General features: G+C 40.9%; 4 protein-coding genes across 11 annotated transcripts in view; all 4 read left to right on the top strand.

The window, feature by feature from the left end:
• LOC105917454 (adhesion G-protein coupled receptor G6) overlaps window positions 1–38,679 on the top strand; it is a 97,817-nt gene extending 59,138 nt beyond the window's left edge. For all 4 annotated transcript variants that reach the window (XM_036130427.1, XM_036130428.1, XM_036130430.1 and 1 more), the window contains 21 exons: window positions 658–737; window positions 856–902; window positions 2,840–2,866; window positions 3,017–3,150; window positions 3,367–3,478; window positions 4,814–4,884; window positions 7,154–7,218; window positions 7,300–7,439; window positions 7,606–7,771; window positions 7,873–8,016; window positions 8,108–8,224; window positions 10,772–10,817; window positions 11,424–11,530; window positions 13,488–13,615; window positions 13,776–14,047; window positions 15,708–15,798; window positions 17,411–17,561; window positions 17,756–17,888; window positions 21,390–21,491; window positions 23,915–24,070; window positions 38,241–38,679. In XM_036130427.1, coding sequence (XP_035986320.1) covers window positions 658–737; window positions 856–902; window positions 2,840–2,866; window positions 3,017–3,150; window positions 3,367–3,478; window positions 4,814–4,884; window positions 7,154–7,218; window positions 7,300–7,439; window positions 7,606–7,771; window positions 7,873–8,016; window positions 8,108–8,224; window positions 10,772–10,817; window positions 11,424–11,530; window positions 13,488–13,615; window positions 13,776–14,047; window positions 15,708–15,798; window positions 17,411–17,561; window positions 17,756–17,888; window positions 21,390–21,491; window positions 23,915–24,070; window positions 38,241–38,458 — 2,507 coding nt within the window. In that variant the 3' untranslated portion in view covers window positions 38,459–38,679. The remainder of the gene's footprint in view (window positions 1–657; window positions 738–855; window positions 903–2,839; window positions 2,867–3,016; window positions 3,151–3,366; window positions 3,479–4,813; window positions 4,885–7,153; window positions 7,219–7,299; window positions 7,440–7,605; window positions 7,772–7,872; window positions 8,017–8,107; window positions 8,225–10,771; window positions 10,818–11,423; window positions 11,531–13,487; window positions 13,616–13,775; window positions 14,048–15,707; window positions 15,799–17,410; window positions 17,562–17,755; window positions 17,889–21,389; window positions 21,492–23,914; window positions 24,071–38,240) is intronic.
• Window positions 38,680–70,938: 32,259 nt separating this feature from the next.
• Window positions 70,939–105,150, top strand: LOC110366885 (endothelin-1). Of its 3 annotated transcripts, XM_036130524.1 has the most exons (6): window positions 70,941–71,080; window positions 71,398–71,505; window positions 72,692–72,961; window positions 93,294–93,468; window positions 103,280–103,399; window positions 104,990–105,150. In XM_036130524.1, exons 3-6 carry the CDS (start codon window positions 72,901–72,903, stop codon window positions 105,090–105,092), a joined length of 459 nt encoding a protein of 152 aa, XP_035986417.1. In that variant the 5' UTR covers window positions 70,941–71,080; window positions 71,398–71,505; window positions 72,692–72,900; the 3' UTR covers window positions 105,093–105,150. The 3 variants fall into 3 exon arrangements, with proteins under 3 accessions (XP_035986418.1, XP_035986417.1, XP_035986419.1); XM_036130525.1 differs by lacking the exon at window positions 72,692–72,961 and having other exon boundaries at window positions 70,939–71,080; XM_036130526.1 differs by lacking the exons at window positions 70,941–71,080; window positions 71,398–71,505; window positions 72,692–72,961 and adding an exon at window positions 73,278–73,327.
• A 6,822-nt stretch (window positions 105,151–111,972) lies between these two features.
• Window positions 111,973–122,267, top strand: LOC105917460 (transcription factor E2F3). 2 transcript variants are annotated; one of them, XM_036130506.1, is made up of 9 exons: window positions 111,973–112,248; window positions 114,919–115,197; window positions 115,273–115,319; window positions 115,396–115,442; window positions 117,696–117,882; window positions 119,703–119,858; window positions 120,030–120,144; window positions 120,267–120,414; window positions 122,181–122,267. In XM_036130506.1, the coding sequence occupies exons 1-9, from the start codon at window positions 112,072–112,074 to the stop codon at window positions 122,204–122,206; spliced, it is 1,182 nt and encodes a 393-aa protein (XP_035986399.1). In that variant the 5' UTR covers window positions 111,973–112,071; the 3' UTR covers window positions 122,207–122,267. The 2 variants fall into 2 exon arrangements, with proteins under 2 accessions (XP_035986399.1, XP_035986398.1); XM_036130505.1 differs by having other exon boundaries at window positions 115,378–115,442.
• Window positions 122,268–125,420: 3,153 nt separating this feature from the next.
• LOC105917461 lies at window positions 125,421–130,614 on the top strand. Of its 2 annotated transcripts, none has more exons than XM_036130542.1 (4): window positions 125,421–125,956; window positions 127,110–127,236; window positions 127,541–127,770; window positions 130,320–130,614. In XM_036130542.1, exons 1-4 carry the CDS (start codon window positions 125,505–125,507, stop codon window positions 130,375–130,377), a joined length of 867 nt encoding a protein of 288 aa, XP_035986435.1. In that variant the 5' UTR covers window positions 125,421–125,504; the 3' UTR covers window positions 130,378–130,614. The 2 variants fall into 2 exon arrangements, with proteins under 2 accessions (XP_035986435.1, XP_035986436.1); XM_036130543.1 differs by lacking the exon at window positions 130,320–130,614 and adding an exon at window positions 127,880–128,343 and having other exon boundaries at window positions 127,541–127,772.
• Window positions 130,615–144,179: the final 13,565 nt, after the last annotated feature.

The raw sequence follows: 144,179 nt of genomic DNA, 5'->3' as shown, positions 1-144,179 counted from the left end.
AGAAAAATTACAAACTACCTATAATATTGCAAAATTGTTTTGTGACGTTTTTGCGGCTTTAAACAAATTATTGGGTGTAAAAAAAGCTCCCAGGGCTCTGAAGGTTGCCAACACCTGGTCTAGGAAAACATAGAGTGAGACACAGACAGAAAGAAAAGGGATTTTAAAGAATATTAATGTAGACCAGAGGTCAGGGAGGAAGTTCTGGTCCAGTTTACAGCAGGCTCAGGTTCTACAGAACCTCCCAGAGCTCTGATCATCATCTGGACCTGGAGAGAGGATGGACCTCCTGCAGACCTACCAGGACATGGACGTCCACCTGGACTGACAGGCTGGACCAGGAGAGCATTGATCAGAGAAGCAGGAGGACCATGGTGGCCCTGGAGGAGCTGCAGAGACCCACTGCTCAGGTGGAGGAACAGGGCTACTTTTGGTTACCATCCGTAACCGTTGTAGCAGGAACAGGGTTAGGGTGGAGAAACGGGGAAAGACTTGTTCCCTCCTGTCCTCCCCGCGTCTCCAATCAGCTGAGCAGCACATTTCCTCCCCCTCCTGGTTTCTCAGAGTGCTTGGTTCATCTCCTGCTGTGCGGCGCAGAAAGAGTGGCGTAGGCTCCACCGGTGGCTGATTCTCTGTTGTCTCGCTGCTCTGTTGCAGATGGTTTGTTCTACCAGGTCTCCTTCCTGCTGGAGTCTGAGCTGAACCAGCAGGCGGTGCAGCGAGGCGTGGCTCTCTGGGTAAGGCGCCGCCGCTGCCTCTCTTCCCACGTTTCACCCAGAAAGGAGCAGAAAGGAGCGGATCTGTTAGCAGAGGGAAATCTGCAGCCGCCTGATCTGATTTCTCTTCTTCCTGCAGCTCAACCAGACGTTCCAGAACTGGACCCATTCTGTGGATGACGTCAGGTAATCCTGCAGCCGGGGCTCTTTGTTCTGCTGCTGATGCTGAACAATGAACAGAGCAAAATGCTCATTCTGTTTCAAACCGCTTCAGAAAAGTTTCGTTCCCAGGTTTACTTTTGTCTTCTGGTTGCATACAGCAGATTTAAATAAAACTGTTTAGCTTAAAGCAGACGTGTCCAAAGTGCGGCCCGGGGGCCATTTGTGGCCCCTGTACTGATTCTGGGCGGCCCCACAGCACAGGTGGCTGATGCAGATAGAAGATTGTAGTTTTTAATTAGGGCAAAATTTATTACACTGCAAAAACGGAACTAAAAATAAGTAAAATTTTCTTGAAATTAATGCATTTGTCCCTGATTTGAGCAGGTAAATAAGATTATCTGCCAATGGAAAGAGTATTTTTACCCCTAAATTAAGAGAATTAGATATAATGCACTTGAAATAAGTTGATGGATATGAATTGATCCTATTTTAAGTGCAAAAATCTTATTCTATTGGCAAATGATCTTATTTACCTGCTCAAATAAAGTACAAATACACTAATTTTAAGAAAAAATTACTTATTTTTGTTCTGTTTTTGCAGTGTACAGAAAAGTTTAAATCCTACAATTGAAAATGTTAAGATAATAATTTTTGTTGTTCTTATTATCTTTTAATAAACACACTTTTGACATTCTCTCTAATTTCGCGTAAAATATATCCTTTGGTGCATTAACATTTGCTTTGAAATCAATTATTAAAACTAGCTAATTGCTGCAAGTGTTTTCAAGAACAGCCGTCGCAAATAATGTTCTTATATTTTTACACCAAAAAGAGTAAAGTTTATTACCTTTTAAAGGGTCAAATTAAATTATTTAAAATAATTTGCAAACTGGAAGACCATCTTTTAATACAGCAAATGAGCAAAACCCTTTTTTAAATTTTGGAGCTACAATGATTTACACATTCATTTTCTACAGAAAATCTGACAAATTTTAATAAAAAAATAATCATATTTTGTAGAGCAGGTATAAAAATGTACATAATTATTTTGGTTTATGTTAATTTTTTTGCCCTCGAGTTCCTTTGACTTGACAATTTTGGCCTATGTACTGAAAAGTTTGGGCACCCCTGGCTTATAGCGTAAGGTTGTAGTAAACTGAAGCAGAAAAAAGCTGCTGTGAGGCTTTGATTTGGTGCTTTTATATTTCCACAAGTCTCTTTTTCAGGATTGGACTGAAAATGATTGGAGAATCACCCAAAGACCACTTGGCTAAAATAAGTTAGAATGTGTTTCAGCGTCTCAGGTTTTGATTTTCTTCTATACATAAATCTTGATCAACACAACAAACATTTACGCTTCTGTTTAGAGATTTTCGGTCTAAATATGAAGAGCTTCGTCCTGCTTCAGTTGAACATCTACAGAAAGCAAAATCTTTAACCAAAAATCACCTTTTCTGGAACTAAAATCCTATTTTCCATCCATTTCACTGTGTGCTACTAGGGAGACACATTTTAAGAACACACATCTCCATGTGGATGGAGCTCTGCAGAACGACATCAGTCGGGTTCATTTAAATCACGTTCTTTACAACATAGAATAGAGAGCAAAAGAGTAGAAATGTAATTTTTTGTTCACATTACTGGACTGATGAGGAGCTTTAGTTCTGAAGGTAGGAACTTCAGTCAGGCCTTCCTGCTGTTTGATATTCTCACACCTGCTCACACCGCCATCTAGTGGTGGAGCTGTAAACTACAGCTGAGCGGTAAAAGAAAGTAATAACTATGAAAGGATCACAGCTTTGATGTTGCAGAACCATTTGGACACATCTGACAAACGCTGATTATTCCAGATAAAATGCAGATCCCTGGATTTCTTAAGAAAAATCTTATTATCAGGCCTTTATTATGACTTAAAGCGGTTTCTGCTGCTTCTCAATCTTTGTCTCCTTTTGTTTCTGCAGAGTCCAGCAGAGCGGAGCCTCAAACAGGTAAGAACAGACCGGGCTCCTGGTCCTGGTCCTGGTCCTGGTCCTGGTCCTGGTCCTGGTCCTGGTCCTGGTCCTGGTCCTGGTCCGGGTACCGGCTCAGCTTCGGCTCTGCGATCGTCAGCTGAAATCTGAGCTTCTTCCCGTCTGCAGTTACTCCTGCCAGGTGCTGCTGGTGATCACCAATGAGAGTCTGGGGAAGGACGACATCTTGGCCCAGGTGCGCAGTGGTCTGGCCAGTACCGGCCTGCAGATCCAAACCGCCAGCATCAACGTCAACCTAATAGGTCAGAAACGAAACCGTTCAGCAGTAAACTGGAAAAACTGGAAGCTTTGATTTTAGCTTTAGCTACAAGACGAACAGAAATCACCAGAACTGCAGGAATAAAACCTCCTCCTCATCTCTCCTGTGATTTATGGTCATAATTATCTGATAACGAGCTCTTCTTAAAGCTCTTCTTAAAGCTGTTCACACTTTCATGTATTTGCAACCGTCCTCACAGAGAACTGCCCGAAGGACAACCACCGTCTCTACCTGTGGCCCGAGACCAAACCCAGACTCACCCAGTACCAGCCCTGCTTCCCCAACAAAGACCTGAGCGCCTCCAGAACCTGGTAAAAACGCCGTCATGGTGCTGAACTGATACGCTGTCGGTGCGTAGCCGGACTTATCGGCTTATTCTCCGTCAGACTGTGAGGAAACCTCTGCTGCTCAGATCGTCTCCTGGGTTTTCAGTCACATTCGGCTTCTGAAGCCTCCGTCTTCTTCTAGTGAAGCCGTCCTCTGGTTGTTCTGGTCCGGTGTTGATTGAACAGTCCCACATCATAACACCGCCACCCCCATGTTTAGCTGGGCATTCTGGGCTTTTTGTGCCAAACGTAACAAAGCTGAACATCGGCTTCATCCATGTTTTCCGCAGATCATTTAGGGGAAAGTCGTTAAAGTGTTATTTTTAAAGTGTGTAGCCAAACTTGGATGTTTCCAGGTGCCGGTTAATCACATGTTCAGCACATTTCCACAAATATGCCTATTTCTTTCAAAAACCTTTTGACCACCACAGGTTCCCTGTCCCTCTCCACACCTCACTAAAATATTAGATTAGGGATTAACATCGGAGCATCTTCGTTCAGACCCTGGACGTTAAACAAGGTTCTGTGGAGATGCTGGGCCCCAGATGCCAGACGCTAACTCATTCAGCGTAGCTCGTGTTTTCCTACCAGAACTCCCACCTGTACGGCTGCTTGTCATATAAACGGAGGCCTGTAAAACAGAGATTACGCCTGAAGTTAAATATTCAAACTATAACCAAAACTCTGGTGGAATAATGTTACATATCCAGCTAATTAGTTCTCTGGGATGGCGTGCAGGTGCGCGCTAATTACAAACCTTAGCGCTGAAATGCTAGTGTGCGACATGTTTACGTACGCTTTTTACTTTCGCTGGTTTGTGTTTTTGGCATGAAAGTTCAATAATAAAAATAAAAAAACAGAGTTTAGAGGCTGGCTGGATATTTTGCTGGAGGTTCTCCTCCCTGTTAAAGGGGAGTTTTCCTCTCCACTGTCGCTTCATGCATGCTCAGTATGAGGGATTGCTGCAAAGCCATCAACAATGCAGACGACTGTCCACTGTGGCTCTACGCTCTTTCAGGAGGAGTGAATGCTGCTTGGAGAGACTTGATGCAACCTGCTGGGTTTCCTTAGAGAGGAAACTTTCTGACCAACCTGGAGGATCTGATGGAGTCTGACTTTATAAAGTCTGACTTTATAAAAACAAAATAATATAATGTTTCATGAATCTGCACTACATAAATAAAGTTTAATTGAATTGAATATAATTTTTTTTAAACCAGTAGACACGCTTTGCTGCAACATTTAGTTTCATTTCCCCACTTCTGCTTGTGTTTGAACATAATCCATCACAACGTAACGTGTTTGTGTCTCTTTTCCCAGCGTGATAAACCCAGAAACCTTCCGCTCCCAGTGGTCGGCTGCCAACCTCACTAACTGCACGGTCACAGCAGGTACCCAGACTTTATGCACTCTTCTCAGCATGAAAACCCCAGCAGGGTGCCCATACCACCAGGCCCAAGAGAAATCCTCGTCTCTCTGCTTAAACGCGACCTAATCTAAGAGCATCTGTTGAAAAAGAACTAATAAATCCTTAAATCAAGCTTTCCTGCGTGATTTAAGCCGTCTTTAAGTGAGTTTAAATTAGCTGCATTTAAATGAAGGTCAATTTTAGATCGAATGAAGTCCATCTTAAATTAAAGGTTAACTTGGGGTTAGTTTCCTGAAATCAATCTAACTTGAATGACCTTAAAACCTTAAAATCAAACTAAACGAATGGTAATCTCAGTGTGGGATGATAATACATTAGTCTAAATCTTGATCACATTCAAGTTTATAAAAAAAAAAAAAATCAATATTTGAGATTAAACTGGACCGGATTATTTGTGTAAATTTGTATTTAAGTGATGGGAAATCATAATTTGTATGTGCATAAATATCTTGACGCTTAAATTCAACATTGTTTAAGATTATTTTTATTTTAACTAAAAGTAACTGAAGTTTAACTTCCTTAAATTAAGCTTTTGTTAATTAATCTGCAATCAGTTAAAGTCAGTTTTAGCAAACTAGCAGAATTGGGATCATTTAGGTTCTCCAGAACATCCAAGTTTCCCTAAATCAGCAATTTGTCATCAGGAGTCAAAATTAAGATAAATTGGCTACAGTTATGCTCTGTTAAACATGTTTGGCTAGTTATAATAGTTATAATTAATATTAAGTTATGGTAGTTGTGTATTTAACGACATTTAGTTGATAAATGGAGTGAAGTGGGATGCGCTGACCTGGAAGGGGCGGGGTCTGAAGAGGCTGTTTTAAATTTAAAGAGACGGCGCCAAAACGATCCGTTCTCAGGTGCAGCTAAATGGGGTAAATTAACGAGGAATTTAAACCAAGACACTGCAGATCCACTTTATACACACCACAACTAATGATTTCGATGTGAGAAGCAAGATTTGTCCACTTTTGGATAAATTAAGGTATTTTTTTTTTCCAAACAAAATAAGGTTTTGAATTAAATTAGCTGAAATTTCAAGCTCTCTTAAATTAACGAGGACCAAGGTTAAGATTGTGTTTTATAAAGTTTGTGTTTATTCTTTGTTTACGTTTGAGCTTGATTTTGATTTAAGAATCATTAGAGATGAAGCAGGACCTAAAATGGGAATTTAACTTCAGATTATGTTGATGTTATGTTACATGAAAGATTTGGATTAAGTAAAATTTATCTGAGGTCATCCAGAATCTTAAATTTCCTCTTATTTTAATATGATTTCATCCTGAATTATATTAACTGCATCTCCATAAAAAGAGACGATTTATTTCAAAATCAGTCCACATGGTAAGCAAAATTATGAATGAATGAACAGTTCAGAAAAGTGTTTAAATCTTAATTTATGACTCATTTAAACCTAATTTATCTTAAAAGCAATTAAAGAATTTAAGTTAACCCCGAGACCATCTGACTGCTTAATTTTACTCTCATTTAACCGTAATTATTTAAATTGAAGTTCAGCTCCATGATCGATGTGAGACGTATTGAATCTTATGTAACTTTAGACCATTTAGCTGATCGTCCAGCTGTGAGTTAAAACCACTGAGCTATATAATACACTGGAGTGCTGATTTTGGCGAAAAACTGAAGTCACTGGCCGCCATCTTGCTACTCCCTACTCTCACAGAATCCCACAGGATTTGGTTGCAACAAGAAGCAGTTTTCTGGCTGTGGGAAAATGTTTCACAGGTAATTCTACAGTCAGTGGATGTACTAACACTGTCAACTACTAGGAAATTAGGTGCGGAAATATTTTACATGTTATTCATATTAAATATATATATATATGTATATATAAGTATGTGTATATGTATATATATGTAAATATATGTTTTTGTATATTGTTATTTATATATTTATAAATGTTAAACATTTATATTTAAATTAATAAAATGCAAAATATTTCAGCACATGACTTTCTCAGTACTTGATATTTTTAGAACATAACATAAAACTATATGGCATATGACATTTTAAAAGTTTTAAGCCCCCCTGAACATGAGAAAATCCTCGTTATTCGATGCTGTAGCGCACATATTCCTTAGTTACTGGGGGGAAATAGGGAGTACCAATATGGCGGCTGGTGGCTTCAAAGCGACTCGTTCAAACAGACGGTGATTAGCACTCCAGTGTATTATATAGCTCAGTGATTCAAACGTGCGTCTTTTGTGCAGAAAACGCAGCGGGTGTGGCGGAGCAGCTGGCGAACTTCACCAAGCACACGCTGTCTAACGCTGAGGTGAGGCGAGGAGCCGTCAGACGGCAAACCCGGCGCAGAGACACACCGACCAACCAACCGGCTCTCCTCTTTGTCCCGCAGGTCTCCCAGGTCATGACGAAGGTGCGCGAGCTGGTCAACGTCGCCAAGATCGACTCCGCCGTGGCCGGATCCGTCGTCCACATCATCTCCAACGTCATGATCGGCTCGGAGAAACCGCCGGAGAGGAACACCTCCAAAATGTAGGTTCCCCCCGCCTGATGCTCCTCCGACCGGAGCGACGGCACGACCAGATGTCCACCGGCGGAGACGTGAGGCGCGGCCTCACCTGACGGCTGGTCGTCCCGTCTCTCCGGTCCCGCTGAGGAGGCGAGTCCAGCTGCTAATGTTTCTGCTGCCGTCCTGCAGAGCGCTGAGGGCTGTGGAGAAGCTGGCTAAGAAAGTGGAGTTTGTGGGTCCGTCCATGAACATCACCTCCAAACATCTGGCTCTGGGAATTCTGGCGCTCGACTCCAGGTCCTTCAACGGAACGTCGTTCAGCGCCTTCTTCCTGCCGAACTCCACCGACCCGACGGTAACCAGCACGCAAGGTTCTCCACCCCAAAAAAAAAAAAAAAAAATCACGTCTGGACTCCTGGTCATCTCCTCTTCCTCCTCTTCCTCGTCCCGCGGCAGATCGAGTTCGACCGGACGGCCAACCCGCTGGCGCAGGTGACGCTGCCCGCCTCCCTGCTGTCCGGCGTGTCGTCGGGCGACCTGGACAGGTCGTCTCTGTCCAGGATCAACTTCATGTTCTTCAGCAGCCCCAGCTTCTTCACGGTGAGCAGAGGGGGCAGCAGCGGGGGGGGGGGGGGGGGGGGGGGGGCTTCATCGGGGCGGCGCTGACTGCGTTTGCCTGTTTCCTCCACAGAAAGAGCAGAAGGGCCTGTCTCTGAACAGCTACGTTGTGGCCAGCAGCGTGGGGAACCTGTCCATCAGAGACCTGAGGGATCCGGTGAAGATCGAGATCGCCCACCTGTCGGATCAGGTGCCGCTAACCGTTTTATGCCTCTTCCCCCTCTTTTGATATTTTATGTCACCTTTAAACTCTTGTTTTATGAATTTTCATTCCAAACTGGTTTCATAGTTTATTTTAATTACCATATTTTTCAGACTATAAGTCACACTTTTTTTTTTTCATAGTTTGGCTGATCCTGCGACTTATATTCAGGTGCGACTTATGTGCTGTCCTCGCCCTGAGTTTTCAAATTTTTCAGCCAGCTGGCCAGCCAGACAACGACGCTCCAATAACAACTTCTTTCTCTTTTCAGTTGTTTATTGCAGAGTGGCCTCCAACCACTGCCATCACTTTAGCCGTCGTAGGCTGTCAAATACAAGGCTTAATATTAGAAACAAACATTCCCATCAGCCACTCCTGCTGCAAGCTAAAAATAAAACATTTTCTTAATAACTTCAGCGTACAATTATCTACACCAGTTACATAAGGCAAAAAGACAGTTTTTGTGTTCAAAATTAATCAGTACTTACGAACAAATCTCGTCCGAAACACAACATGAAAGATAATAATCAGCTTAGTTGCACAACTGCTTGGTGCTGCGTTCCAACATCTTGGATCTACACCTCCCTTCCCCCCTTCCTTTTAACGTCACCAAAACAAACAACAAAATGTCCACCGGGTGGCGCCCTAATGCGGTCTTCAACCCACAAAAGGCAGCACAACTTATATATCAGTTTTAAACAGTAAACCATGCTGAACAACATGAACCAAGGAGTAAACATTACCGTCCATAGCCACCAGAGGGCGCTCTAGGCCTGTAAAAACTATATGCTGCTCCTTTACTACTTAAAAATGAATTGGAACCTTAACTTATAGACAAAGAAGACATGTTTGTATGTCGTTTCGCTGTTTCAGTCTGCATTTACTTCTCTGATGCACGATAGCTTTATGATGCTCTGAAACATCAGTATCGTACTGTTAGCTTAGCATGTAGCACCGTTACGCTTACGGTCAGATTTTAGCGTAATTAGACCGAAATGCTCTGATGAGAACTTTCCTGGTTGGAGTTGGTTGCTTTTTATGCTAATTTACTCCATTCATCCTAAAAGGCAGGGTGTCAAACTGATTTTGGTTTAGGGGCCGCATTCAGCTTAATCTGATCTCAAGAGGGCCACACGAGTTAACTCATTGCAAGATTAAATAGAACTAATAAAAGTGGACTTTTATTTGATTTTTATATTAAATGAATTTCACTTTTACACAATATATAATGAATAACCTCAGCGTTTTTAAGAAAAGTATGTGCAATTTCAACAATACTTTTACTCAGTTAAACATTTACTTGTGCATTCTGCATAAGAACTGATCACAGTGATTATACAATGTTGAAAACATTTATTCATATTTTTTGGAACTTAAAAACACTGTCCTGCATGACAAAATACATCAAATAGATAAAAATTAAGAAATTATTTAAAATCAATTTTCCACATCTGAAGCTCAGTGCTACCATCTGCTGATTAAAACACAGCGCCTCTCGTGGACAATATAGGAACTGCAGATGGTCAATTAAACGAAGTACATGTTTTTTTCAATAATTGTTTATCATTCTCTTCCTTTTATCTCCTCTTTCACCTTTTCTTTTGTTCTTCTTGTTCTTCCTTTCCTCTCCTACTTTCCCATTGTAGTGTCCATATCATTTGAGATATTCCCCGCATGAATCATAATAAAACTATTCACATTCATAAATTAAGCGGAGCACTATGGCAAAAGCTGTACTGCTCCACTTGTGAAAGTCAAATCTGTTGAGCTCTTTTTGGCATTAAGACAATGATTCTTATTTGCCATACAGGACACTGGATTAAATAATAAAAAAAAAAAATAATAATAATGATAATGCATTTAGCCACCGGGGGGGACTAAATTGTTCGGCGGACCGGAACCGGCCTGCGGGCCGTATGTTTGACACCCCTGCTCTAAGGTATGTTCCATGTTATTAAGCTGGTTGTGGATGCAGCTGGTTAATTTAATAAATTGCCTTACAAGATTAAATGTGAGTGTTTAGTCTTGGATTGTGTGAAATAAATTTCTAAATAAATGCTTATAGTCCTGTGCGACTTATAGTCTGAAAAATACGGTAGTATTTAATTCAGTAGCTGCTGGTCGCCTTCATTCTGTTTTTCATTCTGCTTTTTTATCTTTAAATCATTTGAGGGGAAAGTTTATTTATATTGTTAATAATATTAACTTGTTTTATTGTTAATATTACAGATTATATTTCTATTCTATTTTTGGCGGTTTTGTTTGTATTTAAATGTTTTATATTTTCACACAGTTGAGTTTAAAGTGTGTTTTATCATTAATATTTTAACTATGGTTCTAATTATTTTACTTTTCATATTTTTTTGTCTGCTTGCAGACTTGGTAAAATGTTTTGAATCGTTTTATCACATTTCTTGTTTTAAATAAAATTTCTAATGAATGCGTATTTTTAATAAGAAATTTAATTTCTTCTTAGACGTGTATTTTTCCGTCGTGTTTGGTGCGGAGATGTGATTTTCCTCTGCTTCCCATCAGGTCTCGGCACGCAGGGAGTGCGTCTTCTGGGACTTCACAATGAACAGTGAGTCCGTCACGCTCAGCATCTCAGCTTCAGAGCCGCTTGTTGGAGCTTTTTTAACAGAAACGAAACACAAAATGGACTTTTCTCATCTTTGTCATATTGTCTGAAATTCTCCCTGAGCTCCTTTTTCTTCTGTTACTGCTTGTCAGTCTTGGAGCTAATAGTTGCAACAAGCTCCAGAATAAATCAGAATAAAAATGGAAATCATTTTCTAAAGGAAAGCAGATTTGGTTTCCAGTGGTGGTTCTAGACCAAATTTACCGGTGGCGCACTGAAATTTTTTTTATCAAACCAAGAAAAATTTAATGGTTTGATATATTAAGTGAGCCAAAGAGCCACTTGTGTCCCTGGAGCTGCAGGTTGCAGAACCCTGAAAACTGTGACCCTGTCTCAAATATTTTAATTATTATCAGAATAAAAATGTAAAGGTAAAAAATTAAATAAGCCCAAGAGACCAACCAGTTACAATTGTTCAAGCACATGTCATCATAATAAATTGATTCAGTATCATGTCATATCAGGGGCACTGGTGCCTGTTGCCCCCCGTCTAGAACCACCCCTGTTGTTTTTCTGTTGGTAGATGTAATGTGTGTTTGTCGCCACCAGAGGGCAACGGAGGCTGGAGCAACCGCGGCTGCAACGTTTCCAAACAGTCCAGCACCAACAGGACCGTCTGCCTCTGCAACCACCTGACTCACTTCGGCATCCTGATGGTAGGACGCTGCGGGGGGGAGTCGGTCCTCTCGCTGTTCACATCCACACTTTCACTTTCTTTTAAAAAACAAATGTACGCATTTCCTTTTTGCATTCCAGATAGATTGATAACCTCTGAAGACTCGATAACTTTAATCTAAATAGGCTGTTTGATGGCCGAAAATTATCACATCTGTCCAAACATTTTTCTTTCTCATGCAAGGTCTGTAAAGGAGACTGAAAATAGTTCAAACGTGTGTTTTTTTTTTCAGCTTTTTGTCTAAAAGCCTGTTTGGACTAAAGTTCTCGGGTCCACAATGTGTCGGCTTAGAGAAAGACTGAAAAATGTCAACAGATTTATTTTTAAGTAGCAGCCAGGTTTATATTTGTAAGCTGTCATGGTTTGTGTTTTTGTTAAATGCATGAAAATGAAAGTGGGATACATTTCTTTCAACGCCAATTGTCAGATCCAATATGGCCGCTCCTCACGTCAACAACAGCAAGCTGTGATCAGACATGTTTATTTTTGCAAAGACGCAGCTGTAAGAGTGCGTCTGAAATCAATGTTCCATGTAGCGGCTGCAACTCTGAGCTGAACAAATTAAAAGTGGTGTCTGCATGTGGAACGTACAGCTTTAAAGGACATTTATTAGAAGTACTATGAATAAAACCACAACTTTTCTGCCCATTGCCATATAGAAATCCTAATCTTTTGTTTTTATTTTGGGATCCGGACTTCTCTGACTGTTTTAACTGGAGCGTTTTTTACTCTGGTTGACCCCACTCCCAGCTCCTAGTTTAGTTTTCCGAGGCAAATGGAGTGAAACATGATTCCACGAGTTGGTGCAAAATGTGTAAATTGTGACCCATTTGGCTTTCCATAGCTCCGTCAGTTTTCCTGCACTGGTGGGAACATAAAACCTTTTCCGCACACTGAATAGAAACCAGCAGGGTCCGGATTCTCAGCTGTCTTGCATTGCCTCGGTGTGGTTTGCTTTGTGTTACTCGCCCATTTGCCATCCTGTCTGCCAAGCAGCAAAAGGCTCGTGAGCGCCATCTCCTGGATGAGAGCTGAACCTGCTTCTGAATGATGTTTTCTTAACATAGAAACCACCTTTTGCTCTCTAGTACCGCGTAGATCCCCGCAAAGCTGAAACGTTTCTTCTGTGATGATTTCTAGGATTAAAGGACTAATGTCTCAGCAGGATCTGGAAAAACTAATCCATGCATTTATTTTTAGTCGAATAGATTACTGCAACGGTGTTTTCACAGGTCTGCCTAAAAAGTGGGTCAGACAGCTGCAGCTGATCCAGAACGCTGCTGCCCGCGTCCTCACTAAGACTAAGAAAGTAGAGCACATCACCCCAGTTCTAAAGTCCTTACACTGGCTCCCTGTATCTCAGAGAATAGACTTTAAAATACTTCTGTTAGTCTATAAATCCCTAAATGGCTTAGCACCTAAATACATCACAGACTTGTTATCAGTGTATAAACCCTCCAGACCACTAAGGTCTTCTGGCTCCAGCCTGCTCTGCAGAACCAGAACCAGAACCAAACATGGAGAAGCAGCATTTAGTTCTTATGCTCCACTTATCTGGAACAAACTTCCAGAAAATTGTAAAGGTGCGGAAAGCCTGAGTTCCTTTGAATCAAGATTAAAAACACATTTGTTTAGGATTGCCTTCAGCTGTTCTAGGTAACTGAATCACTACTTCTTTGTTCTAATTTCTATCAACATTTTATTCCTACTTGCTTTTATTCTGTTTTAATATGCTATATTTTAATCATGTAAAGCACTTTGCATTGTCCCTGTACTGAATTGTGCTATATAAATAAATTTGCGAGGAGGTGATTAGCTAGCTATCTTGCATTGCTTCGGTGCGTAGTGCCGGTTTGGTCCATTTTATTGGTGCTGTGTTTGTTTTACTGTCTGAAATCTAAAATCTCAATTTGCACAATTGGTGTCTGTCTGCGCAGGACATTTCCCAGACTTCATTTCAAATAGATCGGGAAAACCAGAAGGTCCTGACATTCCTGTCCTACATCGGCTGCGGCATCTCGGCCCTCTGCTCCGCCGCCACGCTGCTCACCTACATCGCCTTCGAGTGAGTCCAGGTGTCGGTTGGTTGAAGGGCGGGCGTGGTCACAGCAGCCTGACTGGATGCCGCAGAGCAGAAAATGGCTTTTAGAACCTCAGAATCTCAGCTGAGGACGTTTGGAGAAGCGTTGTAAGACGACTCAGGGTCTCCTTTTCCGTCCTCACAGGAAACTGCGGCGAGATTATCCGTCTAAGATCCTGATGAACCTGAGCGCGTCGCTGCTGCTGCTCAACATCGTGTTCCTGCTGGACGGCTGGCTCGCCAGCATGGCCGACAGCGAGGGGCTGTGCACGTCGGCGGCCGTCCTCCTGCACTACTTCCTGCTGACCTCCTTCACCTGGATGGGCCTGGAGTCCGTCCACATGTACATCGCTCTGGTGAAGGTCTTCAACACCTACATACGGAGATACATCCTGAAGTTCTGCATCGTGGGATGGGGTGAGCTCAAAGTTGATTCGTTTAAAGATTATCGTTAAATTAAAGCTGAAAATGTGTATATATGTACGGTTCTTTGGGGATTTTTGGATCAGAAGACTAGAAATCAAACGGGAAACAAGAAGTTCACCGTTACGTTTTAGGTGAAAAGACTTTGAATAAACAAGTTTGACTTCTTCATACGCCTTTTCAGACACTTACTAAACCTCAAAAAGGTAACTTAACGTAAGTACATTCTTGAAATTAGTATATTTGTCCTTGATTTGAGCAGGTAAATAAGATTATCTGCAAATGAAATGAGTATTTTAACCCCTAAAATAAGATAATTAGATATACGGAAGATGGCAGAGATGAGTTAATCCTATTTTAAGTGTCAGATAATCTTATTTACCTGCTCAAATCAAGGATGAATACAAAAATTTCAAGAAAACTGTACTTACTTTTAGTAGGAGTACTCATCAAGGTCACATCTGAGGTTATACTTGCAGGTTTATGAAATGGAAATTTGTTTTTTTTTTTGTTTTTATTAGTGGAGTTCTATTTCTGTTCAAGTTCATATACAGATGTGCACGGTGGCGTTGGTGCTCATACCGATGAACAAGCATGTGTTGATTGGGATTTTATTTCATAAAATTTTGCAATAACAATGCAAAACAACATTGTTTGCAATAACAATGCAAAAATGCAATAACTTAACTTTTGTAATTGCATTTTTAAAAATTGGCCAAATATTTGAATAAGACATATACTTTCATTTTAAGATTTCACGTTTCTTCAGACTTGCATTGTTTTGTCAGAGAAGGGAGCGCTCCCTGCGGCGCTCACCTGCACTGCAAAAAGGAAACTAAAAGTGAGTAAAATGTTCTTGAAATTAGTGTATTTTCCTTTGATTTGAGCAGGTAAATAAGACTATTTGCCAATGAAATAAGATTTATGCACTTAAAATAGGAACAATTCATCTCCATCATCTTATTTTCAGTGCAGGATATTTAATTATCTTATTTTTGGGGTAAAATTCTCCTTCCATTGGCAAATAATTTTGTTTAGCTGCTCAAATCAAGGATAAATACACTAATTTCAAGAAAATTGTACTTACTTTTAGTTCCCTTTTTGCAGTGTGTCCACAGTAACACCTGTCCACAGTAACACCTGTCCACAGTAAAAGCTGTCGGGCGGTTCAGAACCAGAACCACAGCAGCAACCCCCCCTGTGATTTTGGACACGTTGTAGTGAAGATCAGGACAAATAACACCTGCAGCTTTTGCTGGCTTGGTCTCATCAATGCAGGAATGTCCGAGGTGTTGGAAGAACAAATGGAAACATTAGAAACTGGGAAAAGCTTCTTCTTCTTTTTTTGGGGTTTGGGGATGTATTGCAAGCTGAAATGCAGGAGGAGATGGATGTGTCCCAGCCCAGCGTGGATAGAGGAGTCCAAACTGTCAGCTGAAGGCGTCACGGTTCTGAGTTATTTGCATTTGAAAAAAAAAACATCAGGGAACGAAGGAATTATGGGGATTAATTCGCATCGTGGAGAACTCGACCTGAGCCTCCCCGCCTCACATTAATCCCAGCGTGACGGAGGAAAAATACACTTTAAGATGGAGGAGATACAAGAAATAGAGACAGTGGATGATAAAGGTTCCCTGCTGTGCTTTGTTTCCAGGTTTACCTGCAGTCCTGGTGGGAATCATCGTCTCGGTGAATAAAAACTATTACGGCGTCTTGAAGGGCCATGAAGAAGACTCAGGAATGATGTAAGAGCACCAAACTCTGTAAACTGATTAAACCTTTGGCTCATTAATGAGCAGGTGTGACGGAGCCTGACGAGAAAAACACATCCACAGCTTTTATTCAGTTACTATTTCATCTTAACCAGGACGATGTTTTAATCGGAGGTCAGCGCATAAGCAGTGAAGCACACTTTATTTTCTCACATTTCTGCCACAATGTCCATCCTAAAGTGCTTCTTAGTGACAGGTAGTGTGCCACTGCAGGATTTTCCTCCTGGAAGTGAAACTTTTTTGCCCGTATTTGTGATGAAAGGAGAAGGAAACCCATCAGCTCAGCCACGCTTTGCAGCAGGAACGGCGTTTAGAGGCCGAACGGGTCACAGAAAGTCTGACTTTACCTGACTGAAGTTAAGTTTATGGATTTCTGGTGGGAAAAGTTGAGCTCAGGAATGAAGATAATGTCAGACTAGCTACGTTCTGAAATATTCTGTGAAATGTTCTTTTTCTCTGAATGCTGTAGGAATGCGGAGAGGAAACACCTGAACTCTAATTCACTTCCCTAATATTTCAACCCTGAATTTTCCTTTCCAAGTGGCATTTAAGGGTCCCTTTAAGCTGCCATATTTATTACATAAGCTTATGTGCAACAGTTTTCAAATTCAACACACTGGGCAACGGGTTTCTTCTCCCACCGAGTTAAAGGCAGGAAAATCAATGTAGCAACCTATGACTCAGCAGTTATTATTATTATTATTATTATTATTATTATTTATTTATTTTTTTATTATTGTTACTATCACTGTTGTTATTACTATCACTATTATCATCATAATTATTATTATTATTACTATTGTTATCATTATTATCATTATTATTATTATTATTATTATTATTATTATTATCATCATCAATTCAATTCCATTTTATTTATATAGTGCCAATTCATGAAGCATGTTATCTCAAGTCAAATTCAATCAGATTATACAGATTGGTAAAAAAAAATCCTGTCTAAGGATTCCTATAATTATTGTTGTTGTTATTACTATTATTATCAGTATTACTAATATCATTATTATTATTATTATTATTATTATTATTATTATTATTATTATTATTATTATTATTATTACATTATTCCTATTATTATTGGCACTATCTTTATTATTATTATTCCTATATTATTATTGTTATTATTATTATTATTATTATTATTATTATTATTATTATTATTGCCATTATTAATATCATTATTAATAGTATTATTATTGTTGTTATCACTATATTATCATCATTATTATTATTGGTATTAATATTATTACTATTATTATTATTACTAATATTATTATCATTACTATTAATTTTATTACTGTATTATTATCATTATTATTATTATTATCACTATAATAATAATAATAATAATAATAATTATTATTATTATTATTATTACTATGTTATTATCATTATTATTATTGCCATTATTAACATCATTATTTTTATTAATATTATTACTATTGTTGTTACCGCTATATTATCATCATTATGATTATTGGTATTAATATTATTATTATTATTATTATTATTGTTAATATTATTTTAATTATTTTCTGTTTCTTCTGTTACTGGTGTCTCCTCTCAGCTGTTGGATCAAGGAGAAGAGCGTCTTCTACACCACCTGCGTGGGCTACTTCTGCCTGATGTTCCTGCTCAACGTGGCCATGTTCATCGTGGTGATGATGCAGATCTGCGGCCGTAACGGCAAACGCAGCAACCGCACCCTGCGGGAGGAGGTCTGCGCTCACTTTCACTGTAGCTTACGCTCCAACTCTTTTATATCAAACATCCGCCTCTTCTGGTCATGAAGGATAAACAGACACAGTCCAAATAAGTCTAGCGAGGTTTTCATGTGCTGTTATTTTTGTTTCCGTATGACGTATCAAGAATCTCTTTAAAATGTTGAAGAGATGCATTTGGTGTCATTCAGGTTCTTCGAAACCTTCGGAGCGTGGTCAGCCTCACCTTCCTGCTGGGGATGACGTGGGGCTTCGCTCTGTTCGCCTGGGGACCCGTCTACCTGACCTTCACCTACCTGTTCACCATCTTCAACTCCCTGCAAGGTTCAGCCTCCATTTCAGACAATTATGGGTTCACCTTAAGAACGGTTGAATAAGAAGATGGAAAAATTTATTTTTATAGCCTTCCTGCCACCAGTGAAAATTCCTCATATAACGAACAGACACTCCTTCCCACGGTGCTGTGAGAAAGAACTGCTGCAGTTAAAAATGTTTTACTGCAGCAGTTCAGTTAAATGTTAATTTAAAGTGAAGAAGAAATAATAACAAATATTTAACTCTAGAATCCTGTATCTGTAGAGTTATCAGCCAGCTCCAGGGGTTTCATTTATAAAACATATTGCATAGAATCCGTACTAAAAGTGTACATACGCCAAATAAAAAGCACGCTATTTTCCTTTTATGGAGCACAGCTGCACCTGCACAGCAAAAATGGAACTAAAAATAAGTAATATTTTGTTAAAATGAGTGTGTCTGTTCTTGATTTAAGCGGGTAAATACGATGATCGGCCAATGGAATAAGATTTTTGCACTTAAAATAGGAACAACTCATCTCCATCATCTTATTTTAAGTGCAGGATGTCTAATTATCTTATTTTATGGGTCAAAATGCTCATTCCATTGGCAGATAATCTTATTTACCTGCTCAAATCAAGGACAAAAACAGAAATTTTAAGAAAATTGTACTTATTTTTAGATCAGTTTTTGCAGTGTGAACGTTTGGTACCGGCTTCCTCCTCATGTTCAGCCCTTTAAACGCCATAAACAGTCAATGCAAAGCAGCTCATGAATATTAATCTGCGTTTAAATGAGTCTGCTTATCATTGTTATTGGATGTTTAATAATGCCAGCCAGGGAGGAGAAGCAAACACTGCAAAAAGGGAACTAAAAGGAAGTAAAATTGGCTTGAAAGTAAACTAGGGCTGGACGATAATTCAATAACGATAAATATCAATCAATAGACGTATATCAAAGATAGAAAGAAAAGGTCAATAAAAAGTTAAATAAATCAACAGTTTACCTTTGTTTTGCATTCTAGCCATGTAAGTTAATATTACAGTCATTACATCCTCCCAACCAATCACAACGCAGACCCAGGTAGCTCCGCCCCCTTCAGACAGTTCAGAGAGCATGCGTTCTTTTTTTCTTTTTTAAAAACTTACAGTTTTGGTAAAAAGTTCATTAAATAAAGGGTTGAGTTTGAATTCAGTGTTTCTGTGTTCTTTATCTAAAAATAGGTCACATATCAACAGCATAAAATGACCAGGGCTGCATTTAAAATATATGTTTTGAATTTGTTGATAATTGTCGATATCGATAAGTATGATGTCTATTTTATCGATATGCTTTTTTATATATCGTCCAGCCCTAGAAATGTGTGTATTTGTCATTGATGTGAGCAACAAGTTTAAATGATCTGCCAATGGAATAAGATTTTTGCACTTAAAATAAGAACAACTCATTTCTAGCATCCTATTTCAAGTGCAGTATATCTAATTATCTTATTTTAGGGGCAAAAATACTAATTTCATTGGCAGATCATCTTAATTACCTGCTTAAATTAAGGACAAATACACACATTTCTAAGAAATTTTAGCTTTAGTTCCCTTTTTGCAGCTAAGAAACTTTGAGAGAATACCCCAGAGGAGTTTCTTAAATGTGTAAATCAGAGATAAAAGCACAGATGTTGTTGACGTTAAAAGAAGTCATTAAAAAGTGAAGCTGATTGCTGCTTTAAAGGTTGGCTGACATCCTGTGCGCCGTGTAGAAACTCGTATCCAAGCTGTTGGCGATTCATCCGCCGTGCAGTACGAGAGTGTTTTACAGCAATTAAAGTAATCGCCTCACACCCTGTGACAATTATCTGTTAGTCTGAGGAAGACGTCGCCCTGGGGAGCATCAGGGAGAGGAATGTGATGAAGAAGTGTTGGGCGTCGCCAGCGGCACCACGAGTAACACTGCGGCTCTGAACGCTTATGATCAAGTCCATTTATGATTAAAGTCCATTTATGATTAAAGTCCATTTATGATTAAAGTCTGAAATGGAGAGAAACTGAACGTCTCCACTTTACCATCTGTGTCACCAATTTCCCCCATTCCTTAAAATGCCTGGGTCAGAGTTGTCTTGAGAACCGCACTTTTCTTTTTTTTTATAGATCCCAATGTTGCGTGTAAAGTGACGTACGCACATTTAAGGCCTCATTTTGTGCAAACGCAAGCTTTATCCCTGCAAAAACTAAACTAAAAGAAAGCAGAATCTTCCTGAAATTGGTGTATTTATCCATGGTTTGAGCAGTTAAATAAGATTATCAATTCATCTCCATCACCTTATTTCAAGTGCATTATATCTACTTACACTGCAAAAAGGGAACTCAAAGCAAGTAAAATTTTCTTGAAATTAGTACATTTGTACTTCATTTGAGCAGTTAAATAAGACTATTTTGCCAATGGAATGAGTATTTTTAACCTGTAAAATAAGATAATTAGATATGCTGCACTTGAAATAAGATGATGGAGATGAATTGTTCCTATTTTAAGTGCAAAAATCTTATTCCATAGTCTAATTTAGCTGCTCAAATCAAGGAAAAATACACACATTTTAAGAAAAAGTTTCTTACTTTGAGTTTCCTTTTTGCAGTGTATTTTATTGTAGGGTTAGTAAAAGTCATTCCATTAATAAATAATCTTATTTAGCTGCTCAAATCAAGGACAAATGCACTCATTTCAAGAAGGTTTTACTTACTTTTAATTCACTTTTTGCAGTGTAAATGTGGCGCCTGAGTCCCGTTTATAAAGCTCTGCATAGAATCCATAGTAAAGGTTTATGTATGCTAAGAAAAAGAAAATGGCACATGCTAAAAAAACTTTCTGATTTATTTTGTTTATTTATTTTTTTAAAGTTCTGATTTATAAACAAATGCACAGCACACCTTTATTCCGGCGCTGAGCATTAGGATCGACATTCAGAAGAGGAAGGGAGAGGTTTTCCCTGAGATGATAACGCTTAATAAATTAGAACCATGTTTTTTATTTCCACACTAAAGAAAATGATCTGATTTAAGATAAACAACGCCTTTATTGTCCCACAATAGAGAAATTCTGGTGTGATGTCGGAAAAGACACAAAGTTAAATTTAGTTCTAAAAATAAAAAAAATGGTAAGAATAAAAAGTAAAAGCTAAATACCAGAGTAAAAAAACACAGTTGTTGGTAATATGGCGTACTGAGGGGGAAAAAAGATGAAATATTCAAGTTTAATTGTGGAATAGTGGTTATTACTTATTATTGACAAAACTTGAGATAATATAGAGGAAGGCTGGGGATTTTTTTTTTTTTTTCAAATTCCAAAAGAAATTTTTTAGTTTTTTTACATGAGGACAATAGTTAAACTCTGTTTAATCATGCTGAGAACTTCTGAAACGCTCCGTTCCGATATTGTTTCTAATGTTTCTAAGCCGGAGTGGTTTCTGGTCTCCTTTAGCGTCTCTCTCTCTCTCTCTATTATTATTATTATTAATTATTATATTATTACTATTACTCTCCTCAGGCCTCTTCATATTTATCTTCCACTGCGCCCTGAAGGAAAACGTGCAGAAGCAGTGGAGGAGATACCTCTGCTGTGGCCCCTACCGGCTCTCAGAGAACTCAGGTAACCGTCCGTCTACCTGGGGGAGGGGGGGGGGGGGGGTACTGTCTGTGGGGCGGCTGCCGGGTTCACAGAGCTGCTAGGGGGGAAAAAAGAGGACAGTTTAATAAAATCTAAGTCGTGTCGGCTCTGCAGCTAATAAAAGGAGATAAAACCCAGCCGTCTCTCAGGGGGTGGAATGTCCTCCAGGTGCGGTCAATCTGAGGCCGCGCTCCTCAACAACAGTCTGAACGTTCGGTTTGAAGTTTGACTTCATACGGAAAAAAAATCCTAATTAACTTTGTCTGGGTGCCATCGGCTGAGAAAAAAGGAATTCCTCCTTAAAACCGGGATCTGGGCGGCGTTCCTGTCAGGCCTGTGTGTGGGATCCACGCAGAGAAACCACCTGCAGGTCGTATCTGGGAGAAATGTCGGTTTCCACGTGATCGGAGCGTCGCGCTCATTCATGCAACGTTCCTGAGGTCGCAGCTCACAGAGAGACGGAGCCGTGGCGGTCCGAGGTCGCTCTGATGCTCTCCTCTCTTTAGCCGGCAGCTTTCCTGCAGGGTTTAGGTCTGAGGACTGAGGTGGTCGTGGAGGAAGGTTGACTTTGTGTCTGCTGAAGCATTTCTGGGTCTATCCAACCTGATGTGTTGGATCATTATCCTGCTGAAGACCCACGGATCAGCCGTTTCACTTTTTTCAATAAAATTTTATTTTATTTATAAAGCACCAATTCACACCTCATCATCTCAAGGCTCTTTCCAAAGTCAGACTCCATCAGATCCTCCAGGTTGGTGAGAAAGTTTCCTCTCTAAGGAAACCCAGCAGGTTGCATCAAGTCTCTCCAAGCAGCATTCACTCCTCCTGAAAGAGCGTAGAGCCACAGTGGACAGTCGTCTGCATTGCTGATGGCTTTGCAGCAATCCCTCATACTGAGCATGCATGAAGCGACAGTGGAGAGGAAAACTCCCCTTTAACAGGGAGGAGAACCTCCAGCAGAACCAGAACCAGGCTCAGTGTGAACGCTCATCTGCCTCCACCCACTGGGGCTTAGAGAAGACAGAGCAGAGACACAGAAAGCTCAGAAGCTCACATTGACCCAGGAGTACTTTCTATGTTAGAGAAGACAGAGCAGAGACACAGAAAGCTCAGAAGCTCACATTGACCCAGGAGTACTTTCTATGTTAGAGAAGACAGAGCAGAGACACAGAAAGCACAGAAGCTCACATTGACCCAGGAGTACTTTCTATGTTAGAGAAGACAGAGCAGAGACACAGAAAGCTCAGAAGCTCACATTGACCCAGGAGTACTTTCTATGTTAGAGAAGACAGAGCAGAGACACAGAAAGCACAGAAGCTCACATTGACCCAGGAGTACTTTCTATGTTAGAGAAGACAGAGCAGAGACACAGAAAGCTCAGAAGTTCACATTGACCCAGGAGTACTTTCTATAGATGGTAATAGTGGATGATCTGCCTCCCCTGGATGGATCCTATCTGTCCGCACCGTAAACAGCGTTTCAGGTAAAGTCCCAGCAGAGGTCAACAGACTCCCTTCAGCTGTTTTAAGCTGTGAAATCATTGCTCTGACTGCAGGTGTGGAGAAATGATGATCTACTGGTGTGTTTCGTCTCCAGTCACAGAAATAAAGGAACACAGGGTTTCTCAAAAGACTCAGGATTAATGCAAACATGAATAAAACTAACGGACCATCAGAATTAGACTTCAATTAGGCTACAAAAAAATAAAAACGGCTCTGTTGTGACTTTAAGGATGACGCATTTCTGAGGGAGGTTTGTAAACCATCCCCAGCAAGTTAATAAAACCTTAGAAGAAAAACCTAATTTCCTTTTTTTATTTTATTTTTTTGTGTGTCCTGTCTGGCTATGTGGCAATAAGAATTGTTGTCTTAATGCCAAAAAGAGCCCAATAGATTTAACTTTCACCAGTGGAGCCTTACTGCTTTCATCGTGGTGCTCCGCTTGATTTATATATGCAAGAAGCTTTATTAGAATTTATTCTGGCACTATTTCATGTTCAATGGACACAGAAGTGGGGAAAAGAAGAGGGAATAAAGGAGATAAACAGATGAGACAAAATGCTAAAAGGGAGAAAAGGTGAAAGAGACAGAGGAGAGGAAAGAGAGCAATTTAACATCCTCTGAGTCTGCTTCTACACCTGCAAAAAGAGATATAAAAAGAAAAGCTAAACCAGCTTATAAAGTATTACAGGTACAAACAATCAACACCTTGATACCATCACTGAAGAATATACAGGATTAATTAATACGACATGTAGAAAGTGACAGCTGAAGATAATAACAGGAGTTTTCTGGATAGAAGTAAATCTGTAAGCACCTGAAGCCAAAAGCTAATTTCCAGTGAATAACGACTGGAATATTTAACATGGTGTAACATGGGTTGCTGGTTCTGTTCCCCTTATGCAGACTGGAGCAAGACGGCCACCAACAACACGAAGAAGGTGAGCTCAGACAACCTGGCCAAGTCGCTGTCCTCCAGCTCCTTCGGCTCCAGCACCATCAACTGGACCGCCAAGGCTAAAGCCACGCTGACGCCGTTCTCCAGGCGCAGCCGCAACGCAGGTGAGAACCAAGATGAGCGGATTACTTCCCGCCGTGCTTCCTGCGCTCACAGCGCTGAGACGCGTTTATCTGAACGGCAGATGTGAGAATTCAGCTGACAGTGAGGGAAATGAGGCTGGAAACGCTCTGGACTCAGTGGCTGCTGTGAGAAAATCAGACGCTCAGACAGAAAACTCTTTTTCTTCAACCTGAAAGTCTGGAAACAAGGGAATCATTTATAAAGTCGGCTTTTCTTCTTTAAACTTTATACCCATCAATGGTTTATGGAGTTTCCTGTTGGGTTTTTGGGGACTTTTTTTAGCTCCTTTTCTGTTTATTTTTTGCAACACGTTGTGTTTTTCAAAAACAAAACGACAAAAGGAAAGAGAGACAAAAAAAAGTTAACAAAATCATTTAAGAATATAAAAAAACCAAAGCATTTCTGTTGGGTTTTTGGGGACTTTTTTATAACTCCTTTTCTGTTTATTTTTTTGTACTTGTGTTTTACAAAAACAAAATGACAAAAGGAAAGAGAAACAAAAAAAGTTAAAATAATTTAAGAATGTAAAATAAAAGCATTTCTGTTGGGTTTTTGGGGACTTTTTTGTTCCTTTTCTGTTTATTTTTGTAACTCATTCAATCAGTCATTCCAAAAACTTTATTTCTAAAGAACATTTTAAAAAACTGCACAGGTGTCCAAAGTGCTGTACATTAAATCAAGAAAAGAGTAAAAGAACAAGTTAAAAACATACAAAATACAATATCTAAAGCTAAAAACCAGGTTTTAAAATGCCGTAAATGACAAGATCTTGCTGTATTAAAAGCCAGGAAATAAATTTTAAAAGAGATTTAAAAACAGGAAAAGAGGAGGCCTGTTTTACAAAAACAAAATGACAAAAGGAAAGAGAGACAAAAAATTGTCACTAAAATAATTTTAGAATATAAAAAGATAAAACATTTCTGTTTGGTTTTTGGGGACTTGTTTGTTCGTTTTCTGTTTATTTTTTGTAACTCAATCAATCAGTCAATCAGTTTTATTTCTAAAGCACATTTTAAAAACCGCACAGGTGACCAAAGTGCTGTACATTAAAACAAGAAAAGGTTAAAATAAGTTAAAAACATATAAAACATACAAAACACAATATCACAGTGTATTAAAAGACAGGAAATAACATGCGTTATTAAAAAAGATTAAAAAACAGGAAAAGAGAAGGCCTGTTTCACAAAAACAAAACGACAAAAGGAAAGGGGGACAAAAATAGTCAGCAAAATAACTTAATATAATATATTAAAAAACAAAAAAAACAAAGCATGGTTAAATAGAAGCCCAAATCCTGGCGATGCACCGACAGGGTCCAGTTCTCAGAGACCTCAGGACCTGAACGTCTCGGCCAGGAGAAACCCAGACGGGAAGCGGCGGGCCCGGAGGAACCATCATGGAGAGACGAGTCTGTGCAACAGATTGAGAACGTGGTCGGCATCCAGAAGGCTGAAGAGAGCCGGACTGACTGCGGCGCAGAGGGACTAATCACTGAAGCAGAGGAAGAAGCAGGAAGGAGTCCAGCACAGAGGTTCTGGTAACGCCTCCATGGATCATCACCTCCAGGAGGCTGGAGCCGTGAACAGGAGCATCTCTGGGATCCAGTGGGGCGTCCAGGTCCAGACCGGGGAACACGTGACGGCTGGAGGTGGACCCAGCAGAACATCAGAGGCTGAAGGAACATCAAGGCCTCGAAGAGGAAATGGATCATCTGCAGAGAGTCGTGACCTGAACTGGGGGAGTGTCTGCAACAGATCCACACTGCAAAAACAAAACTAAAAATAAGTCAAATCTTCTTGAAATTAGTGTATTTTTCCTTAATTTGAGCAGGTAAATAAGGCAATTTGCCAATGGAATGAGATTTTTACACTTAAAATAGGAACAATTCATCTCCATCATCTTATTTAGAGTGCAATATATCTAATTATCTTATTTTAAAGGTCAAAATACTCATTCCATTGGCAGATAATCTTATTTATGTGCTCAAATTAAGGACAAATGCACTAATTTCAAGATGATTTTACTTATTTTTAGTTTCCGTTTTTGCAGTGCAGAAACCTCCACCATCTCTAGATCAGCAGATATCCTCCACAGAACCCTGGTCCAGTCCGAGCCTTGCTTTTTATCCCACGAATCCTCCTCCTGCTTCTTCTTTCCACAAGTCCCCCTCATTTTCACAGCATCCCACTCATCCTCCTCATCAGCGTCTACAACCATCGATCTATCCTCCTGGATGGGAGGTGACCTGCACATAGTTAAAACCGTGCAGTTCTGATGCAGAATGAGTGCACATCTGTCCAAAAAGTGGCCGTCGCTCCTTTGATTCTTATCCAGTTTTTATAACATATGGATCAAACTATAGATGAGAAAATTCCAGATGTTATGATGCACAGAAAAATGTTAGAACTTTCCCTGAAGATAAATCCTGAAGCAGCATGAATACCGTGCAATTAACGTCTTGACACGCTGCACAAACAGAACTAAAAATAAGTAACATTTTCTCAGAATTAGTGCATTTGTCCTTGATTTGAGCAGGTAAATAAGATTATCAGCCAATGGAATGAATATTTTTACCCCTAAAATAAGATAATTAGATATAATGCACTTGAAATAAGCTGATGGAGATGAGTTCTATTTTAATTGCACAAATCTTATTCCATTGGCAGCTAATCTTGTTTCCCTGCTCAAATAAAGTACAAATACATTCAATTCAATTCAATTACTATGTCTAACCTTATCCTTTGGGCACCATTAACTTTGATTAAATAAGTAAAATTACACTTTTACACTGCAAAAACACAACTAAAAATAAGTCAAATCTTCTTGAAATTGGTGCATTTATCCTTGATTTTAGCAGGTAAATAAGATAATTTGCCAATGGAATGAGATTTTTACACTTAAAATAGGAACAACTCATCTCTATCATCTTATTTCAAATGCAGTATATCTAATTATCTTATTTTTGGGGGTGAAAATACTCACTTCATTGGCATTTCATCTTATTTACCTGCTAAAATCAAGGATAAATGCACTAATTTCAAGAAGATTTGACTTATTTTTAGTTGTGTTTTTGCAGTGTAAAAAGTTAATGGTGCCCAAAGGATAAGGTTAGACATAGTAATTGAATTGAATGTATTTGTACTTTATTTGAGCAGGTAAACAAGATTAGCTGCCAATGGAATAAGATTTTTGCACCTAAAATGGTTATTTACCTGCTAAAATCAAGGATAAATGCACTAATTTCAAGAAAATTTGACTTATTTTTAGTTCTGTTTTTGCTGTGTATCTCCTTTAAAATCCTTAATGTGTCGCTTTAAACCCAGCCGTTGTTTCTCTTCCCGTTGATAAGTCAGAATGTGATTCCCTGTTTCCAGACTCTGAGCTGCAGCTCTAAACGCGACCGTTGTAGTTTTGTCTCCTTGTTCCAGGTTCTGTTGCCTGTTCTCACGTGTCTCTGCCTCTGTGTCTGGTGTGTAGAAAGCTCGTCAGGCCCGTAACGTGAGGAAACGACCTGCAGAGGTAAAGCTGATGCCACGCGACCCGCTTCCGCTTTCCCAAAACGCCGCATCCCAAGGATCAGGTTCCCAGATTCCTGCTTCATGGGATCAAAAGTCCTGAATCCGCAGACGTTTTGGGAAAACGCCCCCCCACCCCATACCTGCTCGGTGTGCTGTGATTGGCTGCTCGCTGTGATGTCACATGCTTTCCCAGCCCGAGACGCTTTGATGGGGGTGGCGACACCGAGCAGGAAGCGCTAACTCCACCCGCTCAGAGCGTCTCTGGCTGCAGAAACAAACGCCCACCCTGCATCTCCGCTAACGTGTGCTGTGTGGTGTGGTTTGGGTTTTTAACAACAGCTCAGTGGTGTGCTTCCAATCAGCCGGGGACTGAAAAATTAACGGCAAACGTGACGGATGTCAGACGTTGTTTTAGCGTAAATATGCGAGGACGTAATGGAGCGCCCGTCGTGGCGGATTAATCTGCCTCTGGCTGGTTCTAGGCTCATCAAACATCTGCTCTCCAAACGCCATCAGAGCTGCAGGATTCAGATCATTTGTTTCATGAGCTGCCAAAGCGTTGCACCTGCAGGGATGAACAGCCAGACTGCAGCTCTGAAATGCTGTTTCCATCCAGCACTTTAAGCACAGATGACACTTTTCTCTAACTTTTGTTTTTCTTTAACTACTTTTCAATCTTTAGATCCTTTTTACAGACGATTAAGGCGCCTTTAGCCATTTCTGTTCCTCATGTGAAAGGACGTTACTCCGCCTTTATGGTTTATTTGCATGGGGACGGGCGTTACTTATAAACAAATAACCCCATAATGCACCTCTCCAGAAGGACCTTTACGACAAAAAACAGTTTGAAGGACAGTAAAACAGCACAGCAAGGTTAAATATCATAAACGAGAGGGGTTTCATGCCGATTGGTAATCCAATTAAAGTTCATATAAAACGCTTGTCAGGATTAAATTATTCTGACCGTGGCAAACTGACCCGAGTGGCCATGAGCGCCCGCAAAACTGCCGGCGCTCCCGATAAAAACATTTCTGTTCGAAAAGATAAAAGATAAAATTGTTGCTTTAAGATAAGATAAGATAAGATAAGATAGGCTTTATTGATTCTCACAGTGGAGAAATTCACATCGGCTCATACAAGAAGGTGCGGAGTAGGGAAGGTGCATTCATTTATATACAGTGAATTTTCATATATACAATGGATCAAAAGGAATACCAAAAAATACAAAAAAAAAGGAAATAGGAATGGGCATATGATGTCTTATTTACATTCATGATGATCTATATATATATATATATATATATAGACATATATACATACTTATATATATATATATATATACATATACCTATACGCCTACATACATACGTACCTACGCGTATATATGTGCATATACATTGTATACATTTGTACATACATACATGTGTACTGACATATGTTCAGGTGGTGATAGCAGCAGAAGTCACTACTTCAGGATTATTGCACGGGTTGTGGCCCAGTGTATTAATTAGATTATTGCACATTAGTTATTGCCGTTTTGGTTACAGTTATTTTGCAGCATTGTATAGTCTGGTAGCAGCAGGAATGAATGACATGCGGTAACATTTCAGCCATAATTAAAACATCGTATAAGTCCAGCCTGGGCGCTCAGAAGACAAAAAAAAACTCGTGTAAAACGGCTTTGTTTACTATTTTTGTTGTTTCGCAAATACAGAAGTTCTTCTTCTATGTTTTTTTTATGGGGCGACATGCCACAGAGGTTAAGGAGTTTGTTTTGCAATTTGCAGGTTGCCTCACTGACTGTCTCTGTCGTTGTGTCCTTGGGCAAGACACTTCACCTACATTGCCTGCTGGCGGTGGTCAGAGGGCCCGGTGGCGCCGGTGCATGGCAGCCTCACCTCTGTCAGTCTGCCCCAGGGCAGCTGTAGCTACTAGCATAGCTCACCACCGTCAGGGTGTGAATATGTGAATGACTGAACTGTAGTGTGAAGCGCTTTGGAGGTCGTCAAGACCAGTTAAAGCGCTATCCAAGTACAAGCCATTTACCATTTACCATTTTTTGAGGGGAACTTTATAACTGCACTTGTCAGAGTGGTTCTATTCTGAATAAAGCCAGGTGCATATACACACAAATTATGATTAATTAATTGATTGTTTGCCCATATAAACGGTACAATCTGATTATTCGTTAAACAAGAAGCTCAGACCGAAAGGGTCCATGAAGGGGCCTTCAGTTTAGCCCCGCCCCCGACGGTAAAACAGTGCCAGCTTGTAGTGGCATCGTAGCTGAAGGAACTCTGCAGAGACACTGAAAACATCTAATTGAATAAAAGCTGCAGCATAAAATGAGAAAATCATCAGTTTTTACTTTCTAACAATGTTTGACTTTTTAATGTATAATTTTTCAATGCCAAATCTCTTTTTCGATGTCATTGCAAGCGATTTTTCAATGTTTAATTGTTAAATGTGTGATTTTACAATGCCACGTGTCTTTTCTGCAAGCTGTCACTGTTTTAGCTCCATAGATAACTTATTTAGAATCCATCTGACTTGATTTCTGACTGAATTAGTGGCCTCTGCTGAGTTCAGCTGGACTTTAAGTGAGACCAGATGCTCTTTCCACCAGAGAAAATCCATCATTATCTAATTTTCTCTCAGGGTTTCCTCATGTGAAAGATTTTTTTTTTTTTTTCGATTTCATGCACAAGTGACAAATTTCACAACAGCTTATTTGGCTCCCGGTGCCACAGAACCTTTTCAGAACATTGTTGGCTGGACATGGATGCAAGTGAAGTAAGAAGATTTAATTTCTGACAGTTTGGAGCAATTTTTCAGTTTGTGCAGCTGCAGAGGATCTGATCCGTGTTTCGTCTTTAGTTTGGCTTCGACGGCACAGAACGCGGGTCCAGCTCGGGCCCGCCGCTGGTTTGGCGGGCCGCGCGCTGGGCTTCCTTTTCACCGCATCCCCAGACGACAGTCAGCAATAACAGATTAACACCCAGGTCTCAGGATCCGATTCTTATCGCCAGGTGGGCTGGAGCGGGCCTTGTTTGTCCAGAACATTCCACAAATACACAGCTGGTTCCGAGCGAGGAGAACACCGAGTCAGCACCTTTCAGGTCCAGTGAAACGAGACGCAGAGAGATGGTTATAAAGAGGTTTTCTCCTATGCAGTGTGTCAGAAAGAAGAAAACAGGCGCCGGTCGACTTGACCTCTTGACCTTTACCTGTGGATAAGCAGTACCTGTTTGTGCCCCGCTTACACGGGACCCGGTTCCAGTCATGCCTGTGGTGGCTGATTACTTCTCTGTGGAGACGAACCATTTCTAGGCAGAGGTCCAGTTTGTGTAATTATTCTGATTTAGATTAACTCATTATTGGATTTATCTATTAATGAGTTAATCTAAAGTTGATTAATTCATAAGCGGCCATTTTCTTAAAAACTTGAGTTTAGTGTTGTATCAAGAGGGTATTTCCACATAACTTTTTTTTAGACTAAGACTTAGACTTTTTTACAATATGCTGATTTTTAAAAGAGGTACGTAATTTTTTTACAGTTTATTGTGCCACCTGTATTAAATACTGACTGAATAAACCAAATTCATACATTAATAGACTTGGACATATTAAATACATAAAAAAACAACTTAGGTTACTGAATAAAAACAAATAAGTTGAATAGAATAAAACATATGAAAAACTAATAATCCGATAATCCCCATCCACAGCGATTTTTGTCTTCATGTCTTTATTTTATTACGTTAAAACGTTTTGCATAATTCCCTCCGTTTTTCTGTCATCACATCTTCGCCTTCTGAGCACATCAGGGAGTTGTGGTTGAGAAGCTGACTCTGCTCCGCCATGCAGCCTGGCAGAATGGGAGTTGTTTAGCTGACGTTTTAATGAGCTTGTTGAGTTTTTATGTTTAAAAACTGAACTGCATAAAGAGATTTTCGCATCCTAATTAAACAAAAGTAATCCCACACTGGACTCCGTTTGGATTTCTTCATGTTGCGTCCGCTATTTCTTCTTTCTCTAACAACTACTGTGGTCGAGCACCACTTTAGAATGACCGGCAGTGCCCCCTGCTGGATGGCAGCCGTATTACTACATTGAAGGAAGATCTAAGTGAACATTATCAGTTAGATGAAACAAACTTTAATCTAATTAACTACTAATCGATAAGTAATCGATTAATAGTAATAAAACAGAGGGAGCTGATTGGCTGTGGTGGAAATGAGCCAATATACTTCTTCAATTTATAATATGTAGATAATATAAACTTTATCATCCCCAAAGGGGGAAATTTATTTGTTTCAGCGGTCTGACGTGTTAAAGGTGCGGCTCTGGTAACGTAATTTTATCAAGGATAAATAAGTAATAGGTAAAATATTGAATAATTGTGAATTTAAATTAGTGAAATCTACAAGGAATATGGTACAGAGGAAGTTTTATATAATTTTTAAAAAAAATACTCCCTATAATAAAAAAACTTTACTATAAATTGAAAAAAGTCAGAGAAAAATATATAAATAAAAGCTTTGGACAAGATAAAAGAGGTGAAAAATAATTTTCAGTATTGTGTCTAATGATGCCAGTAGCCTAAATGGTCATCTAGAAGTTTGCTTGTGTGATGCTTATTATTATTATTATTGTTGTTTTATTTTTTATTTTTGCTACACACATTTCTTAATCCAGTGTAATCAATTAATTTCTCTCCTTTGATTACTAGGGGCACATTTGTACATGTGTGTCTGTTTTTTTTTTTTTTTGTACAGCGTCACATCCAGCCACAAGGTCAACCACAGATCCTCACTAAAATAAAATTTTTGTCGTCTCCTTCTGAATCCCTCCAAAGCTAAAACTCCTGGTTATGACGTTTCAGGCTTAAAAAAGGCGTAAACCTTTGTTGCAGTTGTCTGTGGATGGATGAGGATTATTTTTTTCTTTGCTCTAACAACGGTTTTGCTGGTTGTTGGGGAATCTTAGATTGGATCGATCCATATAATGAGGAAAAGGTTTTCTCTTTTAGCTAAATTATGGGACAATCGGGAGAAAATGCTCGTAATGGCTAACTGTCTGCTGCTCTATACATTGACAGTGAGCTATAACAGAGTCACTCATAGAGTTTGGCCAACGCTTTAATGTAACGACGTGTTGGCTGATCTATGCATCCTCTGTTCAGTGAGGCCTGTTACTGGTTCCAGATGGACGGGAGTGACAGGAGACCTCCACGGTTCTGACGACGTTGGGCCGGTTCACACAGGTCCACATATTAAACCTCATAAACAACAGAGGAGCTCACAGGAATAATGTCCAACGCTTTTGGAAGTAACACCTGATTAACTTCCAGGAATGACCAGAGAAACTTTCCAATCTGTCGTTTTGTTGGCGCCATTCGGAGCGAGAACGTCTCCAGAAGACTTGCAGACCAGCAGCCATGGGACCCAATGAAAAGCTCTGCCTGTTATTGTACAAGTTTAATCAAGCTTTTTCCAGCCTTCCTGCCTGTCTGTTCAGTCTTATGTCAGCTTGTTGGCTCATCTAACAATAAAACAGCACCGGGTCCAGGTTAGGCCTCTTCCCTCGCTGTTGTCCCGCCTAAAGCAGGGACGGTCTGTTCGCATCTGATTAAAGACACGCTCTGTTGCACCTTTGCTTTATATCTGAGGGGGCAAAGTTATGTGTTTTTTGTTTGTTGTTGTCTTAAAATCCTGGTTGCTGTTTATTGTCGTCCTAGAAAGAAAAAGCCAAATTCAACACACCTTTGGTTTCCTTGTTTTGTGACGGCCCCGGCACAGCCTGTGACGATAAAACAGCCGTTTTATAACTCATTATCCTGTTCATCGGCCTCAAAACATCTTCCTTTCAGGCAGAAAAGGTTTTGTTTTAATTATGATCAAATAAAGCAAAAGCAAATGTAGAAGTACTCAATGGACACGTTCTACTAAAAGTCATTACAACTGGACAAAAACCAGTTGAAATGGTTAATTAAACATACTTTCTAAGTTTAAACGGCTCTACTGCCTTTGATTTATTGAGATTGATGGAAACAACAACTTCTGAGATTCCCTAACGGCCTTTAAAGCTAATTTGAAGACGGCCGTTTGTTGCAACGTCGACTACAACAGCACTGCGTCGGCATATAATAATAATTGATAATTGAACTTTATTGATCTCACAATGGAGAAATTCACTTCTGCATCTTATCTTTAAACACAAACTCTCTTCACGTCTTCGTATGTCTGGAATATCTCCGTATTTACTTTGCAGACACCAAACATTGGCGTTTCACAGACGCAGCGCTCTGTGGAGAGAATATACTCAACGGCCGCTTAACGAGGTCAACCATGCTAGTACCGGGTTGGACACCCTTAATCTGATAGATAAGCCTTTGTTTTATAAGGTACAATGTTGGATTAGGATTATCCTGCACCAACAAGACACCAGAATACACCAAAATAATCAATGTTTATGAAAGATGTACATTCAGAGATACTCATTAGTGTATCTTTTGTCTCCAAGTTGTCCCCATTCAGACATTAGCTGTACTGTAGCAAAGAGATTCAGTATTTCCTCCAACACCGTTTTCACCAGTCACCACTTTATAATCCAATAAAATAAAAATTGCTTCCGATTTTCTGATTCGGACCTTTTAGCTCGTTTTAACTGGGTGTGACATTAATCACCCGTCTGACCCCGGAGAGGACCTTGTTTAAGAATGGTGGAGCTCTTCCTGGCATGCCAAGGAAGCCTTTTTCTCCCCAGCAGGACTCTGATGAAGGCTAAATTCCTGCATGACGGCGTCACGCTGGCAGTGCAGGAGGTCCGGCTCGTACAAAATGTGCTTTATTTGGCCTGAGGGGTATAGGTTGAGTACGACCGCTTTGGCACCTGGAAACCTCTTAAGGCGGCTGGTGTTGGTCCAGCGTGCATTTACTTAGCATTATTAGCATAAACTCAGGATTCAGACTGACATGTCTAACAAGGACAGGGAGAGGAGTTAAAAAAAGGACTGGGCGGACATTCACCCTGTAATGGTGCTGACTTTGGCAGCTGGCCTCCTGTTTATGCATGTATCCAACCACAACTTCTTGACTGGCTTCATGGTTCCCGGAGGATGTTTTGGATGGTTTCAGACCGCAGGAACTGTTCAATGCTCAACAGCTAATGCAACCGTCACAGAGACTAAAACACACAAACAATCCCTGAATAGTGAGGAAGCCTCTGCAGGCGAGAAGACTCTACCGGAGGAGTCACCTAAAAACTAATTTAGCCTTCCCAGTCTTAAACGCCTCGGTGCTCTGGGGGTCTTTGGCTCCTTACATCCACATTTTTCTCATGGATAAACCTCACAGACACAAGTTCACTCTCAGAAACACCTACAGGAGCTTACAGATTCACTTCCATACAGAAAACCACTTTAGTTGTCACTTTATACATGTGGTATTAGATAGATAGATAGATAGATAGATAGATAGATAGATAGATAGATAGATAGATTGATTTTATTACAGACTCAAGGTCCAAATGACAAAAACGAATAAAGTAATATTTAATATTCCTGTATATTCTTAAGTGATGATATCAAGGCATTGGTTGTTTGTACCTGTAATACTTTATCGTCTGATTTTTCTGTTCTTTTTATATCTCTTTTTGCAGGTGTAGAAGCAGACTCAGAGGATGCTATATCACTCTCTCCCTTTCCTCTCCTCTTTCTCTTTCACCTTTTCTCCCTTTTATCACTTTGTTTTATCTCTTTTAACTGTTTCAGTGTCCATTGAACATAAAATAGTCCCGGAATAAAATCCAATAAAGCTTTTTGCGTACGTATCAAGCGGAGCTCTCTGGTGAAAGCAGTAATTCTCCACTTTTGAAACTAAATCTGTTGGTCTCTCTTTGGCATTAAGACATCAATTCTTAATGTTACACTGCCAGACAGGACAATTTAAAAGAAATAAAAGATTTACATCATTTAGGGATAAACGGGGCCCTGCAGACCATTTCAGATCAGCTTTAATCGTCACGTTTGTGACGCAAGCAGGGAATTTGACTTCAGGGATCCCATTATTTTGGACATGCGGATCAAGTTCAGAACATAGATTAATTGAGAACTTTGCTTTTTCTTAATCTCCCGCTCCATTTAGCGCTCTGTCTCCACCTGAGGCAGAAACAGAGCGATATCACCCTTTTTGTGAATGAATTTGTGCCCAAAAATTGGAAAACCAGATACTGGAACTTGTATAAAACTTTTTCACATCATGAAATGATCTGTGGAATCTGTTGGCGATGCAGCGAAATGCTAAGAATTAGGATTCAGCCTTTGGATTTGTTTTGAATCAACACATAAGTTTGATGACGGGTTCAGTTTTTCTTATCAGGCGCAGGATGTTTGGTGTTCTTTGCAGAGCTGTTTGCATGACGTTAAATCATTCCCGGTTATGTTTGACGGTATAAATAGTCTGTCAGACTCTGTGTAGGCTGCTTTAACGTGGCGCTGTCGTCCCGGCATGGAGCTCCGAACATTCTTCAGACAAAACGAAGCTCTTTACGTTTTCACAAGGATTAAAGGAGGCTGTTCCAAAACATCTTCGCCGTGTTTTTACTGGCGCATTGATCAGAACTGTGCAGCAGAGTGAATTCATCCCTCTGGCTCTCCATGTGGATGATGTACACCCGTCTTCTGTTTCCCCTCCTGTCCTGAGGGTCTGAGGTATGACTACACCCCCCCCCCCCACCACCCCCACCCCCGCCTCGGCACACGTGCTGGGAACTAGAAAATGAAAAGCAAATAAGAACGTGGCTGCCGTTGTGAAGCTTTGACAGGACACAGGCTTGTTTCGTCTGCTGGCTGCAGCGGTTTTCAGGGTTCAACGCTTCTGGAAGCAGGAGGGTTTCAAACCAACAAACATCATTTACATGAGAAATTTAGCTAAAAAACAACAACACAGCAGCAGGACAAAGAGAACTTATTCACAGTGAGTCGGTTATCAAATGGCAGCTTCTCAGTTTGGTTTAACGAGTCAAACAAAGAGCTTTGAACAACATGTCAGAGCAGGTGTGATGATTAAAAAATATAATTTAGCTTTTCCGTCTGTGACTCCATGTCGGGACCATCATGGCCCACAAACACAACTACATTCTATCCCTACTTGCTTTTATTCCTGTATTTTAATCATGTAAAGCACTTTGCATTGTCTCTGTACTGAGTTGTGCTACATAAATAAATTTGCCTTGTCTTGCCTTGCCAAAGACGGACCTTAAAAACATTCGTCTTTTTATACAGGCTTCTTCAGGACAGTACTAATGAGGGTCTTTCAGACCAAAAATAAGTAAAATGTTTATGCAATGAGCGCATTTGTCTTTAATTTGAGCAGCAAGTTTAAATGATCTGCAGATTTCTGCATCTCCATCATCTTATTTCACGTAAATATATCTAATTATCTTATTTTAGGGGCTGAAATACTCATTCCATTGGTAGATAATCCTATTTAGCTGCTCAAATTAAGGACAAATACACTCATTTCAAGAAGCTTTTACTTACTTTTATCTCCCTTTTTGCAGAGTGGGAGTCCTGCTGGCCTAGTTGTGCGATGGTGAAGCCTTTCTAGTATTTCTTTATTATTTTTTGTCTGCTGTACCCTTTGGTTTCTGACCCACAGTCTATCTGTGTGGCGTTTGCCTCAGACGGTTTTCTGCTTTTCTTCCCACGACGCCAAAAACAAACGTTTTAGAGCATCTGGTGCTTCTGAGCCGTCAGACGTCAGAGAGTCCAGGACGTCTGCCGTCTTCGCCCCGTGTAAAGTACACTGCAAAAACGGATCTAAAAATAAGTAAAATGTTCTTAAAGTTAGTGTATTTATCCTTGAATTGAGCAGGTAAATAAGATTATTTGCCAATGGAATGAGTATTTTGACCCCTAAAATAAGATAATTAGACATCCTGCACTTGAAATAAGATGATGGAGATGAATTGTTCCTATTTTAAGTGCAAACATCTTATTCCACTGGCAAATCATCTTTTTTACCAGCTCAATTCAAGGACAAATACACACATTTTAAGAACATTTTACTTATTTCTAGTTCCGTTTTTGCAGTGTAGAAAGCAGGTTACAACATGTCTGCTCAGCTTCTCTCCAGTTCCCCCCGTTGGTTTTTAGACGGGCAAAAGACGAAGCCTACTTTCCTGAGGACTCTTGACTGAGACCGTGACAGCGGTTTTAGGTATTTGGTGTTTTCTTGAATAACAAAGCGACTGCAGACCCTTTTCCTGCTGGATTTAGGGGTCTGTGCCGGTCTGCATGGCGGCGCTCGACATCATCGCCCATCTCTGCTCAGATGCTCATAGGTTCTGTTTCTTTTAGACATCCTGGCCTCACATTCCTCTTCTCTCTTTACCGTCTCTGCTTCTGTTGACTTTAAAAGATGTGGTGCAGGTTTTAATGTCATTTAAACCCCCCGTGTGTTGTTTTTTTTCATGTGTGGTAACATGTTGTCTTAATTAAAGCTGTAAAACTTCCTCAGACATTTTCGAGTCGTAATAACTCTGGAATTAGAGTCGCAGCGTTGATTTAAGCGGTTCTGCGTTCCTGCTTTGCGCCCCACGCTCAACATGTTCTCGTCTCGTTCTGCAGAAAAACGTTTCTCCAACCAGACCGGCCCCAAGTGCGTCTCCTCGACCTCTTCCGACGCGGAGCCCAACTCCTCTTCCTCCTCCTCCTCCTCCTCCTCCTCCATCCTCCCCGTCAGCCAGATGATTGACAAGGTGAAAGGCTACTGCTCCACACGCACCGACAACTTCTACAAGAACATCATCCTGTCCGACAGCTTCACCAACTGCACCCGGCTCTAGAGCTGCCTTCTCGGCCCCTGGGACACCTTTTCTTGTCCGGTTGTGGTTTTTCTAAATATTCCCGACGCTTTTTCAACCTGGGATTTTTTTCTCTTTCTGGAACATCGTCAAGCATCTAAGATGTCTTCGTTGCTGATACCCAGAGAAGGTTGTCTTAATTTTAAGGAGCTTGAAAATCTTTGTAAATCTGACCCAGGACGTCTTTCCGCCGTCTTCTTATGCACCTACACTGCAAAAACGGATCTAAAAAAAAGTAAAATGTTCTTAAAGATAATGTATTTATCCTTGATTTGAGCAGGTAAATAAGATTATCTGCCAATGGAATGAGTATTTTGATCCCTAAAATAAGATAATTAGACATCCTGCACTTGAAATAAGATGATGGAGATGAATTGTTCCTGTTTTAAGTGCAAAAATCTTATTCTATTGGCAAATCATCTTATTTACCTGCTCAAATCAAGGACAAATACACTAATTTTAAGAACATTTAACCTATTTTTAGTTCTGTTTTTGCAGTGTAAAGGGAAATGTTGGGTTATTATGTTCTTTTTTTGTGTGTTATATATGTTTGTTTGTAGTTTTTGTAGAAGTAGCAGGAGTTTAAAATGTGGAAATTCTTTGAATCAAGAACTTTGTTTGAGTTCAGCTCATTAAAACTAAAGCAGCGCCGTTAAAAGCTAGTCCTGTCCTCCAGATTTCTATAAATTATAAAAGAAATGAGGTTTTACTTTAATTTCAAGGATTCTTTTTAGCCAGAGAACCAATAGGTGGAGCAATTTATTTGTTACAAAATCGATAGTTAAAAGCGTTCAGCGCACACAGTTGGAAACTACAACAGAACGATGGGTTCTGGGTTATAAAGGAACCTGGGTCCATTTTCTTATTTAATTGGTTAAAAAAAAAGGTAAACACATTTATCTTGGGGTTTTATTTAGTCACACTAAAGAACAATAGTTATGTACATAAACTGTGCTGTGAAAAAGTCTTTTGCTGTTTTTCTTTTCAACGCCAAAAGTTTTAGATCATCCAGAAAATGTTAACATCAGACGAAGATGTTCTGATTAAACACAAAAGTCTTCCAGTTATGATTTGATTTATTAATGAGACTAAAAGCTGTCCAAACCAACCTGGCCGTGTGTTAAATGGTAATCTCTTTTTTTTTTTTTTTTTATCCTGAATTAACTGTAAGCGTCCACTAAAGGAGAAAACAGCAAAGGACAGAGAACCGGAACGTTCTGCAGCGGCCTAGTCAAAGTTCGGACTTCAAAGGTGGGACTTCATGCTGGAAAACCCTCCAGTGCGGCTGAAATGAAGTAATTCAGCAAAGTTTTTGTTGTTATGGAGCAAAAAGCACCACTATTTTTATTATTTTTGTCTAATATTAATACTTTTTGATGATCTCAAACATTTAGGTGTGATTTAAAAAAAAAAAAAGCAAAAGAGAAGAATTTATAAAGGGAAGTCAGTTTTAAAGGGCTCTATATTTGTGTTCAAATAAACATCAGATTATAGAAGGATTATTTTCTATCCAGTAGTTTGCAGCCGGGTCCTCTTTATGCAGCTTTGGGCTTCCAGTTTTCACAACATTTAGGGTATTTCCAGGTGTTTATTGCTGAGGGACTTTCATCAAGGAGGCTTCACATAGACGGGACCCCGGATTCAGTCTGAATATGGTCATAAATTAATTAGCCTGTCAGTTTTCCACTCATATATTCCACACAACCAGCTGAAAATAAGCAATAAATAAGTAAGAAGACTGTAAATCATGCAAACAAATGTCAAAAGGCAGAAAGCGAAGCAACACCAGCTTCGTGTTCTGCACTAGTTTTACTGTTTAATTCAGAACAAAACTGTTCTGTACTAATAAGATGGCATATTTACGCATTTATTTTAATTATTTCAGGCTGTAAACGCTGGCTAGATATCCCATAAATCACCAGAATACGTTTGGACCACCAGGTAAACTCGCTGAGAGGCCAGCACCGCTCAGGTCGGATGAGGGAATATTTTCATCACTTTTAATGCTCTGTTTATACATGATTCCATGCACAGAATAAGCTAGAAAGAGCAAAAGATTGCAACAGTTGTCCCACTGATTTAGCCTCCACCTCCGTTCAGCACCAATTAGATGGCTTGTTTAGTGTGAATTAAACTTACTGAGTTAGAAACAAATGATGTGATCCTGTGCAACAACAAAATAAAACGACAGTCTGCGTGAAAAAGGCTCGGCTCACAGGAAAATCTCCAGTTTTTCACATCTGCGAGTCTCCATGATGGTCCGTTGTGCTTTGGAGCCACCGGGCGCTCAGAGATGCTGATGCGATCCTACTGTATCTTATAACCGGCGGCCGGTGTCCAGGATGCTTTCAGAAGAGGGAGAGGAGAGGATGAGGGTTGGAGAAAATGGGCTGTAAGGTTCTGTTGTCCTTTTTTAAACTGTGATGTTTGTTTTTTGTTTTTTTTTGGAGCCATATCCTCTGTAAATAGTGACTTCTCTGTTTCGATGTGCCTGGTTCTCTAAGATCTCCGGATGCAGGAACGCTGTACGTGAAATTCAGAACGTTGTGAGACGGGGGAACGACGGAAAAGCAGCCGAGACCTTCTCTGTATCTTAAGGTTTAGCGCCGTGTTTGGCTCAGATTAGACTTTGGTGTTGGTAGGAAGCTGATCTGTGTCTGGCAGCATCTCTCTTTGCAGCTGTTTGGTTGAAGATTGAATAAATATACTTTATTGTTACATAAGCTGGCTTAGTTTTCCTCATTTATGCTGCTTCATCCAGCGTTTGAGACAATGTACACAAACGAAACGTGGCGGATTCAGCCCTCTTGCCTTCTGCTTTCCTGCCAAGCGGCCAGATTTTCCATTAAAGTCTTTGACCGTGGACAGAAATGTGTTAAAAAAACGAAGAATAACAGATTTATCAGGAGTTTTCCACAACACTGATGGGGGAAAAGCTGTTTATTTGGACATTTTAATGTCTTTAAGGGATAAATGAACTCAATCTCTTGTGTTTTTCGTTTCAGTTTAAGCTAAATTTAGGCAACATCAGGCCTGGAAGGACTAAAAGTTCAGATCAGCCATCTCAGTGCTGAGGTTCATAGATGAGCCTGATGGCTGCAGATGCTCCACAGTTCTTTCCCCATTGGGACTCGTTCACAGCCAGAAATGTGGATTTATTTGTAAGTGAATTTCCGTCCATGCTACGTGTGGTGGAAGCCATTTAAAAGGGCTCATATTCTGCTTTTCCGAAGTTTTTCCAAATACTTCATTAGCTATAACAACCAAATCAGGGCTTGACGATAATTCAATAACGATATATATCGATCGATAGACTTATATCGATGATAGGGTCAATAAAAAATTAAATAGAAGAGCATGTAGGTTTAATATTACATCATTAAATCCTCCCAACCAATCACAACACAGACCCAGGGCCGCTCCATCACTAAGCTCCGCCCCCTTCAAGGGGTTCAGAGAGCACGCGTTATTTTTTCAGTTTTAAAAACTTGCATAAAATGGTCAGGGCTGCACTTAAAATATATGTTTTGAATTTGTTGATAATTAGCGATATTGATCCATATGATTTCTATGATGGAGTCCGGTAACATAAAATGTTCAGCTTTGACAGCAGCAACAACAAAAACAACTTATTTATGTGATCGTGGTTTTATAATGGCTGGAGAACGAGACAAAGACTCTTTTTAGAGGAAGAGGAGCCCGCAGCATCACTCTTTTCTTCAAGCAGACAGAAATCAGCATCAGTCACTCTTCAAAGACTGTAAGTCATTTATGCATCGGTGTTTTATGGAGGAGATGTGATCAAAGATGCCCTTTAATTCCAGTTTTAACAGGTAAAAACTGCTGAAATATGTTCGTCTTGTAGCAGGGAGAGACCCGCCGGGGCAGAGCAGAAAGAAATCCCTCCGTTTTGGTGGAGAAACTGCTTATGGAGATGAAACTAGAGGCGTTTAAAGTCATTTAAGGTAAAAAGTGTCAGAGCGTCACGCCCTCGCTGAGCATTTTGTAAAACAAAAACAAAACAAAATATCACATTTTGTTCCATTCACTCCAAGGTGAGTGAATGGAACACCAACACATCTATATATAAATATGTGTTCTTGTCACTTCTGTTGTTTGTTTGACCTGAATTTGGACTCTTGTGTTGCCTCTGATACGTTTTTTAAGCATTTCTTTGTCTTCGTTTAATGCACTGTTTGCCTCTCCTGGTTAACCGCGCAATCGTCTTTGGACCTTGACCCGCCGGTTTTGGCAACAAGTCCTTCTGATGGTTGAGGAAGTGAAGTTCACCGAGAGGTCCGCCGCTCGGTCGTGGGAGCAAGCGTTTCACCGACCATCAGACACCACAACCCAAGAACCCCCCCACCACCCCCGGCATGGTGAAGCAATTTATTATTCAGGGGAAAGAAATAAAAGCCCTGGAGACTGAGGCTAAACCGTGGAGGCTCCTTTGGCAGAACTGTTGGCAAAACCCTCTTAGACTGTTGCTGGCCTGAGTTCAGCTGCATAGAGGAAAATATGCTTCTCTGTTTTCTGTTGTTGACCAAAATATCACTAAAATGAGCCAAAAAACTCAATCATGTACGCAGAAAAATTTCCCATTATCTATGCATTAAAAAAAGAAGTGTGAGTTAAAAGATAGAAGATTACTGGTTGTCTGTTAAACATATGGTTTAGAATACCATAAATGGAGTTATGTCAGGTTGTCTGCACTCAGTACACTGCTCTCATTTTCATCACCGGTAAAGGAATTGGTTTGCCTGAACAGATGAACAGTCGGTTCATCAATGCAGCTAATTATATTAAAAAAATTATTTATATAGCGCCAATACACGACATATCATCTCAAGGCTCTTTCCAAAGTCAGACTCCATCAAATCCTCCAGGTTTGCATTGCTGATGGCTTTGCAGCAATCCCTCATACTGAGCATGCATGAAGCGACAGTGGAGAGGAAAACTCCCCTTTAACAGGGAGGAGAACCTCCAGCAGAACCAGAACCAGGCTCAGTGTGAACGCTCATCTGCCTCGACCCACTGGGGCTTAGAGAAGACAGAGCAGAGACACAGAAAGCTCAGAAGCTCACATTGACCCAGGAGTACTTTCTATGTTAGATGGTAATAGAGGATGATCTGCCTCCCCTGATGATGTCACAGCTAACAGAACACCAGACCAGGTGTACCTTCTATGAAGAGATAAATGACAGAGAACAAAAAGTTAAAAGCTGAAATAACAACAAACAATGCAGATTGGAGAGCAGTAGGAGAACTCAGCAGAGTGAGAGAAATAGACCCTGATGTCCTCCAGCAGCCTAAGCCTATAGCAGCATAACTATAGAGGTAGCTCAGGGTAACATGAGCCACTCTGACTAGAAGCTTTGTCACAAAGGAAAGTTTTAAGATTAGTCTTAAAAGTAGACGGGGTGTCTGCCTCACGGACCAAAACTGGGAGTTGGTTCCACAGGAGAGGAGCCTGATAGCTAAAGGATCTGCCTCCCATTCTACTTTTAGAGACTCTAGGAACCACCAGCAGACCTGCAGTCTGAGAGCGAAGTGCTCTGTTAGGAACATACGGGGTAATCAGAGCTCTGATATATGATGGAGCTTGATTATTAACGGCTTTATACGTGAGGGAGAAAATTTTAAATTCTATTCTTGATTCCCATCAAAGATTTCCATCCTTAGCCTTCACTGCCATTACTTTTGGAATTAATTGAAGCAATCTTTGACCTCCGTAGTAAACTGTAATATCGTCCCTATACTGACATAAAAGAGTAAAACATGTCTGAACATCTCAGGTTGAACAACTACAGCCTACATCCTGCTGAGAACTACTTCTTCCTTAAACCCCAGCAATCACTCTCTGTGGTTGTCTAACAAGGGGGAAGGTCGCTTCTAACGGCCACATCCACACCAGCAAAAGAGACAAACTAGTGTCCCACAGCATGAATCCACAGTAAAAAGCAGTCCCCCCCCCCTCCCCCCGACGGCTGAGTTAGGTAACTTTGTCCGTTTTCCCTCCACCTCATCCTCACCTCTCCGTTACCTCCCAGCGCTGGGATTTATCAAACATGCGGTCGGGTCACAAATGCGAAAAATGCGAGAACCCTGTCGCTGCTCCATGTGCCAGGAGTCAAAGGAGAGAAAACACAAGAGCCCTGAGATCATTTATCATACGGTGTATGGAGATGAGGTGGTTGACACGTACTCAGTGAGTACAAACCCAGGAACGCTCAGGTTTCATTGGTTTCGCGCTCTTGACTGCTGAAAGTGATTCTAGAGCCACAGAATGTAGATTAAAGTGTGCGGTTTGGAAACGACCAGCGGACTTGCTTCCCAGGTTGGAAGAGGACCTTCGGCAGATTTTCTGCATGTTCTCAAAAACCTGGGATATAAAGCGCTTAAAGATTCCATGATAGTGGAAAAACAACAACTCACAGGTAGAAAGAAAAGGTTGTCGGTTGCATAAAGTTAAAACACCTATCATCCAAGTCACGGTAATCCCAAATGCTTGAAATTCTTCCGACTTTACAAAACAAATCCATCTGTCTTACATTTAAGCACCGAGGATTACTGTGACCCTGTTGACTCGGAATCCACTCAGACTTATTGTTTTGTACTTTGGGAAAACGGTGAAAAATGTGTTGAAGCAAGACAAGATGACAATAAAACTATCGGACCCTCCAGAGCTATAAAATGAACTCCGGTAATGGTTCAGTGTTCCATGGGAACTTCATTTTCCCCTATGGAGTGTCGATTTGAACAACACATACGAGATCATTTAGAGACGTAGAGACAAATAGACGCTTTAAAAGGAGCTCTAAAACAGACCAGTGTGTGGCCACATACTGGTTTAGGCCCAGTACCCAGCGTGTGAAGCTAAGAGTCAATTAGATTTAAAAGTCCTTAACGAGCTAAAAGACGTTCAGCTAAAAACTGGACAGAGAGGCTGAAAGTGAAAGCTGTTTGTTGTAGAAACTAAAAAAAACAAACAATTGGTGTTTCTCCTCCCTGACCTGATGTCTGCAGAGAGTTAAAATAAATCTAATTAAGCTCTGAAAAGACACTGGACTCCCCAACATTGGCCCAGATCTTTGACTTACAGAGGGATTGAATGTTTAGCTTTAGTTTGTTAGCTACCCAGCATGCAGCAGGCCAATCCAGGCAGGAGCTGAAGGAACCGGGGCTTTGGCGTTCAGAGGATCCCCACAGAGAGGCTGCAGATAACCCAGATTTACCCCTCGCTGGAAGGTAGGCAGAAAGTCAACTTTCTACCAGCTGGAGAACATTTCCAGGATTAAAGGACTGATGTTTCAGCAGGATGTGGAAAAACTATTCCATGAATTTATTTTTAGTAGAACTGATCACTGCAACGGTGTTTTCACAGGTCTGCCTAAAAAATCTATCGGGCAGCTGCAGCTGATCCAGAACGCTGCTGCCTGTGTTCTCACTGAGACCAGGAAGATGGAGAACATGGACCCGGTTCTAAGACTAGACTTTAGAGTACTTCTTTTAGTTTATAAATCACTGAACAGCTTAGCACCTAAATACATTAAAGTCCTGCTGTTGCTGCATCAACCCACCAGACCACTCAGATCTGCTGGTTCTGGTCAACTCTGCAGACCCAGAACCAGCACCAAACATGGAGAAGCAGCTTTTAGTTCCTCTGCTCCACTGATCCGGAACGAACTTCCAGAGTTCCTTTAAATCAGACTGAAAACCTGCTGTTTAGAGCTGCTTTCAGCCATAACAACAGGAACACTGACCAACATATTGATGTTTTTACCTGATAATGTTAGTTACTGCTCTCACAACCAGTGACTGTTTCCGTGTGTTTATGATGTTTTTAGGTTTTCATGATGTAAAACACTTGCTGCTGAAATGTGCTACACATAAACTGGACTGGACTTGTGCATGCCCCTTTTCTAGCTCATGTCTGGCCCTACTGTAGGCCATCTGTCTCCTGATCTAAACGCAGGGACCGCACTGAGTGTCCACCCATGGTTCCTGGTTTGTGGGAAGGACAACATCAGTGCAGGAGTGAATATAAAACAGCACAGATGATGTGTAACTTTCTAGATCTAGATCACCGCCCTCTTTAAACACTTCCCAATCTGTGTTTTAAAAGCAGTCCTGTAAGGCTGAGCAGGCGTCTTTGGTCCAAATCTGAATAGTTCTGACAAACGGGTCTAGAAACTTAATGAATTTGGGGGAGCACAGCTTCTAGTTTAACACGATTAAAGTCTGCAGCAATGATCTCAGCTGCCTCTGCATTGCTCTTCGTTTGGCTGCTGATGAAACGAAAGAGTTCTTCCAGGGCTAGCGTCACATTAGCTTTCGGCTGTATCTTTGCTCCAGTGATAATAGCAAAGCTGACCTCTAACTAGCTTAAATATTCTGCACTTAACTGCCAGATATCTCAGATAGGGGAAGGTTTTAATCGCCCTTACAGCTGTGCACCAAGAGTTATGAAGTTATATTGCTAAGCCCCCATCTTCTCTTCTCTCTGCTGCTACAGTCCGGTCGGCTCTAAACAGAGAGCGGCCGGCCTGCTAGCTCCATTGCGGCGTCAGGTACGTTATCATCCAGCCATGTCTCCCTGAAGATCACTACACAGCTGTCTATCTTATGTGAGGTGATCTCATTTGTTTTGTTTGCGATTGATCTAATGTTGGCCAGGAGGAGGCTGGGCAGAACTGCTCGGGTGCATAGCATTAGTCCGACAACCCAATAGTCCGACAACCCAATAGTCCAACAACCCAATAGTCCGACATCCCAATAGTCCGACAACCCAATAGTCCGACAACCCAATAGTCCAACACCCCAATAGTCCGACAACCCAATAGTCCGACAACCCAATAGTCCAACACCCCAATAGTCCGACAACCCAATAGTCCAACAACCCAATAGTCCGACAACCCAATAGTCCAACAACCCAATAGTCCGACAACCCAATAGTACGACAACCCAATAGTCCAACAACCCAATAGTCCAACAACCCAATAGTCCAACAACCCAATAGTCCGACAACCCAATAGTCCAACAACCCAATAGTCCGACAACCCAACAGTCCAACAACCCAACAGTCCAACAACCCAATAGTCCGACAACCCAATAGTCCAACAACCCAATAGTCCGACACCCCAATAGTCCGACAACCCAATAGTACAACAACCCAATAGTCCAACAACCCAATAGTCCAACAACCCAATAGTCCAACAACCCAATAGTCCGACAACCCAATAGTACGACAATCCAATAGTCCAACAACCCAACAGTCCAACAACCCAATAGTCTAATAACCCAATAGTCCAACAACCCAATAGTCCGACACCCCAATAGTCCAACAACCCAATAGTCCGACAACCCAATAGTCCGACAACCCAATAGTACGACAACCCAATAGTCCAACAACCCAATAGTCCGACAACCCAATAGTACGACAACCCAATAGTCCAACAACCCAACAGTCCAACAACCCAATAGTCTAATAACCCAATAGTCCGACAACCCAACAGTCCAACAACCCAATAGTACGACAATCCAATAGTCCAACAACCCAACAGTCCAACAACCCAATAGTCTAATAACCCAATAGTCCAACAACCCAATAGTCCGACACCCCAATAGTCCAACAACCCAATAGTCCGACAACCCAATAGTACGACAACCCAATAGTCTGACAACCCAATAGTCCGACAACCCAATAGTACGACAACCCAATAGTCCAACAACCCAATAGTCCAACAACCCAATAGTCCGACAACCCAATAGTACGACAACCCAATAGTCCGACAACCCAATAGTACGACAACCCAATAGTCCAACAACCCAATAGTTCGACAACCCTAACCCTAACCCAACTACCTAAGGCACAAGTCATGACCGTTCTGTCTAATGTGGGAAAAGTTTTGTTTTCTTCGCCATGCACTCACCATGAAGTTCAGTCTAATGCCATCAGAGAGTACTAGGCATGGTAACTGCTGATACAGATAAGATGAATTTGGGCATAGGCCTAGTGCATGAATCTTGTCAAGGTATAGGCCTGCTAAGAATCAATACTAAAGACCAAGCTCGTTTTTTTCATGTTGAAACTGGGTTGTCGGACTAATGGGTCATCCGACTATATCAGACTAGTGGGACTGTCGGACTATTGGGCAGACCCCAACTGGTCTGTGCAGATTAGCCTTTAGCCTGGTGAGGAGGCCACCGCTGCAAGCCTGGTTTATCCTTGACGCATCGGCGAGGTCTGCGCGGCCACATAGCGCCATTCTGGCTACCGCGCTCCTTAACTCGGCCAACGTGTCTGTTCTGCGCACATAGAAAATATTCTATCAATGCAGACACTCCCATATGGTAAAACATGGCCGACGAGCAAGCGCTCCTTCTGCCTCTGGTTCGTAAATATCGACATCTTCATGATTCGGCCCATAAAGATCACCGTGATCAGCAAACTGTGAGCAATTCCTGGACAGAAATCACAGCCAGTCTTGGAAGAAAGAGGCTTTAAAATGTTGGAAACAGCTGTGTTTTGTACTTTTACGTATAGGGGGGTGTAATACGCTTGGCGTGGGAGCACAACGCTGCCCCCTAGAGTCCAGGGTTTACCAACCTTTTAGAAACTGAGAGCCACTTCATTGGTGTTGTCATATGAAGGGCTACCAGTACTGACTTTTGAACTAAAACTGGTATTATATTGTCATTTTTAAATCTATACAAACGCAAGTGTGATTAAACAAGAACAGTAATGGGATAAAATAACGTTTTGGTGGTGGACTCTGGATAAACAAGACTCAGAGGCGGAAAACTTCTGTTGTTCGTGGCAGTTGGGGTGGGATAAAGTCCGATTTTTGGCAGTCAGTGCAGTCCCTAAGCTCCGGGTTTGACCTCAGTTCAAGCAGCTCTTCCCCCCCATTCTGGGTCAGAGCTTAAAGTGGACGATAACGAACAAAAACACAAAGGCTGACAAAAAGAGCCGGTGAGCTCGGCCAGCTGCAGCCATCCCACCAAGAGATGGGACTTTTGTTTTCTATTTTAATGAAGCTGTTGATTACCCTGAATCAGTTAAATATATTTTATAATAATAGTTACCAACAACTAGAACTTTTCAACAGTGCCCCATTTTATAAACTATATAATATCAACTACAGTATAAAAAGTTTTAGCCTGATACATCCCTACAGTCAAAACCAAGGAAAAAAATCATCAGTAAAATATAGAGACCTAAAACAAATTAGCAGAGAATATGTCAAAAATTATATCAGTTCATTATTATTAAAAACAAACTGCAGTTACATCAAGGAGTTTATTAATGTTATTCATCCAGAGACTTACTTATGTTTCCAAATGTGTTTGAATCTGGATTCCTCCACTTACCTGACTCCTTCTGAGGTACAACAGTAAAATATATTTCTATTCTGCTCCAGTTTCACAACACCACTGAGGTTAACAGTAAAGACAGTTTTATTTTCGGCGGGCATGCCTGCTGACACCAATTGTTCCAGGAAATTAACCACATGAATTTGTGCCGACAAAAAAAAAAGAAAAAAAAAAGAAATCTCCTCCTGACCTTTTTTCTCTCCCATCATCACACTTATCTTTTATTTTCTCATAAAATAAGAGCAAGCAACCAAACAAAAACAGGGCAGAGTCATCAAATTAGTGATAAATCTCAATAAAGATCAAGGAATTAAAGCTCAGCAGGGCAAAACCGAGCTTCCTGTAAAACGAGGATGAAGGCAGAGAGGGAGGATGAGGAGGAGGATGAGGTTGACCAAACGTTAGAGCTCATAAAGTCGTATATGCCGTCTATATAAATGTGGTCGGAAGGAATGGCAGACAGAGGAGGCAGGGCTGAGCTTCTCAGCGTTTGGACAAACAGAAGCTAAAGTTGATGCACAATGTAAAAAAAAAAAGGTAACTTGGATAAAACGGACAAAGCACGAATTGTTTCATGCTGAAAAATCACGTTTGTCTGTTAATCACAGTTTTAACCTTGAAAAAAGCTGAAACAGACATGATTGTGCACTTTTACATCAATAAGGGATTGTTTGCTTTAGATTTAGAAAGATAAATGTCTATAAAGTGAATCACAATTTTTCTGAAACGTTCGTTTGCAGCTCGTGAAAACTCCAAATTCAATAAATTAGAATAATACACACAGTTATGCTGAAAAATTAGGATTTGTTCAGTTCTTTCTCAAAATATGTCCATAGATCAATATCTAATCTTTTTTCTTTTTTAACATTCCTGGAAAATAAAGTGATTTAGTTCCACTTAAACAAGAAATAAGCACAAGAAATAAGCGCACATCTGTTTGCTAAGGATAAACATGTCCTCTGTCTAAAAGATTTAGCTTTAGACGGATCGATTGCTCCAGAAGTTCTGATCTCTATCTACGTTCTCCCCGGCAGACTTTAGTTGGACCTTTCTGGTTTTCTCTGAGAGAACTGATCTCCTCCTTAAATATGTCCAACAGAAGTTTAACTCGGGCCGTCTTACCAGGAGGAACGGCAATCTGCCCTCCTTCCTTTGGTCCTTTTACACTTCAAAAACTAAAAATAAGTACAATTGTCTTGAAATGAATGTATTTCTCCTTGATTTCAGCAGGTAAATAAGATTATTTGCCAGTGGAATGAGTATTTTTACCCCTAAAACAAGATAATTGGATATACTGCATTTGAAATAAGATTTTAAGTGTAAAAATCTTATTCCATTGGCAAATAATCTTGTTTATCTGCTCAAATCAAGGAAAAATACTCTCATTTCAAGAAAGATTTTCTTATTTTTAGTTCTATTCTCGCAGTGTACCTTCCAGGTTTAAGGGTTCTGAGAGGGTTTCCCTTCCTTGTAGCTGCACTGCAAAAAGGGAACTAAAAATAAGTTAAAATTTCTTGAGATTAGTGTATTTTTCCTTGATTTGAGCAGGTAGATAAGACTATTTGCCAATGGAATAAGATTTTTGCACTTAAAATATGAACAATCCATCTCTAAAATAACAGAATTAGACATCTTGCACTTGAAATAAGACGATGGAGATGAATTGTTCTTATTTTAAGTGCAAAAATCTTATTCCATTGGCAAATAGTCTTATCTACCTGCTCTAATCAAGGAAAAATACACCAATTTCAAGAAAATTTCACTTACTTTTAGTTCTGTTTTTGCAGTGTAGAAGCTTTAGTTTTACACTGCAAAAAGGGAACTAAAAGTAAGTAACATTTTCTAGAAATTAGTCTTCTTTTCATTGATTTGAGCAGGTAAATAAGACCATTTGCCAATGGAATTAGTAGTTCTACCCCTAAAAAAAGATATTTAGATATTCTGCACTTGAAATAAGATGATGGAGATGAATTGTTCCTACTTTAAGTGCAAAACTCTTATTCCATTGTCAAATAATCTTATTTACCTGCTCAAATCAAGAAAAAATGCACTCATTTCAAGAATAATTTACTTAATTTTAGTTCTGTTTTTGCAGTGTAGCCAAGTGGAAATAAAAATGTGGTTTTTTTTCAAGCATCTGATTCACCTGCTCAAAAGAACACTTTGTCTTACAGTCCATGAGGTTTTTTTTAAAAAGGATTTCAAAGATCATTCTTGGATCGACCTCAGAATGATCTAAGATCACTGAAGATGCTGCGTTTTGGGGGAACGTGGGGCCTGCAGTTCCAGATCTGTTGTGGTATCCCAAGGCCAGGACGTGTGTAGGTGGAGCGGCCGTGGAGCACAAGTGTCTGCATCGCGCCCTCAGACTGTATGATGTGGTGTCTGCACAACGCCGTCGCTTCACGCTTCAGATGCAGAAACGCTTCCTGCGCTGAAGCGACGTGCAAAACGCCGACGGGTAATTATGAGTCGAAACGGAGCAGCCAGCCGGGCCAGACGACCACAGGGCCGTTCAGTGGCACATGTTCCTTTACAGAATATGTGTTTCCAATTATTCAAATGAATTTATGAGCTCCACAAACCGTTCGGTGGCTGAGAACAACTTATTTTTATTCCAAAGTAAGCCATCTGTTTGAGCCTCCAAGGAGAACTCCCTGTAGTCCGTCATGCAGACAGGACATCCATCAGAGGAGAAAAATTAGTAGTAATTTATCCCTGCAACGCTTCCTTCTCCCTGATCCGGACCATATGCTTGCATTTTTCCTGCTGAATGACAACCAGAGAATATACGGCAAACTCAAGGGGCGGAAAAGGAGTCACAAAAACACTAAAAGGGTCCTGAGACCCAGAAAAACCGGGAATGTTTTTCAGATGACCATCATGAAGTATTTACATGAACCAAAACAGGAACACACTGCAAAAACAAATCTAAAAGTAAGTAAAATGTTCTTAAAGGTAATGTATTTGTCCTAGATTTGAGCAGGTAAATAAGATTATCTGCCAATGGAACAAGTATTTTGATCCCTAAAATAAGATAATTAGACACCCTGCACTTGAAATAAGATTATGGAGATGAGTTGTTCCTATTTTAAGTGCAAAAATGTTATTCTATTGGCAAATCATCTTATTTACCTGCTCAAAGCAAGGACAAATACATTCATTTTAAGAACATTTTACTTATGTTTAGTTCTGCTTTTGCAGTGCAATTGTTCTTTTCTGCTTTTTAATTTTTTTATCAAAAATTTAAAATGTTTTTGTTATGTTTTGCTACCTTACCTCAGTCCAGGATCCAATAACGAAAAAAACTTTAATTGGTTGTCATCCTGGCTCTGCAATAACCTGGTTGGTTTGTTAATGCAGGGAACCCTGTGGCGTTCCCCAAGGTTTAGTCTTTGGTTCCTTGTTAGTTTACATTTCATATCCTTAACAGGGATAATTTAGTGTTTTCATGTCCTCCCTTACCAAACCCAAGTGATGAAACAAAAAAAGGACTTTTGAGAGTTCTACCTCTCATCCAAAAACAGCTTCACTCATTTTGATCCTAGCTTTAATCTGCACTGAATGCATTCAGATTGCTTCTTTTACTTATATCTCTAACCGTCCTCCAGTCTAAATTGCCTTCCACTAAGACAACTTGTCCAAAAATGAAGGACAAGTTGTCACTTGTCCTTCATTTTTGGAAAAAGCCCTGACATATTACACACACAGGCACAAATATATAAACGGTCACTCATCACCTCTACGGATTTTATCCAAATGTGTGACTTGTTTGCAAAAATGTGGATCCAAACAGTCCACCTCAGATGAAAGAAACAGGAACAACCCGGGAACCATTGGCTTGTAGTCAGAGTGGCTCATGTTACCCTGAGCTACCTCTATAGTTATGCTGCTATAGGCTTAGGCTGCTGGAGGACATCAGGGTCTATTTCTCTCACTCTGCTGAGTTCTCCTACTGCTCTCCAATCTGCATTGTTTGTAGTTATTTCAGCTTTTAACTTTTTGTTCTCTGTCATTTTTCTCTTCATAGACGGTACACCTGGTCTGGTGTTCTGTTAGCTGTGACATCATCAGGGGAGGCAGATCATCCTCTATTACCATCTAACATAGAAAGTACTCCTGGGTCAATGTGAGCTTCTGAGCTTTCTGTGTCTCTGCTCTGTCTTCTCTAACATAGAAAGTACTCCTGGGTCAATGTGAGCTTCTGAGCTTTCTGTGTCTCTGCTCTGTCTTCTCTAAGCCCCAGTGGGTGGAGGCAGATGAGCGTTCACACTGAGCCTGGTTCTGGTTCTGCTGGAGGTTCTCCTCCCTGTTAAAGGGGAGTTTTCCTCTCCACTGTCGCTTCATGCATGCTCAGTATGAGGGATTGCTGCAAAGCCATGTACAATGCAGACGACTGTCCACTGTGGCTCTACGCTCTTTCAGGAGGAGTGAATGCTGCTTGGAGAGACTTGATGCAACCTGCTGGGTTTCCTTAGAGAGGAAACTTTCTGACCAACCTGGAGGATCTGATGGAGTCTGACTTTGGAAAGAGCCTTTATATGATATTTGTCATGAATTGGCGCTATAGTCTTCTAGAGCAGTGATTTTCAACCAGTGTGCCGCGGCACACTAGTGTGCCGTGAGAGATCATCAGGTGTGCCGCGGGAAATTATCTAATATCACCTAATTAACCACTGTCGGGTGTCTGTGCTGTAATAAAGTGTAACAGATAATGTAATACTCTTTTATCCCAGAGGGTGGCAGCAGAGGGTCATAAATGCCTGTGAAGACAATAGAGTTAGTGCTGCACGACGCGTAACAGTTTGGGATCTCAGCAAGACGAGCAAGTGACAGTGATGGAGAAGTTTTTGAGAAGGGAAAATGCAAATGCCGAACAGGGCTCTGGACAAAATTCTGACACAGATGAAGGCACTAGTATGAGTGGTCAAAAGAAAAAAGACAAGACGGTGAGCTCGAGGCAATACAGCGAAAGCTATATTTCATTTGGATTTACTTTCACCGGGGATCCGAATGCACCGACGCCGCTGTGCTTGGTGTGCGGTGAGAAGCTATCCAATAGCGCCATGGTGCCAAGCAAGCTTAAACGGCATCTCCAAACGAAACACCCTTCCGTTCAAAACAAGCCGATGGACTATTTTGTACGCTTACGTACAAACAATGAGAAACAGGCAACTTTTTTTAGAAAAACCACAAAGTCAAACGAGAGAGCCCTCAAAGCTAGCTACCTTGTTGCTGAACTCGTAGCTAAATCAAAAAAGTCACACACTGTGGCAGAAAAATTAATACTGCCAGCTTGTAAAGCCATTGTAAATGAGATGCTAGGCCCTGACGCGGCCAAAGAAATAGCTAAAGTGCCTCTGTCAGATAACACAATTGCCAGACGTATTGATGACATGTCTGCGGACATCGAAACTGTTGTTTTGGAAAAGATGCGCATCAGTAAGAAATTTGCCTTGCAACTTGATGAGTCAACGGATATTAGTGGACATTGTCAGCTCTTGGCCAACGTGCGTTTTGTGGACACCGATACCATTAAAGAAAACTTCCTATTTTGCAAGGCACTGCCAGAAAAATCATCAGGAGAGGAAATATTTCGGGTCACATCGGAATATCTTGACAAAAGCGGGCTTACGTGGGAAAACTGCACAGGTGTCTGCACTGATGGAGCCGCAGCCATGGTCGGGCGTGTCAAAGGCTTCGTAAGTAGGGTCAAAGAAAGAAACCCAGATGTTATTGTGACTCACTGTTTTTTGCACCGTGAGGCCCTTGTTGCAAAGACCTTACCAGCAGATCTAGCTCCAGTGTTGGATGATGTTGTGCGCATAGTGAACTTTGTGAAGACGCGACCTTTGAAATGTCGCTTATTTGCGTCTTTGTGTGAGGAAATGGGAGCGGAACATAAGGTCTTATTGCTCCACACGGAGGTCCGGTGGCTGTCACGCGGCAAAGTGCTGGCTCGTGTGTATGAGCTGCGAGAGGAACTTAAAGTATTTCTGACAAACGAGAGGTCCGATTACTCGAAGCTGCTTGCAAGTGATGAGTGGTGTGCAAAGCTGGCATACCTGGCTGATGTATTTCATCATCTGAATGAACTGAACACACGGATGCAAGGCCGAAATGAAAACCTGCTTACAAGCGCTGATAAAATGAACGCATTCCGTTTAAAGGTGCAGCTCTGGCAACAACATGTGCAGCGTGGCAACCTTGAGATGTTCCCGCTCACCGAGAAACGTCATGATGGCAACACTGCTGTAATGTGCAAGGTGATTGGCACACATTTGAAAACTCTGGAGGAGAAGTTGTCATTTTATTTCTCTTCAGCCTTCACAGAGTTCTTTGACTGGGTTAGGGACCCATTCAGCTCAGCGTCTGTTGCTGGAAAGGACATGACTTTAAAGGAGCAAGAGGAACTTATTGAACTGAAACAAGATCGTGGTTTAAAGCTAAACTTTGCTGATCTTCCTTTGGACAGTTTTTGGTTATCTGTTGCCAAAGAGTTCCCCCTTCTGGCCAACAAAGCTATTTTGACATTGCTTCCGTTTTCAACCACATATCTATGTGAGCTGAGCTTCTCAAGCTTGACTGCGATAAAAACGAAAAACAGAGAGAGACTGAGAGCTGTTGAGGAAGAGCTTCGTGTGTGTCTTTCTGCTATTCCTGCCAGGATATCCATTCTGTGTTCATCAAAACAGGCCCAGGTTTCACACTAAGTGAGTGTAAATACATTTTGAAACTATATTATTAACTATATGTATTGTATGTACTGTGTTAGAGTGTCATTTTGGTTGGTGGTGTGCCCCAGAATTTTGTAAGTGTAATAAATGTGCCGTGGCTCAAAAAAGGTTGAAAATCACTGTTCTAGAGTGTCCACTGAAAACTACCTATCCTCTAGAAAAGAGGGTGTATGTATACTTTTGACCCTGCATAGTTTAGGTTTAATTATTGAAGTTGGAAGAACTGTTCCAATCAATCACTAAAAGAAAAAAAAATTATATAAAATTCTTGTGTGTGACGAGGGAATTTTAGCTCTGCGATATCACGAGTCTCCAAAGCAATTTAAAAAGCCAATAACAGAGTTTATGTGCAACTGTTAAAGATAATTCTGCCTTATTGCAAAAAGTCTCACCATCATCCTCTCAGCCTCCAAGGAATGTGGATCCTGCTCTTCACTGGCCGACAGAAAATATTAGGTGGATTTGTGGACTGAATTAGGGTTTTTCTTTTTATTCCCAGGCACAGAATCCAGATCCATCAGGAAAATATCTTCTGCAGTTGAACAGGAACAAAAGCTTTTCTCTGATGGGGCTTCCAGCTTCTGCAGCTTCAGGAATTCAATGTTTCCCAATCCCATTTGTTGCTTTTCAACGGTCACAGTTAAAACCGCAGAGTCCACATTGTTGAAACGCTGCTTTTCACATTTCTTCGTTACTTCGACAAACACAAATGTGCAACGTTATAGAAATGGGAGAAGATTTATTGGATACTGTAGCATAAATGGGTCGTTTTTTGAGCTCCAGAGGACAAACAGCAGCTAATAAATCAGTCGGTTTTCTGCTGTTTACAACCAACCATGGTAGTGTGGACAGATGGGAACCCTGAGGTGAAAACAGTACGTAGAGTTTATCTAGACTCAGAGAAAAGAAGTGAAAAATGGACCAGAAGAGCTGCAGTAGAGAACTTTGATCAGCGCTCAATAAAAGCTCAAAGCTAAGTCAACAGCCTTTCAGGTGTCATAATATAGCCAAAACCTTCCTGCATGTTGTCCCAGACTTTAGCTAATGTCTTTAAAATGTGATGTTTCGTCAGATCAATGGTCTCCTGCCAGAATAGTTTTAGTTTATGGTGACAAAACAGAGAAAAAGAAACAGATTTTCCCCTCTGGAAAAGCTGGGGGACTTTCCCTTCTGGCTTTCAAACGTTCAGTTTTTATTCTGTTTTTCTGCACAGTCTGACATTTCTTGGTTCCTACAAGTGAAAGTTAGGTGGTAATTTATACTGAGAGGTTGTGGGATGTCAATGGTCAACAAATGTTTGGCGTTTTGGGGTAAATTATTCTTTGGTTACGCTCATAATGGGGAGCTTTTCAAATAGAAAATCTTGTCTTTCCCCACAGAGTCACTGAATGTGGAGCTGATGTTCACAAATGAACCTAATTTACTGAGCAGCTCTTTAACATGAACATTGGGAACCGAGGAGGAGCTGAATTTTATACAGACGCCCACACACCTTTCTGCTCTGTTATTCCTCTGAGTGAGACGGAGAACAGGCACAAGGGGAGGGTCGCAGCAGAAATGTAGGTCCAAACTTTGACTCCAGCACCTTATTGTCTCAGCCAGAGAAAAGAAGAGCTGGAGTTGCTGCTGTGCTTTGAATTACACTGCAAAAATGGATCTAAAAATAAGTAAAATATTCTTAAAGTTAGTGTATGTGTCCTTGATTTGAGCAGGTAAATAAGATTATCTGCCAATGGAATGAGTATTTCAACCCCTAAAATAAGATAATTAGACATCCTGCACTTGAAATAAGATGATGGAGATGAGTTGCTCCTATTTTAAGGAAAGGCAAATACACTAATTTTAAGAACATTTTACTTATTTTTAGTTCCGTTTTTGCAGTGTAATGTCCTGCTGCACAACGCGCCTGTTCTTCAGCTTAAGGTTTTATGAAAACATCACAAGTTTTAGTCCTTCCCTTTAGGTCTAAATCTCTAAACGGTCCGCTTGGAACGCCAGACTGCTGTTTCACTCCTGAACGCGCCTTTACATAGGGGTAACGTGTGAATCACTTGCTCCAGCATCGTACCTTTAGAAATGGCTGTCATTCTAGACTGATAGGTGTCTCATTGAGCCCTTTTAGCCTACTTCATGTTGTCGGACAAGCTCTAATTATGTTATTTCTCGACTCTGGCAGTCAGTACCTCTGGGTTTGGCTTGTCAAAGTGAAGTCAGCTCTCCACAACATGAGTTTAATCCCTGCACACTGCAAAAATAGAACAAAAAAATAAGAACATTTTTCTTGAAATTAGTATATTTTTCCTAGATTTGAGCAGGTAAATAAGATTAGTTCTAGTGGAATAAGATTTCTACACTTAAAATAGGAACAATTCCATCTCCTTCATTCTCCTTATTACAAGTGCAGGATGTCAAATTATCTTGTTTTAGGGTCAAAATAATCATTCCAGTGGCAAATAATCTTATTTATCTGCTCAAATCCAGGAGAAACACATTCATTTCAAGAAAATTATTTTTAGTTCTCTTTTTGTAGTGCAACTTCATTGGATAACAGGAAGACTGGTTAGTTTTTCCCACCAGACCAGGTTTGTTTAAATAGCTTTATTTTTCCTCCATAGATAAAATCATTTTGATTTACTTATGTTATCATTTGATGAGCTGAAATTTGTACGTGTGACATAAAGGAAACTGAAGACATCTGTAATTCTTCCTGGCATTGTAACAAAGGCATGCTTTATGCTTTACGTTATGATATATATAAATTATAGCTTGTGAGGGAATGACTTTTTAGAACTGCAGCATTGTTTGAGCTGTACGGGTGCCAGTGCGTGTGTGTCTGTGTCTAATTAAACCCTCAAAGGTGTGTTTAAGGAGTAAAACTATATTTCTTTAAACGCAAAGGTTTCCTCCTCTTACATGGAGCAGCCTTTTCTTTTGCTTTAGACCATCAAAGTTTATGATGATTGCAATAAGTCATGAATGCCAACATGCCATGTTTGAGCTTACACTGACAACCACAGCTTTTAATATTCATTCCACGTTTCAGTCCGGGTTAAAATCGCTGTTGTTTTTGGCCAGAAATGACAGAAAACTGTTTAAATACAGAACATGCGGTTCTGTTCAAAATCCCCTGGAAAATAATATATATTTGAAAACTTTTGTAAAAGCTTTTCATGTACGAATCAATACGGCCGAGCATGCAGGAAGAAATCAACAGTTTTATAGAGAAAGTGATGCAGAAAGAAAATAGGATTTTTTTTTTTTTGCAAGCGTTTTTCCATTTCTGAATATGAATGGAAGAAGAAAACAGAGAATAGAAAAATGTTCCTTATTTACATTCCTCCCTCCCTTCCTCCGCCTGTCCATCCATCGCCATTTATTCTGTTTGTCAATACAAAAATATGGTGATTTATGGTGATAATAATGAACTCTGATGGTTTTTGCTAAACTCATGTTTAAGACGGGGAAACTTTTGCAGCTTGAACTATTTTCTTTTCGCTGCTGCTTCTGTGCGAGCATTCACACTGCAAAAAGGGAATTAAAAGTAACACTTTCTTGAAATTAGTGCATTTTTCCTTGATTTGAGCAGGTAAATACGATTATTTGCCAATGGAATAAGATTATTGCACTTAAAATAGCAACAATTCATCTCTGTCATCATTTTTCAAGCGCAGGATGTCTAATTTTCTTACTTTAGGGGTAAAACTACTAATCCCATTGGCAAAAAGTCTTATTTATCAGCTCAAATCAATGGAAAATACACTAATTTCAAGAAAACTTTACTTTCTTTTAGTTGCCTTTTTGCAGTGCATTTTTGAAAATATGCTAGAATGCAGCTATTGTTTACCGTTTATCATTATAAATGGCCTAATTAATGTAGCTGCTGTGTGAAAGTAGCCTATATTATAGTTGGGAAGGTTTGTTTTTGAAGCAGTGTTTATGTTTGTGGGATTCAGGCCGTATGCAAACAGACGTTTTGACAAAAAGGACTTTACACTGCAAAAAGGGAACTAAAAGTAAGTAATATTTTCTAGAAATTAGTCAATTTTTCATTGATTTGAGCAGGTAAATAAGACCATTTGCCAATGGGATTAGTAGTTCTACCCCTAAAATAAGATAATTAGATATTCTGCACTTGAAATAAGATGATGGAGATAAATTGTTCCTACTTTAAGTGCAAAACTCTTATTCCGTTGGCAAATAGTCTTATTTACCTGCTCAAATCAAGAAAAAATGCACTAATTTCAGGAATAATTTACCTAATTTTAGTTCCGTTTCTGCAGTGTACACTTTAAAAAAATGGGTTAAAATTCAACAAAAAAAACCCTGAAATTTAGAAATCTCTTGATTACAATCTGCAAAAAATCCTGAGGACTAAACCTGCTTAAAATAAAAAGCAAAAGTGTGGAAGCAGGTAGAGGCTTCTAAATGCTTAAAAACCCCCAACAGCTCATTAAATCTGATCCAGAACACAGAGATGCTATCAGGACATCAGGAAATGGTTCTGACCCGAGAAAAGGGAGCAGAATATTTCAGAGAGACAGAGGGGGGCATCATGGGTGGAGGGATGGGGATCAGGCAGTAACCGAAGCATCCGACAGCTCGTGAGAACATGGTGAAGGAGGATTCCTCAGAAGACGATACCACCAGAACCGCATGGAGGTTGAGGGACCTCTGGTTCTGGTTTTACCACCAAACCGGGTCGTTCATTCTGGAGGTTAAGCAGCAGTAGCAGCTCATCCGTTCTGCTTGTTCTCTATTTAACCGAGCAGCGCCCAGAGGGACCGACCCCCCCCCCCCCCCCCCCCCCACCCCCATCTGTTCTTCTTTTGTTCATTTTTAAACATCTAAAGTTGTTCCCCACATCTGTGAGGAACCTTCCACAGGCGATCCATCTGGTTCTGTCATCTGACCCGATCAGAAGCTCGTATTCAGGTCACGGATCTTGCGGTCGCTGATGTTTCTGAAGCAAATTCATCGTCTGAAGGCGTGTCTGGAATCCATGAGGACGGCTTTAAGCGTCTGGGTGAGGAACCACCGGCCGGTTACTTCTTCAGACCCAACATCCAGGATTCTGCTGCCGGCGCCGCCCACAGCCCGACTTCAGCCCAGAGATCAAGTTGTGTTTGGCTTGTGGGTCACGTTTTTCTAACCTCGCTCTCATTTTCCAGACGTCGGCGTAGGGGGACCTTTTCACACCGGCAGACAGATGTTTACAGATGTGGCTGTTTGGGAACGGTGGCCCTCTGGTTCTGCTGCAGGTCTGATTTTTGCATCACAACGAATTTCATGTGGACTTTCTCGCCTGGCAGCTTTGATTTCAGCTTGTTTGGCCCAAAGATCTGTTTTCACTATTTTATGGCATCGCCACCGTTTTCCTTATATATCATTATTTCTCAGCACCTTTTATTTTAACCTATAAAATTAATTAAACAATTTATTCTCTCCATATACCCAATGCTTAAACTAAAAACATCCGTAAATTATATTTATAAGTGATTTAAAAATGCCATGAAGATGACATGGAGTCAGGACTGTTGCAGAAAAAATGAGTATTTTTTGGTCTTTTTTATTTAGATTAGTTTCATTTTCTAAAGACGTTCACAAAGTGGACCTTCTAGAACCTGGAGAACATTTACAGGATTAAAGGACTGATGTCTCAGCAGGATCTGGAAAAACTAATCCATGTTTATCTTTAGTAGAACTGATCATAGAGAACATGGACCCGGTTCTGAAGTCCTTCAACTAAGACTAAGAACGTAGAGAACATGGACCCAGTTCTGAAGTCCTTCAACTAAGACTAAGAACGTAGAGAACATGGACCCAGTTCTGAAGTCCTTCAACTAAGACTAAGAACGTAGAGAACATGGACCCAGTTCTGAAGTCCTTCCACTAAGACTAAGAACGTAGAGAACATGGACCCGGTTCTGAAGTCCTCACTTATACTAAGAACATAGAGAACATGGACCCGGTTCTGAAGTCCTCACTAAGACTAAGAACGTAGAGAACATGGACCCGGTTCTGAAGTCCTCACTTATACTAAGAACATAGAGAACATGGACCCGGTTCTGAAGTCCTCACTAAGACTAAGAACATAGAGAACATGGACCCGGTTCTGAAGTCCTCACTTAGACTAAGAACGTAGAGAACATGGACCCGGTTCTGAAGTCCTCACAAAGACTAAGAACGTAGAGAACATGGACTCGGTTCGGAAGTCCTCACTAAGACTAAGAACGTAGAGAACATGGACCCGGTTCTGAAGTCCTCACTAAGACTAAGAACGTAGAGAACATGGACCCGGTTCTGAAGTCCTCACTAAGACTAAGAACGTAGAGAACATGGACCCGGTTCTGAAGTCCTCACTAAGACTAAGAACGTAGAGAACATGGACCCGGTTCTGAAGTCCTCACTTATACTAAGAACATAGAGAACATGGACCCGGTTCTGAAGTCCTCACTAAGACTAAGAACGTAGAGAACATGGACCCGGTTCTGAAGTCCTTCCACTAAGACTAAGAACGTGGAGAACATTTCTACTGTTCATTTTTAAACGTTGCTTTCTGTTGGTTTTACTCAATAAAGCGATTTATTAGAGACACCTTTCACATGGTGGCTGTATTTCTGTTTTTCTTCTGAAACCTTAAACCTCGGTAACCTCGGCGTGTCCTGAGGCCACGGCAGAGTCAGGTTGCCGGTTCCAGTTCCTGCTTTCCAGCTCGCTGGGCTGAGATCTGCCAAGGCAGCCGGCGTTTGGCTGAAAGACGAGCAGAGAGGGAAAAAAAATGAAATTATTGTCGGATTAAATGTGGGAAACGTAAAACATGAAAGGACATTCTGCAGAGATTTAAGATGCCAATAAACACTGTTAGCTTTCCAACAAGAGAGAAAAGAATAGATAAAAAGAAGAAAACCTCTTTGTTCTCCATGTTTTAGCAGCTTTTACTGCCACTGTTAGTAAAGTGGCATCGCCCGCCTGCCTTGTTGTATTTTATCTGATTTTTTCAAACGTGGCTTCAATTCATTAAAGTTTGAAGACATTTTATTGGAAATCTTTTCAGCATTTTGGCATTTTGGCTGCTTTTTACAACTGAGTATTTACTAAAACATCTTTAAAAAGCAATAAAAATCTAAATAAGATTTGTTTTAACCTCCATAATCCCGTTTAAAGCGTGTTTTGTGCCTCCATAAATACTTACTGCGCTGTGAAAGCACAACGTGACGTTAATTAATGATGTGAGATGATGAAATCCTGCAGAAACGTTGAGTTAGAGCTCGTTTCTTTTTACAGAAAACACAACAAAATAACCGTGTTTCAGGTTCCCAGCCCGGCTCCAGAGGCGGTTTATCTGACAAAACCTCCGTGAAATCGACATTACCACAGTTCCCATGAGCAGACATTATCTCGATGGTGAATTTACTAAATATTTTCTTTGGGGGGAGGGAATAAAAAGCTAAGAAACGCCACAGAATCCACAAGATGAAATAAACTGAGAAGGGTCGGATAAGATGAGGCGATCTGGTCACCTCCTGCTGAGGGACTCTTGGTCTTTTATTTAGTTTCATAACACTTTGGCTATTTAACAGGATAGATATATAAAAAAAACATTTTTGGTTCCTAGATGTAAGAAAAACTACTAATATTGTAAATAATGGTCACTTTTCTTGTTAAAAATATGGATCTGTGTTAAAGCAATTCTACCTTTCCATTTTAAATTAACCTCTGCTACAGTTAATTAATAGATAATAATAATAATAATAATTCATGGGATGGGGTGACGCCATACTCTCCTGATCTCACTCAGATATTTAGTTTTAGCACAATTATCTGCTAATCAATGAGCTTAACGTTGTAATGATACGGAAAATATCCACATTTTGCAGCTTTACTAATTATAAAACTTTAAACTGACAGCCTGGATGGGACTAACACGGATTCCTCACAGCTGGATTATAACGTCCAACCTCGACCGAAGATCTCACCGCTTCAGGTAAACATTATAATATTTATTTATAATTATCTAAACCAAGAGGCACAGATACACAGCCGAGTCCACGGGAATTATGAATAATCAGATTTTAGACTTCACCGTCCTTATCTGATCCTAGGATTAATATTTCATGCTCAGGAGGATAATCTGTGGAGGATAATCCGTCGCACTAATCTGTGCAGCCTTCAGACCATCGGTGCGACTTTTCTGCTCTGCAAAAAGGGAACTAAAAGGGAGTAAAACTTTATTAAAATGAATCTATGTGTCCTTGAATTGAGCAGCTAAATAAGATTATCTGCCGTTCTCACAAACACCTACAGGTGCTTGGATCAGGTTACTTACATACTCACCAATTATCTTCAGCTACCACTTTATGCATTTCGTATTGATTAATACTGTATATACTTCATGTATATATCATGGTGTTGCTGTATTGTAGCTATAGTTCTATATCAGTTGGTTCTGCTGTTCTTTTAACATCTCTCTTTGCAGGTGTAGAAGCAGACTGATGCAGTTTTGTCAATCTCTCTCTCTCTTGTCTCTTTCTTTCACATCTTCCCCTTTTTTCTTCTCATTTTCTCTCTTCTACTTTTTCAATGCAGTGTTCACATAACATGAATTATTCCCTACAAACTGTAAATCCTAATAAAACTATTTACATATATATAATTCAAGCAGAGCACTATGGCGAAAGCAGTAAAGCTCCACTTTACAATAATTCTTATTGCCGCATTGCCAGACAGGACGCAAAAATGGTCATGGTTTAGGTTTTGTCTGGTTTCTTTTCTTGTCATTTTTGCAGTTTACTCAGCTCACCCTCCTTCAGCAATTAGTCTCACCTGTCGGGACACTAATTAGTCTTCATTTTCGTCACCTGTCAGGCTCCCTTTATAAACTCACCTTGTTTGTTTCCTCGTCGCTGGCTCGCTTTGGTTCCCGGCTCGTCTAGTTTGGTTTTTGTTTGGCTGCGCTGCTGATCCCTGATCCTCCGTCTTCGTCCTGGTCTCCGGTTTTGTTCCTGGTTCTGCAGCAACCCAGCTCTCCTCTGTGTCATGGACTCCGTACCTGCCAGCCAGCTCTTGCATCCTTCACCTCTGACTGGTAACAAACTCTGGTTCCTCATGTCACCACCATCCACCTGCAATAAACTCTCTTAAATCCTACTCTGTGTGTGCGTGCTGTGTCAGGGTTCATCCTCGACAAAATCATGACAAAAATATGTAAGGGGTTTTTGCACATAAAATAGGAACAACTCTTCTCCATCAAGTGCGTTATGTCCAATTATCTTATTTTAGGGATCAAAATACTAATTGCATTGGAAGATAATCTTATTTACCTGATCAATTCAAGGACAAATTCACTTATTTCAAGAAAAATGTGCTCACTTTTTGTTCCCTTTTTTGCATTGTGCCGTGTTTCACCTGATCTACGGCAGCTGCACTGCAAAAACGGATCTAAAAATAAGTAAAATGTTCTTAAAGTTAGTGTATTTATCCTTAATTTGGGCAGGTAAATAAGATTATCTGCCAATGGAATGAGTATTTCGATCCCTAAAACAAGATAATTAGACATCCTGTACTTGAAATGATGGAGATGAATTGTTCTTACTTTACACTTTAAGTGCAAAAATCTTATTCCATTGGCAAAAAGTCTTATTTACCTGCTCAAATCTAGGACAAATACACTAATTTTAAGAACATTTTACTTATTTCTAATTCCATTTTGGCAGTGTGGGAGCGGTGCCGTCCAGCTAGCATGATTAAAACACCAGTTTCCCTTCAAATGAATGTCTGACTGTCTCTTTTAAACCGGACTGGGCCGTTCTCCCTAAACTCTGTTTCCAGCAGCAGTTCATTAAAAAGTGAGAACCAGCAGAGGCCCGCTGTTTTCCCAGCCTGCCAGCAGCTACGCCTGCACTCACTGTTTTCACGGTTTGTGGCTTTCGCCGACATTAAAACCCAGAGAGCTCTCCACGGGTGAGGGAAAACAGCGGTGAGGACGAGGGACGGTGGGAAATCAATCAGCGGACAAACGCTGGAATGTCCCGGAGAGAATGAGCGAAACGCCGGGATGGCGAGAGGCGACCAGCAGGCAGGCGAAGGAAAACATGGCTGGTGACGGGAATGTTGTCGGAGTTTGGAAGAAGAGCCGGGCAGCAGTGAAGGTGTGGAAACCTACCGAAGGTTCATGGACCAAAGCAGAGAGGCAGGAACGGGACGGTGAGACGGGACTTTACCCATTTTATCTGCCAGTTTGGAGAAAGATGCAGCCGAGCCTCATCCTGCAGCTCTGGAAGCTCCAGAGACAACAAGGGACTTTATCAGGGTCTATTTCCCTCTCTCTACTGATTTCTACTGTTCTGTAGTTTTGCATAGCATTGAAAGGACTGTCGTCATTTCAGCTTTTAACTTTTTGTTCTCTGTCATTTTTCTCTTCACAGAAGGTACACCTGGTCTGGCGTTCTGTTAGCTGTGACATCATCGGGGGAGGCAGATCATCCACTATTACCATCTAACATAGAAAGTACTCCTGGGTCAATGTGAGCTTCTGAGCTTTCTGTGTCTCTGCTCTGTCTTCTCTAACATAGAAAGTACTCCTGGGTCAATGTGAGCTTCTGAGCTTTCTGTGTCTCTGCTCTGTCTTCTCTAACATAGAAAGTACTCCTGGGTCAATGTGAGCTTCTGTGCTTTCTGTGTCTCTGCTCTGTCTTCTCTAATCCCCAGTGGGTGGAGGCAGATGAGCGTTCACACTGAGCCTGGTTCTGGTTCTGCTGGAGGTTCTCCTCCCTGTTAAAGGGGAGTTTTCCTCTCCACTGTCGCTTCATGCATGCTCAGTATGAGGGATTGCTGCAAAGCCATCAACAATGCAGACGACTGTCCACTGTGGCTCTACGCTCTTTCAGGAGGAGTGAATGCTGCTTGGAGAGACTTGATGCAATCAACTGGTTCCCTTATATAGGACATTTTTGACCAATCTGTATAATATGATTGAATTTGACTTTGTAAAGTGCCTCGAGATGACATGTTTCATAAATTTGCACTATATAAATAACATTTAATTGAATTGAATTGAATTGAAATCAAGGTTAGGACTCAGCAAGTCCCCACAGAAACGTGTTTTACCTGCTGAGGAGGTCCAGTTTGATGCTCCTCCACCAGGTGGCGTATGACAACCTGCAGGGGGCGATCTGCTTCGGCCTTCTTTCAGCAGCTCCACCTGTGGGCCAGGTGAGTCCACGACAAACAGGCTCTCCCACCTGAGCCGTGGATCTGTGCAGCTCCCACAGAGCCCCTGCGGTTAATGCTCTCCTCGGGCCGGTTCTGGTTCCGGCGGACCTCCATGTCCTGGTTGGTCTGCTGGTGGTCCGTCCTCTCTCCGTGCTCCGGACCAGAACTTCCTCCCTGACCTCCCCGTCTGGCCGGTCTCCATGATGCTGGTTGTTCTCTGATGGTCTCTAACACGGCGGCCCTCAAACTGTGGTCCCCGGACCCCCGGGGGTCCATGAACCGCATGTTTTCAGGCCTGAGGAGGCGCTGCTGAGGATGGGTCGGGTTTGAGCGAAGCAACACAAGGACAAATATTTAACTCCTAAAATTAGGAAGTATGACAACAGTTACATGGAGAACGAGGAAATAATCTCCACCAGATCTCTAATATCAGGTTTATTTATATATATATATATATATATATATATATATATATATATATATATATATATATATATATATATATATATATATATATATATATATATATATAAAATTACTAAAGTATTTAACAGTACAAAGGATGTTTAAAAATACTATCAGCATGAGGAATCTGAAGGAAACTGCAAAAACAGAACTAGAAGTAAGTCACATTTTCTTGAACTTAGTGTGTTTTTCCTTGATTTTAGCAGGTAAATAAGATTATCTGCCAGTGGAATGAGTATTTTGATCCCTAAAATAAGATAATTAGATATACTTCACTTGAAATAAGATGATGGAGATGAGTTGTTCCTATTTTAACTGCAAAAATCTTATTCCATAGACAAATTGTCTTATTTACCTGCTCAAATCAAGGAAAAATACACTTTAAGAAAATTCGACTTACTTTTAGTTTAGTTTTTGCAGTGTAAGTGTCCCTGACCATGAAAAGTTTGAGATTTATCCCGATAATTCGTATTTTCCCAGGTGTATTTTAACCTTTTGAATTAATTCTGGTGTTTATTTCCTCAGGTTTTGGGCGGAACAGAAGCTCAGTTTGTTGTCGGGTGATGCCTGTTTACGTCTGAATCTCACACATGGGGACAGCGTGTTCACTTCAGGGGCCTTAACGAGGTTTTCTGGAGCCGTTTCTGGGGGGAAACCCGACCAAAACGAGTCTTTGGAGTCCCAGTCACCACATGATCTGCCTCCCAGATGTTTGGGTTGTCCCTGTGAACGTCCGTCTGACGGTTCACCACACATCCTTCCCCTCAGCCCGGCCCGGAAAAGCCCAACGAGCCACACGCCAGAGGCTCTCTGAGGTTTCTGTCGTTCTCCTGCGGCTCAGGAGAGACCCCCGAACAGAAATGCAGAGGCTGAACACATCTGGGCCTGAAAGGTTAAATGGAGGATAGAAGAAGGGCTCAGGTTGAGTTCTCTGGTCAGGGTTGGATGAGCCGACTCAGAAGGTGGAGGTGATGGAGGAGCCACTCTGGGCTTTTCAGGAGGAAAACAGGTTTGCAGGTAAAGCGCAGAGTAGAAGTTCTGACTGCATGCCTGAGAGAGCCGAGGTCCGACTGAGAGCCAGAAATGTTCTGGGCTCGGTTCTGACCTGGTGGTGAGATGAAGCTGGATGAGCTGACCCGAGGATTCAGGGCCTGAAAACTGTGGAAGAGAAGAAAAAGTGAAAAAAACTACAAAGTCCAAAATTCATCCTGTTTTCAGCTTCTAAAGGAAAAACGTCACAAAGCGCTGCTCAGAAAATTATCCATCCGTCCATCCATCCATCCATCCATCCATTCATCAGTCCATCCATCCATCCATCCACCCATGCTCCATCCATTCATCCATCCATTCATCCATCCATCCACCCATGCACCATCCATCCATTTATCCATCCATCCATCCATCCGTCCATTCGTCCATCCTTCCACCATCCATCCATTCATCCCTCCATCCACCCATCCATCCATTCATCCATTCATCCATCCATCCATCCATCCATATATCCATCCATCCATCCATCCATCCACCGTCCATCCATCCATCCATCCATCACCCATCCACCATCCATCCATCCATCCATCCATCCATCCGTCCGTCCGTCCGTCCGTCCGTCCGTCCGTCCATCCATCCACCGTCCATCCATCCATCCATCCATCCATCCATCCATCACCCATCCACCATCCGTCCATCCATCCATCCATTCATCCGTCCATCCATCCATCCATCCATCATCCATCTATCCATTCATCCATCAGTCCATCCATCCATTCATCCATCCATCCATTCATCCATTCATCCATCCATCCACCCATGCACCATCCATCCATTTATCCATCCATCCGTCCATTCATCTATCCATCCATTCATCCATCCATTCATCCATCCATCCACCCATGCTCCATCCATCCATCCATCCATTCATCCATCCATTCATCCATCCATTCACCCATGCTCCATCCATCCATCCATTCATCCATCCATCCACCCATGCACCATCCATCCATTTATCCATCCATCCATCCATCCGTCCATTCGTCCATATATCCATCCATCCATTCATCCATCCATCCACCCATCCATCCATTCATCCATCCATCCACCCATCCACCATCCATCCATTTATCCATCCATCCATCCATCCATCCATCCATCATCCATCCACCGTCCATCCATCCATCCATCCATCCATTCATCCATATATCCATCCATCCATCCATCCATCCATCCATTCATCCATATATCCATCCATCCATCCGTCCGTCCGTCTGTCCATCCATCCATCCATTCATCCATTCATCCATCCATCCATTCATCCATATATCCATCCATCCATCCATCCACCGTCCATCCATCCATCCATCCATCCATCACCCATCCACCATCCGTCCGTCCGTCCATCCATCCATCCATCACCCATCCACCATCCACCATCCGTCCGTCCGTCCATCCATCCATCCATCACCCATCCACCATCCATCCATCCATCCCTCCATTCATCCATCCATCCACCATCCATCTGTCCATCCATACATCCATCCATCTGTCTGTCCATCCATCCATCCATCCATCCATCCATCCATCCATATAAACCAACAGAGCTTCAAGGTTACAAACGGACTTCTTCTCCTTCAGCCTGATGTCTCACACCATCACACCAGCAACAGCCATCTTTGATTGTTGCCATGATTTAAATTTTAATTAGATTTAAATCCAGGTGCAGACAGAACAACAACCTTCTAAAAATCTCCACTTTCATCTCGTCAGCCCACAGAACATTTTACCAAGGTTGGAGATCATGGAGATTTTTTTGGCAAAGGTGAGATGGACGCTGTCCCAATACTCGCACTTCCACCCATTCCTGCTGTGTGCTGATGCTCAGAGGTCTTGGCCCCGCCCTCTTTGCGGCCTTGATTGTATTGCCCACAATTCATTGCTGCACGTGACGCTTTGAGCTAGAAGAGGAAAATATGCCAAGTGTACAAATCATAAAACAACACATCTTAGTTTTGAGTGTAAAAAGACCTAAACGTTGCTTTTAAAAACATACTGCCACCTTAAATAAATGAGTAATCACACATTTTATGTTCCTGAAAATGAAAATTTGTGGTTATTTTTACTTTTATTGTCTTGCAGTGAAACAATAGAAATGATGGAACTGGACGTAAAAGGTAGAGAAACGGTGATGAATGCAGGAGAGGAGGCAAAAGATGACCAGGCTGGTAAATTCTGGTAAATTCTCAGGTACGTACGGATAAAAAGCTAAATCTAATCGGACGACTTGTTGACCACATAAAAGTGTTCCCTGTGGCAGAAGCCGGTTTAGTTTTATTCTGCCCGCTTTATCGAATTAGGTTGACGTATTTGCACTTTAAAATGTCTGAAAGCAGCTACTAAAACATTTCTGAGTTTATCTGAAAGTGTCTATTGCCAAAAAAAAGTACGTTATAAAAAATACAATAGTTACGAAACAATAATTCAATAAGTCTTTTCTATTTTCTGTATCACAAAACAATGTCACATCAAGGTGCTATCATTAATTTAAGACAAACAACATATATATATATATATATATATATATATATATATATATATATATTCTGTTGGTTATTTTAGATTTATTTTGGGGTATATATGTTTTTTGTTGTAACACCCGCTTTGCTGTCCCCAATCCTCTATAATTTAATTTCCTGCTTCAGTTTCTTTATTCCCCCCAAAGCACTCACTTGTTACACTTTTAATGACTTTCAGCGGTAGAGACTGCAGTAACAGTGACGTGTTGCCGTTGATGACATAATAGTTCTTAATAACTCTTCTTATTGAATCAGAACCTTTGACCAGGACTGAGGCGGCGAGGCCTGCAGGGTCTGAGATGTTCTGGTTCCTGGAGTCATTTTGGGGCGAAGGTTCTCTGCTCTTCTATGCTTCCTCCGTTTATTGGACAATGGTTCTGACTGCCGGCCCTTTCCAGATGTCTGTTATTGAATTTCTTTGGATCGGGACGTTATGTGTTGCTTTTAAACATCTGTAACCTCAGACAGAACCTGTCTCCTGATTCTGTGGGTCAGATATTGGTGGTTAAGCACAGGAACAACGATGGGTTGGGGAGTTTTTTTTACTTGCCTTCATAAATGAAGTCAGCCTGGTGCAGTTACTCGTTATCTTCGTCTGACATAAAGACTGGTGTCTGAAACGTTTAGGAGTGGAATTGATGGACTTTCCTCTTGGTAAACATGGCGGTGCCGTGTGTGAGCCGTCAGTCTCCAGGCTACACCCAGAGAAGACCGAGGAGCGCAGACCGCAGTGAAAGTGTGACACGGGTCAACCAGGGGAGGCTCTAATTCATGCTTCTCCTCTGCATCCTCCTCCTCCTCCTCCTCCTCTTCCTCTCCGAGGGTTCACCCTCTCCGCCTGCCGCCGCGCCGCACAGTATCCTCCCTGCATCTGGAGAGCGCAGACGCCTCTGAACCCCCTCCGGATACCACCGGGGGCTTCCTGCAGCACCGCCTGGACATACGGACCGAGCCCAAACATCTAGACCCGCATCAGCTAAAGATCTGCAGCGTTATCAGGCTGAGAGAACCTGGAGACTAAAGGTGTTCCCGTCTCTGATTTCACACCTGGAGGCCACGGAGCAACATGGACTTCACCCACTTCTGGCTCCTCGCCACCACCCTGATGCTCATCCATCAGTTTCAAGGTAAGACCCGTTCTGGCTTTTTGCCCCTCGGCATTCTGGGCGCCGAGAAGGGGTTCTCCGCGATGGGTGAGGTTCCGCCTGCGAGCCAAACTCTGCTGACACGACACGCCAAATTGCTTCAATATGCAGCTTCTCGCCGGTGGAGCAGCTCGCTGAGAGCTCCAGCTTTGTGACGGTTCTCTGTCGTTGGGTCAGCGAGGGGAAAGAAAGAAAGAAAGAAAGACAGAAAGAAAGAAATGCACTTTTTCTCTTGCACAATTACTCTTGGAAGCCCCCGAGCTTTAACACCGGCGGTGCTGCTGAGGAGGAGGTAATTTGACGGGATAATGGGGGCTGAGTAATGTGACGGGGTGGAGCGGACCAAAGGTGAGAAAACGGATCAGAACGTCTGGGTGTGGAGAGAGAGGCGACGTCTGTCAGCGGATTGCAATCTGATGAGTAAAGAAAGTTGCTGTTTTGGAAAAAAAAGTGTTTTTTTTTCATGTTTGAAGGCGAAATGGCGACAAAAAGCAAAATTCTGCTGATTTGTTCCAGAAAGGGAACATTTGATCAAAGGGAATCTGTTTTTAATGCACCTCTGCAGAGGCAGGTTTGTTTCTTTTTTTTAGCTGAGGCCAAATGGTTTCAAAGAGAATTTAATGTTTAATAACCCCTCAGCAGAAGGAAATGTAAATGTTTTTACGCTCCAGACCACGGCTCTGCAACCTGTGGCTCTGTGGACCTTCCACAGTGGCTCTTAATAACTTTTGGCTACAAATTATATTTTTATTATGGTATTTAAATGTAATAATGATAATAAATGCAGGGTTTAGCATTTTGTTTTTCTTGGAATAATTGCTTTTAATTTTCATGCTGCTTCATGATGCTAAAAGTGCCAGCAATATTTAATTTTAAATGAATATTTTTTCATCATGTTTGAAATATATATATATATTTACATCATTATCCACAAATCTCAACTTCCCATCCCTCCTCTTTTTTTTAAACCTCAAAATAGACATAAAAAGGTGTTTCTTTAAGGATGACAACGTATTTCCTACAGTAGATCTTTATCATAAATTATAACTTATCTTTTTTTAAAAGGCCAGGCAACGTTTGCGGCTCTGAATGAGTTTAATTCAAGTGGACTGGAGCTGGAGGCAAAATGGCTCTTTAGACTGTAAAGGTTGCTCTAGACAAACTCTCCTTCGACTGAAAGCTATCTAATAATATGCCTTTTGTTTTTCATCTTGTGGCAACATGCAATGACTTCCCTTCATGATCAGCACCAGACTTCAGCAGATGAGAGGAATTACATCCGTCGCTCAGAGACTTTGGGGTGTGTTTTGTTTTTCAGTCAAAAGGATCATTTACGGAGGCTTTATTTCCCTCTGGTCCACTTCCTGCTTCGTCTGGTTCTGTGCACGAACGATTTGGACGTGTTGACGTTTTGAACGCCTCCCCAGAAGCCACACATTTGAGCAGAAAAACTTTCCCCGTCTGCCCTAAAAAGGCCCAATAAGGCGGGAGGAATGTGATGCAGAGCATGGCAGGTGGGGGTCGTGTCTCCACGCAGGAAAATCTGGAATGCATTTGACCCTGCGGGCTGCCGGGGCTCCTACCTGCAGGTTCCTGTCTGCCCCGGTGTGAACCCGTGGCATAACAACAACATGGAGGACCGCAGGGAGCTTTTTCTCCTCAGATAGGAAAAAAAAACAAACATGCATCTAAACAATCATCAGTCAGGAGTTTATGCTAAATGGTCAGACTATTTTCTGCACAAACACGTCCTGAAAACAAAGCGGACCCCCTGGGCGCTTACGTCTGATGCCCAGCACTGCAAAAAGGGAACAAAAATTAAGAAAACTTTTCTTGAAATTAGTGCATTTCTTCTTGATTTGAGCAGATAAATAAGATTTTTTGCCAATGGAATAAGATTTTTGCCCTTAAAGTAGGAACAATTCATCTCCATCATTTTCAAGTGCAGAATATCTAATTATCTTATTTTATGGGTAGAACTACTAATCCCATTGGCAAATAGTCTTATTTACCAGTTCAAATCAATGAAAAATAGACTAATTTCTAGAAAATTTTACTTACTTTTAGTTCCCTTTTTGCAGTGAGAGAAGGATCCAGGCTCACTTTTAAATGCTTTCTCGTTTCAAATGAATCCTTTCTAAGTAACGGATGGGTTATAAAATGCAGAGATTGATGGGAGAAGGTGTGTAATCTAGGCTTTATGACTTGGTTTAGGTGTTCCTCAGACTGCTAACCCCCGGGGAATCACTTTTAGTCCGGCTGTTCGCTTAAAGGTTATAAAAGAGGGGAAAACAGCCAGAAACCAAAGTGAAGCAGCTAAAGTGATCCACCACAGACCTTCTGGTGAACCAAGAGGCTCCTGCCTGCAAAGTCTTTGTCTCTTATAATAAAAAGAAAAAGTTGATATTCCAAAGCTGCAGAATCAACTCTCAGATTAACAGCGATCCCTTTGCAGCTGCAGAGAACATTGTGCAAACCGTCGTTTCCCGCCTCATAAACCGACTTCATACGGTTGATCCTGTGTTGATGAAAGTTATTCTCTGCTCGGCTAAAAATAGCTTTTAACGTCATAAAAATATTAGCTTTTCTTTTAAGTGTGAATCATCTGACCTGTTGTCAAATCTTTCCCACTGATAACCAGTAAACTGATCATAAATGATTCGTTTGACACACTTCTGCATTTTCTGATTTCATGCCTTAGCATAAAGAAATAGATTTTGGGGTAAACTTTAATTCTTAAAGATTCTTGTTGTCTTTTATTTAACTTTTAAAACAAATGTGTCGGTCCAGTTGTCCCACTGACTCCCATTCACAATATAACTTTAAATACGTCACTAATTTTTCATTTTTAACGGTGCGGAAGGAAGCTAGTGAGGTTGTCCTGTAAACGGTGGGTTGCTGGTTCAAACCCCTGCTCTGACTGTCTTAGTCATTGGAGCGCTTTAAAGGGCCGTTTATAATTTCCTGGTGTTTAAATTCCTTTAAATAACGTTTTTCTTCCCGATATTCACATTTTTCCACAACATTTTAAATGCCCTGAATGCTTTCTTTATTTAAAAACAATCGATGCACGCTGTTTTTTTCTGCCTCCATTTGATGTTTAGACCGGACGTTTTGTTTTTTGATACGTTGTGTAAAAAACATTTACAAAGAATTCAGGTATGGCTCCTTTAAATGCAGCCTTTTACTGTGTATTTAAGTCATTTACTGACTCTATTTTCTGAATCTGGTCTGTTTCTCGGGAGCCTTTCTTCATAAAAAGTCTTCATGTGACGAGCACATGTGGAAACGGCCCAGCATCGGGTCTCGTTTAGCTCTCCCTTCATATTCAGATGAGCCAAGCTGCGCCTGGTCTCCTTTAGGTCTGTTGGTTTAGAAACTCTAAATAAAGAAGAACTGGTCAGATTTAGTTTCTCTGCTTTTACATCATCTGCCGTCTGAGACACGGAGCAGAGCTTTAAGATACGACTCATTTAGAAGAATCCTTGTTTGAAGGAAACCTGCAGAGTTGAGCTGATCGTCACGTGACAGGGAATATTTTATATATCTGAATCTTATTAGGAAAGAAACAGATGTTAAGATGTTTTAATCTGTGAATAAATCACAGAATCTATCCTTTTTGCTCAAACTGAGTCAACATGTTGTCATTTGTCCTCCTCCAACCGTCTTTTGTCCCAGAATTTTGGTTTTAAGCTGATTATTTCTGTTTTTTTTAGTGTCGCAGTCAGAGTTTTATTTCAGATCAATGCAAGAAAACAACAGTTTTGAGTTTGAACATTAGAGATTCCCCACAGGAGGCAAAATAAAAGCAGCATGTCACTGCTAGAAGACAGATGTTCATTCATCTGTTCATCCATCCGTCAGTCCATCCATCCATCTGTCCATCCGTCAGTCCATCCATCCATCTGTCCATCATTCCATCCATCCATCTGTCCATCCATCTGTTCATTAATCCATCCATCCTTTCAACCATCCATCCATCCATCCATCCATCTATCCATCTGTCCATTCATCCATCCGTCTGTTCATCCATCCATCTGTTCATCTGATCTGTCCATTCATCCATCCGTCTGTTCATCCATCCATCTGTTCATCTGATCTGTCCATTCATCCATCCGTCTGTTCATCCATCCATCTGTTCATCCATTCATCCATCCATCTGTTCATCCATTCATCCATCCATCCATCCATCCTTTCATCCATCCATCCTTTCATCCATCCATCCATCCATCCTTTCATCCATTCATCCATCCATCCTTTCATCCATCCATCCATCCATCCATCCTTTCATCCATCCATCCTTTCATCCATCCATCCATCCATCCTTTCATCCATCCATCTGTTCATCTATCCTTCTATCCATCCATCCATCCTTTCATCCATCCATCCGTCTGTTCATCCATCCATCTGTTTATCCATCCATCATCCATCCATCCATCCTTTCATCCATCCTTTCATCCATCCATCCATCCATCCATCCATCCATCCATTCATCCATCCATCATCCATCCATCCATCCTTTCATCCATCCTTTCATCCATCCATCCATCCATCCATCCATTTTCTTCCTCTTATCCAAGATAGAGTCCCGGGGGTAACGGAGGGAACCCCAGACCTCCCTCTCTCCCTCCACCGACTTCCTCCATCTCATTCTGGGGAACTCCAAGGCGTTTCCAGGCCAGATGGGATTTGTAGTCCCTGCAGGAAGTCCTGGTTCTCCTCCCAGAGAGACGTGCCCAGAAAAAACCCCAAAGGGTGTTTCTAGAGACGTCCTGATCAGATTTCCAAACCACCTGAATTCACTCCTTTTAATGCAGAGGAGCAGCATCTCTACATAAAGCTCAGTTTGATTAACAGAGCTCCTCACCCTCTCTATACGGCTGAGCCCAGCCTCCCTCTGCAGGAAGCTCATTTCCAACGCTTATATCTGGGATCTCAATCTTCAGCTCTGATCCAGACCTCATGACCACAGGTGTGGGTCTGAACGCAGAGGGATGGTAAACCTTCGGATCAGCGGCAGCATCACTGCAGTAGAAGTTCTGATCCGTCACATCAAGATACTTAGACTCCTCTGTTTGAGGCAGAGACCGACCCAGAGGAGGTAGTCCACCTTTTACCGACTGAGGACCACTGCCTCAGACTTGGAGGAACTGACAGTCTATTTAATGACAGTCAGACGTCGTTAAATACGACGTCAAGGTTATTCCTTAAAACGGCTTCAGGAAGGTGAATCAGGAAGTTTTTAGTTAAACCTAATTGTCTCTAAATTCAAAACTAGAGGAGGGAGTTTGATTTTTCGTCCTCTCTGAACAAATACAGTCAGTTCAACTGAAGAAATTTGGCCACTAGTCCTTTTAAAGTAAGGCATAAACGTTAAAGGAGTTCTTTAGTGTTTGTGGTCAAATCTGGGGTTGAATGCAATTAAAGGCCAAATAAATTTAAATAAGTATTCTGACCACGTGCCTAGCTCCTTCAAGATGTTTAAAAGCCACTTTAATAAAAACTAAAAGCATTTGTTGTCCTGTTCCTAAAAATGACAGCGGGTGCTGAAGTTAATCAGAAAATGTGTTTTTTCCTAAAACCCCGTAGTCCACCATCTGTCCTTTTCATCCTCACATGTTTGTTTTTTTTAGATAAAGAATAAACTTACTGCGCAGAAATATTAATAGATCTGAGTCTCGGTTCATTTCTGTCCCTGGAACTGATCAATGAGGGAAAGAGCGTTTTAATTCTGATTTATGACGAGTAAAAAAAAAAAAAAGGAAAATAGCAGGTCGCAGGTCTTATCTTTGCGGGTTAATCTTCAGCATTTTTTATCCAGAACTCAGATTCTCCACGTGTTATCTTAGTGTCAGCAGAGGAGTTATTCTGACAACAATCCGCTGTTAAAGCCCGTAATGAGCTGATATTAGCGCCCATTGATCACTTTCTCCATTTATCTTCTCTCTTAAGCCTGAAGCGGAGGGAAACGTCAGCTTTCACTGATTAACGACCGCATTCAGACAGCAGAGGAGCTCCATCAGGGGCCAGTCGTTGTGGAGAACGTTGGGCCTGCAGCAGAATGTTGTGATTCTGGACGTTCTAGCCGGGTTCTGTTGCTGTTGGACCGGGCGGTGCTGCTTACCCCCTCTGTGCTTCCAGTGCCGAGGCTTCAGACCGTGCCAGGAAGGAGTTTAGCTTGGCCGTCCTGTCGTGTCCCACGTCCAAAGAAACCCGTGTTTGCACAGGTCGTTTTCTTTTTTACGCCAAAGAGCTCGGCTCAACACATTCATTCACACCGATGAACACCAGGAACCGTCTCAGATGTCGCCTAATCTTCTGGACTGTGGACGGATGCTGGTTCCTGCCAGCCCAAACATGGATCAGCAGCCGATCCACCTGTATATATCGCTCAATAACAGGGAGCCAATCAGAGACTTTCATATAAGCGGCACCAGAATCCCAGCAGATCTAAACGGGGTTTCTGCACCGCTGTTAAAGTATCTGAGGGCAATTTAATTCAATTCAATTCAATTCAATTTTATTTATATAGCGCCAATTCATGAAACACATCATCTCAAGACTCTTTCCAAAGTCAGACTCCATCAGATCCTCCAGGTTGGTGAGAAAGTTTCCTCTCTAAGGAAACCCAGCAGGTTGCATCAAGTCTCTCCAAGCAGCATTCACTCCTCCTGAAAGAGCGTAGAGCCACAGTGGACAGTCGTCTGCATTGTTGATGGCTTTGCAGCAATCCCTCATACTGAGCATGCATGAAGCGACAGTGGAGAGGAAAACTCCCCTTTAACAGGGAGGAGAACCTCCAGCAGAACCAGAACCAGGCTCAGTGTGAACGCTCATCTGCCTCCACCCACTGGGGCTTAGAGAAGACAGAGCAGAGACACAGAAAGCTCAGAAGCTCACATTGACCCAGGAGTACTTTCTATGTTAGAGAAGACAGAGCAGAGACACAGAAAGCTCAGAAGCTCACATTGACCCAGGAGTACTTTCTATGGTAGATGGTAATAGAGGATGATCTGTCTCCCCTGATGATGTCACAGCTAACAGAACACCAGACCAGGTGTACCTTCTATGAAGAGAAAAATGACAGAAAACAAAAAGTTAAAAGCTGAAATAACAACAAGCAATGCAGACTGGAGAGCAGTAGGAGAACTCAGCAGAGAGAGAGAAATAGACCCTGATGTCCTCCAGCAGCCTAAGCCTATAGCAGCATAACTATAGAGGTAGCTCAGGGTAACATGAGCCACTCTATTTAAAATAAATCCAAACCTAGAACACAGGAAGCTTTTGCAAAACTTTTTCCACCCAAAATCATCAGCTAGTCAGACACAGAATCAGTTTTATTTGGTGTCTGATAGTTTAGTCAGCTTAAACGGTTGCTGTTTTAAGTGTTTTAGGATCAAATCTATCTGAATTTGCTGACGACCAGAATAAAAGCAATAATGTTAATTCTTATTATTTACTTCATTTTTAAAAGTTTTCATAATTTTCTTCAAAATTTGGTGAGGCAAGGCAAGGCCAATTTATCTATATAGCACATTTCAGTACAAAGACAACGGAAAGTGCTTTACATGATTAAAATATAGGAAAATAAAACAGGTTAAAAGCAAGTAGGAATAAAATGTAGGAATAAAAAAAACATGGGAAAATAGAAACTAAAAGCAAATCTTAAAAGTAGTTGGACTACAAACTTGAACTAATGATGTTTCAGTAAAACGGTTTAACTAGAACAGTCGAAGGCAATCTTAAACAAATGTGTTTGGTGGAATTAACCTGTTAACCCTTTTTGGTTGCTTTAATAAAATAAAACATAAAGCGTCGGGATTTCTTTGTATCGTAATTGATACGTTAGACTAAAAAAATCTATTTTTCTCATGTTTTCTGCATTCTCACATAGAATTTGTATGTTCAGAAGAGGTCTCAGGAATATTTGTTTTAAAAAATGAATAATTTGGAGATATAAGGTTCACCTTTATTTTTCGGGTTCCTTCCACAAGCGTCTCACGATAATTTGCAGGAATTTGGGTCCATTTCCTCAGCAGAACCTGTGGAAACGGGTCAGGCTTGCAGGCCTACTCCTTTTCAGCTTCTGCCCACATTTTCCTCACGGACAATCCACACTGTTGCCTAGCAATGCAGACAGGCTTAGTAACTAGTTATATTTACTCAGTTACATTTACCTGAGTAACTTTTTGAGCAAAATGTACTTTCAGGAGTAGTTTCACTGCACTGTACTTTTTACTTTTACTTGAGTAACATTTCTACCTGCTGTGAGTAACTTCATGAATAAAGAACAAACTTGTTTTAACTAAAAAATGCAGCAGAGAGACAAAGGGCTGGAGTTCATGTTAAAGTGAGACTTCTTATTTGTTCACAAGCTTTATTATGTTAATGTTATTTTCTATTTGCTGGGATTATTGAGCCATTAGGTCAGATGAACGTTCAGTCAACAGTAGATATTGTTACTGGAAGTACTTTGCACTGTTCTAACATACTGTATATACATTAACTGCTGTAAGTATTACTTTCAAGTTTAATGATGGAAAAAAATTACTTAGAAAAGTGTCTTTTGTCTTTAAAAAAACAGAATTTGCATGTAACTTTAAATTTTTGTCTGTCCAATTATATAATTTTTAAATAGTTAATTATCAGCTGTTATGATTAGTTACTCAGTACCCGAGTATCCTTCTTAATGAATACTTTTTACTTTTACTTGAGTCATATTATTACTCAAGTATCGCTGCTCTGGCTAGTTTCTGGCTACTCTTCCTGCTGTGAGTAACTTCATGAATAAAGAATAAACTTGTTTTAACCTTAAATGCACCAGAGAGACAAAAAGCTGGAGTTTATATTAAAGTGAGACCTCCTGTTTGTACACAAGCTTTATTATTTTAATGTTATTTTCTATCTGCTGGGGTTATTGAGACATTAGGAGGTCATATGAACATAAAGTAAACAGTAGATATTGTTACTGGAAGTACTTTACACTGTTCTAACATGCTGTAGATACATTAACTAGTTTAAGTATTACTTTCAAGTTTAATGGTGGAAAAAAATACTTAGAAAGTGTCTTTTGTCTTTAAAAAAACAGAATTTGCACGTAACTTTATATTTTTGCCTGTCCAATTACATAATTTTTAAATAGTTAATCATCAGCTGTTATGATTAGTTACTCAGTACCCGAGTATCCTTCTTAATGAATACTTTTTACTTTTACTTGAGTCATATTATTACTCAAGTGTCGCTATCCTGGCTACTCTACCTGCTGTGAGTAACTTCATGAATAAAGAACAAACTTGTTTTAACCTTAAATGCAGCAGAGAGACAAAAATCTGGAGTTTATATTAAAGTGAGACCTCCTGTTTGTACACAAGCTTTATTATGTTAATGTTATTTTCTATCTGCTGGGGTTATTGAGACATTAGGTCAGATGAACGTTCAGTAAACAGTAGATATTGTTACTGGAAGTACTTTGCACTGTTCTAACATACTGTAGATACATTAACTAGTTTAACTAGTCTAGTATTACTTTCAAGTTTAATGATGGAAGAAAATTACTTAGAAAAGTGTCTTTTGTCTTTAAAAGACCAGAATTTGCACGTAACTTTATATTTTTGCCTGTCCAATTATATAATTTTTAAATAGTTAATCATCAGCTGTTATGATTAGTTACTCAGTACCCGAGTATCCTTCTTACTGAATACTTTTTACTTTTACTTGAGTCATATTATTACTCAAGTGTCGCTATCCTGGCTACTCTACCTGCTGTGAGTAACTTCATGAATAAAGAACAAACTTGTTTTAACCTTAAATGCAGCAGAGAGACAAAAATCTGGAGTTTATATTAAAGTGAGACCTCCTGTTTGTACACAAGCTTTATTATGTTAATGTTATTTTCTATCTGCTGGGGTTATTGAGACATTAGGTCAGATGAACGTTCAGTAAACAGTAGATATTGTTACTGGAAGTACTTTGCACTGTTCTAACATACTGTAGATACATTAACTAGTTTAACTAGTCTAGTATTACTTTCAAGTTTAATGATGGAAGAAAATTACTTAGAAAAGTGTCTTTTGTCTTTAAAAGACCAGAATTTGCACGTAACTTTATATTTTTGCCTGTCCAATTATATAATTTTTAAATAGTTAATCATCAGCTGTTATGATTAGTTACTCAGTACCCGAGTATCCTTCTTACTGAATACTTTTTACTTTTACTTGAGTCATATTATTACTCAAGTGTCGCTATCCTGGCTACTCTACCTGCTGTGAGTAACTTCATGAATAAAGAACAAACTTGTTTTAACCTTAAATGCAGCAGAGAGACAAAAATCTGGAGTTTATATTAAAGTGAGACCTCCTGTTTGTACACAAGCTTTATTATGTTAATGTTATTTTCTATCTGCTGGGGTTATTGAGACATTAGGTCAGATGAACGTTCAGTAAACAGTAGATATTGTTACTGGAAGTACTTTGCACTGTTCTAACATACTGTAGATACATTAACTAGTTTAACTAGTCTAGTATTACTTTCAAGTTTAATGATGGAAGAAAATTACTTAGAAAAGTGTCTTTTGTCTTTAAAAGACCAGAATTTGCACGTAACTTTATATTTTTGCCTGTCCAATTATATAATTTTTAAATAGTTAATCATCAGCTGTTATGATTAGTTACTCAGTACCCGAGTATCCTTCTTACTGAATACTTTTTACTTTTACTTGAGTCATATTATTACTCAGATATCGCTGCTCTGGCCAGTTTTTGGCTACTCTTCCTGCTGTGAGTAACTGCATGAATAAAGAATAAACTTGTTTTAACCTTAAATGCAGCAGAGACAGAAAAACCTGAAGTTCATGTTAAAGTGAGACCTCCTGTTCGTACACAAGCTTTGTTATTTTCTATCTGCTGGGATTATTGAGCCATTAGGAGGTCAGATGAACGTTCAGTAAACAGTAGATATTGTTACTGGAAGTACTTTGCACTGTTCTAACATGCTGTAGATACATTAACTAGTTTAAGTATTACTTTCAGGTTTTATGTTGAAAAAATGGTTTGGAAAAGTTTCTTGTGCCTGAATTTGTTATTTTGTAATCATGTTAGTCTTTGTATATTGTTTTTTCATTTTTTTACTTTAAAATGCCAGAATTTGCACATAACTTTACATTTTTGTCCGTCCGATTACATCATTTTTAATAATTAAATCATCAGCTGTTGTGATTATTTACTCAGTATCTGAGTAGCCTTCGTACTGAATACCTTTTTACTCTTGATTAACTTTTTAACTGACAACTTTTTGCATTTACTTGAGTATTAAATAAGCTGAAGTAGTGCTGCTCTTGCTTTAGTACGGTTTGCAGCTGCTCTAAACCAGTGTGGAGGGACGGTGAAGCCGTTTGGGTCAGTTTACCTGGCTGATGTCACACCTGGGTTGTCCACGCCACATCGGCTGTGGATGCTAAAACGCTAAAACTGAATCAGCAGAGTAAAACTCTGAGTTTCTGCTCACTTGTGCACGCAGGTTGTTGCATCTCCTCGTGTTTTTAAGAGTTGTTTGTTGTGCAGGAGGAGCTGAGTGTTTACAGTGGATGACCTCCAACTCTTTCCTTCTGCAGACCGACGCGGACGCGTTTGCACGGCCTCTTACTCACAAAGCAGGAAGGTTTATGGAACCAGACGAGCAGAGACCACAAAACAGTGAGGGAAATTATAGGAGAGGAAGCGAGGGGGGCCTGAACAGCCGCCAGGAGGGGAGGCAGGAACATCTCAAGTTGTGAAATGGAAAAGAGTTGCGTTGGCATCCGTAAAGCGTGACTCATGGCCTGGAGCGGGGAAACAATAAACTACCAGCTTTCAGCGTGGAGGCTGATGTCACCTTCGCCGTCCTGGACAGCACGCCGCCTCGCGTCCAGATCTCTGCTCAGACTTGTGCACGGAGAGGAAAATGGCGGCATTGTTACAGACGTGGCAGCAGACGCGAATAATATGAGGCTGAATTATTACAGGCGAAGCCCGGCTGTCACAAACATGCGATTTTAAATTGGCCCAAAGCGAGCCTTGGATCAGTAAACGCCGTGCAGTTCGCCTCCCTCTGGCATCCATTAGCAGATCGTGAACGTCCCGGCAAATGTTTGCGGTTTTATTGTTTGAACGTCTTTTCTGCGCTTTTGTTTTTGCTTCGGCAGCAGCGGGAAGCTTCCCCCGAGCCGACGGTGGAAACTGCCTGTGAAACCGCTGATTGATTCACTTGTTTACCGCAGAGTTTGGTCTGCTGGCTGCAGCGGCTCGCAGACTTTAGAAGAAACCCTCACTGGCTTTGACATCAGGCACCACGTCAGGAAGTCACTGGATTCCAGCTTTTTTAGACCCGACGGCTCTGCCTTCAGGTCTGAAGGCCTCCAGACGTGACCGAGGACGTGTTCGGACTCAGAGACCTCCGTCCTCGCTCTCCCAGGAGGACCACCTACTGACCTGGCAGGACAGCGGGTTACAGAAACATGTTTTTGTCTTTCACCAGACTGAATTACTTGGTGAGGATGAAACGACGACGACAGCCGAGGGGCACGGACGTCTGCAGGCGATGAGCTGATGAGCAAAGGCACCTGCAGACTGGACTGACGTTAGTTTCATTAGAGACTCTGTGGTTGAGGTGAAACAGTGCAGCAGCTCAGAGCAGGAGGGAGGTCTGATGTTCTCCACTGCAAAAACAGAACTGGAAATAAGTAAAATGTTCTTAAAATTTGAGTATTTGTCCTTGATTTGAGCAGGTAAATGAGATGATTTGCCAATGGAATAAGATTTTTGCACTTAAAATAGGAACAATTCATCTTATTTCAAGTGCAGGATGTCTCATTATCTTATTTTAGGGGTCAAAATACTCATTCCATTGGCAGATAATCGTATTTACTTGGTCAAATCAAGGATAAATACACTAACTTGAACATTTGACCTATTTTTAGACCCGTTTTTGCAGTGTCCAGGTCTCCGGACTCAAAATCAGGACTCTCACTGCAAAAACAGAACTAAAAATAAGTAAAATGTTCGTGAAATTAGTGTATTTGTCCTTGATTCGAGCAGGTAAATAAGACTATTTGCAAATGGAATAAGATTTTTCCACTTAAAGTAGGAATAATTCATCTTATTTCAAGTGCAGGATGTCTAATTATCTTATTTTAGGGGTAAAGATCCTCATTCCACTAGCAGATAATCTTATTTACTGGCTCAAATCAAGGACATAGATCAACTTTGAGAACATTTTACTTGTTTTTAGATCAGTTTGCAGTGCTGGCGAAGGTTTTCACCAGGATTCAGACTCTTTTCCCACTAATCCATCTTAATGCCTGATTCTTTCACCCTCAGCATATTGCTTCTCTTACTTATGGAAAATAACATTTAGTGCTTCAAGAAACCAATGCAGTTTATTTCCAAGCAGTCCTACGTCACCTATTTCCCTTTGTTTTCTCCGTTTTTACTGCTTTAATCAACAAAACCTCATGTTGTCTGGTTTGAGAACCTGAAGGTGATGAACTCTGTTGATTAGCGCTGGTTATGAAGGGCGGATGAAGATTACGAGGAGGAGAACCTGGAAACAGGCAGAACCAGAACTCATCAGAGGGGCTCTGGTACGGCGTGACGTTTGTGTCGTCTCTCAGTGAGACCGGTGATGATGGCACAAACGTCACGCCGTACTCTTCAGCCTGGGTGTGCACATGGATCCACCAGGAGGAGCTGAACCTGTTGCCTCTTGACCCAGATCTCATATAAGAGGAGGATGACGGATGGATGGTTTGCTGTTGAGAAAATATTTCACCAATTACCGCGTCTCAGCCGTCTGGGGCTGCTTTTCATTCCTCGCCGTTCTGTGTGTGGCTCCACTTCAGCTTCAGGACTCCTGTTGGCGTCTAACAAAAACCAAATGCTTTCAAGCCGACGGGTCCAGGGCATGAAAGTCCTCTGGAGCTTTGTAGAGAGGTTTTAAGGTAACGGGAGAACGTGTTGCTTGTTCTTGAATTCTCCGTTTCAAATAGAGGAGATTCATCAAAAGAAAGAAAAACCTCAGGATGTGTTTTTTTCCTCTTGTGCTTAAACTTTCCCAGGAATCCCGGCATCTAAATCTACTCTGAATATGAAACATTGGGCTGTCTTCATTGTATACACTGCAAAAACGGAACTAAAAATAAGTAAAATTACTGTATCCGTTGTTGATTTGAGCAGGTAGATAAGATAATATGCCAATGGAATAAGATTTTTGCACTTAAAATAGGAACAATTCATCTCCGTCATCTTATTTCAAGTGCAGGATGTCTAATTATCTTATTTTAGGGGTAAAAATACTCATTCCATTGGCAGATAATATTATTTACCTGATCACATCTAGGGCAAAAACACAAATTTTAAGAAGATTTTACTTATTTTTAGATCCGTTTTTGCAGTGTAGTTGAGATATGAACTATTTTTTCAAAGCAATATGACCCCTTTTTTTTTTTTAAAGTAAAAGTTTAAAGCCACTAAAAATGAAAACATGCTAAGGTTTAAAGAGGCCGTTAAATTAGGAAGAAACAGATCTATTTGTGTTGAATTGCACAAAGCTGAAACAAATTAGTCAACTGTATCGTCCCACAAAGTCATTAAAAAACATTTAAAAAAAACAACATTTCAAAAGCATTTAAAAAACAGCCTTTCCTCTGAAGCAAGTGATGAAGTTCTTGTTCTGATAATTGCATTTTTACTGAGGCATGAAACAATCATTTTTGCAATAGTGGAACACCAGTCGGTATAAAAGTCTGTCCAATGCTGAAATAACAAAGCGTTAGAAGGTACACACACACTTATCTGTTGCATGTAAACATTAAAATCAGGCTGACACAAAAATAAAGCCAACATGGAACAAGAATGCTGAAAAATCAACATTTGCAAGAGAACAGATGTGATAATGACTATTAATGTTTACTGTGTCTGCACTTTTCTTTTCCTGCAGTCTGTATGTACCACTTTGCACAGGTAGTTAAAGCACCTCTCCGCCCCCTAAGCACACACACAGGTAAACACAAAAACTCCCCGCTACAGATTTAATTTCCTACAGTATTTCCCAGGAGATAAAAACAAACCACAGCTGCACATGAAGCTCTTCCTCTGAAGTCTTCCTCCACCAAACAATGGGAGCCACTGGTTGAAATGGGCATCAATGAAAAGCAGAGAAACTGGCGGCCATTTTGGCTCAACGGTGTCAGGGTTAACAGAAAGTGAATTCATGAACTTCCAGCCGGACCCTTAAAAAGTTTTAGTAATGAAAATTGTTTGCGTATGTCAGTCAAACCAACGTGTGAACGCCGTCTTCTATTCGCCCGACGAGTAAAATCTTTCCGTCTGTGGAAAGTTAGTGATTTCTTTTACTTTTGTACCAGATGGCAACAACAACAACAGCAGCAGGTTTCATACACTGCAAAAAGGGAACTAGAATTGAGTGAAATTATCTTGAAATCAGTGTATTTTTCCTTGATTAGAGCAGGTAAATAAGACTATTTGCCAGTGGAATGAGATTTATGCACCTAAAATAATTCATCTCCATCATCTTATTTCAAGTGCAGGATGTCTGATTATCTTATTTTAGGGTTAAAAATATTCATTCCATTGGCAAATAATCTTATGTAGCGCCTCAAATCACAGAAAAATACACTCATTTCAAGAGATTTGTACTTACTTTTAGTTCCCTTTTTGCAGTGTATGCATGGTTGGATCATATAATTTCTGGCCGATTTATGACAATAATCTTTTAACCTTGCCTGTTTTTGCTTGTTTCAATGTTTGAATAAAAGGTTACTTTACCAAGATGATAGAATAAATGAGAAGACACTCAGTAAATAACCAATGCACCAAAAAATGTCTCAATTTCCTCAAAAGAAAGAGAAAACTTTTCTAAATATGGAATAAGAATTTTGCACATAAAATAGGAACAATTCATCTCCATCGTCTTATTTCAAGTGCAGGATGTCTAATTATCTTATTTTTGGGGTCAAAATACTCATTCCATTGGCAGATAATATCATTTACCTGCTCAAATCAAGGATAAATACACTAACTTAAAAAATATTTACTTATTTTTAGATCCGTTTTTGCAGTGCAGACGTTCTGATGTAGTTAGTATGCATGACTGTCTTCCAGCAGTACTGTTGCACTGACCATCCAGGACGTCTACCTGAGACTAAATGGGAGAACACTCGTCCTTTCACGTATTTCTTGTGACCGTTATCTTTAATAATCTGCAAAACTGGTTAAAAAATACCTCAAATTCTGGGATTGAAACCCGTGAGCTGCTTGTCTAACCCTGCATGAATAAACCAACGCGTCTGCAGGCAGGAAATTGAGCCAGGGTGTGCTCTGTGTGCTTTCGGACACACGATGACCGTGGCTAAAAGGCGTGACGTCTCCCGTCAGCGCGGCCTCTAGCCCAACGCCGAGGCGAACCCGACAACCGTCTCCACACCTCGGGTGTCCAAACTGTGACCAATCTGGAAGCTGATTTCCACAAACTCTCGCCGCATGGCTCCAGGTTTTAATCCAGCAGGAAGCTTATCTGTGAAATCGACCCGGGAGGTCAGGCTCACACCCGCAGCTTGTAGTCGCACGTTTTCAGGGATCCTCAGCAGCTTATTTTTCTCACACAAGCACATTCTTGTGGATATTTTTATGTTTCGTCATATCAAAATAGACGAAATGGGGATAAACTCCGGGCTCTGGTTGATAAAACAAACTCAAAGCGGTGAAAACATTAAACAGACATCTTGTTAGCGGGACTTTGCTGCATCGCTCGTCATTCCTTCATTATCTGCTGAGCTGTGGTGGATGGTGGATGAACGGCCGACAGACGCTACAGAAGCCGGGCCAGACGAGACCCAAAGGTGTCGTTATTTACTAAGAAACAGACAAATATCCTGCGCTGGTTAGATTCCTGCTTCATCTGACCGGTGGATCTTGGATGGAACTTGATGACGGCTCCCATTCGGCTGCTTTTTCTGGACGTCTTCGGTCGTGTTTTTCCAGAAACTCCTTTCTTACAGCTACTGCTGGAACAGAGAAGACGAAGAAGGATATTATTTTTCTGACAGAAATATGTCGGTTTACCCGAAGACGTGTGAACGAAGGAAGGTTTGTGTTGGACAAACGCTGCACAGTGAAGAACCGACAAAGTGCTGCCTGATTTAAATGCTGCGTCAGCCATTTTTAGTATCGTCTGCACACTTACGCAACCGTGCGAATGATATTTTGATGGCTGAGCCGATTCTAAATGTATTCATCTTGATCTGATATGTACCTGGTACTTTATCAGGAGGGTGCACACCTTTAGGAGCCTTTCATAACAGCTCGGACCTGTTCTGTCTAACGAATCTGCGTAAAGCCGGGCGTACAGTGTACGATGTTTTCAATCGTACTCAGCTGCAGCTCAAATTGTACGATAAAACCTCAGCGTTTAAAGTTCACAGCTCTCCATATCTGTTCTGTACGGCCCGACGCTCTGATGAGACCTGACTGCTCACACTGTACGTCTAAAACGTCAGACTCAACGCCGTAGAGAGATGGCGCTACTCGGACTCATCTACCCGGAAGCCAAACGTAAACAGTAGAAGAAGAAAAAGTGTGGATGCTCTCTGTTAAATGTGAGGCTCACTAGAATAAAACGCTGCCTTGGTAATTCTGCCAGTTGCTCCTCCGTAGTTTGACTCCATGTCACACGTACCGCCGCCATGCTTCTCTCCACTCCTGTGTTTTCGTCTGAGAAGAAGAAGAAGAAGAAGAACTCCCTTGTTTGCACATGCTCAGTGTGGAGGTCGGGTGAAATCGGCTCGTAGCTCTGCTTCACCAGCAGGAGGCGCTCTCCATCACCTCAGGAGGGCCCACTGGATGTCAGACATGTTTGATTTTCATCCGACCGTCTGATTCCTGATGGGGAGGAGGTGGTGAGGCTGATCGCCCCTCGTTACCCTCTGGATACGACACATCATGCAGCTGAAACTCGGCCTGATCCAAAAAGTTCTCGCACAACTGAAGAATCGACCCAAAAAGGGCAAAAAAAATCTTACATTGTACGCCCGGCAGCAAGTGGACGACTCTTCGTGAAACAGACCTCGCTTTCAGTCAGAAATATCGAGATGCTTCGGTTTCCCAAGACATTACTCTTCTCCTGAGGACGCCGTTAGCAGCGCCCGCGTTAGCAGCGTCGCCGTTAGCAGCGCCCGCGTTAGCAGCGCCCGCGCTAGCAGCGTTGCCGTTGAACACTTGCAGGAACTAAATGTGACGTTTCAAGCCTTCAGGGTGCTGGACTTTTGGAAAACGTTGGATGAATGTGAACACACGAGTCCCGGATGTCCTAAAATCTTCCAGTTTTAATCTTTATGGACAGATATCCGTGGCTCTTAACAACCACCTCTGCTTTCTTTTGCTCCAGGTTTAAAGCTCATTTTGGTCATTTTTGACGTTGGTGAAAGGCCATTGAATGTTACTTAAATAAAAACAACAACCAAAGTGCTAAATGCCAATGTACCCCAGGAGGTTTTGTGTCTCAGTCGCCAAAATAACAGCTTTACATGAACAACAACCTCGGATATTTGATTCCCCAGGACAGAGCCGCATAACGAGCAGATCTGCAGTGTTTCTGGTGAGCAGAGGCGTTATTTTGAACCCATCTGTAACTCCCGTAAAAACCCTCCTTAAACATTCCCGTGTGCACAGTGAGCGACATGAAAGCCGATCTGTGGGCTCCCTCTGCTTTACTGGCCCTGAGCGCTGGTTTTAACATGTTTTTATGTGCCAGTGTGTGTTCAGGTGTAGACACGGCGCTGCAGCGCTGTATTTTGGTTCATGCTGTGGTCTGTGTGCAGTTTACTGGCGTGAGGCCGGCTTTCGGGACAGAAACTACCGGAAGAGGGTGTCAGGCAGGAAGCAAGGCCTGATTGCAGAAAATATTTTGCATCCTAGATTCTGTTTCTGAAGTTTATTCAGTGATTTCTTCCTTTGTTGTACTGAGAGCTGAACTAAAGTTTTGCTCCTGCATCTCTGTTTGAAGCTGTTGGTGCTCAGACTGTAGTTTGTCACCTTGCAAAAGATATTCATCGGAAGCAACAGGCTTCATTGTATTTCATCAAGGTTACAGATGAAAGTAGAGGATAATAATGAAGCGGAGGGAAAATGGTGTCTGGGTTTTAGTCACATGCTCTGCAAATCTGACCTTCATGGAGGAGTGGCAAGAAAAAAAAGTCCTGCAGGAGACATGGTGGTAAGTCCTGACCCAGTGCTCCATGGAAGATGCCAGATGACAGCAGCATGATCGCTCTACACAGATCTGTCTCATATCAGTCAATAAACGGGCAACCAGTCATGAATGTAAATGCACTGAATGGACTGAATGGTAAAGGTATAGCCACGTAATATGCTAATTAAAAAAAGACCAAAAACCGTTTGATCGTGATAAAATAAGGTTACATACACCAGCCATAGAGGGTTATGCTCCTGGGCAGGATTAACAGATATAAACAGATGTGGCGCCATCTAGTGGCAGTATCCCTGAAGTACCATAATGCTGGTTTTTCATAATTAATAAATCAAGATTTAATAATGCCAGACTGAGCCTGACTCTCTGCAACGCCTCGCAGTAAATATGCAGCTCGCCATGATTGAAGACCAACGTTATTAATTAAATAAAACGATCTACAGCAACTTTAAGAACATTTACTCCCGTCAGTCAACTCTGCGTCACATCTGAGCCTCGGCAGGTTTAGCTTCCGCTTCAGTGAACACCAACGTTCAGACTGGATTACCAGAGACATTTCAGGCTTTTTTCCTCCTGGAATAATTTTTTTTTCACTGAATCTTGGACCTTTCTTCATTGTTTCGCTGGGAGAAGCTAATAGCCGTTAGCCACTTCCTTGTTTTAACCCCTGCTGCACATGCGCAGTACGTACTTTTATTAATATCGTAAATAAACATAAAAGGCTTTATTTACTAACAAACTGAGCATAAACACGAAAATAACAACTAATACACCAGCAGGACGTGATAATCTTTCATAAAACTGTGTATGCAACGCCAGTGAGCTACTGACACAGCTACTGACGTGTACATGCTGCCACCGCTGTGTTCAACTATGGGAACGATGTGTCCAGGGTGTTAGTTTTCCACCACACACAGAGAAATGCAAAAAGTTAAATTAGCTCTGTGACTTCTGAAGAACATAAAATCTAAACGTGACGATCGTTCCGTTTCAACACTACAGAACTGGTGTTTAATAGTTCGCATGTAATCACTTTCTTTCCTCTGTGTGTCTCCAGCATCTGTCATGAGCCCCGTGGCGGAGGAGGGTCCCGTGGCGAAGGAGGAGGGGCCCCTCGCGCTGCTCGCCCACGAGGCCCACCGGCGGGAAAAGCGCTGCTCCTGCGAGAATCAGAAAGACAAGGAGTGCATTTTCTTCTGCCACATCGGCATCGTGTGGGTCAACACCCCCAGGTGAGTTAAACATCGACAGGCTGATGGAGCGCCGTGACGCTCAAGTAAAGCAGAGACGAGCAGCAATCAGCAGGAGCTGGGGGGGGGGGTAAGTTGTTCAAACAGCAGCGGCTGTCCAGAACGTCCAGACCCCACAGCTCCTCGTCGCTGTGGAACCTCTCCGTCTTTTAGGTCGTTACATTTACGGCTGGGTTGGACCACAGCAGTAAAGTTTAACTGATAAAAATCTGACTAGTCCTCCAGGGTCACGCGGTGATACGTTTAATTTCAGTTAAGCGTTTTATAAATGTTGTACCAGGATGAATCCACGTAATTTAAAGGATTGGAGACAATTTTTTGATGGAGGACCCTCTAGTGAGGCTTTAAAGATGAAATTTATGAAACAACAAACAATGTCCACCCAAACAGAGCAATTAAAACTACTAATCCGTTAATTAACTCCTGGGTAAGTTGGTGAAGATTCTCAGTCATCCAGGTCATGGTCATTCCAAAAAAAAGTAAAAAAACAAAGCAACTGGACTAGTTTTCGTAGTTCAAGATGTTTGGGCAGTGGTATAAAGCTTGGTACTCATCATTACTCCAGACTTTTTGAATTTAGAAAGCTTCCTGGAGAGGAAGCGAAACGTCTTAAACTACGAAAACAAGTCCAGTTGCTTTGTTTTTTACTTTTTTTGGAATGACTCCTGGGTAATACCGTGGAACCAGAACGCACTGAGAACGCTCGTCAAAGACGTTTTCAAGACGATTTTTCTCCCACACATCCTTTCCATAGATTTAACGTCAGATTGAAGTCATTTCACCAACCGAGTCGTTCTTCTCTGACACCAGCTGACAGTTTTCACGGCTTTAGATGTTTGTCCAGAATGTCCTGCCGTGTCTCTCAGTTCTCCCTTCCTGCCAGAACCATGCGCTGAATGACGTCCCGTCCTCCAAACATCTCTAGAAGCCAATCTGACACCCAAAGAGCTCAGATATGCTCTCCTGGGAACATGCTATGCTATGAGAAAGCTTTTTAAAGGCCATCGGCTTAGATTGAACCAGAACTGCTTTCTAAATACTGTTCAGTTCAGCTGCTTTTGTTTGGCTTTAATGAGTAATTTGTCTTAATTCCTCTCTGTGTGTGATTTAGTTGGGATGTTAACTAGTTGGGATTTAGTTGGGATGTTAGTTGGGATCTAGTGTGAATTTCATGTCAACGAACTTACAGAAAACGACGTTGACGCGTTGAGACCCTCGTTTCTCTGCTGGGTTTCTGTGCAGACGTCGGTTTTTCAGTAAATATCTGGTCCACATGGTTGCCAGCAGGCTGATCCTGTCGCCTCATGGAGTTTGGTTAGACATCTGAGTCTCTGAGTTTTAGTCTGAAATCATTGATTTAACCGTCTTTGGTTTAAAATGTGTTTCCTTTTTGTGTCCTCAACACGTTATCTTTTCACTCACATGTGCTACATATGTGCAAGAATGGCACGATATTCAGAAAACATCTCGTCTTTTCAGACATTTTGCTCGTTTCCTTCCTATCCTTCATCATTAAGACCTCACTGATTTCTGCCACTAAGCTCTTGGTCAGGTTTGGTCCCCAAGGACAATAAAAGTTCATCCAGCTGATAAAACGTGTGATCTGTAAGCATTTAAAACACACACATGACATATCCTAGCATTGTGATTGACTGCTATGACATATTGGACCATTTTTCACAGACTATAAACGCTTAACGTCGTCCCACCGGTGTCCCAGTCTCAAAGCGAACTCTTCCAGCCCCCCATAGGTTTTTAGAGGTTTACCACCAGGCTCGTTGTTGACAACCTTAAAGTACTTTTATGAAACCACTACAGGATGATCCTTTGGAGAATAATTAACTTTTACTAGATTGGAAAAGGCCTTTAAACCCTTCCCATATTTAACAGCAGCGACTGTTTCATCCTTAAAATCATTGCTGACGTCTTCACACCTAATGGCAATTAGGAGACACCAATTAACCTAATTGTCCTGTTTTTAGGTTAATTGGTGTTTTAGGTTAACTCCGGCTTGGGGGAAGCCGCCTGCGCACCAGGAGAAAATACAAACTCCAGACGGGTTCGAACCTCGGACCAGTCCTACCAACTGGGCCCCCGGGCAGCAAGGATGACTCTTTGGTTGTGTCCTCATGACTTTAGGGATTAAAGGCCCTCAAATTGGGGTCCTCGGAACCCCGGGGGGGCCGAGAACCACGGGTTGGGGGTCCATGAAACACGTTGTCGGGCCTGAGGAGGCGCCGGTGACGATGGGTCACACTGCAAAAACGGAACTAGAAATAAGTAAAATTTTCTTAAAATTTGTGTATTTGTCCTTGATTTGAGTAGGAAAAGAAGATGATTTGCCAATGGAATAAGATTTTTGCACTTAAAATAGGAACAATTCATCTCTATCATCTTATTTCAAGTGCAGGATGTCTAATTATCTTATTTTAGGGGTCAAAATACTCATTCCATTGGCAGATAATCTTTTTTACCTGCTCAAATCAAGGATAAGTACACTAACTTTAATGACATTTTACTTATTTTTAGATCCGTTTTTGCAGTGCAGGGTTGAGCTGAGTAACACGAGAATATTTAACTCCGTCCACTTCATCAAGTAAAAGCCAAATCCACTAAAATAAGGAAGTATGACAACAGTTACATGGAGAATGAGGAAATAATCTCCACCAAATCTCTAATTTTAGTTATATTTATATATATTTTTAAAACATACATAATTCCTAAAGTATTTAGCAGCACAAAAGGCAGTTTTACCGCTGCTAGGGGGTTTGAGAACCCCTGGGTTACGTGACACATTCCCCTGAAGTTCAGAATCACAGAGTGAATTTTAGGTTTAAACCTAAAGAAGCCAAAAATATCAGCGACGCGGCGTTAGGTCCGTGCGGACGTGTTTTTTAATTGCCTGGTTTTAAGTAGGAAGCGGGAACACAACTCCGGTCACAATCGGCGCCAATTATCTGCATTTTAGTCCAGTGTGCACAAGCGATGAGTGAGCAGTTAGCTGCGGCGGGGGTAATAAGAAGGGAGGAGGGTAATTTCTGTCGTGTTTCCTGAAAAACCTCAAGAGTTCCAGGCTGTTATGGTCAGACGCTTATTTAGTCTGCTCGTTTTTACAGATCTCTTCCCAGAATGCTCTCACTGTTAGTTCGTTGGACTTTAATAGAGAATGAAGACGTGGACGGTGAAACCTGTGAGGAATGTCTCCTTCATACATTAATGCACCGTTTTCTTTTAAATGTGCCTCGTCTGTTCCGTCAGAAGGAGTCAGGGTAACGTCTGAAGATCAGGAGCTCGTTTGCAGCTCCACCGGAGGCCTTTACAGTCACACTTGAAATTAATTAAGCTGAGGTCGGGTTAAAAAAAGGGGGCCTGACCAAAATAGCTTCCAGGGAGGATCCAAAAGTGTCTCAGATTGTTAGTTTGGTCTAAACTTGGCAGTGTGGTTAGAGGAGATCTTCCTGCCCTATCCATAAAAAGCTTTTACACAGCAGCGCTAAACGCTGCGGTCTCACGGGGAGACCTTTTTCCTCTCTAATCGCTCCGGTAAAAACATCCATTGCTTTTTTTTTTTTTTTATCCAATTTCAAACTTTCCTCCCCAGACTGGATTCATGTATCAGTTCTCAGTTCTTGGTACCAGCCAGCATACCTGATTGAGACCACCGGAGGAGGCACGCAGAGTAAACCCACATGGGAAACACGAGCTCCGCTGTGTGAAAATATCTAAATTATAACATTCCAACATTGCTTTCAAACATAGATCTAAAGCGAGGTATGCGTTTGTGTTCAGCCATGTTTTCTCTGACGCCTCTAAGCAAAATCCAGGGTAACCAGCTGACTTTTCAGTCCAGGAAGCGTTAATCAGGATCAGCCATGGTGACTCTGGAGGAGCTGTAGAACTCTGTATCAGCAGAGGATGGATGGATGGATGGATGGATGGATGGATGGATGGATGGATGGATGGATGGAGGGACATGTGGGTGGATGGATGGATGGATGGATGGATGGATGGATGGATGGATGGAGGGACATGTGGGTGGACGGATGGATGGATGGATGGGTGGATGGATGGATGGATGGATGGATGGAGGGACATGTGGGTGGATGGATGGATGGATGGATGGATGGATGGATGATGGATGGATGGATGGATAAACGGATGGATAAACGGATGGATGAATGGATGGATGGATGGATGGATGGATGGATGGATGGACGGATGGATGGATGGATGGATGACTGTCTTCTACCGTTTATTTAAATCTATTAAATATAACTGCTTATATATCGGTTTATGGTCAGTCTGATACGTCAGAAATGCTAATAACAGTTAATTATCTATTGGGTTAGTTTCTCAGCAACTGCTGCTGTTGATTTTAAAAAGTGAAACTATTAAAACTTTGAACCAAGTAAAATAAAAATAAAAAACTGTCTGACCCCTGACTCTCTGCTGGACCGATTTTCTTTTTTTTATTATTTGATTGCTAAAAGTAAAAATATCCAGAGAAGCACTGGGCAGGACGTGTTTAGCCTTTGGTCTCCTGCAGTTTTCCACTCAAACATGAGAAAAAAAAAAAAACTGCCAGAGGAAACGCTTAGAAGCGTCAAACAAACGATGAAATCAGCGCCTCCAGCCGTCCAACACGACTCACAGGACAGCAGAGACGATGAAACTCCACCAAACTGGCTTCATTTAACATCTGGACCCCAGAGAACGTTTGTCTGGCAGCCGCCCGTCTGATCTGCTTTTGATGCTCTCAGCCTCAGTTTCTCTGCTCTGCACATTGAAAAATGTCGTATTTTCAGGTAAAACCGACTCTGTGTGAGAGTCAGCAGCTGTTGCCAACAGAGGCTGGAGCGTTTGGTTAGAATAAACTAAGAACTGCGTCTTCTTTGGGAGCTTTTAATGATTTATTTAGAGCTTTTCTTGTCCAGGGTGGAGCAGCTGTTCCACACACAACTGCATCAACGTCTAAGTAGAAGAATTAAAGGCAGCGGCCTGAATTTGGGTGGGATGTTCTCTGAGTTATGGAGATGGAAAGTCTCTGTTTTCACTTTATCTTTATCAGAATTGAAGATTTCAAACAACAAAACATTTCAGTGCCAGACAGCAATAATAAAAACACAAATGATTTTGTGCTTTGACGGTAAAAAAAAAAAAAAAAAAGCTATCAAAACCAAAAAAAGTCTCTTTGTTTTTGTAAAAGTTATGGTTTCAAACAGCTGCAGCCCGGCCCGATTATTGCCAGACACCCAGAATCAAAAAATGCAGAAAGCGGCGTCCTTGATGTCATTCTGGGGCCGCTCTGGTGTCATGAAGTCATTAAAGGCTCAGCTGCACCTCTATAGATGAGACTTTTCACTTCATTTAATTTCAGTTCACATAGAAATATAAAAAAAATACACAGTAACAAAAAAGTAGCACCTTAGGCCAAGTTTATACAGTTTATCTGCAAAATTAGTTGATATTCTGCATCAATTTCTTCTCTTTATGGACATTTCTGGGTTGTTTTAATGTGTTGTGGGAAAAACTGACACCTAGTGGCCGGATGCTGTTACTACACAGTTAAAAAAAAATCAAGATTCGCTACAGGAGGAACAGTTTTAGCCACTTTATACAATTTAAAAGGATATATGCCTCTACTTTATGACGTTTGGCTCTTGAGGGCCGGATAAACTACCTTGACGGGCCAGATTTGGCCCGCGGGCCTCGAGTTTGACATTCTGGGTCTTTTCCAGGTTCTCTTTCCTGTGGGACCGCTCGTTTCAGCCGCTTCTATCCTGGATCTGGTTCTTTCGGTTCTGATCCAGACCTCAGGACCATAGCAGAAGGTCAGAACGCAGACGGATCTGTAAATCGAGAGCTTTGCTACCCCAACAGCTATTTGAAAAAACGCGTATTTAGTCCGGTTACCTTTATCTGATCTCAGCGTTTTGTTGATGACAACAAAGGCAGAGGGAATAAATCTGGAAGGGGGGAATACTTTCTCGTATTACTGTGTATTCAATATGCAAAATATAAAAAATCCAAAATAGATTGAAACTTGTTCCAGTTTTCTAGCAGAAATCCAGAGTAGAGATGAATGTGAGCTTTAGGTTTGGCCTGTAGATGCTGCGATGCGCTGCAGCCAGGAGGCCGTGGAGGTCGGATCAGGCGGCGGCGGCGCGGTAGCTGCCACACGCTTCTGTGAAAGCAGAGAAAATGTTGGAAACCCGTCTTTGGGCTGTTTGAAGTTTTCTGGCAACACTACCTGGATGAGAACCGGGCTCTGCTGCCTCAGAGCCATTACTCAGCGAGCTGCGGTTCAACAGTTCAGGTCGCCCAGATTTATTCGTCCCTGTAACCCCAGGAAGGAGCCCTCTGACACCCGGGGACGGGCGGAAGGTGGAGGCAGCAGCTGGGAGGTCAACAAGCCGCTGAGAGGCGAAATAAATGATATTGTAGGAACGGGGGAGACGGAGGAGGAAGGCCAGGAGATGAAAAGGGTGCTGTGTTATCTCCAGCTGTGCTGTGGAAACGAGATCCAGATGTGCTGCCGATAACGCAGGCGTTCGACGCTTCCACGTCTGAATTTGGTCCAAAAGCGCTTCATTTCGCTGCAGCTCTGGTTTAATTCGCCGTAACGTCTCAGTTTAAACCGGACCTGCTCAGTTCCTGCTGCCGTGGCGTTAATCTGGCGCTAACCTGATCAGCAGATCCAGCGTCTGAGCAACAGATCACAGCAGCCGTGTTTGTGGCTTTTATTAAACTTTGGCTCGCAGGAGGATAATCGCAGCTCATTTGATGGATTTCTGGGAAATCTTTTCCAAACCGTCCACTTTGTTGGTATTTTTGTGTGTGTTTGAGTTTATTTTGACTTCGGGTTTATTTGTCCTGTGCAGTAAAAACTGTTTTTTTACTGAAACCTTCACAAAGATTACAAAAACAAAAAAGCCTCATAAAGCTCACACTTTATAAGCGTTTGCAGCAGGGTTCATAAATCTAATCACCGGTTGGTTCACGGGTTAATTTCAGGAAATTATCATGTGTGTAAAAAGAAAATAAATCTAAAGCTGAATGCAAGAATGTTACACTTTGTAACAGGTTTACTGAGATAAGAACAAAAATCAAGGCTTTAGGAAGTGAGATAAAAGGAATCCCAAGGCAATTACTAGTTAAGATTTAGATTCTGTCCAAATCTTTTAATTTAAATCAAAATGTCGACTAAGCAAAAGCATTTTTAGAAAATAATCTTCCCTTAAGAAGCTTCATGACGGGATGTTTGGAGAGCCTGCTTTATTTTTCACTCCAGCAGCAAACTTGAGGTATTTTATGTTGGTCTGTCTATAATCTGCAGCCAAGAGGCTCGTGGTAACTCTGGAGGATGTGCAGATGTCCACAGCTCAGGTGGTGGCATCTGAAAAGACAAGAAAAGAGGTGATGTGAAGACGGATGTGAAGAACAGTTTGCTTTAAAGCAGGTTTACTCTTTCAGTTGTTGTTGGATGAGTTTTTAGATTCCCTTGTTAATCCCAGCGTCTGTCACGTGAGGCGTTTCCCTCCACTGGTGGTCCTCAGGGCTGCCTTCTCGCTCCCCTTATTATATAGAGTAATTAAACAGGGGGACAGATTTTCACGTTTGCAGACGACACAGTTATCGTCGGTGGGGATGCACGGATATGAAACTTTAGGATGACATCGATATCCAATATTATTATTGCTGTTATGTCCGTTAACCGATATTTACCGATGTACACACACATTTATGTTTCTGTCATGATCAACTTTTACACAGTTTTTGTACCAACTGAAAACTATTCTAACAGAATTTTGGAATGTGGGTTATAGTCTAGACTTACACGCTGCTTTTCGTATGTCTTCTTTTGACAACGTGAAAAACGGCCACACTGCTGACATTGCATCTCTGTTTCATTTAATAAACCCACAATCCTGGCTGTGATACATTACTGTCAATGTCACATGATCCAAAAACAAACAAAAAAGCCGGAGCAACCCCCTGAAACACAGGCACAAAGTTCAACTAGATGGAAATAAACATCGGTTCTTAATATCGGCCCAGTTTTACTAATCAGACCGTTACTGATACGTTAAAAAATGACTGACATCAGCCAATACCAATGTTAAAGCCAATATATCATGCATCCCTAATCGTCGGCCTTTGTCAGGGACAGGAAGACTCTGATGGTCAGTTGGTGGTGGAGGAGTTTATTGTGTGGTGAGACAATTCCTGCTAAAAACTGAACGTCACTAAAACCAGAGGTTAAACCTGCAGATCTCATTGAATGGCAGCCAGTGGAGCAGGTTGAGGGTTATTAATACCTGGGGAAAAGCTGCCATTTATAGACATTTCTGATAAGGTCAATAAACAAACTTCTCATCCTGGTTCTGGTCCCAATCCACTAGTTGACTGAACATTTTAGACTTCTCGCTCCGTCAGGTCGCCAAACCAGGTACCGAGGTGGCTTTTAGGTCATATTTATATTTCTTCTTCTTTAAATGTATGTTTATAGTTTGCAGTTATGTGCAGCACTTTGTTTCAGCTGTGGTGATTTAAAGCGTTTGATAAATAAAGTCAAAGTCCAAACTTTTTTGGTATGGTTACAAACGTCCCACATCCAACCTGACTGGGTTTGGACTACTTTGAAAAATAAAATGGCTGAAAATTTAAGTGACCAGATATGTGAGTCTGACAGAAAGACAAACTCAGAAAGACTTTAAATAACTCCTACAGACCTGTGACTCAGGGGTGGAAAGTTGGAAACTTTCAGAAAGTCATAAAGTTTCCTCTCTAAGGAAACCCAGCAGGTTGCATCAAGTCTCTCCAAGCAGCATTCACTCCTCCTGAAAGAGCGTAGAGCCACAGTGGACAGTCGTCTGCATTGTTGATGGCTTTGCAGCAATCCCTCATACTGAGCATGCATGAAGCGACAGTGGAGAGGAAAACTCCCCTTTAACAGGGAGGAGAACCTCCAGCAGAACCAGAACCAGGCTCAGTGTGAACGCTCATCTGCCTCCACCCACTGGGGCTTAGAGAAGACAGAGCAGAGACACAGAAAGCACAGAAGCTCACATTGACCCAGGAGTACTTTCTATGTTAGAGAAGACAGAGCAGAGACACAGAAAGCTCAGAAGCTCACATTGACCCAGGAGTACTTTCTATGTTAGATGGTAATAGAGGATGATCTGCCTCCCCTGATGATGTCACAGCTAACAGAACACCAGACCAGGTGTACCTTCTATGAAGAGATAAATGACAGAGAACAAAAAGTTAAAAGCTAAAAAAAAAAAAAACTATGCAGATTGGAGAGCAGTAGGAGAACTCAGCAGAGAGAGAGAAATAGACCCTGATGTCCTCCAGCAGCCTAAGCCTATAGCAGCATAACTATAGAGGTAGCTCAGGGTAACATGAGCCACTCTGACTAGAAGCTTTGTCAAAAAGGAAAGTTTTAAGATTAGTCTTAAAAGTAGACGGGGTGTCTGCCTCACGGACCAAAACTGGGAGTTGGTTCCACAGGAGAGGAGCCTGATAGCTAAACGATCTGCCTCCCATTCTACTTTTAGAGACTCTAGGAACCACCAGCAGACCTGCAGTCTGAGAGCGAAGTGCTCTGTTAGGAACATACGGGGTAATCAGAGCTCTGATATATGATGGAGCTTGATTATTAAGGGCTTTATACGCGGAGAACCAAAGCCGTTCTTTGGTTAGGAACTGGTCTCTCCAGCAGCATTTTCTTTTCTTTTACATTAGAAAACCAATGTTTTCAATACGAACGTCTGAACTTTGTGTCTTCCAGCCAGTTGGTGCCGTACGGCTTCGGGTCGGTGCGCCTCCGGAGGGAGCTGCAGCGCTGCTTCTGCGCCGACCCTCAGGACACCGAGTGTTTCAGCTTCTGCTCCAAGCACACGCAAACATTGTGAGTGAACACGCGCACATACGTGTTGATTTAAGCGTGCCTTGAGACAGGAGGGAAGCCCCAGGGCCCGGTGGTGGTGCCCCTGCCCCCCTCTGCTGCTGCTCCAACACTTTAACCAGACTTATGGCACAGCTCTGGACACAGATAAACACATTTCAACAAGATTTTTGCACTTGAAATGAGCTCAAGTGTAAAAAATCTTGAGCTCACCTACACCAGAGCTGTTTCAGAGCTCATCATAGCACTGAAGCAGCTCTGGTGAAGGTCACTAATGATATTCTCATGGCCTCAGATAATGGACTTGTGTCTATACTTGTCCTGTTAGATCTCAGTGCTGCATTTGATACAGTTGATCACAATATTCTCCTACAAAGACTTGAGCATACTGTAGGGATTAAGGGGAAAGCATTAGGCTGGTTTAAATCTTATCTGTTGGACAGATTCCAGTTTGTCCATGTTAATAATAAATCTTCCTCAAACTCTAGGGTCACTTGTGGAGTACCACAGGGTTCAGTCCTTGGACCAATTCTATTTACTATATATATGCTTCCGATTGGCAAAATTATCAGACAGCATGGGATTCATGTTTCATGAATTGGCGCTATATATAAAAAAAATTGAATTGAATTGAATTGAAAATGAGAACTATTCATCTCCATCATCTTGTTTTAAGTGCAGGATGTCTAATTATCTTATTTTAGGGGTAGAAATTCTCATTCCATTGGCAAATAATCTTATTTAGCTGCTCAAATGAAGGAAAAATATACAAATTTTAAGAAAATTTTACTTACTTTTAGGTATCCTTTTGGCAGTGTGGCCACTAGCAGAGGCATAAAGAGAAAACTTGACCGAGAAAATCGCATTTTTCAGACAAAATGGGAAGAAGAGCAGCTCTTCAGCGAATTCAAAGGAAAACCAATGTGTCTAGTTTGCTTGGAGACATTATTAGCCGTGAAAGATTACAACTTAAGTCGACATTACAACACCTTGCATAAAGTTAAATATGAGAAGTACACTGGAGCTGCCAGAGCCACTGTAGTAGCAGACCTCAAATCAAAAGTATGTAAACAGCAGCACTTTTTATTAAAATGCATTTATTTTATACACAGAAACTACTTGCAATCAGTTTTTTAAGCAAACATTTTGTTCTTTTTTTATATGAAGCAGTTCAAATTCCTTTTTGCAAACGGTTTGCCTTTTGCTTAAGGACATATTAAAATGCATTTATATGCAGAAAATATTGGTGCAGCAAACATACAGATATAAATTCATATATAATTTGTTCTTATTGAGAATCATTTGTAGCGTCTTTCATATCCAATTATTTGAAATGCGTGGTCATGTGGCCCTCTAATGGTCATGCTGAAAACAATTTGGCCCTCTTTATCATGGAAGTTGGCCATCCCTGGTCTAAGGCAATGCAAATAAATATGATTTTCAGATTTGTGAACCTTCATTCTGTGTGAAAACATCAGATATGGCATTTCTTAAACTCGTTGGCTCGGTCTGGAGAGGCATGAAGACTGTGATGTTTAAGCTGCTTTATTTAGTCGAAAAAACTAAAATAAAATCTGTGTTTTTTGCCTCCAGGGAAGGGAACTCTGCTGTGAAGAGGAAGGCTGAGAAACTGCAGAGCTACAGAACGGCATTGTGGGAAAAAAGAAGCCGGCACGCTCTCAAACACCAGACCTGAGACTGAGGCGGCGCCCCAGTAACTCCAGCTCTTCGCAGTGGAAGTCCTTAAAGTATCTAAACTAACTAATATTGGACCCTTTGGATCGTGGCGGCGGTCCGGTCGTGTGCAGAGACGATTTTTTTATGATTTGATGATGATTTGATGACGACGTTAGAACCGGAGCTTTGAAACACTGACAGGCTTTAGCTCAGAAAATGTATGATGAACCTGTGACCTCTGCGTTTATTCCAGAGACTTTTCATACCAGAAGCTCCACAACACGCTAAAACAGAAGCTTTGTCCTGAATCAACCTCAGTGACATTTTGTCACATTACAAACATAAACTTCAGCACGCTGGGCAAGCAGAGTCCCTATTTTGGAGTCCGTCCCTATGCCAGGTAGGAGCCAGAGCAAAAAACGTGCATGAGAGCAGATAAAGACTCAAAACGCCGTGCGTCATTCCTCCTCACAGTGAAACACGACAGGAACGCCACCATGCAGAGACGATGCTTTTCCTCTGGAGAGAAAGATAAGCTTGGCAGGGTCGATTCAAATATGGATGGAGCTGAATGCAGGAGAAAAACCTGCTAGAGGAAGATTATTAAGATACCGATGTGTTAGAACGGCCTAGTCAAAGTCCAAACTGGAAAATTGATGCTGACAGACACCCTGCGTTCAGTCTGACCTGAGCTTGACCTGCTTTCCTGAGACGAACCCTGGTAGGGAGTCGCACCCGTAACCTCCTCTAAACGTCGACTCTGGGGACTAAAAACATCCATTTCACCCATTTTAGATCATTTTCCTTCCACTTCGTAGCCATGCAGTAGTTGGAGTTGATTGATCACATAAAATCCCAATAAGACGCGTTAAAGTGTGCGTTTGCCGTGTGACAAAATGGATAATAAAACTAGATTTGATGGTCAGAAAATAGGGTTTTATTCCACTAGAGCAGGGGTGTCAAACTCATTTTTATTTGGGGCCACTTTGGCGTCATGAAGTCATTAAAAGGGCCGGTTGCACGTATATAGATGATACTTTTCATTTCATAATTTCATTCTAGTTCACATAGAAGTATAAAAAATGTACAGTAACATAAAAGTAGCAACCTCAGGCCAAGTTTATACACTTTATCTGCAAAAAAAGTTGATATTGGGGTGAGTTACACTTACAGGAGGCACAGTTTTAGCCACTTTATACACTTTAAAAGGATACATGCCTCTACTTTATGACATGATATGCCTTTTTTTTGGCTCTTGAGGGCCGGATAATTTACCTTGACAGGCCGGACTCGGCCCGCAGGCCTTGAGTTTGACACCTGTGTACTAGAGTGAAAGGGCCAAAGATGAGACTGCTGGAAAGTTCCTATCCTTAAGGAAACAGTAAATTTTACCATAAATCCAAATACCTGCTTGGCTACTGTGTCACTGTGGTTGATTGGTAATTAAAATATGTGCATCTGACTTTCCATGAATATGCTTTAATGTAGCGTTGATTGAACGGTCAGCTGTTTGCACGGTGCTGTGGATCCTGTCTTAAAAAAAAAGAAATATATAGCAGCTCTACAACAAACGACTAAAAATGGATCTGTCTAAAAAGCAGCAATTTCACCAGCAAACAGAACATTTAATGTCAGCCGAGTGAGTCGCAGTCAGTTCAGATTCCTCAGAGGAGAAAAGTTGGCCCTGAATGGACGTTTTACTGACGTACCACAAAGATCAGAGACTTTCACATAAAGCCAGCTGTTAGAATCCAAAGTGTCTTCTTTAATAAGCTGTTCTTTGGACTTTGGCTGCTTTTTCTCAGTTTGTGTTGAGTCTTTGTTGCTCGTTGCTCTCCTGGAAACGTTTTAATTAAATAATTTCCTCAAAGCTGCAGCCTGTCGTCTCCATCTTGGTTCTGTTTGTTCTAAGCTGCACGACGTAAATGAAGCTCCTCTGTGTTGGGCTCGACAACTCTGTGCCAAATCTTCATTTTAACAGAAACATGTATAGCATTTAGAAAAAAATGTCATCTTTATTCCCAGAGGAAATAATAAATTACAAATAAAACCAGCTCCTTCGATGATTGATTGTGCAGTAATCAGTTTAAAGAATATTTTTCAGCTGTGAGGATTTTACCTGCTGTTAGAGTTGCAGACTCATTGTGTGAATATGAATAATATTGATGATAATATATCTGTCTGTAAAGATATTTTTGTGCAGCTTTGCATAATGTTGTGTGTTTGGGTTTTTTTTTCATAAATGCATGCGTCAACACAGCAGGAACCGCCTTTTGCTGTTTGTTTGTGTTTGCACCTCTACTTTTTCCCTCCAACATGTTAGAGCATCTCTGAAAAATAATGCACACGCGGATGGCAGACTGTAAAATAAAGTATTTATTTCATGTCTAACCCTAAAAAGCGTCTAAAGAGCCATTTTTCCTACAGCCCACCTGAATTAAACTGGTTTCAAAGCTGCAAATGTCCTAATTTTCGACATAATAAAAAAAATATTGATTTGAAATTAAATATTACTGGCACGTTTAGCATCATTCTGTTGTGAAAATTAAAAGCAATTATTCCAAGAAAAAACTGCTTAAACCTGCATTTATTATCATTATTACATCTAAATACCATAATAAATATATAATTTGTTGCCAAAGTTATTAAGAGCCACTGTGGAAGGTCCAAAGAGCCACTTGTGGCTCCAGAGCCACTGGCTGCAGACCCCTGATCACGACAGATGCTAGAATATTTAATCATGTTGAAGAGTTTATGGTCAACTCAATGACTGTCAGATGCAGGAGTACTGTGGCTGTAGAAATTGGCCATCGGCGCGGTGGGCCAGCGGTTAGCACTGGGTTTGAGTCCTGGGCTCAGCGGGGGTCTTTGTGTCCAGTTTCCCCTACAACTAAAGACATCCTGGTCAGGTCAGCCATTAGTGGCGGCACGCTCCATCTGATCTACAAAATATCATTTTATGTATAATGAAATTATGACTACTGTGATTTTTGAAGTGATTTCTAGAGTGATTCTTTTCAAGCTGTATGCAAAAGAAATTTTGTTCTGTACGCACTTTGTGCATACAAAATGAAAATAAAGATATCTATCTATCTATCTATCTATCTATCTATCTCTCTATCTATCTATCTATCTATCTATCTATCTATCTATCTATCTATCTCTCTATCTATCTCTCTATATCTATCTTTCTATCTATCTATCTCTCTATATCTATATCTATATATCTATCTATCTATCTCTCTATATCTATTTCTATCTATCTATCTATCTATCTCTCTATCTATCTATCTATCTCTCTATCTATCGTTCTCTCTCTCTCTCTCTATCTATCTATCTCTATCTATCTATCTCTCTCTCTATATCTATCTATCTCTCTATCTATCTCTCTATCTATCTATCTATCTCTCTCTCTCTCTATCTATCTATCTATCTATCGTTCTCTCTCTATCTATCTATCTATCTCTCTATATCTATTTCTATCTATCTATCTATCTATCTATCGTTCTCGCTCTCTCTCTCTATCTATCTATCTACCTATCTATCTATCTATCTCTATCTATCTATCTCTCTCTCTCTCTATCTATCTATCTATCTATCTATCTATCTATCTATCTATCTATCTAATGACAAATAACAGCATCTTACCTTAAAAAAAGGGACCTGTGCTTGAGGTGTTTGTGCTGGTTGTTCAGTTCATACGCCGTAGTCCATTACAGCAAAAATAAATAAAATCAATGCTTTGTTTTCATCTCAGATTCATTTAAACAATTCAAGTTGAGAAAAAAAGTTCAGGATGGCTTAAATCAGCTCTCTATTTGGGAAACTTTAGCTCAAGGGTTCCCAAACTTTTCAGCGTGCGACCCCCATAATAACTGTCAGAGATTGACGACGCCATTTTGACGAAGGTTTTTTTTTCTTTATGGGGGGAAATTATCAGAACAACGTTTTAATATTACAAGAATTAAGGAAGATTTTTGTAAAAACTCCTTCACAAAAACGCAGCCTTTCCCCTGCATTAAAAGGAGGAATGTGGAGCATCTTGATTTCAGTTTTACTTTTAGTTTTCTTTTTAGCACACCAGCATTAAATCATCTCCAGACCCCCTCCACCCCACCCCCCACTTTAGGAACCCCTGCTTCACCTTGATGATAACCTGAGCCTGAAACACAAACACTGACTGGGACAGTTGTTGGAAAAACGTGTGCCTGTTTAGTCCTGCGCCGTCTCAGTCCTTAAAAAATGTTTTTTTTTACATTTAAATTGAATTTTAAGAAAGAAACAACGAGCTGCCATATAATCCTCATCATGTTCCAGCTTGGAATAGACTGAAGAGGAAGAGGTGCTATAAGGAGAGAGATGAAGAACCCTCCCAGCGTAGACCTCTTCTGAGTCCCAGCTGACATGAAACTAACGACCGGAGCATTGATCATGTCTGCTGAAGTAAGACCAGGACTTCTTGGCTCTTTTGGATCCATTCCCACCAAGAAATAAAAAAGGACCATAAGAATTATAAAATCAGCGGGTGGGGTATGCACGTCTTACACTGTTTCTACACAGGTTGAGACCGTACACTGCAAAAAACAGAACTAAAAATAAGTAATATTTTCTCAAAATTAGTGCATTTATCCTTGATTTGAGCAGGTAAATAAGATTATCTGCCAATGGAATGAGTATTTTGACCCCTAAAATAAGACAATTAGATATAATGCACTTGAAATAAGGTAATGGAGATGGGTTCTTCCTATTTTAAGTGCAAAAATCTTATTCCATTGGCAGATTATTTTATTTACCTGCTCAAATAAAGTATAAATACACTCATTTCAAGAAAAATTTACTTATTTTTAGTTCAGTTTTTGCAGTGTACCCAGCGTACCGTACCTCACTAAGCCATCCAACTGGTAGTAGGAGCGTCAAGCTTTCATTTAATTTCTAGAAAATCTCTGAAGACCTTCCAATTGGCATCTGACAGCCCATAGTTGGATCCAGACGCAGTTTTTTGTTATATAGATTCATGAAGTGGGACCAGGAAGTAATAATTTCTTCTCTCGCAAAACAAACTGAGTCTTCAGCAGTAAAACCAGCACTATCATTACCTTTAAAGCTGTCAAACTGGTTTTTAACAAAAGCTGTATGTACATCCTGACTGCTTAAAGAAACTTGAGGTGTTTTCTCTCTGGCATGAAGTCTCCTGGAGTCTTTAAGATCCAAAGCATATTACTGTCATTAAGTTTTTAAGTAGACGCTGCTCCGCGGTAATAATCCCCTCACACCACAGGGCTGCATGCTTCACATTCATCACGCTGGAAGCTGCTGGAGGAGCTCTCAGAGACGCGTGGTTCCTCACAGGGAGGCGGACCATCAGCAGACCGTTTAATGGCGGACTGGATCCATCCGCAAGGAAACTTCTGTCATCATCAGAGCCGAAAAATGACCAACTACTGCCTCCATCAACATGCAGGAGTCAGGGAAACCAGAACAAGTGATGATGGAGACGTTTACTGCTCCAAACGGAGCGGCCGGTTCCGACACAATGCCGCCATCTGGTGGTCGATCTGCATCACAGCAGTCAGCCTTAAAGTTAAACGTGACTGCAGTTTGGATGTCAGACCTTTAATTTGCCTGGAAATTTATTATTTTTCTAAAGAGATTTCACAAGAGCCGATCTTCCATTGAGCAAGGCAGTAATCATCAACCTGGTTGTCTTTAGGGAGGATTGAAGGCGGGTAAAGTTCTTGTTTGGTCCTCAAACTGCCACAGATGTCGGTTAGCGCCATCTAGCGAATAAAAAGCAGACCTACACCAAGATTGGGATATTTTGGTGATGTCTGGATTCACACTTTGAGGATTTAACTGTCATGAGTTAAAATCCACGCAGACAATATGTGATAGAAGATTCATTTATTCATTACAGGTTTATCTTTTCTTCAATGAAATTTTAGTATTTAGATTAACTCCAGTCATTGCTCACTAGCTCCAACTTTTGATACTTGGTTGCTGTTGTTATGTATTTGATAAATGTTGGAAAACCTGAACTTCCCTTATTGGGCCAGGGGTTCCCAAACTTTTCTTGGCGGCCCCCCTGTGATTTAAAAGAGAGTTTTTGCACCCCCCACCAACCAATATTTTCGACAGCTGAACAAAGAAAAGTCGACTGCAGTAAAAATGTAATTGTTTCAAGTTTAACGTTCTATTTTACTGTGTAATTGAATTCACCATTGCCATAATTGTGTTTATTGTCCTTTACAAATGAAAGAATGGAAGGATACTTAAGAGGATGGAATGATGCTAAAATGGAAATAAATGTATATATATATATATGTATATATATATATATATATATATATATATATATATATATATATATATATATATATATATATAGTGGCAGAAGCTGATCTGTAAACTATAAAACCACCATTAGTTGTGCATCTAATGATGCTTATATAGATAAATCTTTTATTTGACATTATCCATCCATTTTCTAACACGTCTATCCCTTGAGGGGGTGCAAGGGGTGTCATGTTTTTGGACTGTGGGAGGAAGCCGGAGTACCCGGAGAGAACCCAAGCAGGCACAGGGAGAACATGTAAACTCCTTGCAGAAAGCCACTGTGCAGCCCTATTTGACATTATATTTAACTTTTTTTTTGACATTTATCAATAACCTTTTGAATATGTCTGTTCGTTTTCCATCAAACTATATTCCTAAACCTTTAAATTGTTTCACTCTCTGAAACTGCTGATTAAATAACTTCAGTTTTACCTCTTGATCCAGTTTCTTTGTAAAAAAAAAAAAGTATTCTGTAAAACTCAACACTGTGATTCTGAAGTACCCTCCTCACCAGCGGGGGGCGGTAGAGCGCTGTATAGCTGTGTGCCAGCCGCCATTAGACAGTAGAAGAAGAAGACACCGAAGTAAACAGACCTCACGTGGCGGCGGGAACCTGGAGGTGTTTTTGTCTCTGAAGTTTTCTCCTCCGGTCCTGCAGCTCCATCATGATCCCCGCTGCCGCTCCCGGTCGGGCTCGGAAGAACGGCCCGCCGGTGTTCAGCCTGATGGGAAAGTGCGTCGTTTCCGGGTGTCCGAACCGCATGGCCAGCTTCAACCGGGGCGTGTTGAACCGGGCACCGAAAAGGTTCTTCAAGTTCCCCTCCAACCCGAACCGGGTCAAGGTGCGGAGACTCCGGGAAGTAGCCTGAACCCAGCATTACCGTGGGGTTTTTCCTGTGTTTTGGTTCAGTGTATTTCCTGGTGGGGGGGGGGGGGTTAAACTGTGTTAAATGTCTGTTAAATCCGTTTTTATTTCATAAACATTCCCACAGACCTGGAGAAAAAAAAGTACGGAAACCGTTTTGTGTCAAATCCAGAGTAGGAATCGGGATTCTGTTCGCATTTCCAGGATTTATTCCTCACCCCACTGTCCAAAACTTACTAATGTCTTTTTCTCGGTCTACATCCTTCCTTACGTCCTACCATGTTTCCTTCTATCCTTCTTTTGTGTAGACCGGCGTTGTGTTCCTTTCCTTCGTTGTATCCTTCCATCCTTCCTTTTGTCATTCTTTCCTTCCACTCTTCCTTGTCCTCATCCTTCCATCCTTTCTTGTGTCCTTCCATCCTTTTTCTTGTGTCCTTCCATCCTTTTTCGTGTGTCCTTCCATCCTTTTTCGTGTGTCCTTCCATCCTTTCTCGTGTCCTTTCATCCTTTCTCGTGTGTCCTTTCATCCTTTCTCGTGTCCTTTCATCCTTTCTCGTGTCCTTTCATCCTTTCTCGTGTCCTTTCATCCTTTCTCGTGTCCTTCCATCCTTTCTCGTGTCCTTTCATCCTTTCTCGTGTCCTTTCATCCTTTCTCGTGTCCTTTCATCCTTTCTCGTGTCCTTTCATCCTTTCTCGTGTCCTTTCATCCTTTCTCGTGTCCTTTCATCCTTTCTCGTGTCCTTTCATCCTTTCTCGTGTCCTTTCATCCTTTCTCGTGTCCTTTCATCCTTTCTCGTGTCCTTTCATCCTTTCTCGTGTCCTTTCATCCTTTCTCGTGTCCTTTCATCCTTTCTCGTGTCCTTTCATCCTTTCTCGTGTCCTTTCATCCTTTTTCGTGTGTCCTTCCATCCTTTTTCGTGTGTCCTTCCATCCTTTTTTGTGTCCTTTCATCCTTTCTCGTGTCCTTTCATCCTTTTTCGTGTCCTTTCATCCTTTTTCGTGTCCTTTCATCCTTTCTCGTGTCCTTTCATCCTTTTTCGTGTGTCCTTTCATCCTTTTTCGTGTGTCCTTTCATCCTTTTTCGTGTGTCCTTTCATCCTTTTTCGTGTGTCCTTTCATCCTTTTTCGTGTGTCCTTTCATCCTTTTTCGTGTGTCCTTTCATCCTTTTTCGTGTGTCCTTTCATCCTTTTTCGTGTGTCCTTTCATCCTTTTTCGTGTGTTCCTTTCATCCTTTTTCGTGTGTCCTTTCATCCTTTTTCGTGTGTCCTTCATCCTTTTTCGTGTGTCCTTATCATCCGTTTTTCGTGTGTCCTTTCAATCCTTTTTTCGTGTGGTCCCGTTCAATCATCCTTTTTTCCGTGTGTCCTTTCATCCTTTTGCGTGTGTCCTTTCATTCCTTTGTTTCGTGTGTCCTTTCATCCTTTTTCGGTGTGTCCCTTGTCACATTCCTTTTCGTGTGTCCTTTCATCCTTTTTCGTGTGTCCTTTCAAATCATCCTTTTTCCGTGTGTCCTTTCAGTTTCAATCCTCTCTAAGCGGTCTTCCATCCGCTCTAGGTCCTTTCCATCCTCGCTGTCCTCCTTCCTATCCTGCTCTGGCCATCCTTCCTCCATCCTCTCTGCTCTCTCGGCCTCCTATCCATCCTACTCTGGCCTCCTTCCAGTCCTCTCACGGCCTCCTTCCATCCTCTCTAACGTCCTTCCTTCCATCCTCTCTGGCCTCCTTCCATCCTCTCTGGCCTCCTTCCATCCTCTCTGGCCTCCTTTCATCCTCTCTAACGTCCTTCCTTCCATCCTCTCTGGCCTCCTTCCATCCTCTCTGGCCTCCTTCCATCCTCTCTGGCCTCCTTCCTCCCTCTCCAGCCTCCTTCCATCCTCTCTAACGTCCTTCCTTCCATCCTCTCTAGCCTCCTTCCTTCTATCCTCTCTGGCCTCCTTCCATCCTCTCTGGCATCCTTCCATCCTCTCTGGCATCCTTCCATCCTCTCCAGCCTCCTTCCATCCTCTCTAGCCTCCTTCCATCCTCTCCGGCCTCCTTCCATCCTCTCTAGCGTCCTTCCTTCCATCCTCTCTAGCCTCCTTCCATCCTCTCTAGCCTCCTTCCATCCTCTCTAGCCTCCTTCCTTCTATCCTCTCTGGCCTCCTTCCTTCTATCCTCTCTGGCCTCCTTCCATCCTCTCTGGCATCCTTCCATCCTCTCCGGCCTCCTTCCATCCTCTCTAGCCTCCTTCTATCCTCTCCGGCCTCCTTCCATCCTCTCTAGCGTCCTTCCTTCCATCCTCTCTAGCCTCCTTCCATCCTCTCTAGCCTCCTTCCATCCTCTCTAGCCTCCTTCCATCCTCTCTAGCCTCCTTCCATCCTCTCTAGCCTCCTTCCATCCTCTCTAGCCTCCTTCCATCCTCTCTAGCCTCCTTCCTTCTATCCTCTCCGGCCTCCTTCCATCCTCTGTAGCCTCCTTCCATCCTCTCTAGCCTCCTTCCTTCTATCCTCTCCGGCCTCCTTCCATCCTCTCTAGCGTCCTTCCTTCCATCCTCTCTAGCCTCCTTCCATCCTCTCTAGCCTCCTTCCATCCTCTCTAGCTTCCTTCCATCCTCTCTGGCCTCCTTCCATCCTCGCTGATGCATGGACTCCTTGTCGTTGCTCCTCAGGTGTGGCTGGCGGCGCTCAGGGAGACGGACAAGGACCCGGCGGAGCAGCACATCATCTGTGAGGACCACTTCCTGCCGGAGGACGTGTCCAGAACCGGCATCAGCAGCGACGCCATTCCCGTCATGCCGCCGTACCTGGACGGGCCGCGGCGCCTGATTGGTTCTCTGACCGGCGACTCCCTGGAGGAGGAGGAGCAGTGGTGGAGCGGAGGCGGGGATAACGAGGATGAGGAGGAGGGTGAAGAGGAGGCTCCCCGTGCCCCAGAGCCACCGCAGCAGGTCTGGAGTCAGTCTTTACCTGTAAACGGCCGTGTGACTCTGGTTAGTTACTGACGCGCTCCGCTGGTTCTGCAGAATCCGAGCAGAAGTCCTGAGAACCCGTCGGAGCCGAACGTGAACAGGTAACGCGCGTCTGCGCTCCGGCGTTTCAGAGTCTGAGCCAACGACACGCCTCCTCAGCTGTTTGTCTTCCTGCAGCGACTTCGCTCCTGAAAACGAAGCAGGCGGCGGGATCATCAGAGAAGGTGAGTCTCAGTAAAACAACGAACAACCTGCCATGTCTGAGAAACAAACCCAGTGGCCTAGTCAAAGGCCGCTTGGTCACTCTTAGTCCTTCATTTTGTCTTTTAGCCGTTCAGAGGTGTTCTGGATTGTTTTCCTGCTGCAGAACCTAAACTTAAAGGAGCTATAAGTAGTGATGACCCCTAGTGGTTAAAGTCGGAACTTCACGCAGAACGCCTTTAAACGAGACCCGCCATTTACTCAACGATGCGTCGCTGCTGTGAGGCTGCGCTGAATTTTTACTCGGCTCTTTTTACAAGATAAAATACCAAACGCTGCGCTCTGTGTTGGGAACTCTCGTCTGATTGGCTCAGGAACCAGGAAGTAAACATGGGCTGCACTCAGACCGTACCTCTAGGTTTGAAAGCAGAAAACGTGACTAAGGCTTTATTGATGGAGGGGACTGATTGTTTATAGGGAATGTTACTAGCATCCAATGATTTAGGTTAATCTTACAGTAAATATCTTACTTATTGCTCCTTTAAGACCCCAAACGGATCAATCTGTTAACTTCCTGGTTCTGTTTTTGTTCTGGTCCTGATTCTCCCGGATTGACACGCTTTCCCAGGAAGCTGCAGCTAAAGCCTCATCACCAGCTTGGATGTCTGGCTGAACCGAGAGTGCAGCGAGGAAATTTTCTGAGTAATTAAAGGAGACTGTGAAGGCGTGCGAAAAGTCCGCTTAGACAAGGCAGGTTTATTACTAAAGGACTTTTCAGTAGAAAGACGATTCAAAGAGCTGAATATGAACAGAAAAAAGCAGAGGAAAGAAAAACTTTAGTGGAATAGTAGCGGCAGGTCAGATACAGTTTAAAAAAAGACAATTTGGACTCAAACTTGAACATTAACATTTAAAGGCAACTCTAAATAAACAGGCATTCATTTCTAAACCACTTTAGAAATTCTGGATCTCTTCTCTATTGGTCCAAAGATTTATACTTCAGTTTTGTTTTTATTCAGCAGTAGAACACCAAAGGGTACGTTAATTAAACCAGCCATAAAACTGTTGAAACTGGCGTCTTCTTTTGCTAAATCCCATATGAGACAGAGAAAAAAACATTTGTTTAAAATTTCCCAGCACCTAAAGAGCAACGGAAATATTTTTTAGATGCTCTGAATGTGTAGCTGCGACTGGTCAGTTGATTTTATAGTCACAATACAAGCTTTTGTTTTTGGGATTGTCACATTTTTATGTGCTGGTGAAGATTCTCAGTCATCCAGGTCATGGTCATTCCAAAAAAAGTAAAAAAACAAAGCAACTGGACTTGTTTTCCGTAGTTTGAAGAAGTTTCGCTTCCTCTCCAGGAAGCTTTCTCAATTCAAAAAGTCTGGAGTAATGATGAGTACCAAGCTTTATACTACTGGCAAACTCCTTGTTACAGAGGAGTGGACCAGTTTCGGTCCAATCTGCTGGCTTAATGACTTCAATGACCGCCCATTACTAAGGGGTGGACCTGTTACTGTTGAATTTGCATGTTATCTAAGCCATTACAAGGCCCTTGTTTGGTCAGTAGTATAAAGCTTGGTACTCATCATTAGACTTTTTGAATTGAGAAAGCTTCTGGGAGAGGAAGCGAAACGTCTTTAAGTACGGAAAACAAGTCCAGTTGCTTTGTTTTTTTTTTTACTTTTTTTGGAATCACATTTTTATGATACCTTTTTTATTTCAGGTTTATTTTGTGTCAGATTTTTCCTTGGTGTTCCTTTTGGCCGCTGGGATGTTCTGTTTTTTAAGGTCCAGTGTTGACCATGAAAAGCTTTAATGTGACAATATTGTAATTTGTAAAAAAAAAAAAAAAAAAAGCTTCTATGTGCAGCTGTGGTTAAAAAAAAGGCTAAAATAAAACATTTTTTAATTCAATTTTATTTTGCTATCAATTTTCAAACTAAAAAATTTGACACCTTAATTTGAGATATCAATGCAACTTTAGGTACTATGTGGCTAAAAACATTTGTTATTCAAGGTGATTTGAACATATCGCGATATATATATCATGTATCGTCTTATAGCCCATAGATATCGGGATATTAGATTTTCTTCATATCGCCCACCCCTAACCTGAGCTAGAGCAGCATGTAGATGTAGAGGATTTTAAAAATGGCCTAAATCTAAGATCTAAGGACTTATTAGTATTTTCTCTCTGTAGTCTTTCTGATCACGTTAACCTCTGCAGCCTGGAGGTCCGGTTCTGACTCCCGCTGCGGTTCTGTGTCCAGGTACTCCTCTGTCCGGGCTCACGCGGGGCTTCCTGGAGCTGCTGATGGCCGCTCCAGACGCCTCGGTGGACGTCAGGGAGGCAGCAGCCAAACTCCAGACCTACACACGCCGAGTCCACGCCATCATCGACGTCCTGCTGGGGATCGGACTCGTCCAGCGGGACTCTGATAACCGGGTCAGGTGGATGTAAGTGGCTGAGATCGGTTTATATAATAATATAATATAATATAATATACGTCGAGACCGAGGGAGCGCTCGGCTCAAACATTTAAGTTAAGCAACGCTGGACGAAGCGAAACATTTTAACCCGCTACCCAACAGCAGAGTACGGCTTAACGAGCCGTCGTACAAAGACATGCTCCCTTTCCGTACCGTGGAGCGCAAAGACGGGATTCTCGCTAGCGCTTTTCAGCGTAATCGAGCGTTACGCTGAAAGTTGTCAAAGTTGCGCTGAAGTTAGTGCGTTACGCTCACTGTCAGTATGACACGGATGTTTGAGAGCAACGTGGAAAAGTCAGCAAAGTTCTTAAACGTGCGTCAGCGCAGCTATAAACCGCCCGAACCACGTTAGCTAACGCTAGCTCCTGTTAGCTTGGCGTACAGTAGGGCTGGACGATATAGAAAGAAAAAACATATTGATAAAATAAAAGTCATATTATTAACAAATTCAAAACATATATTTTAAGTGCAGCCCTGGCCATTTTATACTGTTGCTTAGAGACTTATTTTTACATACAGAACACAAACACTGAATTCAAACTCAACCCTTTATTCAACCAGCTTTTTACCAAAACTGCAAGTTTTTAAAAAAGTAAAAAAAACCGCGTGCTCTCTGAACCCTTTGAAGAAGGTGGAGCTTGGTTCCCGAGTCTGTGTTGTGATTGGCTGAGAGGATGTAATGACTAATATTAACATACATGGCTAAAATGCAACAGGAAGGAAAACTGTTATTCTATTGAACTTTTTATTGCCCCTTTTTTTCTATCATTTTTTCTATTATTAAGTCTATCGATCGATATATATCGTTATTGAATTATCGCCCAGCCCTAACGTACAGCCCGTCACAACGCTCCGCTGTGGGAATGCATACAGAGAAGTAGCGTAACGACAGAGTAGTGCGTGCATTGCAGCCGCCGCTAGCCGTCCATCGTTACGCTGAAATAAAATCCTGGTGAGGACCCTGAAAAAGTCGGTAAAAATGACGTACAGGACTGTTTTTTTTAACCTTCTTTTAGTGATATTTAAAGCCTAATTATAATAATAATATATGCAGCTTAAAGTGCTGAGTTTCATTGTGACTATTATTTTCTGCAATGTAAAAGCTATAAAAATTACATTAGCTTTGCTTTTTAAGAACATTTTCAACCTTAAATCTACACCGCTATATATATATATATATATATATATATATATATATATATATATATATATATATATATATATAACCGCCCAGCCCTGTCATTTAAGATGCAAGTACAGAAAATATTTAATTCATCTTCTTCCTCTGACTCTGTCTGTTTGCTTAAAGCCCCGTTTATGCTCGACGCGTTTGCTACGGTGTTTTCTACTTCTACATATAGAGGGCTGTAGTACGCTTGGCATAGGAGCTCAACACTGCCCCCTGGTGTCTAGGAGAATAGTGCTGCATATTGACCTGAAAGACCATATAATGTATCTCTAATTGAGCTAATGCTTTGGTCAGAACATACCCAGTGCTGCTTTATTATTGACAAAGATGAGCTTTATGTTTATGTGATGATGTCAAATCTGTTGTATTAACGGCTAAAAACAAAATGTGAACATTATTTGTACACTTTTGTATTTCTAAAGTGCTATTTGTCTTGAATGAATCAGCTTGTAAATGATCGTTGTCCTTGGTTTGTTTAGGGTTTACACAGCATTAGCTTTATTGTCTCACATGTTCTTTCCTTGTTTGCACACAATGTGGAAGTAAAACTACATTACCAAGTTATATGAAAATCCTTTTTTTCTCTCTCTGTGCTCAGAGGAAGCGGTCCCATCTACAGCTTCCTGTGGAGGGACACGCTGAAGTTCCTGACGATGCTGCAGAGGCTGAAGGCCATGGAGGACGAGCTGGACCGCATCTTTAAAAGCTGCGCTCAGCAGCTCTTTGAGCTGACGGAGAACCAGGAGAACTCTGCATATCCTTCCGAGCATCTTTACGATCTCACCGCAGCAAATGCTTAGTTACGATGCCCGTCGTCCCGATCTCCAGATCCACATGGAAAACCTCCCCTGGCTTTATGAGGGTCTGGGTTTGTTGTTTGCTGGCAGACAGAAGCAGCGTTTTGTTCTCTAACTCGTCTTTTCACGCTGGCCTACGTCGGCTGCGACGACATCCGCCGCCTCAGAGACTTCCAGCAGCAGACGATGATCATCATCAGATCGCCGCCGGACACCAAGCTGATCATTCCTCCTCCTGCAGAGGTAAAGGGAGCCGGCAGGGAGAAGCAGCCGATGGCAGAGACACGGATTTGGTCACTGCCCGGGCTTACAGGCGAAACGTGACCGTCGTGATAGATTGAGGATTTCACAGCTGGTTGTTTCAGGACGGGATCCGGATGCAGCTGAACTCGGAGAACGGACCCATCGTGGCGCTGACCTGTGACGGGGGACCTTTGACCTCTGAGCCCGCAAACAGCAGTAGGGTCTTCTCAGCCCTCGAGAGTCGCATCCGGGTGTCCAGGAAGAACAAAGGTACCTCGATTAAAAAAAATCAGAACGTTGTTGTTGTTTTTCTACAAACTGAGCAACGAATAACTGAGTAACAGCTGTCACCACATTTTAAATTCCACATGTTTCATATGAAAACATCTGGAATCACTTTGGAGTCCCGGTGCTTCTGTATAAATAGGAAAATCTTTGAAAGGTGGAGTCAAATTATGCACAGGGAATTATTTCTGCCTTCAGCTCATCTAGAGCTGGGCGATATGGACTAAAAAATAAATCTCAGATTTTATCATACCAAATCCGATTAATCGATTTTTTTCCTTCTTTTTGTTTCATAAAAAGAAATTAAGGAAATTATTTTAAAACCTTGCTTTTTATGTCAAGTATTTCGTCAGGGAGTTGACCTGAATTCAAAGTGCAACTAAAAACAAGCTGAGAAACATGGTTATAAAACAAGATGGCAGCCGTGCCATTATAAACAATGAAAATATAACAAAACATTTGCTGCTAGTGGTTTTACACATTGAGCTAAGAAGAGGCTTCACTGCACTTGTGAACTTCAAACTAAGTTAAAAAAAATAAGTAAATAAGTAAATGAAGTACCTCGTATTATGGTAAAAAAAAGTTTCCACTTAACAATATTTTGACAATATATTTGCCTAAACATATATTCAGCATCACATGCTGTTCTCTTCATGGAAACCCAATGAGTGTATTGGCAAAATAAAATCCAGATTTTCCAAAAATGAAATCTTAAAGAATTGTAAATTCGAATTAATCGATTAAATCGATTTATCGCCCAGCTCTAAGCTCATCTGTGTTTTTTACTCTGGAGTCTTCCTCTTACTTCCTGCTCTTCTTCCTTTTCCTCTTGTCAGTAAACCATGTAAACTCTGTGGGGCTGCTGGATAAAATCATCGTTAAATTACGTATCGGTACTTTTAGTAGCTGTGACTGGAAAATCACCTTTAAAAACAAAATGACACGTTTTTGCTACATTTTCTCCTTCCACTCAACTTTCCATGAATATTCCTGAATGCTGCCTTTGGCTCTGGCTCTCAAAGAAACGCGTTTTATGGGGTAACACTAGAATTCAGATGCAGCGTATGCCTGGGGTCCGTTCTTCGTACGTCGCTAACTCAGTTAGCTGGATTTGATTGTTGACGATTTGGGATGATCTTGGATTGTTCGGTTCTTCGAAACTCATCTTGGCTTAAACCTGCTTGCTAACAGGCTTATTTCATGTAAACAGGATTAGATCGCAGCTTTATAAGTGGAGGATTTAGGGAAGTCTGTCGTATCCATGTCCATTTTTACGACTGCAACCTGTTGCGGAAGATGCAAGAATAATTAATAAAAGCTTTTCGAATGAATCCCGTATTGAGCAATTTTGGCCATGCTGAACAGCCAATAGCAGCGCTGCTGATCATTGTTTCTACTATCGATACATTTCCCCTTTTAAACAAACGCATGAACGCGCAGTTGTCTCAGATAACTCAATCCAGCCATACTAATCATAAACAACAGGTGTGTTCAAAGAACCCAATTAGCCCGATCAGGTTTAGCCGGATGAAATCATCTTGGATGTGTCATTTGATCTTGGATGTTTTAAGCAACGTACAAAGAACGGACCCCTGGGCTGTGCATAAAAAATGATGCAAAGATTAATATCGATGTTTTTAAAAAACATCATTTATTTCTCTTTGCTGCTTTTCGTCTATTGCCCGACGTTTAATATTGAAGCTTAAAAGGGAAACTGTTCAGACATTTACGTTTTCTTCACCCGCCAACAGCGGAGAGCAAGAAGACGGCGATCTAAGAAGAGGACGGACGGTCGGAGGCGGGACGCTGAGCGGCTGCAGGTAGAATGAGGAGTTGATGGTTTCATGGAGAGATTTCTGTTTGTTTTAGCAGAAATGTCGGTTAATTGCTGTCTGGGTGTTTTTTTTTTGTAGAGCTGTGATGGTGCTGATGGGGAAGAGGAGGAGGAGGAGGAGGAGGAGGCCAGCCCGGTGTTACATCTAGCTGATGGAGACCTGGACTGACCAGGTGGACCAAGCATTAGTTCTGCATCTGGACTGGGAGCAGAGAAGAACCGATTTAAGTTTGGGCGGCTCTTGGGAGACCAGAGGGTCGTCTGATGGACGATTGATACTAAACCGACGCTGAGCCTTCATCCAGAGCTGAGGAGCACACCATCATCATGAGATCTGTCGAAGAAAACATCGTCTCAACCCGCCAAGTCATCGATTTAAACGTCACTCATCATTTCTTTTTGGTCAAACTGGACGATAAACGGGCTGCAGGTGCATTTATGGCCAGCAGGTAGCGCTGATGAGACGAACTGACATTTTCTCCAGGCGGACGAACAGGACCTTAACCTCAGAGGTTGTTTTTGTTTGTTTTATCCAATCCAGAGACACAGGGCGGCGTCTTCTGGTTAGATTCTCCGCTCTAACAGCCCGGAGAGGCGAGCTGCTGGTCAGAAACTCAAAAATCCGACAGTTTTCCGATCGGTGAACGCACCACGTCAAGCATTAATTCTTCGGTGTGGACGCTGTCACTGAGTGAGGACACTGTTTTACATACCAGTGTGTGGGAAGGCGTTTAAATTCATTCAGGCTGCAGGACGGCGAGAGAGAGCATGACTTCCATGAGATAACAGGAAGGGCGGCTATATTACAGGAAAAGAAATCCCCTGTTTTAGTTTTTTCACCTTCCAGCCTGGATTTGGGAATGTTGGGAGTCTTCTGAGGACTCAATCACAGTCTTTGTGATGCTAGCGCCGCCCGTAACTGATGTAGGACGTTAAAGCCTGTTTAAAATGTGAATTTCCTCCTTTAGTGAAAATCCCTGCTTTACTGTAGCAGCTTCTCTCTCACACAGTGTGACATCTCTGCTCAGGATATAACTCATTAATGACCGCGGGAAGGCTCAAATAAGTACTTCCTGCGGTTTTCAGAGAGAAATCGTCTGATTTCTGCATCATCATGGTTAAAGTTTTAGTAAACGGTGAGACGGGACGGCCTTCTCTGGTCTGGACCTGAGTTTATATCTCTGCTCTGCTTTTATTTTTCATCATTTGTTCCATGAAAGTCATGAAGGAGGAACAAAACTTTTAAGTTTTACAGCAACAGAGTTAGAAATGTGTTTAATCTGTTTCAGTTTCTCTTTTCAGCCGTTTGATTTTTCTTCGGTTGAGTTTCCAGCAGAAACGAGCGGAACGTTCCCAGATACCCGGAGCTGGAAATACTTCAGTTTCTCTGTATATATTCTTACTTTTCCTTCTCAAACTCACAAAATAGCTGGAAACCAATAAAAGGTGCAGCGATAGAATCAAGAAATAATCTCCTGTTTTCTCTCGTTAAGCAAACCGATTTGTCTCACAGCTGATTTTATTCCTGAAGGGGAAAAAAAGTAGAAATTGCTAAACTAGGGAAGGTATATTTTCATAGATTTTTAATACATAAAATCCGTTTAAAAAGGTTTTATTCACTTTTTTCTAAATGAAAAGCTAAACCGGAAGTCCTTCACAACACTGTAGACATGGGAATGTGCTAGACTTGATGATAAATACATTTTAAATTGAAAAATGAGAGTAAATTATTTAATATTTCCCTCTTTAGTCTGATGGCTGAGCAAGATTCCTGCAGAAAACGAATAAAAAAGGTGAAAAACAAAAAAATGAAAACCTTGTTCTGGTGAAAATGGTAATAAAGCAACAGCATCAGGTTTTAGATGTTTGTCAGGTTTGTTCTAACAAAGTGTAGCTATAAAACTGTTTAATAAGGCCTAATAAATTAAACTGGATAAATACAGTTTTGTGTTTTTAAGATTAATGTAAAAATTTTGATTTTTCTGCTGATTGCTGTCTGGAAAATGTGTTTTATGGGGGATGAATTGATCAAGAAGTGAAGATTTATGGAAACTGCAGCCCTTCCCGGCCAGCAGGGGGCAGCAGTCAGCTGGGTTTAATCCAGAGGTTCTAGACCTGCAGATGTTAGAAGGTTTCTGAAATATACAGGAACCCGACCTAAAACTCACCCAATTTTTTAGTTTTTGCAAGAAAACGATTTATTGAACCGTGCTGAGTTCTACCTTCATATTCTCCAACTCAACAGCCCGATGGTTGGAACCTGGACAACCACAGATATTATATACGTAGACGCGTCATAGGGCGCAGGTTGGCACGTCAACGTCACTGCCATTTTGTATGTGGCAGAAAAATGTTGAGTTCTGTTATTGTGAACGTGAATCAGAAAAGATGCCTCATTCCAGTGCTGCATGGAAATGTATTCTGGCTGATTTCACTACTTGTATCTGCCTTCTATAAACTAAGGCTGCAACATGATGCAAAACTGGACACACTACAGCTGCAGAGTGGTAACACAGGTTATATATATATATATATATATATATATATATATATATATATATATATATATATATATATATATATACACACACATTTGTGTGTGTATGTGTTATGACTATAAGGGATCAATTTGTTAAATCTAAACATTGTGGTCTTCATTATTTCATAAAACCGTGTCACATGTGAACCTTAAGGAACAGACTTTTTGGGTGAGTATTAAAGAGGTAAAATTAATAATATGAGAAAAAAAGTCCTAGGTCAATAAAGTAAAAATAAACAAACAAACACAAAAGTGATAATGTTATGATAAAAACGTCATATTATGAGAATTAAGGGGGAACATTTCCAGAATAGTCACAGTTTGCAGAATTATTTCACTCCTGGAGTAATAGGGCCAGGTTAGATTATTTTAAATATTTTTATTCTTTAGGAGAATACATTCAGGAGAATGAAGCTAAAGGGATACGAAAATAAACTTGTAATATTACAAAAAATATTACGAATACAAAGTATATTCAGAGATTAAAGTTCCTCTGATACTGTTTAAGTGACTGAGTAACTGCTGATTTGCCACATTTAAGATGGCGGACGCTCTGACGCATCGCAGCATACGCGCCTACGTATCATCCCAAAACTACGGAGCCCCCTACGGGACATTTTTATTTTGCGTCGCATTCTCTCGCTAGTTCACTGCTATTGTTTACATGCGCGGCGCCGGACCGGCAGGCAGAAGGCGAGCACGATGGCGGACGCAAGCAACGGACACGAGGAGTTCTCGCCGTATTTTTCATCTTTAGATAACGTTTCACAAGATCGTTATAAGAGTAAGTTGATGGTTGATGGTATCCGGTTGCCAGATCCACACAGCAAAAGTCTGCAGGGATGGAGCGAGTCTGTGAAATGCTGGCCGACTGTTCCTTACGGCAACATTTACAGCTACCTTATCGACGCGCCAGGCCAGTACACGCGAGAGAGCATGGAAGCCGTTAAATCACTGGACGGCTACAATTATTTCATCTCGGGACATGTTCAGACGTGTTTGTGTAACCTGCTGGAGAAGGACACGGCTGTGTGCTTTGTGAAAGCAAAGGTATCCACGTCCCTGCGGGACAGCGACCAGCCGCATGAGCCGTGGGTGTGCCTGAACAAGGAGCAGGGACACGTTGTAGCTGCACACTGCACATGTAAAGCTGGGTAAGTCTGTGAAGAAAACATGTTTCCACCACTGAGCTATATTATACACTGGAGTGCTAATAGCCGCTAATAGAACGAGTCGCTTTGAAGCCACCAGCCGCCATATTGGTACTCCCTATTTTCCCCCAGTAACTAGGGAATATGTGCGCTACAGCATCGAATAACGAGGATTTCTTCATGTTCAGAGGGGCTTAAAACTTTTAAAATGTCAAATGCCATATAGTTTTATGTTATGTTCTAAAAATAAAAGTACTGAGAAAGTCATGTGCTGAAATATTTTGCATTTTATTCATTTAAATATATATGTATAACATTTGTAAATATATAAATAACAATATACAAAAACATATATTTACATATATGTATATATATATATATATGTATGTATATATATATATATATATATATATATATATATATATATATATATATATATATATTTAATATGAATAACATGCAAAATATTTCAGCACCTAATTTCCTAGTAGTTGATAGTGTTAGTACATCCACTGACTGTAGAATTACCTGTAAAACGTTTTCCCACAGCCAGAAAACTGCTTGTTGTTGCATCCAAATCCTATGGGATTCTGTGAGAGTAGGGAGTAGCAAGATGGCGGCCAAAGTCAGCACTCCAGTGTATTATATAGCTCAGTGGTTTACACATATTCAATCAATATTTTTTCCCCTACAATGTTTAAATGTGTCAACATGTAACTAAACTATAGAAGAGGATTAGGGCCACTCAAAAAAATTAAATATAAAAATTACTCAATTCTGACTTTTTTTCTCATAATTCTGACTTTTTTCTCAGAATTCTGACTTTTTTTCTTTTTCTCAGACTTCTGACTTTAATCTCAGAGAAAAAAGTCAGAATTGAGTAATTCTTTTTTTTTTTTTTTTTTGAGTGGTCCTAATCGTCTTCCGTACTAAACATATATGATTTGGATGAAAAAAAAAAGTTGGCGTTTACTTCCCTTAATTTGATATCATCTTGTTTTGACCGGTTAAAGGCCAAATTTCCAACTAAATAAGCAAAGTGAATGTTTGTACATGTAATAGAATTAATTTACTCCATTTTATTAACCGTGGAATCTGTTCCATTTTGGCTTGGCTTTGCTTACATGTATGTTGATTTTTTTTTTTTTTTTTGCAGTTTGGGAGAGGCATGCAGTCATATTGCTGCTCTCTTGTTCAAAGTTGAAGCAGTGGGCAGATTCGGCCTCAACCAGGAATCAAAGGAAAGGGTTGCCTGCGCCTGGAACAAGTCTTACCAGAAAACGGTATTGCAAACTTACTCTTGCAAATGTTGCAATTACTTATTGTGTGCCAGCAGTCAGGTTTCAATATATTAATATTAAGTGTTAATCATAAATTTCCTTTATGTACACAATTATGTAGCTTACATGTTAATTTTTTTTAGCCTAATATTAGGTACATGTGAACATTGCCCTGGCTCAGTGGAGTATATTGTTCAATTTTGAGTGAACAGCATATACATGACAGGGTGCTGAAAATGACCATATATATTTTTTATTTATTCATAGCTTGTTTCTCATGAATATGACTTTATTTGTTTCATTACAGGTCACAGCGCAGCGAATTGTGGACATTGATTTCACCAACGACAATAATGGCAAGACCGCCAAGTGGAAGGTCAACAAACAGAGACGCGTAGAAGTGCCCGGTCTGGACGAGTCTGAACAACAGAGGGCCCTGGAAGCTCTTCGAAGAATCTGTCCCACGGCTGGATGTCTCATGAAAGCGGAGTCGGACACGGACACGGTCACCGCCTCAGAAGATGAAGACATGCCACCAGGTAGGTTTAAAAAAAAAAAAAAAAACATTGTTCATAAAGGAATATTTCTGTTTACAGTTTCTTTGAATCCCCAGCGAATACTTTTTACTTTTTTATTTACTTGAAGGCTCCACGCATCATCCATGGTCTCCAAAGGGTTTTCTGTCATCTCTAAAGATAAAGAGAAATGCTATATTTCTGTAGTTGTAAGTTTTGGAGTTTATTTTTGACGAGATAAACTGTCCAGCTTTATTTGCCGGAGCACCCATATCTTTAAACTTGTAATCCTGCCTCCGATTGAGGACTTGGCTAAGGTTGGGCAAGAACCTATTTTGTCGAAGCCATTTCCTGACTTATGGTGATAAACAAACACCTGTTATTCAGAAGGCTATGCTCTCATTGTTTTATGAAATGTTTATTTCAGGATCGGGAGAGATCTGCAAACTCAAATAAGGACTAAAACACTGTTTCTGTTAGAAGAATATAAGGCCCACATTTATTACTCCCCACAGAACACAGCAACACAAAACAGCAAGCACTTCGCACACGCAAAGTAGCAAGCACTTAAAGCCGACAAGCTTTCAAACAGGCGTGTTGTTCCATCTCTTCCATGCACTGCAAAAACGGATCTAAAAATAAGTAAAATGTTCTTAAAGTTAGCGTATTTGTCCTTGATTTGAGCAGGTAAATAAGATTATTTGCCAATGGAATGAGTATTTTGACCCCTAAAATAAGATAATTAGACATCCTGCACTTGAAATAAGATGATGGAGATGAATTGTTCCTATTTTAAGTGCAAAAATCTTATTCCATTGGCAAAACATCTTATTTACCTGCTCAAATCAAGCAATACACTAACTTTAAGAACATTTTACTTATTTTTAGATCCGTTTTTGCAGTGGTCTGGGAAGTCGGTCAGTCCGGTTAGAGAGCAATCCACGCGGCCGGGCGTCCATACAACCCACGGCTGACTTCAGCGACTGAGGGCGGTCCCCTCCTTTTTATACCAATAAACAAAGTATCAGATGGGAGCGAGAGTGGCCACTTCTCCCTCCCATCTGAGCTGTTCGTCCCGTTTCCAAAACAAAAACCGTTCCCAGCATCTCAGCAGTGTGTGAAGCAAAATATTTTATATTTTATTTTTATTTAACCTTTATTTAACCAGGAAGTCCCTTGAGATTGAGATCTCTTTTTCGAGGGAGACCTGGCCAAGACGGCTCACCAGTTAAAATACAAACAGAAGTACAACATAGATAAAATCTCACATAGAGGAAAAGACAGGTCACATAGGGCAGTTACATTTTTCAATTACATTAATAAATAATATTGCAAACTCAGATAATAGCGCAAATATAAGCAAAATAAGGAATACAGAATCAGTCTTTCCCACAACTCATTGTCATAGGTTCCCACCACAAGTTAAAACAAGTTATAACAAAATAACACATGTTGTTCTTAGTTTTATGTAAGCAACATTACAGGCACGAGCATATATGTTGCTCTTAGTTTAAAACTAACCAGTTTTTCCCAAAATACATTGTCAAAGAACAAAAATAATTATTTAATATATCACTTAATGTTTTCGCATTTTGAAAAAAAAAAAAAGAATAAGGGAAGTTGCTCTTTGTGTCATGGCATATTTATACTCCAGGGAAACAAGGAGGTTAATAACGAAACATTTCTACAGTCTGATTAGGGGTGGGCGATCTACTGCATCGATTCTTGTCGCCAAGTATCGATTATTAATTTAAAAAAATTAATGAATAAAATTGCATGAATGGTTGGCGAACATCAGCCAAAAACAAGTGAAATACAATTTCATTGGTTTAAAGGACCAGTAAACGGCACTGATTATCCTTATTTTGTTCCCAAAAAAAAGTAAAAAACAAAGCAACTGGACTTGTTTTCCGTAGTTGAAGACGTTCTTATTTTGTTATTTTAAGTTTTATAAATCCTAAGCACTTTTTGTCAGTGTGTCCAGTCCAATAATAATAATATTTGTGTCCGGTAACAGTAATATGTGTTTTCATGGCAATACCTCCAAAAGTCATTTCAATAAATACAGCTATAGATGAATTCAGTTGCTTTCAGTTATGTATCAATTGAAGACACTATCCATACACAGCCAGTCAGCCACTGGTAATGGCTGTAATTTTTTCTAACAGTGTTCAGTGAAAATATCACAATGCATCTCGATACATCGCAATAATTGAAGTATTGTGATAGAATCGTGATAGAATCGCATCGTAGCATGTGAATCCTGATTTGAATCGAATCTTGACGTCTTTGGCAATACCCACCCCTAAGTCTGATTAACTAAAATAATGCTTCAGTAGTTAAAAATGTAAAAACACACAGTTAGGTGTGAGATATTTTTCCATTTATCATCAGCGCCAATATATTTAAGCGAAGGGCTTTGCTGGCACAGCAGCGGGATTCAAACAGCGCCTCAGCTCACCTCAGGCCCTTATCCCAGACTCTGTTCTGCTCTGGTTTGCATGTTCTCTTTACATCCATAAAACAATTTATTCTTTAGTTTTTAAAGTATTTTGCATGTAATATGTTTCAGTTGCTGAGCCGTGACACTGAGACAAAGGACTGTTCGGCAGATGATCTTCAAACCTGAAGTGCTGACTTTTCTGAAAGACTTCATAGTAAGTCGGCACCACTGCGACAACCTGGAGAAATTGACGAGTTTACTGTGGCAGCGTCATCGTGAGGGAAGAATAACGGCCACGATAGCACACGACATCACGAGAAACGATGTTTAATCGGGTGATGAACCGCTCACATATTGACTTGTCGAGCGTTGCAGCAGTGACGTTTGGCCGGAAATATGAAGACCAAGCCAAGCAGCTGTACAGCGAGTGGATGAAAGGCAGACATGAACAGTTTGGTGTGCGTGAAATGGGCCTGGTTGTTGACCAACGGTTTCCCTCGTTTGCTGCCACTGCCGATGGACTCGTTGGAGTAAAATGTTCTTTCAAACATAAGGATCTGTGTGTGAAAGACATTCCTGAAGTTGACAAAAACATTTTATTTAGAAAAAGACTCGCTTGTGTTTAAAACAAGAGCCACCGCTACTACACCCAAGTTCAATTTCAGATGTCCATCCATCCATCCATTTTCCAAACCGCTTTATCCCTCATGGGGTCACGGGGGTTGCTGGTGCCTATCTCCAGCGTTCACCGGGCGAGAGGCGGGGTACACCCTGGACAGGTCGCCAGTCTGTCAATTTCAGATGTATGTTTGTAAAAAAAAAAACTGTTCTGTGACTTTGTTGTGTTTACACACAGAAGTGTTCATGTGCAAACAATAAAATGTGATCACGCTTTTGTACAGGAACTGGTTTCAAAATGTCTTTTGCAGTAGATGAACTTGTGCCAGTCAGAAGTTTACAAGTTGAGATTCAGTTGATTCTATGTTGTTGGAAAGTTAAGCAATAAAAGTATGTAAATAAAAGCAACATTCAAACTTGTTGTGATTGTATTTATTGAAATGTATTTTGCTTTCAGTTGATAGATAAACATTTTTGTGCTAAAGAATAAATAAATACATAAATATATGTACACAAACCACTCAATACACCCCCTAGTTGGATCTTTATGATAATAACTTTACCAAAAACAAAACTGTTGACAGCAGCTTGTGTCCCATATGTTTTATTTAATTTTTTAGGTGTCACTTCAACAGTTTAGGCAAAACATTTGTAATTGCACAACATATGATCATTATAGCATCAATATGACGAGACAGTGTTAATGGCATAACATTTTTCAAAATTCCATATAGTTTTACACGCTCAATTGCTCGTTCAACATGAATCCTCAGCTGTGATAAGCGCCTGGCCTCTTCCACTTCTTTCTGCGAGAATTGTTGCTTTCCCTTGGCAGATGGAGGCATGGCTAATGACGCCCCATGAGCAGCCAGTTCTTCTGCCTAGAAATATATATATATATATATATATATATGTGTGTATGTGTTATGAATATATTCATTATTTATTATTTCATAAAACCGTGTCACGTGAACTTTTAGGAACAGACTTTTTGGGGGAGTATTAAAGAGGTAAAATTAATAATATGAGAAAAAAAAGTCCTAGGCCAATAAAGTTAAAAACAAACAAACACAAAAGTGATAATGTTATGACAAAAACGTCATATTATGAGAATTAAGGGGGAACATTTCCAGAATAATCACAGTTTGCAGAATTATTTCACTCCTGGAGTAATAGGGCCAGGTTAGATTATTTTAATTATTTTTATTCTTTAGGAGAATAAATGCAGGAGAATGAAGCTAAATGGATACGAAAATAAACTTGTAATATTACAAAAACAAAAATACTACGAATACAAAGTATATTCAGAGATTGAAGTCCCTCTTATACTGTTTGAGTGACTGAGTAACTGCAGATTTGCCACATTTAAGATGGCGGACGCTCTGACGCATCGCAGCATAGGCTGAACCCGCCCAACGACGCGTCTACGTATATAATGTCTATGGTGACTATAGATCAAGGTGTGTTTGCTCATTTATTGCAGGGGAATGCAGAAGAGGAAGAAACCCGCACCAAGGGAAGAATAACGGCCACGATAGCACACGACATCACGAGAAACGATGTTTAATCGGGTGATGAACCGCTCACATATTGACTTGTAGAGCGTTGCAGCAGTGGCGTTTAGGTCCGTGTACCTTCAGGCAATTCGATTTTTTTCCGGAAAACCAAAACGGAAAACGGAAACTACTTCCGTTTTCTCGTTTTTCCATTTAAAATAAAAAAACGGGAAAACGGAAAACAAAGCCGTTTTTCCGTTTTTGTCAACACAATTTAGAAACAGAAAAACCAGAAAAACTAAATGAAAAAAACGGCCCGTTTTTCGATTTCGCCAATAAATTTTTCCATTTTCTTTTTAACATTGAAAGACGAAGACGCTTTCACGGCTGGCCCGGAAGTGCAGGAAAATATTTCAAAATAAAAGCCTAACATAATGCAAGCCTGGGAAAAAAAATGAAGCGGAGACATTTCTTTTGAATAAAAAGAGGACCTTTTTAGGTTGCAACATGATAGTTTATTGTAGATACGTGATCTTTATTACATTATTGTGTGTTTTATTGGTGGAACATGAAACACAAAGGCTGATCAAATGCTGTATACAAAAATATGGAAGCAAAGTTTATTTGAAGATTTTTCTCATCAAGCAAAACACACCTTCACATAGGATTACTGTCTATATGTGTCTTGTTTTTAGTGAACAGTATATATTGTTGAAGCTAACAGAGAAACAAAGTTGTTTTTATTGATTTAATTGATTTATCTTCACCAACAACAAAAACAAATAGGGGAGACCGGGGCTAGTTGTCACACTTTTTACACTCATACATAAATATTGGAATCAAAACACCATATATAAAAAACATATGTACCAGATGAAAGAGCAAAGTCTCAGGTATATATTTTGTATTCTGGTATTTTTTTTATATCTTATTCCTGTGCAGAGTTATAAGCGATCTAATGGAGATTGTCACCATGTGACAAGTTGCCCCTCCAAAGGGTGAGTTGTCACATGGGGTTTTGCAAACAATAAAAAAGGGCAAAATGAATTTTGTTATTTTTAATGTTAAGTAAATAAATGACAATAACTCACTTTTACTATTTATAAAATAAATATGCAACATGCATTACGAAACTGACACTTAAACTTTGAATGCAAACAAAAGAAAATCTCAGAGTCAGACTCCTCATCTGAGTTGCAGCTTTGGCATAGCGTATGTAGACTGAATTGCCAGGAGCACATGCTTCATATGAAATAACATGAAATAAAATGAAATATTATGAAACTTTGATTGATAGCTGTCTGACCCTGAATTTCCGCTGGTGTGAATGTTTTACAGTATCACCTCAAAGTGCGATAATTGACATTAAAGTCCTTCACTGTACTTCTGTTCGACTTGTGACCTAGGGTCACCTGCCTGACTGCCCTCAGCATCACGTCAGGTGCTGCACGGCCATGTTCTGTTTTTCTTTTATAACTCCTAACCATCTTCTCACTTTGTCCTCTCTTTTAAATCGCTCCTTTTAAAAAAATTTAAAATATTTAGTAGGATGTATGGATTTAAATTATTTTAAAAAATTATCATTTTGGGGTAAGTTGTTACATGTGACAACTTGCCCCAAATGACCATGTTTGCTAATGCTAGCTTTTTTTGCTAATGCTACTTTTAAGACTAATCTTAAAACTTTCCATTTTGACAAAGCTTATAACTAGAGTGGCTCATGTTACCCTGAGCTACCTCTATAGTTATGCTGCTATAGGCTTAGGCTGCTGGAGGACATCAGGGCCTATTTTTCTCACTCTACTGACTTCTGTTCTCCAGTTTTGCATTGCATTGAAATGACTGTTGTCATTACTGTCACGATTTGTCTACGGATGAACTCAGAACCACACACACGGGACTAAAATTGAGAGTCTTTATTGCAAGGTTGATGGATGGAGGTTTGATGAGGCCAGAGGAGCAGGTAGCACAGAACCGGAGTGAAGGTGATGACAGGAGCTGACGGCCCGGAGTGAAAGAGTCACGACTATCCAGGCAGCCGGGAATGCTCAGTACTGCTTGGCTAGGAGCCCCGTAGCCACAACAGGTTAGCAGTTCGTTGGAGACACCAGGGCACAGAGCTGAGCTTCTCCAGGGCGGCTAATCAGGTTAGCAGAACTTAGGAGACACCAGGGCACAGAGCTGAGCTTCTCCAGGGCGGCTAGTCAGGTTAGCAGAACTTAGGAGACACCAGGGCACAGAGCAGAACTTCTCCAGGGACAAACAGCAGAGTAGGAGTCTAGAGAAACTGGCAGGACTAACCTTAAACAAGAAAAACAAATCTTCCAAGGCAAAAACGGGGACTGGCATGGAGAGGTGAGGAATGATGACGGACCGGCAAAGGAGTGACAGCAGAGTGAGGCTTATGTAGGGAGGCTGGCAGGTGATGTGAGTCTGGCTAATTAGTGGCTGGCAGGTGTGACTAACTGCAGAGGAGGTGAAGTGAAGATGACAGAAAATAACTGATGACAATGAAAACTAACAATAAATAAAGTCAAACCAAACCCACATGAGATGAAAAATGAAAATAACAGAAAAATGAAGTCAAACCAGAACTCAACCATGACAATTTCAGCTTTTAACTTTTTGTTCTTTCTCTTTTTTCTTCATAGTAGGTACACCTGGTCTGGCGTTCTGTTAACTGTGACATCATCCAGAGAAGACGGCTCACCCGCTATTACCATCTAATGTAGAACAGATTACTAGATCAATATGTGCTTCTGTGCTTTTTTGTCTCTCTTGTTGTGTCTCTGCTCTGTCTTCTCTAACCCCAGTCGGTCGAGGCAGATGAGCGTTCATACTGAGCCTGGATCTGGTTCTGCTGGAGGTTTTCCTTCCCATTAATGGGGAGTTTTTCTTCCCACTGTTGCTTCATGCTTGCTCAGTATGAGGGATTGCTGCAAAGCCATGTACAATGCAGACGACTCTCCCTGTGGCTCTACGCTTCTCCAGGAGGACTGTATGCTGCTTGTCGGGACTTTGATGCAATCAACTGGTTCCCTTATATAGGACTTTTTTTTTTTTTGACCAATCTGTATAATATAAATGAATTTGACTTTTTAAAGTGTCTTGAGATGACATGTTTCATGAATTGGCGCTATATAAATAAAATTGAATTGAATAGCTCTATCTTAATGTTAGGCTTAATCAAAACAATGACTGAGGTATGACCGGATGCCTTAATATCTACTTTAACAAGTCCATATGTATAACTGCTAGAATTTTTATCTGAATGAAAGTAATTTTAAAAAATAAAGAGTTAATATTTTTAATTTTTTTTTACTTTGGGTAGTGGAAAATGGTCACTTGGTGCTAATTTAAACTTACAATGTCCTGTCCTCTTCTCACTCAGTCCGTGAGACCTGACCATGCAAAGGAAGAAAACTACTATTCCACTTTTTGGTTGCACCCTCTGATGGAGAAGATAATTGCAATGTAACAACTAGCCTCGGTCTCCCCTACTGCCACGGGGATAGAGTGCCTCATATATTTCCTATTTGTCATACAAAAGATGCTAATTAAAAAGTGAAACTGTTTCCTGTCTGGACTAGAAAAGCATCTATAGCGGCTTTCACGGGAGTTCCTCAGTGCTTCCTCTCTCCTTGATGGAAATTTTTGATTACATTTTTACTAAAAAAGTGTTACAATCTCCCTTATTGAATAGCCTATAGATGGAGATTCTTATTCATAAAGAAACTGAGATCCAATCTAACCAATAGCTAGATACGCTGCATTGCCTAGCTTTTTTAAGTCTGTTTTACAAAGTGCAATTATTTGCTCATTTGCTGAAAGAACCGATCCAGAAAGCTGGTCCTGTGCTGAGGATCCACTACTGGAACCGCTGAGCTGATTGTACAGAAAAAAATGCTGCATAAGCTGCCGAAGATGATGGATAACTTCCTCCTCTCCAAAACACAGTGAAGAATCAAAAGAGCAAGGGACTTCTTCGTGTTCTTTAAGATGATAGCTCCTGAAGATCCTTCCTGCCAGCAGCTCACATTCTTCTACTATATTTTTGATTGATTTTTTTTTATATATTTAAATTTCCCTTAAGGTACTAAGAATTTTTAATATTTATTTTGGCTTGAAATACTGAAGATTTGTGGTTATTTCACACATTTATACAAGACCAAGTGGTTACTATTTTATTGAAGTGTTACACTATTTACTTAAACAACTGCTTATACCAAATCCCCACAAGGTGACGTTATACTACTGGTAGGGATGTTGCTGCTTCAAAAAACAAATTTTAATCATTCAACTGATTAAAAATAAGTTCATTCTGCTGAGTTTTCCCCATACTCATGCTATTTTAGATTTTTACATTACATAATCTTTGTTGTCACATTTAACAGCAACAGGTTTTAATCTCAACCTTCATCCTGCCCAGACATTACCCCCCCCCCCCCCCCCCCCCCCAAACAATAAAACACACAATAACGTATTAAAGCTTATGTTTTTTACGATAAACTATCATGTTGCAACGTAAAAAGGTTCTCTTTTTATTCAAAAGATATCTCTCCGCTTCATTATTTTTTTTCAGGCTTGCATTATGTTACGCGTACATCTAGGCTTTTATTTTGAAATATTTTCCTGCACTTCCGGGCCAGCCGTGAAAGCGTCTTCGTCTTTCAATCTTAAAAAGAAAATGGAAAAAAAGAATTGGCGAAATCGAGAAACGGGCCGTTTTTTTCATTAAGTTTTTCTGGTTTTCCATTTCTAAATTGTGTTGACAAAAACAGAAAAACGGCTTTGTTTTCCATTTTCCCGTTTTTTATTTTAAAAGGAAAAACGAGAAAACGGAAGTAGTTTCCGTTTTCCGTTTTGGTTTTCCGGAAAAAAATCGAATTGCCTGAAGGTACACGGACCCGTTTAGCCGGAAATATGAAGACCAAGCCAAGCAGCTGTACAGCGAGTGGATGAAAGACAGACATGAACAGTTTGGTGTGCGTGAAACGGGCCTGGTTGTTGACCAACGGTTTCCCTCGTGTATGTCATGGCGATGGACTCGTTGGAGTAAAATGTTCTTTCAAACATAAGGATCTGTGTGTGAAAGACATTCCTGAGGTTGACAAAAAAACATTTTATTTAGAAAAAGACTCGCTTGTGTTTAAAACAGAGCCACCGCTACTACACCCAAGTTCAATTTCAGATGTATGTTTGTGACTTTGTTGTGTTTACACACAGAGGTGTTTATGTGCAAACAATAAAATGTGATCACGCTTTTGTACAGGAACTGGTTTCAAAATGTCTTTTGCAGTAGATGAACTTGTGCCAGTCAGAAGTTTACAAGTTGAGATTTAGTCGATTCTATGTTGTTGGAAAGTTAAGAAATAAAAGTATGTAAATAAAAGCAACATTCAAACTTGTTGTGATTGTATTTATTGAAATGTATTTGGCTTTCAGTTGGTAGATAAACATTTTTGTACTAAAGAATATATAAATACATTAATCATACATAAATATATGTACACAAACCACTCAATACACCCCCTAGTTGGATCTTTATGATAACAACTTTACCAAAAACAAAACTGTTGACAGCAGCTTGTGTCCCATATGCCTATTGTTTTTTTAGGTGTCACTTCAACAGTTTAGGTAAAACATTTGTAATTGCACAACATACGATCAGTATAGAATCAATATGACGAGACAGTGTTAATGGCATAACATTTTTCAAAATTCCAAATCGTTTTACACGCTCAATTGCTCGTTCAACATGAATCCTCAGCTGTGATAAGCGCCTGGCCTCTTCCACTTCTTTCTCCAAGAATTGTTGCTTTCCCTTGGCAGATGGAGGCATGGCTAATGACGCCCCATGAGCAACCAGTTCTTCTGCAACTAGAAATCCTCTATCTGCCAACACCAAATCACCAGTCTCGAGTTTATCATAGAACCCGGATTGTTTGGTCAGTTCTTTATCGGAAACATAGACATAATATAAGAGTAGACGCGTCATTGGGCGGGTTCTGCCTATGCTGCGATGCGTCAGAGCGTCCGCCATCTTAAATGTGGCAAATCTGCAGTTACTCAGTCACTTAAACAGTATCAGAGGGACTTTAATCTCAGAATATACTTTGTATTCGTAATATTTTTATTTTTGCAATATTGCAAGTTTATTTTTGTATCCCTTTAACTTCATTCTCCTTAATTTATTCTCATAAAGAATAAAAATATTTAAAATAATCTAACCTGGCCCTATTACTCCAGGAGTGAAATAATTCTGCAAACTGTGACTATTCTGGAAATGTTTCTTCTTAATTCTCATATGACGTTTTTCCTCATAACATTATCACTTTTATGTTTTTTTTTTTTTATTTATTGTCTTAGGTCTTTTTTTCTCATATCTCTTTAATACTGCCCCAAAAAGTCTGTTCCTAAAGGTTCACATGTGACACGGTTTTATGAAATAATGAAGACCACAATGTTTAGATTTAACAAATTGATCCTTATATTCATAACACATACACATACAAATATATATACATACACACACACACACATATATATATATATATATATATATATATATATATATATATATATATATATATATATATATATATATATATCACACAGCTATTTCTTTGGCTTATTTATAATACTTGAAAATCTGTATATGCACATCTATGTCTAAATACAGTAGTCTGTACTGTATGCAAGCTAAAAACCTTGAAAAAGAGTGGTCTTGCACAGCTTTTTTCTAGTGTTGCCACTCTGCAGCCTTAGTGTGTCCAGTTTTGCATCATGGTGCAGCCTTAGTTTATAGAAGGCAGATACAAGTAGTGAAATCAGCCAGAATACATTTCCATGCAACACAGGAATGAGGCATCTTCTCTGATCCATGTTCACAATAACAGAACTCAACTTTTTTCTGCCACATACAAGATGGCGGTGACGTTGACGTGCGAACCTGCGCCCTATGACGTGTCTACGTATATGATGTCTGTGATCGGAAACTCGTCCACCCCAGTTGGAAGAAACAAAACTAACCGTTCCACAAGGGGTGATGCCAATCAAGCATTTTGCTGTATTATGATGCTTGTAGTTGGACCATGTCTCAGATTTGCAGGTCGCTGAATGAAAATCTCACTACAGTCAATAATTACTCTAGCTCTTCTGTAGTGCCGCATGAACACTTTTGGCATATTCTTCAGCACCTCACCTTTTGTTGGTTACCATATGAGGAATTCCAGTTTTTTTTTAGCTATTATGGGTATGGCGCTATTCGAGATGGTAGACACCTGTGTCGGGGCAACCTTAAACCGTATTGCCAAGTCTTTATTGGTATATTCCTTTATTATTATATATATGGTGCTGATTGGAAGTGGAGGCAGCTGGCCAGACGTCACCAAGCTTCCTCACCTGACAGCCCAAGCTCCAGATGATCAACCCCAGCTGGGAGCAGCTCAGATCAGACCAGCTCGGAGGAGCTCAGCTCATTCTTTCTCTCTCTCTGCCACCTACATCTCTCTTTCCCTCTCCTATCCAACCAGTTATGATTTTTGTTAAATAAATCCCATTTTAAGTTATCCCATGCAGGGCTTCCCTTTGATTTGTTATGGTCAGGCCATAACCAAAAAAAAAAAAAAAAAAAAAATATATATATATATATATATATATATATATATATATATATATATATAATTATTCACCAATGTCTATAGCTCTGATGCCCTCACGGAGTAGATGCAATTTTGGAGAGACTATGTCACAAAAACTTGGACATGTAGACCTGTATTTCTCTATCTAATATTAGAAAAATCACATTCTAATATAAACAATATATTTTAATCTTACCTGTGAAAAGTTATCCCTCGAGCCCTGACGTCAATAGTCCGTCGATTTAAACAAAAATACGCCGCACAGTGCTGAGGCATCATTAGTGTGTTCAGCTTGAATCAGCAGGTTTGGGTAGCAGGTCGACCTCCCCAAGATGGCGGCCGTAATTCCTGCGCCGCGACAGTCAATGCGGGATCTACTCTTATATTATGTCTATGGCTGTGATCAAGGTGTGTTTGCTCATTTATTGCAGGGGAACGCAGAAGAAGAAGAAACCCGTATGTCCCTTAGGGGGCTCCGTACAAAACACCTAAAATCGCTAAACAGTCTGATGTTAAGCTTCAGCCCTGATGGAAATCCTTAAAACAGGCTTAAAATGGTTCTGCTGAAGTGTTGGCTTGTGGTGCAACATGTAAACCAGACTGTATGAATACTTATGACCCTTTATGGGAAATCTGTAAATTAAACTTTTATTTATTTTTTTATTCTGTTAATCTGTCTGATAATCCTTCGCCTCTGATGTTAAAAGCAGTGAGCAGAACCGCAGCCCATTTCTGTGTTCCTCTGGGTTCTGGAGGCGTTTGTCTGCCGTCACAGAGGAGTGGTCTGCTGGAACCTGGCCCTCCTCCCGGTTCTGCAGCAGAACCCCGCCCTCCTGCTGTCAGAACAGAGAACCAGGACGGACCCAGACCGGAGGCAGTAAGTGCGCAGGACGCAGGACGCAGCGCTGGGTGAGTCTCTCCTCGCAGTTTCTGCTCCTCTCCGTCTTCCCTTCAGGACTTCCTGCACTGCAGCTTGTTGGGTTTGTGGGTTCTGGTCCGGTTCTCTACGTCTGTCGTTAATAGATGTTGCAGAACCTGCAGGTTCTCTGTTTCTCGCCTGGTTCTCCTTCAGCTGCTGCCGCTCCGGTTGAAACTGAACTTTTCTTGCTGAACTTTATTTTAATGACTTTAATCTCCACAAACAGACTCAACTCTCACTGGTTCCTAATCAGTTTGGTCCAAATAGTTTATCTCTGCGGTTAATTTAGCTGAACTGAGTTTTTTTAAGAAGTCAGAAGAGAGATTTATGATTTTTCTGATAAATGTTTGAGTAAAAGCAGTTTATATAGGAATTAAAAAGAAAAGTATCCCCTCTTACTGTAACATCTGCTCCTTTTTCTCCACAAACCGTCTCAAAACTACATCCTATAAACCAGATAAAAGACTAAACGTGTTTTCTGAGCAGCAGTATAAAGCTTGGTACTCCACATTACTCCAGACTTTTTGAATTGAGGAAGCGAAACGTCTTCAACTACGGAAAACAAGTCCAGTTGCTTTGTTTTTAACTTTTTTTTTTAATGTTTTCTGAGATAAATTAGGCAATTAAAGGACTAAAATTCATCAAAAGTTAGTTTGGCTCAGACGCTGAGAGGAAAACCACTTCTTATGGCGAGTTTGAGAGTTTTTGGATCTACAGCGCTGTGAAAAAGTATTCACACCCTTACAGATTTCTTCTGTTTTTGCTTTTTTTTTTTTTTTTGTCTAATTTAAATTTTTGGGATGTTCAAACTGTTAGTATCAGACAGCAATAATGATAATAAATACAAAGAAGAGTTTATTTTTATTTTTTTGTGTCCTGTCTGACAGTGTAGCATTAAAAACTGTTGTCTTAATGCCAAAAACAGATTTAACTTTCACCAGTGGAGCCGTACTGCTTTCACTATAGTGCTCCGCTTGATTTACATATGCAAGAAGCTTTATTAGATTGTATGCTGAGATTATTACATGTTAAATGGACACAGAAACAGGAAGATAGAAGAGGAAAAAAGGAGAGAAACAGATGAGACAAAAAAAGGGAAAAATGGTGAAAGGGAAACAGGAAAGGGAGAGAGTGATATAACATCCTGAGTCTGCTTCTCCACCTACAAAGAGATATATAAAAAGAACAGCAGAACCAGCTGATAAAGTATTACAGATACAAACAACCAACACCTTGATACCATCACTGAGGAATATACAGGATTAATTAATACGACATGTAGAAAGTGACAGCTGAAGATAATAACAGGAGTTTTCTGTATAGAAGTGAATCTGGAGCAGTTTCTAAATGATTAGCTGTAGAAAAAGTAATCCCCCCCCCCCGGACCTAATGCCTGGAGGACGGTTGGACCCGCACTGCTCTGCAGAATTGATTTAGGTCACACACATCGGCAGGTTTTCCAGCATGAATGAGTCCAAACTATTGGATTTATGTCTGGACTTTGACTAGGCCACTATAGAGTTTTTATCCCATTACTTCCACCTGTTCTTTGGCTCATTGCCATATGCAGAACCCAGGCCAGGCGGAACGATCTCCTTCAGGACTTCCACTCCATCCGTAACGTTCCTCCTTAATGTCAGACCACAGAACATTTTCCCAGAAGTCTTTGGGACATTTAAGTTGTTTTTGTGGTGAATGTGAGACGAGTCCCACAGTCTTTGCGTCTCATTGGTTGAATTCCTTTGGACATTTCTGCCTACTTCCTGTTGCCAGACGGGATCTGGTCAGGTGATTTTTTCAGGCCTGAGCTTGGCGGGTGAAATTCTGCTTTACCCTTAAGAAGCAAAATCATAACTTAAATGCGTCTCGTTGTTTTTACTCAGGACATTTTTGCCTTATGTTAAAATCTACTTTTTACAACTCTGTACTAAAATAAAGACAAAACGACTATTAATACCAAATTAGTTCCTGAATACTTAGGAATCTCTTTGCAGAAGGGTCCAGTAATGCTTTAAGTTAGGGCTGAACGATTTTGGAAAATAATCTAATTGCGATTTTTTTTCTTAATATTGCGATTTAATGCGATTTTTTTTTTCCAGTTTAATTTATCATGTGTTTTAAAATATATACAAACAACAAATCAATTTGTTTCCTCGCCGTGTGGATTAGTTGCTAAAAGACCCACAGCATCTAAACTCTGAGCAGAAATGATTGCGTTCTGACTACGATATATTTCAACCAAAATTGCAATTTTGACTTTTCTCTGCATTAACCACAAGCAACAAAAATGGCCTCTAAATAAAGAAATTTGTAAACAAGGACTATTCAAAACAAGAACTTTTAATGTTTCTATTGATCAGAATATTATTCAAGAGAACAGCTTTTAGTTTAATTAGACATCAATCCTTGTTGAACATAAAGTGCAACCAACAAGCAAGTCTATGTATTAAACTGATTGACCTGTACTTAATGCTATGTATGATTATATAAACTCTAAAACAAGTAATAAAATTAGATTATCTCACTGCTGCAACTGTCTTCCCTTCCATGTGGAGGCAAACCCACTTTAAACATTTTACCGACACCTAATGGACGTGTCTAATTCTCTGATTGTTACATAGCCAAAAATTGCAGACTCTGTGATTTGGAAATCCTGATTTTTTTAAATCGCGATTATATTGAAAATGCGATTAATTGTTCAGCCCTACTTTAAGTGTATTAATTATCCGTTTAAACGCTCCGGCACTTATCCTGGTGTTGCCGGTTTCCCTGGATCTCCTGGAAGGGGAGTTTAAAATCCAGCAGCTGTGTCCCGGTGGGTGGGGGCGCCGGGGGGAAGGGGGCCTGTTGAATAAATCCCAGCAGGTTGCTGTGGCGTCTTTGTTGTGAGTAACGAGCAGACTCATTAAAGCTAAACGGCGTCCCGCAGGGACCCTCTGAGCCTCCAGGGAGACCGGTTCAGGACCTCAAACCCCAACAGGCACTCTGCGTTAGGGTTTGGGATCGGCCCGGCCCTTTAAATCGTGTCTGGGGTCAGCGGGGTCCACAACCCGCAGCGCTGGGTCCGGTTCATTTTCAGCATCTTTACGGTTGTCATGGTTACCTGACGGTCTGCGGAGCAGTGATCTCAGCAGGACTGATGCAGAACCGTGTAGTGAAGGTAGAAAGATACACAATTGTTTCAGTTGTTTTTGCAGAAATCTGAAAAGTGTGGCCTGCATTTGCATTCCGCCCCCTTTAATCTGCTACCCAGGAGTGAAACCCAGACCAGTCGACTCCAGAAGGGACCAAATTAACCAAATTAGTGTTTAA

This window comes from Fundulus heteroclitus, unplaced genomic scaffold, assembly GCF_011125445.2.
Source record: "Fundulus heteroclitus isolate FHET01 unplaced genomic scaffold, MU-UCD_Fhet_4.1 scaffold_36, whole genome shotgun sequence".
Classification (NCBI taxonomy): Eukaryota; Metazoa; Chordata; class Actinopteri; order Cyprinodontiformes; family Fundulidae; genus Fundulus; species Fundulus heteroclitus.
The sequence above is the reverse complement of the archived record's forward strand: the minus strand, read 5'-3'. Positions and strand labels throughout refer to the sequence as shown.

Coding starts and splice junctions, on each gene's coding strand:
- LOC105917460 (XM_036130505.1), top strand. CDS start 112,072: ATGATCCCCGCTGCCGCTCCCGGTCGGGCTCGGAAGAACGGCCCGCCG. Junction 112,249..114,918: donor CCAACCCGAACCGGGTCAAG/GTGCGGAGACTC, acceptor GTTGCTCCTCAG/GTGTGGCTGGCGGCGCTCAG. Junction 120,415..122,180: donor GGTGTCCAGGAAGAACAAAG/GTACCTCGATTA, acceptor ACCCGCCAACAG/CGGAGAGCAAGAAGACGGCG.
- LOC110366885 (XM_036130524.1), top strand. CDS start 72,901: ATGGACTTCACCCACTTCTGGCTCCTCGCCACCACCCTGATGCTCATC. Junction 93,469..103,279: donor GTGTGGGTCAACACCCCCAG/GTGAGTTAAACA, acceptor TGTGTCTTCCAG/CCAGTTGGTGCCGTACGGCT. Junction 103,400..104,989: donor TCCAAGCACACGCAAACATT/GTGAGTGAACAC, acceptor TTTTGCCTCCAG/GGAAGGGAACTCTGCTGTGA.
- LOC105917461 (XM_036130542.1), top strand. CDS start 125,505: ATGGCGGACGCAAGCAACGGACACGAGGAGTTCTCGCCGTATTTTTCA. Junction 125,957..127,109: donor CACTGCACATGTAAAGCTGG/GTAAGTCTGTGA, acceptor TTTTTTTTGCAG/TTTGGGAGAGGCATGCAGTC. Junction 127,237..127,540: donor ACAAGTCTTACCAGAAAACG/GTATTGCAAACT, acceptor GTTTCATTACAG/GTCACAGCGCAGCGAATTGT.